Source organism: Melospiza melodia, chromosome 14 (genome assembly GCF_035770615.1).
Source record: "Melospiza melodia melodia isolate bMelMel2 chromosome 14, bMelMel2.pri, whole genome shotgun sequence".
NCBI lineage: Eukaryota > Metazoa > Chordata > Aves > Passeriformes > Passerellidae > Melospiza > Melospiza melodia.
In genome coordinates, this window is record NC_086207.1 from 17,494,669 (window position 1) to 17,601,055 (window position 106,387).

Consider the following 106,387-nt stretch of genomic DNA (forward strand, 5'->3'; position numbering starts at 1 on the left):
TGCCGCCGTTCGCAGGCCCGCGGCCTGCCCGGCGTGGGGGGGAGGCGGGGGGGAGCGGCGGGGGAGACACTGCGGGGCCGCCCCGTCCCGTCCCGGCCGGTGCCCCCTGCCGCTGCCTGCGATGGAGGTGCGGGCGGCGGCCCCGAGGCCGCGGTGCCGGGCGGGGGGATGCGGGGAGCGGGGCAGGCCGGGCCGGGCCGGGGCGCGCCGGGGGGGGGCAGCACTGAGCGCCCCCTCCCCACCTCCCCCTCCCGAGATGGGGGGGGCATCGAGGGGGGGTTGCTCGTGCGGGGGGGGTGGAAGGGGGGGGCAGGCCCGCGCGGGCGCGCGCGCGCTGATTGGCCGCGGCCGCCGAACCCCAAGAGCGGGGGCGCGCGGGGCGGGCGCGCGCCCTCGCGGGATGGCGGCGGCGGCGGCGTCGGGCGCGCGCATGCGGGGGAGGGAGGAGGAGGGAGGCGGCGGAGCGGCGGCGGGGCCTGGCCGGGCCGGGTCGGCGCGTCTCCCCATCCGCCCGCTCCGGGGGCAGGCGCCGAGCCGCCCGCGGCACCCGCAGGTGAGCGGCGGCCCTGCGGCAGCGCTCAGCAGGGCGAGCGACCCCGGCGCCGGCCGTGCCGAGCCGAGCCGGGGTGGCCGGGCCGCGGCCTGGGGCCTGTAATCCGGCAGTGGCGGAGCGGGGCCGGCGGAGCCCAACGCGGCCCCCGGGTGCGGCTGCCATTTTGCGGTGCAGGCTGGGCTGACCCCATTGTGCTGTGCCCGCAGGTGGATGCCCGCCGCCCGGCATGGAGCAGGCCTGCGAAGTGAGCCGCCGCAGCTGCCTCGTCCCCTTCGGCACCTCGCTGTCGGCCGCCGACAAGGGCGGCCCCTTCGGCGAGGCCCGCGGCCCCGAGCCGCCCGCCATGCAGCTGGCGGCCGCCAAGCCCGGCTACGGCCAGGACCCGTCGTCCTGCTACATCCCGCTGCGCCGGCTGCAGGACTTGGCTTCCATGATCAACGCCGAATACCTCGGCGGTGCCGCCGACGGCGCTGAGGCCCTGCCCGACCCTGGCTCGCCGGGGCCCCGCCTGCCCGCGGCGCAGGACCCTGCGGCCGAGGTGCCCCGCGGGGCCCGGGCCTTCCCCCTGCTCCTGCGGGACGGTGCAGAGGAGGCGTTGGAGGAGGAGGAGGAGGGCGCCGAGACTCCGGAGGAGGAGGAGGAGGACGACGACGACTACGACGACGACGACGACGACTACGAGGAAGAGGACGAGGACGACGACGAGGAGGAGGCGGCGACAGAGCCCGGCCCGCGGAGCCGCGGCCGCTCAGCTCCGCAGCGGGGCCCCGACAGCCGCCTGCAGCCGGCCGAGTCCGTGCCGGACGGCGGCCCCGGGGAGCAGCCGGAGTCCTCGGCCGCCCTGCAACTCGTAAGCACTGTCGGGGCGCGGGCGGGGGGGCCGCGGCCGCTGCCATTTTGCGGTGCGGCAGGGCCGGGCCGGGCCGGCCGCGCTGCCTCCCTCGCCCCGGCACCCCGGAGGATGGGAGCCATCTTACCGAGCGAGGGGAGCCCGCCGGGGCCGGCGCGGGCTGTCACCGCGCTCACCGCGCACCTGTGTCCCGGCGCGGCCGCCCGCGCTCCCCCCACCGCTTTTTCTTCCGTCAGGAATAAGAGGCATCATCCTTCTGCCCAGCGACTCGCTGCGGAGTTCGGTGGAGTTTTTTCCCCGTTGGAAGGGGTTTTTTTGAGCGCGGTGCAGATGAGGAGGGCAGGAGGGAGCGTTCCCATCTCCTGCCGCTCCGGCTGAACGCTGTCAGAGGCTCTTTGTCTGGCCAGGCCTGAGGTTCCCGAGCTGTGAGACCTTGGCGGTGGCCGGGGAGAGGCCGTGTCATGGCCTGACAGACCTCACGGGCAGCAGACCTTGCCTCTTATTCAGGCGGACTTTTTTGTTTGTTTCTTTTAATTCCTCTCTACACTCACAAATTCCTTTAATTATAATATAATTAATAAGAAGCAGAACTGATGGAACTGTAGTAGGAGTTCTGAAAGGAGATAGATGCATTTAGTAATTTTTTTGTGTAATTTGCTTTTGAATCCAAGTATAAGAGATGTTTCTCAGTGTAACCTTTCATTTGCAGCCATATATGTATATTTCCTTCAGTTTTCGGTTGTGTGGGGTTTTCCTTGTTTATTTCTTCAATATGTTTTTCAACCTCAAGGTTCCCTGCTGGAGGATACTCTGGACTTAAAGTATTGATGCAGGGTTTGAAGATTAGCTCCTTTGATAGGACTAATACCGAAACCATCTTGCTCTCTTAATTTCAGTAGAGCCGCTGATGCCGGACAGATCGTGCTGTGGGAGGCAGGATTGTGTTCCTTTGGGAACACTCCGTGTTCCTGCTGCCTGCTCTGGGGGGTGGGCAGCCCTTGTCACAGAGTGCCCGTGCAAGGGGCGATTCCAGGAAGATGCTGACAGCAGCAGCTGAATTTGTTTGTGGAACAGTTTTTACTCTTCAGCGTTCCTTGGGAAGAATCCCTCTGTCTCTGGTGGTGAGAGGCTGCTGTGGGTCTGAGGTTTGAGCATCTCTTCGGCTTTGTTTTGCAGAGGAAAGCGGGGAATCTCTCGCAGACATGTGCTCGGTGATGCAGTTGTGGGAGGGTCTCACTTTGTAAACAGAAGCTCGCAGAGGTACTTTCACGACACTTGCCTTTACAACGTGCTCCACAGAACTGCAGCTGGTAGAGTGACAAAACCATCGGAGCCTGTTATTTGAATATGCAACGAGGGTTGACTTTTCAGTGAAACTGCCTTACCTGTGTGCTGTAGTTAGCCTTGCTGAGTTGTTCTGGTGACTTGAGAGCACAGCTGCATTCCTAAAAAAAATGCAAATAAGAAAAGCATTTTTTAGGCAGCCTGGGGTCCTGCTTTTCCTAAGTCTTGCATTCTTTCTTCAGTGAGTAAATGCAGTAGTCCTTCATTTAGTCCCACTGCTTGTGGAATGGGAAAAGACAGGGCCAAGTGCCAAGTTACCTCTGAGGCAATTTAAATCTTTTAATGGTTGAACATGACATAGTAGCTAGAAATATCCAGGTTTGCTCTTCAGGTCATGTATTCATTTAGGTATTCAATGCCAGTCTCATCTGTGTTTGGTAACTGGAATAAATTTTTTTTTTTTGAGAACTTGCTAAAACTTGAAACAAAAACCCACCCCAAAAAAAGCATCACGAATCCCTGGGAGTTCTGCACAGCTGTCTGTCATAGCTGGGCTACTCTTAACAGGTATCAGCTTTATGCTGCTTCTTGATGGGTCTCCACCTTACAGCATGACTGTCTCAGAGCTTTCATTTTTGAAGCTCATGGCTCTGAGTGTGCCACTGCTGCTCAAACTTCCTGTTTTGCCAAGAGGGAAGTGTGTGTGTGTATTTCCCATGTCTGTGTCTGCCCCTTGTAAGAATTGATGCTTGCCTTGAAAAGGCACAAATGTCAAGAGTGCTCGGAGCAGAAGGGCCAGAATTTGGTTTAGTCTTAAGTGAGATGCAAAATCCAGCATTTAAGTAATGCCTCTGGGCAGGAGGGCTGGTGACAGGTATTGTTTTGCACCGGGATTTGTTAATAGCCCTGGCACCTGCTGCTCTCAGACATTTCCCCAAACAGGGGAGGTTGCTCAGGTGCCATTCAGTTGTAAAGAGGGATGTGCATATTCTGAACTAAAACTATTTTAAGTGCCACCTTAATCTTCCCTTAAGGGTGTCTGAACTTTCCAGCCGCTCCTGACGGATTTTGTGTTGTGGAGAAGGAAATTATAGCATCAATTCTTGGGTCATGTTCTCCAGAGGTGGTGAAAGGGTGACTGCTGGCAGCTGCTGGCTTGGTGCCTTGTGCACTTGTTGGGCTATGGCCATTTAAATTTAAATGGGTGGTTGTTCTTGGTATTTCTGTTCTTTACCATCCTGATGTGAGTTTGTCTGTGGTGCTCTCCTGGCATTTCCAAGTTGCAGGGCCCCTGGGCAGCATTATGTACGTGAGTCCAGACTCCAGTGCTGGGGAAGGTGAAAGTCTGAGTGCCATAGGTATTGCTTGAATTTAGATGCTGAGGAATTGGAGCAAGGTGGGCTTGTTTCTTGCAGAACTGTCACGTGAAAATTTTGCTCTTCTAATGTAACTTTTGATGCCTTAATACTTCAGTTTGGCTTGTTGGTTTTTAGTTAGTACACACAAGGTATGTGTGAATAATTCGATTTGCAGAATTGAGCGTTCGAGGAAGCAGAGAGTTCTTGGATTCAGGTACATCTGGGCCACTCCTGCTGTGCATACGTTTTGCATTCTCAAGCTGTTTTCTCCATGAGACCCTGATGGTTTCAGACTTCAGGATGTGCAGAGGCTTGCATGAGGCTCAGTGTTGCTTTCATTATCATTTCCTTGTTGTCCATTCCCACGATGCAGGACTGTGATGTTTGGGTAATGACAGTGAGGAAATGAGGTACAGGGAAATTTAGAGTCAGATGTTTTGTCCCTAAGAATTGCTGCTTCCAGAGGCTGGGTGTGAGGAATGAGTGAGGCATGTTTGTAAGGTTCCAGGAAGGTTTTTGCTTTACCAGAATCACACTGTTTGCACTGTGTTAGAAGTACTGAAGGCCAGCAGAGTCCTCTCTAGAATTAATCCATTATGACCTTGAGTTGTGTTCTAATCTGCAGCTGTGGGAGGGGACTTTTATTATAAAGTGTTGGTGTTGCCTGTGTGAGAGTTACTCTGGTGCTTGGTCTATTAACTGATGTGTCTGGTGCCATTTCTCTCTCTGCTAAAAATAAAATGAAGGAACTAAAGCCACGTGATCCTCCCTACTCCTGTAAACATTTCTGAAAGAATCTCCTACTACAGACTGTTGATCTGAGGTGTAACTAACTACTGATAACATTATATCCCTGAGATACAGCAGATATGGCAGTGGTTTGTTTTAGCAGGGAACATAAATTTCCTTGGTCAATTGACATCTTCCTGGTGAGGAGATGAATTCTGTTTGGCTCTCAGTGATTCCTGCAAGCATCATCTCCTGCTCTGTGCATCTGGAGAGAACGGGGTCTTTGTGTGCTACTGTCCCCATGCCTGTGATCTGGCACACATCCCCCTTTGCCACTAGGATTTACACTGTTTGGAAGATGGTATTATTTCACAGAAAAGAGCTTGTAGCTGGATCTTGCTTTGCTGTGCAGCCTGATGGCACCCACCAGGCCTTGTACTGAGGGGCATTCCTGTTTCAAATAGCTCTAAACTCACCTATAAAGGACTTCAGCCATGGTGAGTGTCCAGAAGAATGGCAATTGCCACCGTGAGGGCCCTGTCCTTGCCTGTGTTATTGCTTGACAATAAATTTTCAGGGTCCTTAATGACTTTATGCTTTCACGGTGTGGTGATGCTGCATTGCCACTTGGTCATGGGGAGGTGTGAGTGAGGGGGTGTCAGGAGCTGTCACAGCAGGACCTGCAGTGTGTGAGAGCAGCTCCTTCTGAGGGTTTTGAACAGTCTGCAGGATCCAGAGCTCTCCTGCACAGCCTGTTGGATCCTGGAAGTTTTATCATAGCGTTTGGCTGAGATTGCCCTTCCTCTCCTCGTTTTATTGTATTTGTTTTCTGATTGCTGATTAGGTGTGAAATATCTGTTTGTGTACATGGTTTTACAGGAAATGACTTGGTTTCTCTAGAAAATACCTGGTGTGCTGTGTGAAATTTGAATGACTGATGCCTTTGCAGTTCATGCTCTAAAGCTGAACCTGTCTGTTTGCAAATAGCAAAACCAGAGGTGTGTTCTGGGACAGTTTTGAAAGTGATGTTTTACTGCATTTAATGACAGAAGCCTCTGTGTAATTTCTGCTTACCAAATTTAAAACTTACTTTTAAAACTTGAGCAGGAGAGAAGCTGTTCAAGCAATGTCCTGGTTAATATACTATTTGCAGTTGTGAGTCTGGCAATAGTAGCAATTAAATTGGCTTTTGCAGGTGTATTTTTGGGCTGGATGCTGCCTCTCAGACCCTGCTAAATGCCTATGTGCTGGGGATTTCTTTTGGAAGAGTATGTCTCCCACAACTTGAACCTTTTCTTCCTAATGAGTCTTAGGTTGTTGAGGGTAGTCATTCAAGTTTTACTGTTACAACTCCTCAAGCCTTGGTAAAATTAAAATCAATGATAGTGGCTCAGTTTGATGCTGTAGCAGTAACCTTTGACTTCAGAGCAGCATATTCTGCATGAAGTCATGGATTTGTTTATTGCCTCTTGCAATGTAGCAGCTTCTTGTTGTACCTTATTACACTCTTGTTCCCAGAAGTGGGGTTAAACTGTGTGATGTACAACAATTATTAAGTGGTTTTTTTTTTTTAAATTTTCCCAAGTTAACTGAACAAATCTGTAGCTCACTCAAGAGGTGAACTCTAAATATGGTCAAGTTACTTTAGCCCTAAGAAAAAAGCAGTGTTCTCTAAGATATAATTGAGATGGTATTAAAAGTATATTTGTAACTCAGAAATTTGTGTTATAGATGATGGTCAATTTTCAGTGCAGTTGCTTGGAATATACTTCTGCTTTTCTTGCCTGCGAGTGCCAGCTTATGTATAGTAATTTTGATTGCTTTTCAATTATTTGCTCTGGCATTTAGAAAGGCAAAGGGAATGGAAGCATCAGAAAGAAGATATCAGGCAGGGAGTTGTCCTAGGAGTTAAAAAACTCAACAGCTTAGGTGAATGCCACTTTTAATACCAAAAAACAATGACCTATGTTTGTTCTGTCTGCACAGAGCCATCTGGTGAAGAATGGTAACACGGGGGAGTTTGTCATGGCTGCAGAGCTGTGGTGCCGTGCTGAGGAAAGCAGAGGTGCAGAGTTTGGAGCCCCAGTGGGTCAGTCCTGGCTAGGAGCTCAGGCATTGCTTTGGCTGGTCTGAGTGGGTGCTCCTGACCCCAGTGCCAAGGACAGGGGAAGATGCTGCCCTGTGCTGGAGCAGGTGCCAGCTGAGGTGCTCAGTTCTTGTTGTATTAGAAATCTGGTTCCAGTGTGGCTGCTCACAGCAGTGATTAAATGTGTGACAGAGATAAAGATGGCCTGGGTGTGCATCCATCTCTTTTGTGTCCAAAAGCATTGATGAAGCCAGAGGAATTTCAGCAGTGTGTCTTGCCTCTACTGAAGGATGGTAAAGCACTTGTTAAAATTGACATGCTGCCTCTTCTTGGTTATCATTAAGATTTATCTCACACAGTTCTTTGGAAAAATGGCAGAGAAGTTGGGAGAAAAGTCACCTTGTGTATCACTTGTTTCCCTCTCAAGGACAGGCTGGTCCTGGCTGGGTGCCTTCACTGCTGTCTCTAGCACAGCCAGAGCAGAAGGGTTGTGCTGAGTTGTCCCAGCTCATTGCCTGCACTGGTTGTAGGCTTGGCAGTGATGGAGCTGCACAATCCACAGGTGGATTCTGTGCTTTTCCAGCAGCATTCCTTGCTGTCTCTGTGGGGCTGAGGTGTTGCTGGGGTTCTGGGTGGAGAGCAAGGCTGCAGTGGAAGGGACACCACACGAGTGCCATCAGGGAGGGGAGAGTTTTGGGAGCTCTGTTGGTGGCTGAATCACAGGGAAAGGGCAGCACATCTCTAGTCCTGGAGGCTTCCCCTGTGTTCTCCCATCCTCCTCCCCATGGAGTACGCCACCGGGGTGGGAAGGGTTGGCAAGAAAAGATTTGAGTGAGTTCTTGGTAGGGAATTTGTTCTGTTGGTCACGTGCAGTAATTGGGACAGCTGTGGATGCTGCTGGAGATAGCTCATCCCACTGCTGGGCTTTTCAGGAAAAACAGCTTTACAGTAAAATAATTACACAATAAAATAGCAGAGTATTTGTTTTAACCTTCAGACACTCATCAGAAATAACGCACTGGGACTCCTTTTATATTTTCAGGCATTGACTTTTGCATATGAGACACCAGAAGTGTTGAGTTGGGTGGAGCAATTCAAGTGTTGCATCCAAGCCAGAGGATGGAATGCCTTTTGGTGAGGTATTCTTTAGGAAAAAGTGAACAGTGAATTTCCTGCACTGTAGTATCTCAGCACACTGGAAACTGCCAGTTTCTTTTTCAGCTCCTGTAGTGCCTGCAGTGTTGAGTGTGCAGGGAGGCTCTCCCCCTCAGCCCTGCTTGAAGCTTCCATGTTCCACTTGTTTTGGAGGAGTGTGTTCATGACTTTCCCCTCCCATTGTTGATGGAAAGATAGAAACCTGCTGTTGCCTCACAAGAAGGGTGAGGAGCAGAGTGGTTATCACCCTTTTAATAGTTCCTCCCCTTGCCCTGATGTTACTCTGTTGTTTGATTTTCCCCAAGCACCTGTTCAGACTTCCTACTGTTCTGGCTAATGTGGTGACTGCCCGCAGATTCCTAAATAACAGCAGTAAAACAAGTCAGGCTCCTCTTGATTGTGGTTGGCAGTCCTCTCACAGTGTTCACCATGTTTAGGAAGCTGGATTCATCACAGAAAGGTTTGGAAGCATAAGTTTGTAGTACCTGGTGCCTGAAGCATGAACCTTCCTCAGGTCAGGCTTTGAGTGTGGATGTAAAGAAATAAATAAGCACCAGATAAATTTATTGCCCTGTTAGTGTTCAAAAATTCTGATTTCGATATTAGTAGGAGTTCAGAAAAAGCAGTCAAAGTTATAAGTGCAGATTCAAACCTAATTTTGTATGAATAGAAATTTTGTTTCTTTTGGAAAAATGGTGGTTTTGGGTAGGGGGACTTACATGCTGAATGCCATCTCATTTTCAGGAGGTTATGGTTTTGTGTAAGAAGCATCTTTTTATTTGGACTAGCAAAGTGGGATTATCCCTTCTTTCCTGTGGGTAAATAAAAACTTCTGCAGAAAATGAGATTTGTAAGCCCCTCCTTAAATGTTTGTTGCTTTTAAAGAATCTCATGGACTTAAACCCAAACAGCATCAACAACCAAACCAAGCAACAAGCCAGTTCATTTTATTTAAATCAGCCCAAACTCACACTTTCTAGCTCTTGAGGTTTTATTACAGTATTCACTCTTTGCACTGTACATGTTGTTCTCTAGTTCTGCTTCATTCTGGTTACAGCTTAAGCTGTAATGAATAGAACATACATATATAAATGAGAATAGCCAAGTTTCATTTTGCACAGTTTGAATCTGTTTTTCATTTCATAGATTTAGAAACTTCGTGTCTGAAAAATGGGTGCTGTGTTTAACCAATGTCTTGCTTGTGAGCAATTTGATAATACATAGAGGAGCACAAAAGTAAGGCTGAAAAGGGGGAAAATCTGATGACCTGGTTTCAGTTTGTGGTTTTTTTGTTTGTTCTCTGACATAAGAAGATATTTGTGGGTAATTGTTCTTTGTGAGAATTTGCAAACTTTTGGTAATGCCAGCAGTTCCTCGCTCACTGAAACAATTAGTGCTGATTAAAAGAGCCAGATTTGAAGAGAATGTGGTTTATCATTTAAAATGTGTGCAGATAAGCAAGTGTGAGAGTCTGTCCTCTGCTTCAGGCTCCTGGAAGTGGTCTGAAGTCTTCTGTGTGTGAGTGGATTTCTCTCCACTGGGATCTGCATGAGTTCACATCCCTTCTCTCCCCCTTCCTCCTCCTGCCTCTCTCAAACCTTGCTGTCAAGTACCTTTCTGGTAGTTGGGGTGCTGAAGTGCCAGAGCTTTCTCTTGCACTGCTCTTCCATCCAATCTGTAAGGAAAACTATTTCCACTGAATGAAACAGGGATGCTGTTACCCAGTTATCTTGGAGACTGAAACTTTGTGTTCTCTCCTCAGTACATTCTTTATTTAATATCTGTACGTGGATAACTCCTGAACTTGATAGGAGTGTTTCAGGCTGTAGGAATTACTCAAAGTAGTCCAATCTGCTCTCTTGATTTTAACCTTTCAGGATGGTTCATAGGTACATATGGACCCCGAAAAACTTCAGTACCCTGGAAGATGGTAGTAAAAACTGGCCAAAGACAGCAAATAACGTGCAAGCATGTTGGTAACAGAAGTTTGGTCTGTATCATCATTTTTGCTGTATTTTTTTGCTAGTGAATATTTGATTAGTGAGATTTAACGCTTCTGGATGATGATGATCCCAGATAAGAGGTGGTGTCATTCTCAGACATGAATGTAGGTCAGACGCCTGTTTGCTTTCTGCTGCAGTGCTGAGGCTGAAGAAGACTGGAGCAGTTGGGATGAAGAGCATGTCCCCAGGTCCCAGCAGCACAGGCTGCCCATGGGCTTCCAGCAGGCTTCTCCAGCTGCTCTGTTTGATTTGAAGCTTGCCATGAAGTGCCAGTGTGATTATTACTCTGGTTTCTTCAGATGTGCCATTGTGTGCTGTGGTTTGGGTGGAGGTTTTGTCCATGTGGGCTCCAGTTGGGCCTGCCCCTTTCCCTGTGCAGGGATCAATTCCTGAAGTTTTGTCACAGGGAGTGCAAGGTCAGCATTGCAGCTCTCTCTGTAAAGGCTTAAAGCTCCTGTGCTTGGTAATGGTACTTGGTATGGAGGAAACTTTAGTGATCTCTGCTTGCTTTGTTTCAAATATCTCTTAAGCTATCAGGCACATACTATTTAATTATCTTTCAATTTTTGGTGGTTTTTTTTTAATCATTTTGGGTTTGATTTCAGAAAATGTTCTTTAAAACATGAATCTTTGCTAATGAGAATTATTATTTCTAGCTTCCATCACAAGCAGTTACTAATTTTGCTTTGTTGTTGTTCTTAGTCTCCTCCTTTTTACCTTTCCATGCAGCATTCCCAAGCAAAGGTTATTTCCCAATTCCTCTCCTTCTCTCTGTGTCTGTTCATTTCTCAGTGCTGGAGTGCTGGGGCTGAATGAAGTAATGAACCATGGATCACTCAGACTTCTTTCCATTCTCCCTTCATTAAGAGCAGTGCAGAGGTGGGAGTTGACCTTTTAACTATCTGTCAGCAGCAGTCACTGCATGGGAGTTGCATCCATTGCTGCTTGGTTTCTACGAGCAGAGTTAAAGGATGTGGATCCCCTGGGACAGGAGCTGTATGGACAGCTCAGTGCTGAGGTTATAACTGCTCTGCTTTGTATTAAACTCTGCTAACTCAGTGAGGATGTGCTGTAGCTGAAGGGAAGTTCCATCTCCTGAAGACTCTTGGGGTTGCGTTAGCAATGCCCTTCCAGGCTTGTTCTGGAATTATTTTAATAGGAAAAACTTGCCCCAGTTGCTGCCTCTCCTTTGTGAGGGCAGAGGGTGAATAACCTGTTCTGCTGAAATGGCAGGAGCTGGGAGTGGCCTGTCCTAGGCACAGGGCACCTGTGACACCACTGTGGGGTTGGTTGTGTCAGTGGGTAACTTCTGTATAGAATCACAGAATGGTTTGGGTTTGAAGGGGCCTTAAAGGCAATGCAGTTCCAATGCCCTGCCATGGGAAAGGACACCTTCTGTTAGATGAGATTGCTCAGAGCTCCATCCAGCCTGGCCTTGAACACTTCCAGGGATCCAGGGGCAGCCGCAGCATCTCTGGCTACCTGTACCAGGGTCTCACTACCTTCACAGGGAAGAATTTCTTCCTCACATTTAATCTAAACCTACTCACAGGTTATGGCCATTCCCCCTTGTCCTGTCACTCTGTGTCATTCTAAGTCCCTCTGCAGCAGACTGTCAGGCCCAGGCTATCCAGGTGCCTTCAAACGTCTTTCCCTCCAGTTCACTTCGGTAGGGTTTGTTTCTGGTAAAAAAGCTGGTGATCTTCAGCCAGTTCAGCCATATCTGGCTCACAGGAATTGGATGGGCTTCTTATCATCTCATCCTGTTAAGAAAAAATAATGATCACCAAACTTCAAGGCATAAGAGGTGGTGGTGGGGGCAGGCTGTGGACTGATCCTCAGCAAGCTTCCAGTTGTAACTAACAAGAAACAGGTATTGGGAACAAATTTGTCCTGGACATAGATGGAATGCAGAGAGAAGCACAAGAGCTGCTGGCCTGGGAATGAGAAGTTTGAAGAGAGCACTGGAAGTTTGTGGGGCAGAGTTGTTGCTGTTTGTTCCCTGGCAGTGATGTTTGGGCCAGCTCATGTGTGGGGTGTGACTTACCTGCAGCTACCAGTGTGGTGAGATCTGCTCAGGAGATATCCCCGTGCCATGCTGCTGCTGCAGGGCCCTGGGCAGGTATCTGCTGTACACTCAGAGGAAAAGGTTATTAGTGTCATTGTTTACACTCTATTGGTTAATTACCCTTTGGATGTGGCCACCTCCTTTTATGTTCATCCTTGGCTTTGGTTCTCTTCAGTTCGTGCCTGAAACAGGCTTGGCAGAATCTTCCTCCATTATTTTTGGGGGATCAGTGGCTTCTTTCTTGCTTTACTTCATCATCCTTACACACAGTGGTTTTTGCTGCCCCAGCCTTTCTGCAAAACATGTTCTGTCCCTGGCTTCATTGAGTAACATTGTTTATAATTAAGTCAGGAATAAACTGTAATAGGGCATTCTTGGCCAAGTATTTCCATGATGGCTTTCCAAAGCAGGTCAGAATTGGGAGTGTGCAGGGCTCCAATGACTGCAGATCACTGCTTTGGGGCTATAATTTTTCTATCATGCTGCAGAGTTTAAAGGAAGCGACTTAACTGTACCTGGGAAGGACAATAATTGCTGCTTTTGCTCCTCTGCTCTTGGCTATTCAGTGTTACACCTTTTGAAAGTCTAGCAGATTTTTTTCTCCTGTAAAGAAAAAAAGTGTTGAGGCATCTCTGGCAGGTTGGTAGGATTTAGGGAGACTAGAGAGGAAAAATATGCAAGACAGTGACCTGCTGCAGTGCATCCTGTCACGAGGCTTCCCTCAGGACATGATGCTTCCTGATCTGCCTCTGTGCCCCACTGGTGGGGACTTTGTGGTGGGTGATGGTGAGTCCAACACCTGACTGCTAATGCTGGGGAAATGAGAGAGGAAACTGGGCAGGAATGAGAATAGCTGCTGACTTCTTAGAAAGAGGTTTAGGCATTGTCTGAATAGTTTCTTGAAAGCCACATTTTCACTCGGCTGGGGTGTTGGAGGTTGACAAAGAGTTGATTTAAATGCAGACTTGCCTAAGGGCAGGGGCTGCGGGTGTCGTTCAGGTGGATCAATGTGAATGGCTCTGGCAAACCTCCAGTGAGGTTTTACTGCTCTGTCCACTGCCTGTGCTCAGGTTACAGTTGTCAGTAGGATGCACATCTATTGTATGTGTATGCACAGCATTGGAGATAATCAGCTGGAATATACCTGTATCCCTCAAAACCCAGGCTGGAAATCTGTAAAAAAAATTTTAGGCCAAAGCGGCATTTACAAGAGCTCAAGCAAGGGGTTTGCATCTGAAAGTGCATCTGCATTTTAAAGGAACAGCTGAGGCAGCACCTCTGGTCCTGTGCTCACAGATCCAGCTGCAGACACAGAGGGTGCAGCAGGGCAGTGGCAGAGAGGGGCTGCAGCCCCTGCCCCGTGCTGTTCACATTCCCTGTTCCTGAACTCCTGCTCAGCAATAAGTTTTTGTGTGGCTTTTGATGAGTGAGTGAGAAGAATTTCAATAATGTAGTGTGTAACATCATTACGTGCCTTTTTTCATGTGACAGGGTTTATTCTTTTGTTTTTTCTTTAACCACATGAAGAAGAGCCATAAAACTCAATGAGAAACGGAATATACCTTTTATTAGAGAGGTCTGTTGTGTTTTAGTTGCTGGGATGTTGAACTGGGTATGGCAAGAGACGTGCCTGGAGCAGGATGGTTAGCAGGATGGAGAAGAGAAGCAGAAAGGTGTGTGTTTGTGCTCTGACAACTTTAATGAGGAGCATTACTGGCAGGAAAAATACCTGGGGTGCTTCTTGGAGCTCTTACAATGCTGAACCCACCTGGGACATGTTGGTGGGTGCTGCTAAAAAGGCAGGATACCCCACAGCTGGGTATAGGGATTCTTGTATCCTGTGAAAACCTATTGTATCTCATCTTGGCTCAGTTATTCACAACACCAAAGCTCCTGGATCCTCTCCTTGGCACAGGTCCTGCACATGCAGCCAGAGAGGCTTCGTGCTTCACAAACAGCTCAGGATCTGCTCTCAGCTCCTGGGCAGTGACACAGAAATGGCATTAAACACTCTAGGGTTTGTGTATTGAAAGGTTTCGGTGTTCTTGTGGCTGCTGCACAGCCCTGAGAAGCTGAGTGGATTTGGGTGACTCTGTGCAGAGTTGATACTTGTGAGCAGCTTTTGGAGACAGGCAAGGTCAGTGTTGTGTGTGTGTTCTGGAGGGGGGTGCCTGCTGCTACACTCCCTTTCTGCTCTGTAGTTATGGAGCAAAGCAGCACCAGATCTGCTCATACAAGCTAAACATCAGAATATACATTTTTTTGTGATTGTGTCTGCCTTTGGTTTCAAATATTTTCTGGTGAAGCTTTTTCCTGAGCACATTTGAGAAGCAGGAAAGTTACTAACTTGTACATACCAACCTTTTTTTTTTTTTTTCCCTAACTGATAAACACTTGCTGTTTTATCACGTTTCAGTCAGGAAAATTTCACTGTCTCTTACTGTTACTTTTTCGGTATGTTGCAACCTTTGAAATTAACAAACTGGTGCTGGTGAAATAATGGGGTCTAGTAGTGACTCCAAATATTTACCTGTTCAAATGTGTGAAGTTTGAGTGCAGTCATTTACCAGAGGTCACGATATTTACTAAAAAAATAACAAAAACCTTCTCAAATCCTCTTATTGTTTTGTTCTTGCAGAAGAATGGGGAGAACCATTGTGTTCTTTGAAGGTGTAGGAGCCACTAAGTAAAATCGGGACTTGCTTTTTAATGTAAATGTCTCTGCTGTCCCGTGTAATCTGCACACAGGGGGGGAGGCAAATCTCTTCAAAAGCATCTGGAGCTTTAGTGATTTCTTGTGTTCTGGTTTTTCCCCAAAGATCCGAGTCAAGAAGAATCCTCCAGTGAAGTATGAAGTTGGGGATCTTGTTTGGGCCAAGTTCAACAGACGCCCATGGTGGCCATGCACAATTTGTCATGACCCAGTGCTGGACTGTCACTCAAAAATGAAAGGTACTGTATCTACTCAGACCACAAAGTGGAGGTGTTGTGTATGGCAGGATGCTGCAGTTTTTAATTAATTTTAAAAGCATTTCTGGCCTTTGAAAGGTGTGAAGAAACAGACTCTGCTGTGGAAAACAAGACCTGGGTCCATAAAGTAGAGCTAAATGAGGGAGGTGGCAGGAAGAAGAAGGGGCTGGGGGTGATGAAGTGGCACAGATGGCTGTGGGACATTTAGGCTGTTCTTCCCAGACTGTAGGAAGGACAGATAGCTGGGCTAAGCTCAGGGCAGTGCAGAAGAAAAAGCAACCTGTCAGAAAAGTTATGCAGAGAAGAAGGAGATGGATCAGAGCAGTGGAACAGGTGAGGAAGCAGAGCTGGGGAGATCGGAGTGTGTGAGGGCACAGAGTTGTTGTTGGAGAATGGGAGGCTGGAGAGGCTGAGGAGTGGACTGTGGGGTAGTGCAGTGTAGCTGCTAAGTGCCTGAGGGTGTGATGGGAACACGTGCATGGAAGTGAAATTTTTGGGTCTTATTTGGCACAAAAAAGTAAGGGGTTGTTGACAGGAAATTCTGGAAAAACCAAGAGATGGAGCCATGTATGTGACTGTTCAGGGTATGGTGTGAGTGAGCTGAGTGTGAGGAGGAGAGATGGGCAAAAATAACAGAGCTGTGTATGCTTGGCCACAGGAGAGAGCCAGGAAGGGAGAAAAAGAGTCTTGAAAGATCAAGGCAGAGATAGGTGAGTGATGGAGAGAACAGAAGGGAAATGAGGAATTGTTTGCTTTTACTATCATACCAGATGCCACGGGGAGACTACCACAAACAGAAAGGCTTATTATTTGTTCCTGGTTTCCCCTTCTGATTCTTTCTGTTCTCTGGGCAACTAGAAACCCCTTGAACAGGTGTCCTCTGCCACTGACAGCTCTAGACTGGTGAGATTGCCACTCTCTATTGGTTTTGTCTCCAGGTTTTGTGGCCCTTGCCAGCCTAAGCACAAGTGCTGTGCATGAGTGGAGTTCTTTTTGAGTGGCCATCGGCTCAGAGCCACGGCTGTTTCTCTAGACATGAAGTAGCTTTTCCTACGTGGTGCTCACATAATCCCCAAGCCTGCTTGCTGAAGTCTTCTTTCTTCACCTCCCCCTTCATCCTTTGGGGAGGCATTTATCCTGATTCTAGAGAATAGTGAATGTGCTATTTTAAATAGTCTGTTTCCAGCTCTCAGAATCCTGTCAGAGATGTGTCCAGAAGATATGCTGATATATATTGTCTCCCAACATCCCTCCTCATGAAGTTTTGGGCAGGATTTAATGTACATAGCTGTCCAGTATTCCCCTCTCAGCCTGTGCATGAGGATTGATAATAAAGGAATTCTGCAGGGAGGAAAAGCTCTGTCAGCAAGTTCCAGGAAGGCCTGATCTCCAGCTACATGAGGGACTCTCCCACCATTGTTTTATCTGTGTTCAAACCAGTGGAGCTCATGGGAAAATTATATTTTCCAACTGTGGCTGTATGTAATCTGCTTGTCCGCCCTTCCCAATGCCAAGGTGGCAAAGCAGATGGATCAGAGCTCGGGCACTTTTGGGCAGGAGGAGCTGGGCTCTGTGTGCACTGCAGGAAGCTCAGTCCTACTGCCTTGGCTCTCCTGTTGCCAAGGGAACAAGCCCTTCAAAACAAGGCAGGTCGCTTCAACCTTGTCTCTTGTGCTGAAAGCTCTTCTCTTGGGATTTCAGGAATGGTGTTTAGTTAAAGGCAGTTTACCTTTTCTCAGCAAGCTCTTGGCTTGGAAGATTTTTGAAGCTGGAAGGTGTAGGCTCAGTGGCTCGAGTCCCAGAACTATGAATGGGGTGGATGCAGCCTGTGATCTTTGCACTTGGTTTGATGTTGTTCTGGTGGTTGTTTGTCATCCTCTCAGTGGTCTTGGTTAGAATCTCAATTTCAACATCACTTAAGGCCAGGCTGCCACACTCTGCTGGCACCCTGGAAGAGGCAGCACAAACCAAATGGGCTGGGAGTGTAATCTGCCTGTTCAGAGGGTGAAGGTGTTTCCAGGAGAAGGTTAATGCATTGCATCAGACTGTAGGGAGAAGTCTGTATCCCATAAGTGTTGTTTGCTCTGTTCCAATGCTTGTGACCTGTCCTTTTAAACCCAGTACTGATTCAGTTCTTATTTGTACCATGTGTGTTCAATTTTCTTGCATAGAAAGTACCTTTAAAGCATCTTTGGATGTGCCCCTATGATTGAATTTCTTCTCTTTCTCTGCACCTCTTGTGCCTGAAGTATGGAGAAACTTATTGCAACTAATGTTGTGTCATATTGCACCTAATATTTTCAGTGTGTGTGCACGTGTTTGCTTAAATCCTGCTGTTCATGTTTTATGTCCCAAATAAGACTTTGTTTGGTATTAAAATATGGAAGAGGATGGGATGTATTCTGATGGGGGAGGCTCAACCTGTGTGAGTAAATCCTATCCAGAAGGATGTCAGTTCTGGGTGTTCCCAGCACTGTTGTGTTTTCCCAACGGTCAAGTGCTCTGGACTGTTTAATCATTAATCAGGGAGTAGCAGAAAAAAATGTTCTGCCTGGTGTGTTGTGTCTCTCAAGGAAAAAAAAAATTAGATATTTTTACCTTCTCTTTTTATGCAAGCAATCTTTGCTGTAGGAAGATGACCAATCATAGGCGTGTTAATCAATTGTTTGTAAAAACCAAAAAAAGCTCAAACAATTTAAAAATAGAATAGTAATGTAGAGTCTAAATATAGACAGTAGCAAACAAAGGGATCTGCCTTAGTTGTGAGTAGAAATCCCCAGAACTGGCATTTATGTGGGAATGTTGTTAAGCAAAATTTAATTGAAAATTACCTCTCCAAAAGTTACTGTTTTCTGTGTCTCTTTTTGTGTCTTTATTCTGTTACATACAAGGGGTAATTCTGTTAAATTTCTTGAAATAGTTTCCGGTGGGAGACCATACCGAGAGTATTATGTGGAAGCCTTAGGAGAACCTTCAGAGAAAACCTGGGTTCCTGGGAAAGCTGTTGTCCTCTTTGAAGGGAGACATCAGTTTGAAGAGCTGCCTGTTCTCCGGAAAAGAGGAAAGCAAAAGGAAAAAGGATACAAACACAAGGTGAAAGAGCTGTTTTGTGTAATATGTTTTTATTTCTTTGAATCTGCACAGTACAAAATATTCCTTTATGCCTGAATTTGTACTTTGACAGCTTCTGTGAGACTGACTGCAGCAAGTCAGCCAGGGAAGGGATTCTTTGTGTCCTTACAGCAGCATAGTTTATAAACTGCCAGGAGTTTCCAGGCTCTCTTCTATGCTGGGGTGTGGCCTGCTGCTTCTATTGCCCTGGACAGCTCTGGAAGGCAGAGGAATCTGGGCTCTGTTGGTGTGGGATCTGTTTAGCAGCACAGCCCTCTCCTGCTGTGGATTGCAGCACTGCTAAAAAACTTCTGTGCTCTTTGGCTGCTCTCAATCAGAGGTGGAGTTGCATGCTTCACTAGATCACTGGCTGAGATAAAGCAGTGGGGTTTTTAGCACTGCTTCAGTAATTCTCTTTATAGAAACCTGTTAGGACTTATAATTTGACTTGGAAAATGCTTTGTCAGTGAGCCTGTGGGAATGAGTTTTGTGGCTCATCGCACCATCTCCGTTTCCAAACATAACAGCCCTGAGCAGTTGTAGCCAGTTAATGTAATGTGACACAGGGGTCTGGTCTATGTCTTTAGGAAGGTGACTGCAGAAATTAACTCGTTGGAATAGCTGAAGTGGAGAACTGCAGAGGCTACTGTGTTGCTGTGAGAGAGCAAATAGTTACACTAGGCAATGGTATCTGGTTTTTCTTTTTTTTTTCCTACTCTAAAGCTTTATAACCTGTGTTAGTGCAGAACCATCAGATTGAATGTGCTCTTGCAGATGTGAGTCCCTGGGGGCAGTGGCCTTATTTGGTTTTTCTTTTCCAAGGGCATGTTCAGTATCTTCTTTAAGGACTTCTCTCCTTGTGCTCTCAACAACTAGTGACATGCTCCCAAGTAACTTCTCTGGTCCTAGAAGTGCTGCGTGGCTGAAATCTCATTCTAAATGTAAATGGAGTGCCAGCATGCCTGCAGTTGAGGGAATCAAACGTTTGTTACTCACATAAATGTCCAGGTTTGCACCCCTGGAAGCCAAAATTGATGCAAAGCTAAGAGTATTTGGCTGGATTGCTATCAGGTTTTCTTGAATCTGCTGAGATGAGACTTTGTTGGTTTGGGTTTTTCTTTAGGAAAAAAGTGTCAGCAATGTGAATTGTTCCTCCTGCCTTGGAATTGGTTTTGATTTTAGGAGCAGTTGTGAAGCTCTTGGTTTGCTGTTGTGCAGCCAAAAACTATACATGCAGATAAGAAACAAGTTTCTTATTGATTTTGAGTGTTAGCAGAGGTTCCTGTTAAGTATGCAGAGAGCTTTCTGGTTTTCCTACAGATACAGAGTTATACTGGGAGAATTCCCAGGAATGAACATTGTGAACTTGATAGAGCACATCTTAGATGTGTGTGGAGCTCATGTTAGTCCCGAGGTGAGTTGATGGAGAGGGCAGATCGTGCTCTGAATTCAGGGGATGCAGGAAGAATCAACAATGAGGACAGCAAGCAGGTCTGCTCAGATATTTTGAGGAAAACAGTGCTGCATTTGCCTTGTGAGGCTTGCTGGCTGTAGCTTTGCATTTCTGTGCCAGGGATCCATACCATATGCATTGCCCTTTACAGGCTGTTGTGTTCAGGGTGTGTTGGCATGCCAAGACATCCGATTCTTCAGAGACCTTTACTTTCCAGGGACCTTTTTACTGTTCTGGGAATGCACAGGGCTCAGCTGGAATGCAGGGTGCTTACCCAGGAGCAGTACTTCCTGTGTCTGCCAGACACAGTCCCAGGGAATTGTCTTAAAGATGCAAAATGCAGGAATGTCTCTGTGTTCCGTGCCTTGTGCTCCTTGCTTTTACCTCTTTAAGTACCTACTTAAATTTTGTCTTCTTTTTGTCTCCAACTTTTAAGGTTCCTCAGAAATTTAGAGCTAAATGGGAAGTCAGTGTTGGACAGGCAGAAGACATTCTTCTTGGGGGTCCAGAGGATCAGAAGTGCAGCCAGAGCTCGAGTGAGCCGGACAGCGAGAAGGACGTGCAGCTGGAATACTACAGCAATGGCCCTGGGGCAGAAAGGGACACGCAACTGAACGGCTGCTTAAAATCCCTGGCTTTTGACTCCAGACACGTGGCCAGTGAAAAAGGAAAATTGCACATCAAGCCACAGGTGAAAACAACCTCTGAAAGCAGAAAAAGGACTAGAGTAAAAAAGAGTGGCGCCAGAGGGGAAACATCGAGGGAAGAAATCAAAGACAAAACACCAGAGAGCGTAGTTAGAAACGTGATTGTTGGGGACCTACCAGAGAAGCACGCGTCTCACGAGCTTCGGCGCATTGCCAACAGCCTGACAGCAGCCAGCAGCACCAGGGAAAACCATTTGCTGTCCTCCTTTGGAGAAAGACGCTTTGAAAAGACACCTCTAAAACCAGACTATGAGAATCGTAAAAGTGACACTCTGAAAAGCACCCTCCAAGGAGATGTGTTTTCCAGCCCATCTTTTGAGAGAGAGAAGAGCTCTCTGGGCATTTTGTGCAGTTCCAAGTTACAAATACACTATTCTGCCTCTGATGGTGGTGTTGAGAAAAAACAAACTGAATCAGATTCATCCTCTTCCCTCTCTGATGGTGGGAACAGCGATGTAGATACCATGGACCAAAGTTCAGAGAGAGCCTCTAGTGCTCTTGAAGTTAGTGATTCTTCAGATAAAGTGGAGAAGGACTTTGCTATGACATCAAGTGGAAACATTAAACTTTCCATGTATCTTTCTCAGAAGAGCAGCAGAAGGGCCAGGAAGAAGTCGCACAGAGATCGCAAAGCTCTGGGAGGTTCGGTAACCAACAGACTTGATGCTGAATTTGTGGATGGGGAGCTTGAAGTAGGTTTGTCTGATGCTGAGATGCCATTGACACCTCTCGAGTGCTCTTCAGATGTGAGAAATTACAATCTTTCCCTAGCAAACAAGCACACTACCCCCCAAAGTGTTTCCAAGGATGGCTCCTGGCCTGCTGTTACAAATCAAGCAGTCTTGAAATCAAAAAGCGTGAAATTACCCGGAAGCAGAAGTATAAAATGTAAACATAAAGAAAAGGTTGCTGGGTTGGAGCCTTCTCTTGCAGAAGAGGAGGGTGGTGTGAATCACTGTTCTTCAGATACCAAAGGTTTCTCTGGCCTTTCAAGAGATTCTCTTCAGAGAAGTGGAAAAGTTGATGGTCAGAAACTGTTAAACAACATGCATGAGAAACCCAGGGATTCTGCTGAAATTGAAACAGCCGTGGTGAAGCACGTTCTGTCAGAGCTGAAGGAACTGTCCTATCGGTCCATGAATGATGATGCCAGTGACTCTGGCACTCCAAAGGCCACAGTACCTTTGCTTTTCTCTTCTGCTTCTGGTCGTTTGCCCATTGAACCAGATTACAAATTCAGCACCTTGTTAATGATGTTGAAGGATATGCATGACAGTAAGACAAAAGAGCAGCAACTGATGACTGGTCAAAATATAGTCCCATTTCGAAATACCAGCACAAGTGATGGTTCTGGAAGCAATTCTGCAAGTGGTCTCAAGTCTTTGTCCATTGTAGGTCCCCCATATAAAATAGAAAAAAATGGAGATTGTGTCCAGGAAACAGTAACTCCAAACTCTGCTCTAAGCAACTCCTCATTTTCACGTGGTCCTCCAACCAAGTTGACAGGGATTGGTACTGGTAAAAGGGAGCCTGCGAGTGCTGCTGTTTCTGGGACAAACGGCACAAATTGCATGTCCAAACGCAACTGTTCAAAATCTAAGCAGTCATCAAAGCTTGGAGATAAAACAGTTTCAAACAGAAAGGACTTAAAACCAGGAGGGCCAAGTAAGTTGCTAAGTCGGTTACCCAGAGATTCAGGAGAACGTTCATTCCGTGGGCACAGTTCGGTTACCAGTCCTCTAGGGAATGAGGCAGAAGATACTGAGAGGAAGGAGTGTATTGATTTAACAGAGCATTCAACTGATGAAGACTCTGCCTGTTTATCTGATGACAATTTAGGTCGTATTGGAAGGAGACCTGAAGCTGGTAGAAAAAAAGAGAGCTGCAATTCTACTGAAAATGGGGAGAGTCCAGACTTGGATTCAGAGGCAAATAGTGAGAGCTCTCTTGGTGATGAGTCTAATGATACCAATCACGTAGCACCCAAAAAGCGATGGCAGCGTTTTAACCAAAGCAGTGCTAGATCTAATAAGCACACCAGTAGATCTAGGGAACAAGGAAACTTGGAGAGTGCCTTTGGCCTGAATTCTCGTGGCTTTTCACTGAAGGGAAATGAGTGCTTGGGACGTAGGCATTCCCCTCATTCAAAGGTGCTTGAGGGAGACTTGGCAGTTCAGGACTTTGAGAATCGTTTAGACTTAGTTGATAAACGTTTGAATGTATGTGGTAAGCCAAACACCAGTGTGATGGACTCAGAAACAGAGCTTGGCAACTTTGCTCCCCAGTCTGAATTCTCTGCACAAGGTAAGGGAGCTGGACTTGCGCCAGAGTATTTGTATACATTTTACACTTTTTCATTTAAAGGATAAGTTACAGAACTTGTGGCTGACAATGTGAAGATATCTACATCTGAGCAGAAGAAAGTGTGGGACCTTGGTTTGAGTTCTGTAAGCATGGAGGACGAAGGAGGCAGAGTCATTATGCGTTTGTACTCAGGTTATTGGTCAGAAAATTTTGCACACATTAAAAATCTTTAGTTCTTCTACAGTGAAAGGTAAAATAAGAATTCTTCTGACCCTGGGATTTTTTTTTAACTTATGCCTTCATAATGTGTTCCTTAGAGCCACAAATTTGATGTTAGTGGGGTAGGTCAATGCTAGAAAGTTCCAGAAAACTGAGCCTCAATGGCTGCTCTGTTTTTTATCTTTCATAGTCCTCTTTGACATAGTTTGTCTTCGGTTGGTTCTGTAGGATTTCCTCAAGACAATGTGTTGGGAGGTTTTTGGTTTTTAGTGTGGAATTTTATTAGCTGCTCATAGTGACTTGTGGAGCCCTACAGATTTCCTAATTTACAGTTCTGGTGTGGCTGCCTGATGGGTGAGAGAGAACAGAAGAGAGGGAGGCTGAGCTGGAGGTGGGTCTGGAATATGGCAGGCAGAAGTAAGGCAGCAGCACTGGAAGGGAAATGATCCAAGCAGGAGGAGGCTTCTGAGGGCCTCTCCCACAGAGGTGGGGACATTTGGTTAAAGCCAATGGAAGAAATAAAAGAGTGTGTGGAAGAATAGGGAGAACAGAACCTTATTCAACATGTACCATCTTCTGGCTTCTGCAGGGAATCTGGGGAAACACACCTTAATAAAACCAATAAAATTAGGTTTTTGCATAGGTTTCACCACACTAATTGCTCTAATCTAACTGTGATATCATAAAATGATACAACTTATCATTATTTTGAGCCTGTGTGCATTCTGTCACTTATGTGTTCTCTCAGTGCAGATTTTGATGTGTGTATTTTGCTTTTTGTCGTTGCTGGAGGCAGCCTGCACTTCTGTTTCAATTGTGGCAAAGGCAGCTCTTGGCTTGGTGGTTGTGGGACCTGCCCAAGGCAAGTTGCAGCAGGCACAGAAAACAAGCCTATAGGGTGTAACACCTGGGGTAAAAGTTCTGGTTTTCAGTCATGACGAGCTTAATCATTCACTGACTCTGGCTGGGTCTGTGTGTTTTTGAGGACTGAGGTCTCTGTAGAGCAGGTGAGAGGATGCACGTTCTGGGGGTTCTTCCTTCACACTGAGATCCTGGCAGGTTCTTAGAGCCTCATGGTGGTTTGGCAGTTGAAGCATTCCTCTGTGATGCTGTGTGAGGTGAAGATGAAGGTGTGCAGAGCGAGCTAGGGAAGAGGAGGTGCTGAGAGGCAGTAAAGTTGGGAGGGCAGTGCCAGAGGAAGGCAGCAGGCTCTGGGCGAGGGGACAGCAGTGTGAGGACTGTACAGGGATGCAGCAGCAGGCAGGGCCTGGGTTTGCTGACAAAAGTGCCAGATCAACAGCTGCAGCATAAACTAATTCCCCTGCCCTACACAGCATGTGAGCTCTGTACCCACCCACCCCCTTTGTACGGATGTGCTGTGGGGAGACACCAGTGCCACTGGCAGGGCTGCTGTGACATCCCCAGTGCAGGTGGGGCTGAGTCAACCTCTAATGCTCTGTTGAGACCATTCCTTTATGGTGGGCAAGGTCTAGAAAGCAGAGAAGCTGATGCTGGAAACTGGACTGACTACAGTGCTTTGAGATGTGAGCAATCCTTGCCCACAGCAGGCAGCTTCAGTGTGAGAGAAAACAGATTGCAGTCACAACTGTGCCATTTCCACTAAGCTCAAACTGCATAAAGTCTTCATCATAGTTAAATGGCAGCATTGGGCATAATTTTGCCACAAACCTTGTACAGTGGTTTAGAGCAAATAAGGCAGACGTGAAGATTGGTGGATTTGGCTGATGTAAGCCAATTTTATAAATAATAGTTTCATCAGGTCTGTGATTTGCCACTGTCAATCTGCATTTGGGATTCTTGTATGGGATTCCTTTTGGGAACAAAAAGCAGTTAAACCAGCCCTTCTGGCACAGTGCTGTGTACTCTGCTGCACAGTTTTGGGGCTCTAAATAGTTGCCTGGTGAGGATATTCATCCCATAACTGCTTATGTGCTGAAATGTGTGTTTCACTCTGACACCTGTGCAGAGTGTTAATAGAGGCTGAAAATAGCTGTGTTTGAGAAAGTTGTTTCTTTCTTCTCTTTTGGCCAAGTTTGAAATTTTCATGCTTGTTTAACCACAAAGCCACAATAAAATGTAGCAATCTTGTCCAACATCCCTGTTCTGAAGCATTGCATTGAAATGCTTTGTTATAAAATGCTTCCGTTTTAAAGAAGAAAAAGCCACCTCCTACAAATGAAATGAAGCAAAGAGAATATTTATTGTTTGTTCCAAAGCTTCCAGGAGATGCAGGTATATTCCTGACTAGGGGAAATCTTTGGGCAGTATTATTTAATGACTTTGAATGGTAAAAAGGAGAAAAGTCAGAGATATTCAGAGGTATTCTGAGAAGTGAGAAAAAGACATAAATGTGTATCACCTTGCTTTTGCAGTTTGCTAAGAAGAGTTGTTCTAGTGTCAGGGATGAGTTTTTTGGAGCTTGCCTTGTGTTGTTGTGTCGAGGTGGTGTGGTTAGGGTTGTGGTGAGGAAACACCTTTTACCTTGCAATGCCACCACACTGTGCAGAGACAAGAAGTGCTGCAGTCACTGGCTCCCTGATCTCACTGTGGAACAAACAAAGCAATAAATGGGCTCACAGCAGCAGATGGGGAATTTGTAGTATATAAAAAAATGCCAGGGAGGAGGAGAAGGGAAGGAATTAAGCTTATGTGTTCCTAGTGAAACTAGTGACTGAACTGTGTTATAGGAAAGCAGTATTTTCCTGTGCCCCTGCACTAAAACCAAAAGAGTTTGAGTAAACAGCAAAAGTGTAACGAGTTGCTAATGACCTTTGGTTCTGGTAGAAGTACTGCAGGCAAGTTAGATGTAGCTTGTAGGGACATGTTGGGTGAAATTTCAGGAGTCTCTCAGTCTGATGTGTTTTGATTTCTTACCTGAACTGCATGAAGTCTTTAAAAATTCCCCCCTGCTAAGTTGGGATTTTAGAAAATAGGAGACTCAAAAATTCTTTGGGCTGTCTCAGAGAGAGAATTATCAGCTCTTCCCACATGGAACCTCTGGAAGAGAAGGCAGGAACAGCTATTATCCACAGATGTCTTGTGATCATCTCAGAAACACAGTCTTGAAGCTGCTTTCCTTTTTCTTAGCACATTCAGAGAGGAAGCGCCTTAGAAAGCCGAGTAAACGGCTTCTGGAATATGCAGAAGAATATGATCACTTGTTTGCACCCAAGAAAAAATCAAAGAAGGGCCAGGAGCAATCACAAAAGGTGGGTGAAGGCCAACGAGCTCTTTGTGGTTATTTCTCCAGGGCTCTGGTCTGTGTGTGTTTATGTTCTTTGTGGTTGAGTGTTCTTGCTGTGTGCAGTGCCATGCAGAGTGAATGTTTTCACCAACATATTTCACCATGGCAGGTGAATTCTGTGGCGAGGTCTGAATGTGAAGGAGGTGCTCCTGCACAATGCAGTCCTGACAGAGAGACCCAGCGGGGGCCAAGTTCTTTGGTTTCAACTCCATCTTCAACCAAAGAGTCCCCTCCTGTCCTTGAAGCAGAGTGTTCCTTCTCAGAACTAGGATCCCACTCCGCTGATACCCCTAGTCAAGCTCAAGGAGGATCTTCAGATTTTCCAGAGGTGGTGGTTCTGTCTTCCTCGGATGTTTCTGAAGTTTCTGCTTCTCCAGATGCAGAAGAGGGATTCCTGAAATCAGGTAAGTGGCAGGTGGTGTGATGCTGCTTTTGTAAGTGAAAGTAACTCAAGTTCCATGAAAAATCATTCTTGGGACAGCATGAAAAGATCAGTGGCTGTTGCCACTGTTTGTTCTTGCCTTCTTCACTCACTGACTGTTACTGTGTTGAGAAGAGAGAGAGGGCAGGTGCAAGGGTGTCCAGTGACCTAGTACTGTTGGCTTCCTGTAGACTGTGGTGGTCCTTCTTAGATCCTTGCACAGAATGCTTCTTTTGTCCATATAAAAGAGGCCACAACTCCTTCTCTGAGTCCTTTCTGTGTGTGCTTCCAAACAGTGACATTCCTTCAGCCTGACAGTTTCTTGTTGCTGTAAACCCCTTTGGATGGACATTGCTGTGCTGAGGGTGATGCACAAAGTCTGAGCTTCATGGAGTGATCTTTGCTGTCCTAGAGAGCTCAGGGAGCTGTAGCACAAAATTCCCTCTGGAAGAACTTCCTACTTAATTGGTTCTAAGCATCTGTAGAAATTTTTGGGGATTTGTGTGAGCAGCAAGCCAGGTTCTTAGTCTTCAGTAAGGCACAGTGCAGAAGGAGTGTGGTCTGAGGGGCCTTTTCCCTTTCCAGCAGTGTCAGTCCCAGAGATTCCTTTCAGTGTGTTTATTCTCTGATAGCATCTAAAGATGTGTCCAGAGTTAAAGCCCTGGTGTTTTGGCTGTGCTGGCTTGGAGGGAACACTGTTCCTAAAGGACTTGCAGTCAAAGAAAATAAACCAAGTCAGCAGATTTTTGGTCAGTGGGAGGTCAGTTAGCCTCTCATGTGTGAGGGAAGAGGAATTGCCTCTGGAGACTTGTGGGCGTCACAAGGAAGGGAAGTTGGAGAGGATTAAAGGAGGAAAACTGAGGACGCAAACCCAAGATTGGAGATGCAGGAGAACACAACAGGCTGCAGCAGTGGGAGCAAACCTCCAGTCTGCAGAGGTTGTGTAGCTCTTTTCAGTCATTTCCCCTCACCTTTTGCTGAAGCACACAGAGTGGGCAGAAGCTTGTCTTGAGGGTTAGGAGTGTGATGGATGAGCTGTGCCTGCAGAGGTGTCAAAGGGCACAGCTGAGACTGTCGAAGGCAGCGGATGAATGGGGTGGGATGGGTAACAGGCTGTGTCTGCAGAGTGTCTGCACTCGGCATCAGCATTTCCTGGTTCTAAGTTTATACTGTTGCCAAAATTAGTGAAGGAACCCAGGTCTAGCAACTTGCTACCTCCTGAGGGCCAGGATAAAGCTTGAGGAGGAAATAGTTTTGTTGGATTATCTTTTCTCAAGTAGTTTTAACCAGGATTGTGATCTTCAGCCTGTTTACTGCAGCAGCATGAACACTGATGTGAGGGGTGTGGGAGTGTAGGCAGGGCTGTGTCAGTGGTAGGACTGGCTTATGCAGATCAAAGTGTTTGGGAAATTATGATGTGAATTGGGCTGCCAGCATGTGTTACCTGCTGGCAGTGAGTTCACAGCCTCTCTTCTGTGGGTGGATTTTTATATTACATATTGAGGTGAGCCTGAAGGTCATGACAGACTGAGGTCTGCTTTTATTGAAGTTGTACAGAAGCAGGTAATTGGCATCTCTGCCCTGGGAGCTTATGATCTCAAAGACAGGGTGAAGCAGATTATTTTGAACTGTTGGCTGATATTTACTTAATGGCCTTAATCTGATGGAAGACAAGAAAACCCCTGTTTATCTGATGTGAAGGGTTTCATTGCAGGAAACTTCGAAAGCAAGCGTCAGAGGAAGCCCACTAAAAAGCTCTTGGAATCCAATGACTTGGACACTGCCTTTATGCCAAAGAAGGAGGAATGGACTCCCCAAAAGAAGGTACTTCCCTTCCAGCTCTTTTGAAAACTAGATAGAAAGCAGGCCCAGACAGCAGATCCTGCTAAACAGGACACAATGCAATGGGATGTGGTTTTTTGTTGGCTGCAGCCCAGGAGCAAAGGTCCACCCTTCCCAAAGGTGCTGGTTGCTGTGTTATGATGAAATAATCCACTGTCCCCCACCCCTCTCCACTTGTAAAGGGGGATTGGGTAGTTTTGGTTTAAAATCTTCTTTTTAAATTTGATTTATATGGAAAAGGAGTCATTTGGATGCTGGCTGGAAAGGTATGAGCAGAAATGTTCTGCACAGTGGCTTTCTGTCACGTTACAACGTAGCTTGAACTTGAACTCAAGGCTTTGTCCTTTTCCATCCGATTTCCTCTGAGCAGTATTTTCTTTGTTACCTTCCCAAGTGAGCTGGTGAATGCATGTAAGTGCAGAGCTTGAAGCAGGATGGAGGCTTGAGGTGAATGATATGTAGGATACCTTGTTTGGTTCAGATTTTTAAAGAAAATTCTGCTCTTCTCCACTGAATACTCAATATTCAATGACATGGTTTGGAAAAATGCAACTTATTTATTTCAGATCATGTGCCTGCACAGAACTTGTTGCCACTGTTCCTAAAGTTGACTAATAACACTTCTGTCCTTTTTCTTTCTCTGTGAGGCACAGTCTTAGTACAGTTATCTCTGTTGCAGTAATGTAGAGGCCAGTGTATCTCAGTCTTAAGGTGTGTAAAAGTGTAAACTCAGAAGAGAATGTCTTCTCCCATCACCTTGCAGAGTATTAACAGCCTTTTTGGGAGAGCATAGGAAGCAGTGAATGGTGCTGATGAGCACAAGACACATCAGATTCCACATTCCTCCCTTCACAGAGACAGACTTTTACATGTGTGATTTATCACACACACAAACCAAATATTTTCTTGTAAAATTTCTGATGAATTCATGATCTGGATGGTAAATTAGGTATTGCAGTCATTCCAAAAGGTTTCACAGCTGAGGAGTGTGTGCCTCTGTTTTCATCTGGTGACTTGACTCTCTCTCCTGTTTGTAGGGTACTGGCCCTTCAGAGAGTGACAGCTCTGAGCTCTACTCACCAGCCCACTTCCAGGACGTGGGAGAAGGTAAGTGAAGGCAGGGATAGCAGGGCAGACTGTTGGGATATTGGGATCAGTGCCTGTGGAACTGTGTGTGTGTCTAAGTGCTTGGTGCTCTGGGTTCAGCAGCCCAGCAAAAGTTGCTTTAACCAATATGAGTTGGTGTTTGTGTGGTGGCTGCAGGGCAGAGGGCTGAGTGCCTGGAGGATGGTATTGCCCCAGCCCTTAGGCCCTCAGAGAATACAGGACCCAGCCTGAAGCTCTCAGGCTGCAGAACTTACTGGTGTCACCTGCAGCAAAAGAATTCTTTCTGCATTTTCCTTGAATGGTTTTTCTGTTGCAGCTTCTGAAAAGCTCTTGGAGAAGCAGCGGAAGCGGAAGAGGCAGCGCCACACCTCTGCTGCAGTCCATTGCAAGAAGGAGAAGAATGAGGAGGGGCTGGGGGAGACCCCACACTCTGAGGTACTGTTGGATCTTCGTGCTCTCATCCCTGTAACCTGTTTGCTGCTTCCCAGGGTACTTGGCAGAGCCTAAGCCAGAGGCATTTTTGGGCCTGTCATTTGAGAATTTGTCCCACTGATGCAGCTGCATGAGCTGGGGTTAGGCTGAAGATACTGCCTTGATCTAGTTGCTATTTTATGATGATGCTTAACTCAGGCTCTGTTTTCAAACTGCTACTCAGCTAATTCTCTGTGAGAGAGGCTGTTCTGAATTCATGGAACCAGGTTTTACCTGGCATCTTGCTTTGCACCTCAGAAAATCAAACTGCTGTAAAAGGTCTTCTCTGGGGGTGGGTCTCCTGTCCTTTTACAAACTAGTTTGAAGCACAGGCACTAGACTGGACTTCAGCCCCTTCTGCTTGCACTTGAACACCAGGATGAGCCAAGAACCCCATTGGAGGGGCTGGGAGGGACTGTGTGACTGCTCACAAGAGCCTCTGGTTGCGTTCTGCCATTCAGCAGAAAGGGATAACTGGGGCAATTCCCTCTGCTTCATATTAGCAGGTCAGTGTACAAATATCTCTGACAAGCACATTTTGCCTTTTAGGAATGAGCCAGTTATCAGCAAGTGTAGGGGAAGCAAGACTTCCTGGGAGAGGCAGGACACCTCTGGGCCTCTCGCCATCGCCTCTCACTTCCAGTGGCCCAGGTTCAGCAGCAGGCAGGATAGTCAGTATGTATTTCAGGAGCCAATTATAGATCAATATTGTTATATTTGTTGTTGTAACCACAGTTTACAGGAGAACACAAACCTCACACCACTTTAAACAGTTCCAGCCATCCTGTTGCATTTTGGAAAGGGCGTTTGTGATAAAGTTGATAAATTGGGGTAATACCCTTGGTACATGTAAGCTTTCCTGTGCTGGTGTTGGTGTTCTTTTTGAAGTGTGCACAGCTGGACTAATGTTTTAAAACAGCCTGTACAAATACCTTTGCCAGTGCTGGGCATGGGCAGTTAACGTTTTCTGCTCTACCCACTAAGAGACAGCAAATTCTCTGTGAAAAGAGAGGCAGCTCAGAGCAGCAAAGTTCTAGGCCATGGCTCTGAATCCTGTACTCACTACTCACTGCACAGGAAACCCAGTCTTAACTGCCTCTAGATATAGACATTTGTATTGAGTATCAGATGGCAGGTATGGTGTAAACTATGCCAAAAAAAAAAGGTCAATGCTTGGCACCTTTGCCAGCCTTCCTTATTATGTAATTGTGTCTCTTCAGCTGCTGTGGTGGGTGTTCATCCCCTGGCTTAGGTGAGTATGGGGATGCTGTGGGGATGCAGTTGTGCTTTCATGTGGAATTCAAACCATGCTGCTCCCTCAGTGGCTGCACACACTGGGCAAGGAACTCCACTTTGCTAGAAAAAATACATGGTTTGATGCTACAGCCCAGTGAAGCCTTCCAAGGGAAAGAGGGCAGAGGAAAGCTTGTCAGCTTGGGCTGAGCTAAGCAGCTTTCTCTGACCTTGCCCGTCTGTGGAGCCAGGAGTGCAAATTTACAACATCAGGGCAGTAGGAGACTGACAGAATGGGATGGAAAATGCTGTTGAAATGCTTGTCAAGGTTGTGAGCCAAGGTCAGGCTGTGCCAAAGAACAGGTCAGGCTTTGGGATTGTGCCAGACACAGCAGCAGGGATGGTTCTGGAAGAAGACCTGGGATGAGCCTTTCTTTCTGCAGGAGGTATGGAGTGTTGCAGTGCTTGTGCTGGGCAGAGGAAGGAGGGGACACAGTGGCAGATCCTTGAGTGGCAATGCCTTTTTCCATGTTTACAAAGGATGGGCCTTGCTCATCCTGTCTAGCTCTGCCATCCCTTCCCTGGGCAGTTCTGGGAGCAGTGTTAGAACAAGGCTGTACTCTGTAAGGTGTGTTGGACTGGCAGTAGCCTGTAGTTGGGACTTTGCTTTTTTTTCTTTCTTTTTTTTTTTTTCTCTCAATAAAGTCAGTTTATACCATTCATCTTTGTAATGTATACTTCAATATACCCTCACTGCATCTGTGCATCATTGCTCCACAGAAGGCACATGGCTTTAAAGTGTCCCCAAATAAACTCATACTGCTCCATTCAGGGAATAGGGGAAAAACCAACAGTTCAGGCAAAGAAAGCATCATTATCTGAGCAGAATACTAGCTCCAGGTTCTTCCAGCTTTAAACTTTAGAAAGTCTTTATGTCCTTTGTCCTTTTTTTGCCCAGATTCAGAATGTGTTCAAAAGGCATTCAATTCAGCTTACAAGCTTTAGTAGCACCACAGCTCAGACTTTCCCATACAGAGTGTGGTGCAAAGCTCCCTCTCGTGATTGTTAGCTGGACAGGCTTGCACCAAACAGGGCTGGGAGTGATGGCTGCTGCTTCTGCCAGCACTTTGAATTCTCACAAGGTCTCTCAGGTGTACTATTTGTGCCTGGGTGTACAGTGGCTACAGCTTGATGACCCAGGGAGGAGCTGGCAGCTGTGCATTGAGATCACTCAGCTACCTGCAGTGAGCTGCCTTATTTAAAAGTGGCAGAGTCCTTAAAATGTTCTGCCTCAAAGCACGGAGCTAAAGGCATCATTTTAGTGCAGAATTAATGTCCTTAAATTGTCCCTGCTCTGGAGTGGCAGCTGGGGCTGCTGAGGCCACTGAAGTGTTCCCTAGACCTCCCAAGTGGGCTGGAAGCTGGCAGGATGGTGTTTTCTAGCCCTCATTTGCCTGCCCTGACAAAATCTGTGGCACTGCTGCAGGGTGTAGCTGCAGGACAGCCGTATTTTGTGCTAGAAACAAATGTCTCTAGGATACCTGCTATTCTTTCCTCCTGACTGCCTGGGCAGGTGCCATGGACACTGGGAAGCTTTGTGGCAGGATCCTTAACTTGGCCTGTGAGTGTGTGGTTGGACCTTTATCATTTGAAACCCATCCTTGCCCCAGGATGGTGTTTACCAGTGGGTGTTATGGGCAGTGCTGTACACTTGTACAGGACAGTGGGAGAGTCAGGATGGGCTGTGAATGCCCTGCTGTGCTCTCCTTTTGGGACTGGCTGATCTCATACTAACACAGGGCTTGTGTACCTTTGAGTCTATTTTACATGGCTTAGAACAAGCTGAGATGAGTGTAGAGGAAAAATGTAGTTCATTAGTGTGTGATAGGTGCTCTGAAGATTGAGGTTTTTCATTTCTGTTTCTAGTGCAAGTAGATACTGGAGTGCTTCTGACTTTTTCTACCTGATTTGCTTCCATTCAGGGCTCACTCCTTGATCAGAGAGGGGTTATGCACAGAAAGATAATTGTGCTGAGTGTGTATTTTTAATCATTTAGTAAACTAAGAGCTCCTTCCTTTCCTGTAAATCTTTTGGAGGAACTGTAAAGGGGGATGTTCTCTCCAGGGTGGGTAACACCTGCCAAACCCATTACGTGCTCAGTGACTGAATTTGTAGTTTCCAAGTCAGAAAGGTGCTACTGACAATCCTAATTCTAGTTTTCTCTTTAAAGGGGGAGACCTCGGTTCATGGGGCTGCAGCAAGCCCCAAGGAGGGTCATGAGGAGGGGTCAGAGAATGACCATGGAGTGCCTTCGTCCAAAAAGATACAGGGGGAGCGTGGAGGAGGAGCAGCTCTCAAGGAGAATGTGTGTCAGGTAACGTTCTTGAAGTAATCTCTTTGAAACTATCCCACTGTAAAGTGTTTTTGTGTGAGTTCTGAGACACCTTGGTGCCCTAGGTAAGCCCAGGTAACCTCCAAGTGCTCCAATTATTGTAGAACTAACCATTTTTTTGTGCTCTGTATCAAGCATTTCTCCTGCAATAACCTTTCTTCCTCTTAAAGTTCCCAGAGGTTAGGGAGAAGTGACCAGTGTAAGCTACATTTTACCAATGTAGGGTATCAGGGAGTTGGATGGTAAATAACAGTGGTTACACACAAACTGCCAGAATTAACAGACACAAGGAAAATGTAGCATTTTTCCCCGGGGGGGGGTCTCTGCTGGCAGTTCTGGCCAGCACGGGGGGTTGCTGCTGTGTGGGATGCTGCTGGGAGGAGAATTGCTCAAGCTGATACTGTGTTTCTCTCCCACAGATCTGTGAGAAGCCGGGGGAGCTGTTGCTGTGTGAGGCGCAGTGCTGTGGTGCTTTCCACCTGCAGTGCCTTGGGCTCTCCGAGATGCCAAAGGGCAAATTCATCTGCAATGAGTGTTCCACAGGTAGGGCAGGACTGTGGGAGTGATGTGCCTGCTCTAGGGCTGCTGAGTAGCTCTCAGTCCTCACATCATTGGTTTGATGTCTGATAACTTTCTGATGACTTTCTAATTAGAATCACAGGGTGATTTGGGTTGGAAGGGACCTTAAAGATCATCAAATTCCACCCCCCTGCCATGGGCAGGAGCACCTTCCACTAGAACAGGGTACTCCAAGCCCTGTCCAACCTAGGCTTGAAGACTTACAGAAAAGAGGCATCCACAGCTTCTTCTGTGCTAGGGCCTCACCACCCTCGTTTTTTCCTAATGTTTAATCTATTCTTTGTTGATTTTAAGCCACTAATAATGACTTCAAATATTTACCAGCCTTACTGTTGATTCAGACTTGGTGTACAAAGTGAATGTCCATGATCTGCTGGGAAAGAGATAAATTGTTACCTGGGACTCTGGAAAGGGGTCTGGTGGGGAGGTGAAGCCTTTTTCAGGCTGGAAAGGAGGAAATCTCAAAGTAGGGTTAGTAATTTTTTTAAAAATTTTCTTTTTTCCCTGGCCTGAAGTCCCAGCTGTAATAATATTTATTTTGATGTGGAGTTCTATTGCAGCTTCAGGCCAAAGCAGCCTGGTGCAGAGAGCTGTGCTCTGGGATGGGTGCAGCAGGCTGGGAAGTTGTGCTGTGCTGTTAGACAGCCCGGTGACAGCATCAGGCCCTCCTTTAGCCCTCCTGTGTGACCAGTGCCTTGCTCTTTCTGCAGGGGTCCACACCTGCTTTGTGTGCAAGAGCTGCGGGGAGGATGTGAAGCGGTGCTTGCTGCCCCTCTGTGGGAAGTATTACCACGAAGCCTGCATCCAGAAATACCCGCCCACAGTCATGCAGAACAAGGGCTTCCGCTGCTCCCTGCACATCTGCATGACCTGCCATGCTGCTAACCCAGCAAACATCTCTGCCTCTAAAGGTACCCAGTCCTCCAGGGTGGTCTGGGGGGTGCAGTCACCTGGTTTTTCTTATTTTCGTGTCCACCTGGTTCTTTGCACTGTTGCCTTTGTGTCCTTGCCACGGGCACTGGCTGTGTTTGCTGAGGAGTAGCTGCTCCCAGGGGAGTGGAAGGGGTGGTGTCAGAGAGTGAGGCTCAGCAGCACTCCCCATGGTCGGCCATGGCAGCTGGAATGTTCTCAGGCTGTCCCCAGGCTGGGATTCCTGCACGCCCAGCCTTGCCTCAGGCCTCAGTGGGTTTCTGAGTAAATCTCTGGAGCTGTACAGACACACTTGTGTTTCTCCCACCTGCTCCTCACTGTGCCAGTGCTGCAGATGGTGCCTTGCTTAGCAGCACGGGCTGTCAACACAGCAGCATCAAGAGCAGCACAGGGCAAACTATGATATTGTTCTACTAATCCATTTTTTTCTATGTAAACTCTCGTCTTGTAGAGGAGACACCCTTGGGCTAAGCTTCCTAAGCAAACATTTGTTTGAGCTGTTTGCAGCAATACCTTGACCTTTATCTCACATGATCAAACTTAAAACTTTTGTGATTGCTGTGTATTTTGCTTCTAAGGCTGCCTTCTTTAATCCTTGGTGTCTTAAGATGGGTGACAATAAGACTAGCTCTATTTTTATCCTCAGAGTCTGTGTCAAAGTTGGCTTTTCTGCCCCCATTTATCAGTATTTGGTGTAGAAAACAACACCAAGGCCAAAACACCACAGCCAGCCACTTCCCCACTGAACATTTGTTGACTGGCTGCTGCTTCTCAATGGTCACATTTACTCCTCATCTCCCACCTCTTCTTCCTGTTTATAGTCTGCTGTGAGGAACTGAAAACTGAGCTCAAAAACCTCACATAAACTAGGCCTGTAGGGAAGTCTGAATTGCCTGGAAGTTCTGGAATTTCAGGGTAAAATCTGATAAACAAGAGGCAAGTGCTTGTGTTTTCAGAAGCTACATGGATTGATTTCATTATGTGCAGCTAAGCACTTGGAACACCCCATCTGTAATTACTGTCGGAGCTGATTTAGTAATTATTTGTATATGATAGGAAGCAGTCCCAGTCTGTGAACTCTTGAACTGTTTCTACACAGCGTGGAGGATATTTTTCACTTCTAAATAATGCAATTTTATCTATGGTATAGGTATTACAGATTTTTTAATTTTATATATATATTTAGTTACATTAAATAACTTAATAGAAATCCAGTGAGTATATCATGGGTGATCTATAAAAATTAAAGATCAGCTTCCTTCTCCAGAGGTCATTTGGAGCTTAGGCATGAGTAGAGTCTAGTTTGAGCAGGAAGGAGGGGTGTTCCTGCAGGGGCTGACCGTGTGGCTGCCGTGCCAGGTCGCCTGATGCGCTGCGTGCGGTGTCCGGTCGCGTATCACTCCAACGACTTCTGCCTGGCCGCCGGCTCCGTGGTCCTGGCCTCCAACAGCATCATCTGCCCCAACCACTTCACTGCCCGCCGGGGCTGCCGCAACCACGAGCACGTCAACGTCAGCTGGTGCTTTGTCTGCTCGGAAGGTGAGCTCGCCTGGCCCCAGGGAATGCCCTGCCCAGAGTTCATTACAAGAGGGAAGAGCTTTTCCCATTCCCAGTGGGAACTGCAGAGAGCAGACTCCCTCCCTAGCTTTCCACATTTAAGTTCAGCTTCAGATTACAAGGTTTTTTTTGGATTTCTGGATTCTTAGAGGGTTCTTTTTTTACCATGAATAAGGCCCAACTTTTGAAAAGAGCTTGCACGAGACCATCATTCCCTTTTTCCATGTCTGTCTGGAAATGGGGAGTGCAGGGCTTCTGCACAGTGACTGATAAGTTTCTCCTCTTTCTCTTTGCAGGGGGCAGCCTTTTATGCTGCGAGTCGTGCCCGGCTGCGTTTCACCGTGAGTGTCTAAACATTGAGATGCCAGAGGGAAGCTGGTATTGTAATGATTGCAAGGCAGGCAAAAAGCCACACTACAAAGAAGTAGTCTGGGTGAAAGTTGGGCGCTACAGGTAGGTGAAGATAGAACAGACTTGTCCCCGTTCCTCCTTCATGCAGTGCTCATGGTGGTGGAGGTGAGGAGCTGCTCCTCTCTGCAGGGTTCATTGCAGCAGACTCTGCATTTTTTTGCATGCACATTGCTCATAAAATGTGAGCTTTTCTCCTCCAGTAGCCTCTTTTCTCCCCACCAGCCTTGCTGGTAAGCCCTCACACACTTTTTCCCATGCCTCCATGCAGTAACATACTTTTGAGGTGTCTGGAAATGGGGAAGCCAGAGGTTTCATCTGCCCTTCCCTGTGTTGCAGGTGGTGGCCAGCTGAGATTTGCCATCCTAGGACAATTCCTGTCAACATCCAGAAAATGAAACATGACATTGGTGAGTTCCCTGTGCTGTTCTTTGGCTCCAAGGACTACCTGTGGACCCACCAGGCTCGTGTGTTCCCTTACATGGAAGGTGATGTCAGCAGCAAAGACAAGATGGGGAAAGGTGTTGATGGCATATACAAAAAAGGTAACTTGCCTTCATCCAGGGAAGTACATGGTCTTACCTTCTTCATTTCTCTTTGGAAAAGTGCCATTCATGCAGCAGTGAAACATGTCTTCTTATAACTGAAGTGAAATTAAATGCGTAGAATAAGCTGCTGCTTATGTAACATCCAGCATGCTCAGAGTGTTTGTTTGACTCCCAGAGAGGGAGAAGGGTGTGCAGATCTCAAATCTTTGTCCAGTTCTGACATAGCATCTCAAAATTCAAGTGAGCTGCTGCTGGGTCAGCTTCCCTCTGTGCAATACAGTCATTATCTTGATATTAACATGCACTTGAGAGTTGTGGATATAGCTGTCTGGCATCTCTGCCCAAGAGGGCAGGCAAAGATAGCCAACAGATGGGATGCTTCATCACCCATGAGCAGGCCCTTGACTGTAATTTCTGCACTTCCCTGCTGCATTGGCCTTTTCTTCACCCTCCTCTGTTGAACCTTGTGAACACTGGGTGGACAGTGGCTGCCCAGCTCTGTGTGAGCAGGGGGAGTTCCTCATAACAGAGCCTGTTCTCTCACTTAGCTCTTCAGGAAGCTGCTGTGAGATTTGAAGAATTGAAAGCACAGAAAGAACTGAGACAACTTCAGGAAGACAAAAAGAATGACAAGAAACCTCCTCCCTACAAACACATCAAGGTGAGGGGAGGTGGTGGGGGGCAGGTGCGGAAGAGAAGCCTTGAGCTCTTGGTGCAGGTGATTTACAGGTATACAGAAACATTTCTGATGTTTGGATGTCTTGCTGTTCTTGAAGGTGCCTTTGATCCTCTTTCTGTCCTCAGCAAGCTGGGCTGCAGTAACAGAGGTGCTCTGGTTTGCTGGAACAGATCTGATCATGTCTGTGCTGTCTGTGTCAGTTGTGTGGTCTGAAGGAAGTGTTTCTGTACCTTGAGAACTCAGGGGAGAGGGCTGGTAATGCTCAGTGTGGTCAAATGCTCCATTCTGCTGGTGGCAAGGTGAACAAACCAGGAGAGGAGGTGGTCATGGTGCAGTGCAGCAAGGCTGTGTGGAGGGTGTGGTAACACACAGTATCTTCTATCATCTGCTATTGTTTTATATCTCTTTCTGTATCAGTTGGTGACTGAACAGAAATACTGAAGCAGGTGTACAGGCTGCAATATCAGCCCTTTTCCTCAGTTTTGGGGATCTATTCACATTAAGGGCTGTTAAATATTATTGTTATTATAGAGTTAGAATTGGAGCAGCACTAGCTACAGGATGGAGGTGACTTGAGAGGAGAGCTGGGACCAAGCATGTGCCTGTGTCTGAGAAGTGGATCCCGACTGACCAGAAACCCATTGACTCAGGGACTGTGTTCTTTTTTTCTGTCTGCTCCTTCCCTTTTTATGTGGCAAAATATGAAAGCTTAACTGATTTCTGGCACTTCTTGTATCTAGCTAGGATTTTTAGGCAGGCAGGTATATCCTGCATGAGTTACTCTGTGTAACTCATGTGTAAAGAGCACAGCTGAATGCTGTGGCAGCAGTATGGACCTGGCAGCTTCAGTGGAGGAAGTAGTTTCTCATTATAGCTATTTTTAGGACTCTCTGGCCACAACATGAAGGAACTTTGGAAGCAGTTTAGAGCCTTTGAAATACCCTTTTATATAAATAATGACGGTTGTGGTCATTAGTCATGGCAGCTCTTCTGAGGTCTGGGTGCAAGCTGTTTGTCTCTGAAAGCAAAGCAGTTTGCAGGAGCAGATGGTGAACTGGAGAGGGCTTCAGGATGGAATGGCTGAAGCTGTTTGTGTCCACTCCTTCTAAGGAGATCTGCATTTCGAGTCCATCCCAAGGAACATCCACATGAGAGGCTGCTGCAAAATGTACTTGGGATCCTTCATCACATCAGGCTTGTGATGAGTCCAAGCATTGCCCTGTTTTGGTTTTTTCCCAGCAGTGTCTCAGAGAATAGGGCAGGTGTGTGCTGGGTATATGTGGTGTGCAGTGGCAATGCTAGAGCTGTACCAGTAGAGGATTGACCAAATCCTGTGAGTCTTGCCACTCTTAATGAGATGGGAAACAGCAGTGGAGAACCTGAGTGACAAGGAAGGCTGGAGGTGGGGCACAGTTCTAGGAGGAAAGTGGGGGAGACTGTGTGGAAGTGATTAATGAAGGGTTTCTGCAGGGTTTGTGTTTAAACAAAGGGGGATCAGGACTGGGCCAGCCTCAAACAGGCTGTTAGTGTGGAACTCTAGGTAACTTATATGCGCGCTGGAATAGTTTTGCTACAATCCCTTCCTTTCACGTTCTGGGAGAGGAAAGTGAGACAATGGTTCACCCAGGGAAAGAGCAACCAGGAGCCTTTCTTCAGTGTCTCTCTCCAAAGTCCTGACTCTCTGTTGCCTGCTTTTCAGCGTTTGCTGCCTTTAACCAAACCCCAAGGACCCAGCTCATGCCACAGACACGCCAGTCGCTTCTCCACCTGGTGCTGCACTCTGCTTATTCCTGGAGCGGTTTTTAGAGAGCTCCTTGCCTTAACTCTGAGCTCCTCTTTGGGCCTTCCAACCCCAGCCTTGTCTGGTTTGGCTTCCATTTACATCTGCAGGACAGTTGGGTAGGGAGGTAACTGCATGGTAGGCCTTCTGTCACAGGTGTGACAGCTGACAGCACAAAGCAGCTTGAAGGTAACATTCAAAAGGCAGGGCAGTAAGGGAAAGCTGAGGAAAAGCACCTGACACTCAGACTGGAAAAGGTGTAGTTTGATGCACAAAGGGAGGGGTTTGGTGCTGATCACAGGGATGCTCTGTGCCCAGCAGGAGCACTGAGCTGAATGTGGGCTCAGTGATGATGGGAGGGGGACACTTGGCAGCCTCTCACCTTTCCAGGGTCACAGAATACACACTGCACACTGCACCAGGTGATGCTAATGGGGAACCTGCATCTTCCTGAGCTCTTTCCTCTAACCTTCTGCCTCTCCAAATGGCATTCCCAGGAGTACAGCTGTGCCTGTACTTGTGTCCTTCTACCCCTCGCTGTCACTATGTCACTGCAGCCCGTAGGCAAGGGTGGAGTACAGAAGTGCCTGTCAGGCTAACCTGTAGCTCCCAAGAGCTCATGTCCCTCGTGTGCATTGAAGGTGAACCGGCCCGTTGGGAAGGTGCAGATCTTCACTGCAGACCTGTCCGAGATCCCGCGCTGCAACTGCAAACCCACGGACGAGAACCCCTGCGGCCTGGACTCGGAGTGCATCAACCGCATGCTGCTCTACGAGTGCCACCCCCTGGTGTGCCCCGCCGGGGAGCGCTGCCAGAACCAGTGCTTCTCCAAGCGCCAGTACCCCGAGGTGCAGATCTTCCGCACGCTGGCACGGGGCTGGGGCCTGCAGGCCAAGACTGACATCAGGAAGGTACCTGCGCTCTTTCTGTGTCGTTTTCTCTTATTGTTTCTCTCTCGATCACTCTGGGTTTGAAAACTGGGTTTCTTGCTGTACAATGCCGTTTAGAAAAAAAATTGAATTTAATCTTTACAGACTTGACAAGAGTGTTTTGGTTCAGCTGACCGGGAAAATTATTTGCATGTCCCACAGGGTAAGAAAGGTGATTGCTTGGTCAGTCTGCTTGTAAGAACAATGGGATGGTGCTCAGGATTTCCAGATGGGGAACAGTGATTATTCCTCCCTCCTATTCTTGACTAACCAGGCTTATCCAGCATGAGAATCTTGTGTTAGAAATAGAAACCAGGGCTTGGATCTTAAAAAAGGGCAGTGTCTTGGACATGGCTGTTTTTGCTGCTGAAACTGGTTATCTCCACCTAAAACACTTGTATCTGTTTTTTAAATGCAAAGAAGAGCAATTCTTTGGACACACATCTGTGCTGAACGAAGAAGGAGGAATGTTAAATCCAAAAGAACCCCAAAGCTAATAAAAGATAAAGTGAAACAGGACTGTTAGCATAGTAAGAGAAGAATGTCTGAAAAGGGAGTAGTGATGACATGATAAGAGGGAGGTCTTGATAGAAGAGGCAAAATGTGAGTCTGTCCTGTTGAAAACTTTGCTGTCTGCTGTGCCCTAAGTTAAAGGATATTTGTGCCATTCCATGTGCTTGTTTCACTTTCAGCAGACAGTCTGGAAACAGAAACAATCAGTTATTTAGTGGGGGAACCAATTAGCCCCACTGGAGCAGAGCTGGGTTCTCCTTAATGACTGGAGTAGTCTCTGCAGTACTTATTGCAAGAGAACTGCACTCACTGCAGGAGCAGGTGCTCCAGGTGCATCCTGCTGCTCCATGTGGTTGGTCCCCAAAGGGATATTGTTTTCAGCTGGAATGCAATTAGGGCAGTGCTTTGAGCTTTGCAGCAAAGTGCTGTTCTTGTGGTTAACTTCTGTGCTCTCTCTGGATGCTAATTCTTTCTTTGGCACAAAGAATAACCTGATGGTCACAGTTCTTTATTTAATTTAATTTGAGTTGTTTGAGCATGTGAAGCAGATGTATGGTTCAGAGCTCTTGGTGAAGGTTATAGGCCAAACTGGCTGCAGAGCACAGGGAGAGATTTTTAGGAAGGAAACAGGAGCTGAGTTCTAGCATAAAGGTGGACGTCCTTCCATCCTGCAGATAATTTGTCTTGTCTTATCAGCTTGTTTTGTGTCTGACAGGGTGAATTTGTTAATGAGTATGTTGGGGAGCTAATTGATGAGGAGGAGTGCCGAGCCCGAATCCGCTACGCTCAGGAGCACGACATTACCAATTTCTACATGTTGACACTGGATAAGGTATGTGCAAGGAATGTCCTGCCAGCATCCTGAACAGAAATAAAAAGATGGGGAGGAAGGCATGATGCTTCATGTAGCAAAAAGGTGCTAAGCATTGCTGATGAGCTGGTCAGCATTTCCTGTGAAATGACAAAATGAATTAATGTGTAATAGAGGAGCTTCAGGCTGGATTTCAGGGTTAGGAGGAAAGTCTGAACAGGCATTGCCTGAGTTTGTTCAGAAGAGGTGAGGACAGCTGTCTGAGGACTGCAGATCCTACTTCAGCATAAGAGGCTGAATTTGGGAACATGGGGATCCTTCCCAGCAGCTGAACTTTGGAGAGCCCAGAACAGGGTTGGTGTGTGCCAGAAGAGGCATAAGTAAGTTATAGGCACAGCAAGACCTTCATCTGAGTCCAGATCTCAGGTCTTGCTGTTCTCAGTAGACTGATGGATTTAGTTACAGCCAGAGGGTCCCCAGTGGGTCCTGCAGGCCAGGTTGGTGCTATGAACTCCTGATTTTTAGAGGTTTAAGTGATTGTGTCAGCTGCTTTCCCCACTTTGTCACTCAGCCATGGAAAGATGAGAAAGAAACCATGAAAACAGACATGGGGAGGAAACTGTAGAGTGGGGGACAGGATAACAGTGACTGCTTTGTCTTTCCCCTCATCCTGCTGCAAGTTCACACTGACCATATCGTGTTCTGCTTGTATGGCTGATGGGGCAGACCCAAATGTTAATATCTCCTCATTGCTACAAAAGCAAATCTCAGTTGCAGCTTTCCTCTCCTCTCCAGCCCCATTGCAAGCTGTGCACCAGTGTAATTCAGCTTGCACACTCTTCCTGTTTTCCTTCTATACACTGACATGTAAGAAATAGGAACTGCTGTTTTGCTTTTAAGCAGAAGTTGGGGCCTGGAACCACAAGCACTGCCTTGGAAGTGTGCTGGTATGGTGTTTATCCAGCACTGATGCCACAGGGAGACTTTATTTCCCAGAAAGCAACAGTGGCACTGTCCTGGCTGTTTGGGAGAGTGTCTTTGTCCCTTGAAAGTCCTGTGTCTTTGAGGGGGAGGATGATGTGCAGGAGGCTGTACTGATGTGATCTGCCAGCACTGGCCAGAGGCATCAGAGCTGGCTGATTGCAGCTGATGACAGATGATTGAAATGTGGTTTTCTGGGGTTTTTTTTTTGCGATTCCAGGATCGAATCATTGATGCTGGGCCAAAGGGTAACTATGCTCGGTTCATGAACCACTGCTGCCAGCCCAACTGTGAGACTCAGAAATGGTGTGTGAATGGTGACACTCGGGTCGGGCTCTTCGCACTTGTAAATATCAAAGCTGGTAAGGAACACACCGTCAATGCCTGCTGTAGCCTCGGGGGTTCTGTAAGGAAAAGGGAGGGTTTGTAGCTCTCTGGAAGGGGATTTAATTTTTATTTTCATTGGGGTATTCATGAGGCTGAACAGCAGCACTAACATAATGAAACACACACATGGTATCAGTGGAGGTTGATACAGGGCCCTGCTACAGGATCAATGCCCTTTTTAGCTGTAGAATGTGGTAGGGGAGAGGGTTTGTACTGAATTCTCAATCTACACAGATCTTTGGGAAGATTGTTTGGTGTCCTTGTGTAGTGGTGGCAGTCATTTGTGACATTGTATTTTAAAAGTGCTTTTATTTTAGCAGTAAAACATTCTACTCTATAATTCATTAACAATTTGCTTGGTTTTGATCTGCTTTTGTGCCAGGGACTGAGCTGACTTTCAACTACAATCTGGAGTGTTTGGGAAATGGAAAGACTGTTTGTAAATGTGGTGCCCCAAACTGCAGTGGCTTCCTTGGAGTAAGGCCGAAGGTATGATGCATCCTTTAAGCTTTTGTTCCTCCAAATTGCCTCTTTGCATAGATGTGTATCAGTCATTGGTTGCAAAGGTTTCTGGTTGAAGAGATCATTTAAGTGTGGCCATGGGAACAGTGCTTGAAATGAGTTAAATATTCGAGTTTTCATTCTGAAAGCAAGTCTTAGTCTTCAGTTATCAGAGTTGCTATAAATAATGACAGGAAGCCTTATTTTACACTGTAAGAATAAAAGAAAGAGGGTGGGGTTTTTTAAATTTTTTTTTTTTAATTCTGCTTCTTATCATGACATTTTCCATAGCACTAGAGGAGCAAAGGACAGGCATGGGAAAGACTTCATTAGATAACCAAGAAAACACAACTCAGCCCGTTTCTCAAAGTAAAGGCTCCCAAAGTAAATTATGAGCATGCATGGAAGGCCAGCAAAGTCGCATTCCTTCACACTGAAGTTGCTTTAGAGCCAGAAGGCTGCTACCTCACCATCTATTCTGCAGTAAAGTTCTTGGTTTTATTCTGGTTTTAATGAAATGACTGATTTTTTCACATGAGGCAGACATGAGAAATCTGCCATATCTGTAGTTGAAAAACCACCAGCTTTTAGAGCTCACTGACTTTTTGAGGGCTTCGATTTGTAACTGTAATGTTGCAGAAACAGGAATTGATTTCAATTACCTCCTTGTGTGAGCTGGTTCTCAGTGGGAAAAGGAAATAACAGGAGCAGTTGGCCGAGTTCCCAGCTGTCACCCGCTAAATCTATGTCTCAGCTGTTGGTTTGTTACAAGTGCTTCACCAAATCAGCCTGTAATCCCTCTGCTCTGGCAGGTGGCTCCTGCCATGCCCACTGTTAAGGGTTAAAAACCTCCAGCAGCAACAGTTGTTGAGCCCCATCAATATATAGAGAAGGTTTTATGAATTCTCCAGTGATTTAGTTCTTCAGAAAAAATTAACTTACAAAAATAAAAAATGGATGTCTTGAGAAGCTGACAGATGGGGGGAGTGGCACATCTGATGTATTTAGCTCGTTTTTGGGTTGCAATTTAAAGTTCAATCGATTTTGTGCTGCCCCTGTGTTATACATGGTTTGACTGTCATTTTTGCCTTGAAATTGCAGGTTGCACGATGGAAATGAGAGAAAGGTGCCCTTTAGTTGGCATTCATGTTCCATTGTGATATCTGAGGCGACTCATTCCATCTTGATGAGATGGGCTAAGAAACAGTACCAAGACAACAATACCTTGGGGTGGTTTTTAAAAAAAATTCTTCTCACAATAGATGTATTTTTAAGCTTGCTGAAGATACAGCAAGACAAAACTGATTATACTCAAGTTCACTCTTAAAAATGCCTTCTAACTGGGAGTGTGGAGGAATGTTTGGGAGTCTATGGTACTGCAGAGAGCAAGTGGGAATCGCTTAGTCCAGCTGTTAGACCTCTCTTAGACATTCAAATTAGCTGTGAAGGGATTTTCTTGTTCTCTTTGTAATTAGATGGTTGAAAATCGGTGGCATAGTTTAGATGGAAGCATTTCAGTGCCTGCATTTTCAGTGATAAGAAAGGCCTGGCTTGTCCTCATTGTCAGGGGGAATGATGGTATGAAAGCAGAAACTTCCACGTGTGAAGGGGAAGGAAACAATCAAGAGATGTAACTCCTTGGTGACAGGAAAGCTGGATAGCCAACTGCAGAGTTCTGAAATTGTAGGTCTGGAGACCAAGGCTTTTAAATGTTTTGGTGATGAAAATATTATGCACAATATTTTGGCAGAATAAAGGCTGTAAAAATTGCTTCACAGGCATTGTCTCAGCACACAGAGATATCCTGCATGGAGAACACAGATTTGAGCACAAAGAGATGTAGAAAATGGCACAGAATTTAGCTCATGTCTCCTTAGATAAACTAAAGTGATGGTGCTTTGATAAGGTCAGGACTGGGTCAAGAAGCATCATCTTTGTGGAGCTGAGTGTTCCACACAATGGGAGGCTCATCCTGGCTGGAGGGGGAGTTGGAAGAGCAGGGTTGGAGGAAGCCTTAGGCCAGAGAAGAGAGCACTTGAACCATTTAGTTGCCTGTCCTGGGTCCAGCTGTAGTTACTTCACTACATGAATAATTTAACTGCACTGATGATGCAGAGTTTGGTTGTCATTGCCATGGGAGAGTGAGAGGATGGGGCAGTTGCAAAGGAATAACTGAGTGTAGGGGGAATGGAGATTGGATATTCCACAGTACACACCTGGAGAGGTTAACAGCAGAACCAAATCCACCATGAGAAGGTCATGGCTGGGCAGTCGTGGTGGAGAAGGAGCCACTGTGCAGCTCAGCTGCCACAGCACTGAGCTGTGGTGTGACACAGCTGTGGAAAAGGCAAATGAGGGCAGTGCTTTGGGGGAATTTCCTGTTCTTTTGGCTAAGTGTTGATGACTTTGTATGAGAGGTGTTATGTGAGGTAGCATGTGTAATTCTGTAACTTTTCTTTGGGATAAATATACTCAATAAGGGCAGAGAAAAGCCACTGGGAAGACTTGAGTGTGCAGACTGGGAAAGTTTCAGTTTGCAAGCAGGAGAGTGTGTCCCAGGGGTTTCTTCAGGGAGATAGAAAAGCTTCAGATGTTGAACTTAATGATCTTGGAGGTCTTTTCCAACTGTAAAAATTCTGTGATTCTGGTGCAGAAGGGCAGCATTGACTCAAGAACAAATAGGTCTAAACTGACGACAGATAAATTCAGACTGAAAACGGAGAGGGAAGTGGTGAATGTGAAAAATGCAGGAAGGCCCTGAATAGACTCCTCATGAGTCATGTGTGCCAGGAGACCTGACTGCTTTGACCTGGAGAGTCTGGGAGAGGTGGCACAAGCTCAGTGACACCAGGCAGCCCCAGCTCCTCATTCTGCTGTTGCTAGTCATATAAATCCCATGTCCAATCAAGCTTTGCTACGTGCCTTCCAGGCTGTTTCAGAATACCTGGGAGCAATTTGCTGTAGTAACTTGGCTCCAGATACCGAGCAGCACTAGAGATGCTGCACAGGTCTCAGTATAGCTGGCAGTGGGATTTGTGTCAGCAGGGTTTGCAGCAGCAAGGGAGCAGGTGGATGAGGCAAAGCCCTGTGTTAATCAACATCTGTTCACCCCCAGAGCCAGCCCAGCCTGAGCGAGGAGAAGTCCAAGAAGCTCAAGAGGCGGCCGCAGATGAAGCGCCGGTCGCAGGCGGAGGTGATGAAGGAGCGGGAGGACGAGTGCTTCAGCTGCGGGGACGGAGGGCAGCTGGTCTCCTGTAAGAAGTCAGGCTGCCCCAAGGTGTACCATGCTGACTGCCTCAACCTGACCAAGAGACCTGCAGGTCAGTGCTCTGCACAGCTGGGCTCTGCTTGGCTCACAGTGTTGGCTCTGGGTGTCCTGGGTGCTGCTCATGACCTTGCACTCTATTCACAGCTTCTTAACATTTAGAGAATTCTTTCTCAATTAATCAGATGTTGTTGCCCAGCCACCCCCAGCCCTGGTTTGTACCCCACTGTGACTGTAAAAAGTTGCTGAAGGGGGAGTTGGTCCTTGCCTAAGAGATGGTGCTTGTGAACTGACCCCATTCTTGGGGCATGGCAGAGCATAATCCCAGCAATAGCTGAGGTATTGGTCATCACACTGGCTGTTTTCCCAAAGTTAAAGACAGTTGTGAGATCACTGGTGAGGAGAAGGAAAAGCAATGCTGGAAAAAAGGAGTTAGAAAAGAATCTCTTAAATGTCTGAACAGCCATTAGTTCACACATAAGAGAACAGTACCAAAGCATATTCTAGTTTGTGGTGAAATGAGGGTAAAAATTTGAAATAAAAAATACTCAAAAAGTACAGTCCAGCCCTCCAGCCTGTTCCCCTTCTTTCCATTTGCAAAGTCTCTCCTAACAGCCGGACTTTAAAACACTAAGGATTGCCAGCTCTCTGATACTAATTTTTTTACATGTGGAAGATTGTTGTCCCAGTCCTTTTCCGGCTTGTACAAACATAGCCTCAAGTTTTTATTCTTGATCTACTCTGGACTGTGTCCCACTTGCCTACGCATTTTTTTAAAACTGGAATCAAGTATTTTAACAGCACTGTAGCCAAGGCCTTGCTTACTCTTGACAGAAGAGAATAATTATATTTTGGTTTTTTTTGCATCAAATTCCTTCAGAAATTATGTTTTACTTGTTTTGCAAAAATAACTTATATTGGTGGAATGTTGATGGTTTGCTTTATCCTTCTTGAGTTTTCATCTTGATCCTTTTCTCATATTTATTTCTTCCTTTTGCAATCCTGTTTTGCACCTGTGTTTATTTAATTACACCTTGTTGGTGCAAGAGCATTTGTCCACTTTAAATTCTGAGCCTGTCCAACTGGATTTTTGCAGTCCCTTACAGGCTCAATGTTATCTACCTGTATGTGTAAGAGTATTTGCTGTTCTGCTTTCAGAAATTTAAATTATTGTACAGATTAAAATACATTCCTGAAGGGTGTAATTTGAAATGCCTTCTCAGTTTGCCACAAGACCATTAATAACTGTTTTTAGAGAATGATTTTCAGTCAGTTGTAGCGATTTTACTCTTTTTACACATAGGCAGTGATTTTCATAGCCTGCTCCTCGGAGTATCATTCAGGACATGAAAGGTTCAGCACTTTCGGCTTCAAATGTTTCCTCTGCCATGGGCATTGCTGTCAAGTAATTGGAATTTCCTGCTTGTTTGCATGTTTGCTAATTGTGTGATCTTACTTCCAAGAGCTCTGGGCTGTCCCTGGAGAGGGTGCTTATTCATTAGACCATTTTATCCTGTCAAAGACCATTAGAGTGGTTTGAAAGGATTTATCCTTTCTGCAACAAAGGAGCAGGTTTTGACTGTTTTTACTTTTCATCTGTACAAATGACCTCTATAAGAACGGTCCCAGGGTCTTTGCAGTGTTGTGGGGCTCTCTGGGATGCTGCTGGTGCAGGGGGAGCAGTGACAGCCTGTGCTGCAGCACCATGAGCCAGGAGCAGGGGAGACCATGGGAAGTGTTAAACATCCCCACTTGGAAAAAAATGCTGAAAAATTGGGAAAGACACATAAGAGCAGTGTGCATATTTGGAGACTGGAACAGAAGCCTTGGACTGGCTTCAAAGGAGGGGAAAAACTTACTACGTGTTGCCTTCAGCCCCAGGGGAGAAGCAGCGTGAGAGAGGGGAGTGGAGAGCTGCTGTTGCACAAGGCCAGGGAGCAAAGCCCGCAGCTGCTCAGTGCTGTGCTGCAGGAGCCAGCCTCCATGAAAAGGAGCTGCTCCCTACAGCCACAGGTCTGTGGGCTTGGTTCAGGCAGGCTGGCAAGTGCTCTGGCCTGGCTGGGGGCTGTGATTGCCCTCTAGCTCAGAGCTCAGTGTCAGGGCTGCTCTGCAAGGAGCTGCTCCCCACAGCAAGGCAGGGAGCAGGAGAGATGGGGAATGTGGGGTGCTGGGAGAGCACAGAGGCAGGAGGGGTATTTGGAAAAACATCTTTGCTCATCCTGTGGTCAGGAGCTCAGCGTGTACCTGGTTGTGTCCATGAACTGTGGAAGCATTTGGTAGAGCCAGACACAGCCTTGGCTGCGGGAGCAGGAGGCTGAGCCAGCGAGGTCATCTGCAAGTGAGAAAAGCAGCAGTCTCTGAAATGTCATGTTGTGTTTTGCCTGCTGGTGGTGTTGGTCCTGATGGTCAGTAGGTTGTGTGAAGATGGAGCTGCTGGGGGAGCAGCTTTGTTTTATCGTGGCCATACATGGCCAGAGGTTAAGGATGTGCCTTTGGGTTCAGAGACAATAGAAACATAGCCCTTGTGATCACTGCTCTCTCACTTCTTCTTTCTGAAAAACAGGAAGGGAGGTTTTTGACCCAGAATTAAAAGATGAATCTGACATGTTAGCTTAAAAAGTCCTTTGGGTGTAGTGCACAGATAGCTGCTGCTGTTTTCTATGGAAGTCAGAGCTACAGAGATCTGCAAACTGAGGATGTCTGCTCCTCTCTAGACACCTCTGTTGGTTAGTGCTGTGCAGGAGCCAGATGGGCTTTTGGTCTGAGCTGATGTGGCTTGTGTTTGTCATGATTATCATTGTCCTTGCTGCTTCTGAGAATGCAGATTTGTGTTAATTGCCTGTTGAGCTAAGGCAGAAACTGAAGAGGACGTGTAGAATTGTATGTGGGTATTACAGGAGTGTTCTCACTTTCCCCTGAACTCCCTTTGCAGCAGCCTTTGTCTCTTGCCCCTGTCCCACTCCTAAGGTGTGTCTTTTCTCCCGTGTCTGTGCTGCAGGAAAGTGGGAGTGCCCGTGGCATCAGTGTGACGTGTGTGGTAAGGAAGCGGCTTCGTTCTGCGAGATGTGCCCCAGGTCCTTCTGCAAGCAGCACCGGGAAGGAATGCTCTTCATCTCCAAGCTGGATGGACGATTATGCTGCACTGAGCATGATCCCTGTGGGCCTCACCCTCTAGAGCCAGGAGAAATTCGTGAGTATGCACCTCCCATAGAAGGCCTGGCTAACGGCGAGGACACCCAGCCGCCAGAGCAGGTGCCTGCAGAAACAGAGGCCGACACAGACCTGAGTGTTCAGCCCCTGGACAGCCTACCTCAGTCTGTGGCCCTCAGACTGCAGTCACCAGAAAAGCCCCCTGCTACCCTAGCACTGAGGCTGCCTTCTTCAGACAAGCCCCCCACCACCCTTGCCCTGAGGTTGCAGCCATCAAACAAACCCCCTACCACTCTGGCCCTCAGGCTACCTTCACCAGACAAACCGCCTGCCACCCTGGCTCTGAGACTGCCGCCGTCAAATAAACCCCCCGCCACCTTGTCACTGAGACTGAAGCCATCCAACAAGCCCTCCACCACCCTCTCACTGCGGCTTCAGCCTTCGGACAAACCTCCCACCACGCTGTCGCTCCGCCTGCAGCCCTCAGACAAGCCGCAGGCCGCCCTGTCCCTGAGGCTGCAGTCAGAGAAGCAGCCCATCATCGTAGCGCTGCGGCCCCAGCAGCCCGACAAACCCGCCAGCAACGCCGTGCTCTGGCCGCTGGACGAGGCCTCCAGCGACGCCTCGCAGCCTCAGCTGCCCAGCAAATCTCCTCCAGGATCACCTCAGTCCCCGCTGGATGAGTCACTTGTCACTGCTGCTGACCTGCAGCTCCAGCTGGCAGATGAGACTCCTGATGCCCCCGAGGTTTTGGAGTTATCGGACGAGTCCCTCATTGACAGCAGGGCGCAGCAGCCCGAGCTGCTGGATGAGTTCCCTGTGAAATGCCTGCCTCCTCCACTGTCTGACAGACTCCTGGCCACCGTGGGGATGCTGCAGTCCCAGGATGAGCCTCCTGAGGCCGATCAGCTCCAGCCCCTGGATGATTCCTCTGCCCAGAGTCCGCAGCCACAGGCTGTACAAGAGGCTTCCAGCTCTGTGGTGCCGCAGGTCCCAGAACTGGAGATGGCTTCCAGTCCTGAGGTGCTGTGGTCTGTTTCCGTTGAAAAAGTCCCAGACTCCCCAGTCTCACGAATCCTGCCCTCAGAGAAGGCTCCTGGATCAGCAGTACCACAATCCCCAACTCTAGAAAAGGCTTCCTTCTCTGGGGCAGTGCGGGTCCCAGACACAGAGAAGTCTCCCAGCTCTGGGTCACCCCGTCCCCTGCCTCCAGAGAAGGCTGCCGATTCGGGTGTGCCTCAGATCCTGCCCACAGAGAAGGCTCCCAGCTCAGGGCTGCCATGGCCCCTGTCTCCAGAGAAGACCCCTGGCTCCCGGTCACCGCACGTCCTGCCCACGGAGAAGGGTCTCAGCTCAGGGGCCCTTCGGCTCCCGCTCACACAGAAGTCTCTGTCCTCTGGGGTGCTGCGACCCCTTCCTGCAGAGAAGGCTGCTGACTCCGGGGCCCTGCGAGTTCTTCCTTTGGAAAAGGCTCTCAGCTCTGGGGTGTCTCGGCCTCAGCTCTTGGAGAGGCCTCTCACTCTTACAGCCCCGTGGCCTCAGGCATCGGATAAGCTGGCTCCTGCTGTGGCTCCTCGGCCTCAGGCCTCGGACAAGCCTCTGGCTGCATCAGCTCCGAGGCTGTTGCTGTCGGAGAAGGCGCTGCGTCCCGTCGACCAGAACACTCAGCTGAAGGAGAGAGGAGCCCCAGCCACGGAGCCGAGTCCCCAGCAGAAAGAGAGGACCATGTTAGCTGGGGAGCAAATCTCTTGGTCTGCTGGGAAGGTGGTGACACAGGTCGGACAAGTACCTTGGCCTACAGAGAAACTACAGACGCACGAGCAAAGCCACTGGTCCACCACGAAAACGCTGACGCCTGCGGAGCAGCCTTCCCGGACAGCAGAGAAACTACCAGAGCCAAGCCTTCAGCCCAGCTGGGAAGTGGCCTCAGCCCCCTCGGAGCAGAGCCCGTGGACATCAGAGAGATTGTGTGCATTCGAGCAGACCCCTCGGCCAGCCAGGGAAGCTCCCCCGGAGCAGATGCAGTGGCTCGTCACGAACGTTCAGGCAATCGATCAGATTGCTTGGCTGAGTGGAAAAGCACAGACTCCTCGGGGGCAGGACCCTTTGCCTGAACAAAACACAGCGCTAGCCCGTAACCAGGATTCTGTCTGTCGTGAGTTGGCTGACTCAGAGCCAAAGTGAGGTTGGTGAATATGGGAGGCAGGTTTCAGTCGTTTAATGTTTAGGGAGGGGGAATCTTTGTTTTGTTTTTTTTATTCACTTCCCTGAGCCCAGCCCCTAACCCATGCACATCCCATCCATATTCTCTTGTGACATGAGCAAGGACATTCTCTTAAATCTGAATCTGGCCCAGTCAAAGGGAGAGAGCATCTGTGACCTTTTCCTCTTCCTTTTACAAATGGTAAAGCTGAAATAAAGAGTCCACTCTGGGTAAAAATCTCCCAGTTCCATTACTGGAAATGGTCACATTACTGATCCAGCGTGTTCAAGCTCCAGGTTTGATTTGTAGGTGGGTTCCTAGGCACAGCCAGGGCCTTGCTCTTGTTACTGCATTTAAAGAAAATGGATCAGTCAGGCTGCCCTGGCACTGGAGATGTTTCAGGGATCATCTGGTGAGCAGTCAGGTGTGTATCCTTGCAGACTCCAGAAGCAGGGAAGGGATTTTATGTCACCTGCCCAGGTCTCTGTCCCTGCAGGGCGTTGCTTTATGAGGTTTGTCCGTGTGTTTACTGGGACATGCTGTGTGTGTGGTTTGCTCAAGGACAGGGATCGTCTCCAGTGAGATGGGACAGGAGCTCCTGCACTCGCTCAGTGCAGTTTTCTCCAGCAATAGGCAGTATCCATTCAGGCTCCTTTTTTACAGAGCTTTTTGTCCAGGCCCAAGAAGTGGGAAATCTGGAGGAAGTCAGGGAAAAGAGATCTTGGAAGAAGTCATCTGGGAGTTTTTTCATTCTTGTGTCTTAATCCTTTAGCACAGGACACGCGGAGTGTTTTCCTGCACTTGACAACGTAGTGACCCATAAAGCAGCAATAGCAGAGCAGAGTGGGTTCCTGGAGGTGCTGAGCACTGCCCTGCCAGGGGCACAGTGCTCCCTTTCCAATTTCCATCCAGTCTCTTCTAGACCTGTGTTGTCAGCGTGAGCCAGCGGACTGAGCAGTCCTTTCTCCCTTTGCCTCAGATGTGTTCAGAACACGTTCCCATCACACCTGGTGTTGCCAGCAGCAAGCCAAGCCTGTCCTGCTCACTGCACAGAGGCAAGGGTGCCCTAGCTGGATCGGGACCCATCTCAACACCTTTCCCTTGTGTAGCTTCTGGCTTAACTCTTCTACAACCAAAGGAGACTTGAATTAACTGGACTGTGTTGGTGTGCATGTGTGTGTGCGCGTGTGCGTCCATCCAACTGAATTGTAGTTCTCACACTGGAACACGGTGGGCTCCAGCAGCTGCCTGGCTTTCTGTTTTTCTCTTCTCCCTTTTACAGTGAAGGCGATGTTTAGTACCTGGTGGTCATCGAGCTGGTGTCCAGACTAGGCCTGCTGAAAGCCGCTCACTCAAGCGTTGAGGCAGAAGTTGGTGTGGCTGTGGTGCTCGTGGGGCAGGCAGTAGAGTCCCAGGGACCTGCAGCATCTCGTGACCACCGGCACCCTCGCAGGCAGGAGGAGGACAGGCCTCCTTTGGTGGCACTGCCTGGCCTCGATAGGGTTGGTGTCCTGCCGAGGAAACGCTGCTGACCAGCTTTTTCCCACTCTCACAACACATTACCTCTGTAATTACCTGAGCTCCACCGATCTGGGGCCGCAGCCTCGGATCTCCGTGCTGCCGCCAGACCCTTGCGCAGCTCCAGTGTGTGTATCCTTCTCCTTCTCCTTCCAGGCAGATCCACAGCCCCTCCCCAGGAAGGGAGAGTTCAGCCCCATGCTGACCTCCTTCCTCCAACATGGGAGCAGGTTCTTGTTCCCACCTGGCTTGCAAGTGCCTGCTGCTCCCAGAGCAGACAGTCATGAGCTTTGCAGTTTTCTATGAAGGGAGGCAGACACCTGTACCAAGACAAATCCTGATCCGTTCTCATTTCCTGATGTGTGCACCCTGAGACAACGTCCTGCTGTAGAGGCCGGGTGTGCTGGGCACAAGGGGACATTACCAGTGCTATCTCTTCTCTAGTCCGAATCATTTCAGATCTTTGTAAAATAGCTCACAACTTGGAAAAGCTTTATGGCTTATGGAAACTTACTTGTTTAATGTTTTTTTTTCCGGGAAGACTGGCAGGTCAGTTCCTGCTTGCTGCTGAAACTAGGGAAATGCAAGCAGCTTGCATTTCTGTGTGGCTCCTCCACAAAGGGAATCAGGACAACTCAGATCCATTGAGAGAGAAGATTACCTTAAGGGCATTCATTAAGGTTTTTAAACAAAAATTAAAAAAAAAAATTATGGCGTTCAGTATATTAAGTATTTATCATGTGTGAGAAGGAAAATAAATCTTGAATTTACATTTATAAACCTTCCCATGAGCTGGACTTAGTCATGTAGATTGTGTAAGTAGGGTTTCCTCAGTGCCAGCGCCCAGCTAGCTCCCACTGTAACCAGAGAGGTGTCTGCACTGCTCTGTCCACCTCCGCTTCGCATTGTCACGTGTTAACTAGTTACTTGTTTCATGAAAAAATAAACTGTGAATATTTTTGGTGCAGGCTTTTTTAAATCTGTAAAATGGAGAAGTTCTCAGTGAATTCTCACAAGAGCAGGTTTGAAAAAAAATCACTTCTATAAATCGCGGGCTCACGTGGCAGGGTGAGGCTTACGGCAGCAGCCACCCTTCATGCCAGCAGGTGCTTTCCCAAAAGCTTGTTTGGAGCAGTGAACGTGGATTAAACCTTTGCATGGCATTTTCCACAGCCTACTTTGTTGCAGCTACTGTACCCTGTCTCTCTTCTTGTCTCCCTTTTCCACAAGGATCCAGGTTTCTGGCTTCTTATCTTGCAGCTGCTGTTGGGAAGTTGAGTTCAGCTTAGCTCAGAGGCTGCTTGGCTAAACTGGTGTTGAGGAACTTGATTGAAGGAGGAAGCCAGGAAGCTGCTCTTCCCTCTTTGCTCTTGCTGGAGCCTTGGGTGATGCTCTGTCAGATCAGGAAGGCTTTTCAGAGGGAGTTGTGGTGCTTTGGGGAGTCTCTGGGCTTTTCTGGATCACGTAGACAAGGCTTGACCAGCTGTAGAGAGAGGTCCCAGCAGCTCTCCCCTTGTCCAGCCTGCCCTCATCAGGGAGCATGAGCTGGGGAACAGCTTCAGGCAGCAAAACCCTTGTGAAGGAAATGTGGGCATCTTCTGTATTCGAGGTTACAGGTGACTCACTGTGGTGGCAGCTGGCAGCACTGCCTTGGAGGAGGAGAGGGACATGTCTGTGTTGACGCAGTTGGGTTTGTTTGCTGCCATTTGTTGCTGCCTTCAGAATTCAGCCAGTTTGAATCACGAGGGATTTTAAAAGTAGAGGGTAGAGGCAAAGTAACCCATTCCCCTGGCAGACTCTGTGGGAGACACTGCTGCAGCCTCGTGCTGGGCTCAGACCTGTGCAACAGCTCCATGCCAAGGCTGTGATGCTCTTGTTGGGTTGGAGGGATCCAATCACCTGGTCACTTAGTCCTGGGTCAGCCCTAATTGCACCCCAGGTGGGTGAGAGGTGACTCCTGTGTTGATTCACTGCTGTGGAGCACTGTAGAGGGAGAATCAAGGGTGTAATTATCTCTGTCCCTTCCCTGGTGTCCCACAATGTCTCACAGGAATTTTCCAGACTCATTCCTGGTAGGAGTAGCTCACTCTTCCCATTTCTGAAGGGGATGCAGGCTCTGCTCCTGTGTGAACACTTTGTTGGTCACCATCCCTGCTGGCCCTGCTCAGAGCAGTGGGCTGGGGTCAGCAGTGGGCTGTGGCCTCCACCCCACTGGAGGACCCACTTTAGTGGGCAGGAGAGTCCCAGGCGTCCTTTGTGACAGAGGAGCCCTGATGAGGGGTAACAGCAAGGTCAAGGCCTTGTGCCCTGTGGGGATGAGGGTTACAGAGGAGGAGCCAGCACAGGGTGTGTGGGATGTGTGGGCAGGATGAGGGGAGCAGGCACAGGCCACTGTTCTGCAGGGCTTGTCCCATCTTCCCCAGTGCCCACAGTCAACCAGGGTTCTGGTGAATCTAGCAGGAGAGTTATCACTGTAAGGAATAATCAACTCACCTACTGCACGTCTCCAGATGCAAATTAGCTCATGGTAGCTTGCTTTATTGCTGTTCTCCAGTTAAACTTTTCCTATTTAACAAAAAAAAGCTCCACAGGAACCAGAGTCACTTCAATACACAAAGCATCTGGGTGGTACTGTGGGAGCACGTGTTAATTCAGGGTTAAACCCCTGCAGGCAGAGGCTCTGAAGGTGTGGCTGGTGTTAAAGTGGTGGAGATAAGAGAGATGATTGAATGTAAAGGACATTAAAGAACTAAGGTGAGACAGTGCATCTGCTGGAAAAGCTTCAGCTTAGTTTCACAGAAAACAAAAATGGATGAGAAAGAAAAAGCAGCCCTAACCTTGATGCTCTTGGCAGTGTGTTCGCCCTGAGCATGCTCTGGGTGTGCCCAGCTCGTATCTGGACACCACAGCCAGTGTTGTGACAGGGCAGGGGGAGTTTGAGAAACTTCAGACCTTCAAGACCTTCTGTTTATTTTTAATTTCAGCCTTAGCTTCTGACTTTGCTTGATGTTTGGAATAACCATAATTGTAACCTGCTTGTAATGTGCTTTGCCCTAAATTACTGATGAGGCTTTTTTGCCTTTGCTAGCCAGTGAGTGTTAAAGCAAGGTGGCAAATCGTGCAGCTACTCAAAGTATGGGGGGGATGCTGTGTTTGATCTCCCAGGCTTTGCCCGTGCTATTACCCACCCTCCTGTGATAGTGATAACGCTGGTGGCAGCATTTGCAGCCAAGGCTGCTCCTCCTGCAGCAGCACAGCTGGGCTGATGGGTGCTTGGGGCTCCCAGGGCCTGGGACACGGGACACTGGAGCTTGGGGACTGCTCTGCCTCACGCCTGCCTTCAGCAGGAGTCTCACCTGTGGGGTGGCAGTGCCCTTGTTTAGCAGGGGTTGGGAGGGTGCAAGATTCCTGCTCTGGGTCCTACAAAAGTGATGTGAGCAAAGTTTGGTGCCAGGGGAACAGGACAGGTTGTGTGAGCTCGGGCTGGAGGAGCAGCAGTGATGGACAGTCCCTACAGCACTGAATCTACCTCCTAGGGAAATCTGAGAAATGGGTGTTGCTATGGCCTATTTCAAGGTAAAGTTTTAATCATGTTTGCCCTTGGCAAAGCCCTTGGGCTATTGTGGTGCTATTGTAAACCGTTGGCAGCTTAGCACAGTAGGGCTGGACTCACGGCTCCTGGCCCACGGGCTGGGGCTTCTTGGCCAGCTGATCCCATCCCCCTGGAGCTGGGGCCGGGCTTCAGCACTCCTTGTGACTGAAACAGGGCAAGGAGTGACTCGGTTCCTTCAGTTTATGGTGGTGTTGAGACTAAACCAGTGTGCCACTGAGCCCCTGGGGAGCCCGTGGAGCCACGTGAAGCAAGCAGGCATCCGCTACTGCATGTTCTTCGTGTCCGTTTGGTACTGAGCTGGTTTCAGTTTTTGTTTCTTTTTCTGATGTTTCCGAGTTGTTGACTTCAAGGAACTGGGTTTTGTGTATTTTTTGTAGACACTGGGAACTTGTTGAAAGGAAAAGCAGCAAGCACCGGGAGGCTCAAGGTGGAGCGTGGCTGGAGCTGAGGGTGGCCCCGGCTGGTGTGGGTGGGAGGCGAGATGTGAGATGTGTTGGCAGCAGGGGGGCAGGCAGGGAGTGGCTCTCCCTGCCAGGGGCCCTGGAAGCCTTTCAGCAGTGGCGCTCCCGGCCTTGCATATCCGTGGTGCTGAGCTCACTGCCCCACCAGCCTGCTCGCCCCCGAGACACTGACCATGCTGGGCACCGTGCCTCGCTGGTAATGTCCCCTGCCACCCTCCAGCACTGTGTGCTCACAGCTGGGGACCTGGCTGCCAGCTGGCCGACGGCCCTGGGGAAGGGGGCTGCCCACTGCCCCTTCCTCACTGCCTGGGGACGTGGCGGGACACTCATGGCAGCAGCGTAATTTGTGCTGGAGCCATGAGAGGTTTGCTTGTGGGAAGAACCTCGGTGTGAGCAGCCCCATGCTGCCTTCCTTCCCCTCTGAGGTCTGCCGCCCACAGGGTGGTGGTGAATGGGGGTCCCCCACAGGGTCCTGTTCTGCAGGCTCAGGCAGAGGGAAACACATCAGGAGTCGAGGACCCCAGCCAAGGCAGAGGCCAGCACCGGAGCACTGCAGGGGGCACAAAGGGGTGCTCAGCCCTGGCCTGGAGTCATCTGTCAGTTGTAAGAAGGAATGCCAGAGCAGGTGAGAGTAAACTACATATTTCCAGCATGTATATTATTTTTAGAAGAGGGAGAGGGGAGAGTCTTGGACCATTGATTACTTTCATTTTGCTCCCCTTAGACTGTTGGCTGTGTATGTGAAACTTATCATGAAAAGAGGGTTGCCCTGCCCAGGTGCTCCCAGAACATGTACTGTAATTCTTTGTATATAGAAGAAAAATTACTGTAAAGTAAAGTTTAACTTTACTCTCGATGTCCTCTTGTGGTTTGTCTTGCTGAGTGGGGGGAGGCAGGGAAAGGAGAGCCCTGAGGGCCTGGCGCGCAGGGGGGTATGGCTCAGACCACAACGCGTTTTATTTACATTGTACACCTCGAGAGAAGACGCTTAAATAAATCTGCAAAGAATCGAGCATCTCTGAGAGAATAAGTTACTGGCCACCGTTGGGCCACCACAGCTCCCACAAACACCACAGGTGGCAGGGAGGGGGTGCCCAGAGTGACAGTCCATGGTTCCTGGCAGGGCACGGCAGCGCTGTGCCGCTCTGTGTGCCAGGAGAGCAGTCCGGAGGCTGGGCTAGAGCCAGGCCCAACAGCTAAAACACAGCAGGTAAAAACCCGGAGCAGTCCGGTGAGCGCCAGCTGCCCGTCTGGCAGCAGCAATTCCCTTTCGGCACGGGGGCTCAGTGGTGGCAGCAGCTGTAGAAGTAGGGACTGTTCCTCTGGCTCAGGTTGACACCCTTGTCCTCTGGAAGAGAGCGTGAGCGGCGGGCTGCTGGCACGTCCACGCCACCAAAGCTGCTGGTCCCAGCTGTGGGCAGGTGCCTTGGGGAGGGTTTCGTGCCCCATAGAGAAGTGCTGAGGTTCAGGGTCATGGCACGGCTCACACAGCACGGCCCAGCCCAGGGCAGGAGGCACAGCCAGGCTGAGCATGCCTGGGCAGGCCTGGTCCTGCAGCCCAGCAAGGCTCCTGGCTCCCAAAGGCCACCATGAGCCAGCTGGGTGGATGTGCTGAGCCTGGCCTGAGCAGGCAGGAGGATGCTATGATAGAACTCAAACTCTGTGAGACAATCCCTGGCATGGAGCCACAGCAGCCCCAAGGGAAGCAGTGCCAGACCCCCAGAGCTCATGCTCTGCACCCAGAGACACAGGGAAGGGTGCCAGGGGGAGGGCCAGGTCCCTCCTACTCACCTGTCATCACCTGAAAGGCGGAGAAGTTGACATAGTCCTCGGCCACCTTTTGGAACAGCTCATCTGGGGGCAGAGGAGGCATGGCACGTGTGGGTGCCCCCCTGGCAGGCAGAGCCCCCAGCCCTGCTCAGCCAGGACACAGCCCCAGCAAAGAGCTACTCACCCACGCTCTGGCCCGTTTTACTGGAGGTCTCAAAGAGGTCTGCTTTGATCTCTGAAATGAGGGCCCAGGTTGGCACTTGCTGCAGGTTCAGCAGATACAGCTCCATGGGCATGTCTGCCCCAGAGTCACCCCTTGGGCACAGCTGCTGACAGCAGGCTGGCAGGGACACAGGGCAGGGCTCCCGGCCCCTTGGCCCAGCTGGCCACGAGCCTGCCCCTGTCAGGACACGCCGTGCCCAGGGAGGTCCCTGGCAGAGCCCGTGCCTCACCATACAGGGAGCCCCGGTGCCATTGGACCTGCTGCGGGCCCACGGCAAGGGCAGAGCTCCTCGTGTGGGAACAGCAGCTCAATCCTCCCTCACTCCCCACCCACTCAAAGCTCCTGGGCCCGGGAAGGGCCAGCACCGCCCGTACCATCAGCGTAGTCCTGCACGTCGTGGAAGTCAACCCCCCTCTTCCTCCTGTCCTCCTCCAGCAGGTCGCTCTTGGTGCCACACAGGTAGATCCGGCAGCCCTGCGGCAGGAACAGGGATGGGAGGGATGGTCCCCAGCACCAGCCCCCCTTGTCCTCACAGCCCCCAGACCCCCGTACCTCCTCACAGTTCTGCAGCTCGTTCACCCAGAACTTGGCTCGCTGGAAACTGCCACTGTCGGTGAGATCTGGGGGGAGCAATCGGGTCTGGTGACACTGCCCCTCAGTGCCCGACCCACCGGTGTCACCACCACCACCCCGGCCCGGGCCCTTTGCCCCCTCCAGCTCCTTCCCCGTCCATTCCCCGTGCCCTTACCGTAGCAGACCACGGCAGCCCGGGCTCCCCGGTAGTAGATGCGGCTCATGGCCTCATAGCGCTCCGAGCCCGCCGTGTCCTGCGGGCGACAGGCAGGTGACAGGGTCGGAGGGTCCCGGGTCCCTCACCAGGGGTGGCAAGGGATGTCAGCGGGGCACTGGCACAGCCCTGCACTTACCCATATGCCCAGGGTCACGGTCTGGTCCCCCACAGTCATCACCTTGGCCACAAAAGCGGCTCCGATCGTCTGCAAGCGAAGCAAGAGGAGCAGTGGGAACCGGCCCGGGCATGCGGGGGCACCTGTCCTGGGAACACAGTGGAAACCGGGGCAGGGACACGGGGGAATTCATCCGAAGCATGCGGAAAGAGGCTGAGACACGCGGGGACCGACCCGCGGGGGCAGGAGGGATGTGGCGGGTCCCAGCCCGGACACGGCGGGGACAACGCGAGGGGACGCCGTCCCACAGACGTGGGTGGCAGCATCCCGGGGACACGGCGCGGAAACGGGGGGACCACGGGCAGGACGCGGGGGTGCCACGCGAGGGGCTCATCCCGGGGAGGCGAGGGAGACGCGGGGGCGCCACGCCGGGGCCGCGCGGTGCCGGGTGTCACTCACGTTCTGGTAGGGCCCGGCGCGGAAGCGGCCGTGGGCGCAGCGCTCCACGAGGCTGCTCTTGCCCACCCCCTCCTGCCCCAGCAGCACCACCTTGGCGTCCACCCGCCTCCCGCTCATCCTCGCGCCGCCGCCGCCGCGGGGCGGGGCCTCACCGGGCGGGGCGGGGCCGGAACCGGGCGGGGCGGGACCGGAACCGGGCGGGGCGTGCCGGAAGTGCGCAGTGCGGGGCGGAAGCGCGCGGCGGGGCGGGGCGGGGCGGGGCGCGCGGGCCGCATGGCGGCCGCCCAGCAGGCGCGGGCCTGAGCGGCGGCCCCGATGGGGAAATACTGCGCCAGCCTGGGCGTCCTCAAGGGGCCCTGGGACCAGGTGTTCGCCGCCTTCTGGCAGCGCTACCCCAACCCCTACAGGTGCGCCGGGGCCCTCCCCGACCCCCGCCTCCTTCCGCCGCTCGGTCCCACCCGGGATCGGTGCCACGCCCGGTCTCCAGCCCAGCCCGTTCCCCGGGGGTCCCGCGGGCTCCGGCCGGCGGGGATGGGTGTCCCGCACCCCCGGTGCCCTCCCTGCATTAATCGTTCCGTTCCTGGCGATTGCCAGCCCCGGGGGGAGCTGGCGAGGAGCAGGGCGTGATGTTTCCTTCCCCATTTTAGCAAACATGTCCTGACCGAAGACATCGTGCACCGGGAGGTGACGCCGGACCACAAGCTGCTCTCTCGGCGGCTCCTGACCAAGACCAACCGGATGCCGCGCTGGGCAGAGCGCTTCTTCCCAGCCAATGTCGCCCACTCCGTCTACATCCTGGAGGACTCTATCGTGGACCCCAAGAACCGAACCATGACCACATTCACCTGGAACATCAACCACGCTCGTCTCATGGTAGGTGCTGGGCTGGGCGGTGTGTGTGGGGTGGAGGGGACCCAGCAGTGCCCATGGCCGGGCTGTGCCTCCCGCAGGTGGTGGAGGAGCGCTGCGAGTACCGGGTGAACCCCGAGAACAGCAACTGGACCGAGGTCAAGCGGGAAGCCTGGGTATCCTCCAGCCTTTTCGGCGTCTCGCGGGCCATCCAGGTGAGCTCAAGCACTGAAGTTGCTGCTTGCCCCTGCTCTACCCTTCCCTTGTGCTGGTTTTACATCCTTTCCCGTTGTTCCCCCCTATCCTCATGAGCTCTTGAGGCACCCAGAACCATCACTATGAAAGTCACTGTGATTTTTCCAAGCTAGGATAAAGCCCCAGGGACTGTGCGTGTGACAGGGCTCACACCTTCACTGACTTTTCTCTTGCAGGAGTTTGGTCTGGCCAGGTTCAAAAGCAACGTGACCAAGAGCACTAAGGGATTTGAATATGTGCTAGCAAAAATGCAAGGTGGGCACCAAGGGCAGGCTGGGGCTGACCGGGATGGGTCTCTTGGAGTTAGAGGTCACACTGGGAACACTCCAGTCCATGGGCAGGTTGCTGCTTGAACTAATCTGACTGTGAAATCCTCACCCCTTGCCTTTGCCCTGTGTCTTGGCACAGCCTGCTCTTCCCTGAGTGGATCAGGCCAGCAGTGATTGAAGGGCCGGGCACGGGTGTTCTGCAGGCAGGAGGGGGTGGAACGTGGTGACAGTCACACCCCTGTGGTTCCCCTTAGGACGTGCCCTGACCCGCTGGGGGCGGGAGCGCCGGGCTCATCTTCCTCCCCGTGTGGGGAAGTGCCGGGGTGGCAGGGCCGGTCTGGCCGGCACTCCTGGGGTGTTAATGGCTTCCATGTTGTAGGAGAAGCTCCATCCAAAACACTGGTGGAGACAGCCAAGGAAGCGACCGAGAAAGCCAAGGAAACAGCTCTGGCTGCTACGGAGAAAGCCAAGGACCTGGCGAGCAAGGCAGCCACCAAGAAGAAGCAGTACGTGTGAGGGGCCAGTCGCACCAGGACAGATAGGAGACTCCTTAGATTTTGTATTTTTAAAGAAACTGTATAAGTCTGACAATCAGCTGCTGCTTGACCCTTTCTGAGATGTAATTATCATTAAAGAATCTCCTCCCACCTCTGATTTGGCTGAGGCTGGCCTGGCTAGAGCAGAGCCCCGGGCTGCTCTGCACTTTGGGGGTGCAGCTCTCTGCAGGGAAGACACAGGCCAGGGTTTTACCAAGTGCCTTTACTATAAAAGTGTCGGGTCTGTACAAGAGAGCGGGGTGGCTGCAGGAGCAGGAAGGGAGGTTCCTTAATGCACTCATTTCCCCCTCCTGGCGCTCCGGGGGCAGGAGAGCTTTTCTGTAGTCATGTCTGCAGTGGGCAGCACTGCCCCATACCCACACCAGGCAGTCCCCAGGCTGCCCGTGGGTGCACAGGGGGAGGCAGGAGAGTGTCCTCAGTGACAGCTGGGCCTTCTTCCAGCACCTCTTCCAGTGCCTTGTGGTGCACAGCAGGTGCCACAGCGCAGTGCCAGCCCCACGCACCCAGTGCCACAGCCAGTGCCACCCAGCCGTGCGGGGGTAGGGCCGGACTCTTGCCCCCATCTGTGGCCCCTTAGCCCGGCAGCTGTGCCGAGGCCGGCCGGGGCCGGGTTTCCAGCAGGAAGGAGGCGGGCAGGCAGCGCAGGGAAGGCAGCGGGCGCCGTCAGGAGGCGGGGCTGTGCGGGCTGGAGTAGCTGTGCTCCCTCCCGGTGCCAAAGCCGGGCAGCAGGTCCCCGCTGAACACCACACCATCCACCTCTACCTCGGCATCCTCTGCGTGGGGAAGGCCGGGTCAGGCCCTTGGCTGCTTTCCCTCCCTGCCCACCCTCGTTCTTTCTCTCCCCTTTCTTTCCTTACCTTCTTCGGAGGGCTCTGAGAGCCGGGAGGAGTCCAGGCTGTCAGCCCGTGCCCGTTCCCCATCAGCGGGCAAGAGCAGTGACTCCAGCCGCCGCTGCAGGCTCTGCTGCCGGTCCCGGAGCCGGTCCTTGGCCCTTCGTGCCCTCAGTTCCTGCTCCTCCAGCCTCTGTGGGGCCCGGTGAGCCGTGAGCGGGGACCGAACTGGGCGGCCCTGTTGCCCCCCAGGACCTCCCGAGCGCTGCCGGTGTCACCACCCCGCTCACCTGGATGTGGAGCCGGGCACGGTGCAGGAGGCTCAGCGTGGTGAAGCGGGCCGGCCCCACGCCCAGCGGCACCTGCTGCTTCAGCCGCTCCAGGCAGCACCGGAGCTGGGCTCTCCTGCCAACGAGCACGGCGGGAACGACTCGGGGGTCAGCCAGGGGAGAGGAACGGGCCCTACCAGCCCCTGCCCCGCCGCTCTCCCCCCACGCCCCCGTACCTGTGCTTCTCCAGCGCGTTGTGCACCGACCTGCGGGAGAGACCCGGCTGATCAGCACCGCCGCCACCGCCCGCTGCCACCCACCCACCTACCCATCCACCGCTCACCTGACGCTGCCCACGGCCCGGCGCGGCGGCGCGGGGCAGAGAGCGGCGTAGCCGTGCTCGGCCCCGGCCAGGCCGAGCGGGTGCCGGTGCTCGCGGTGCTCCAGGAACTCGGCCGCCTGCAGCAGCACCTGGATGCGGCTGCCCGCGGGCTCCATGGCGGGACGCTGGGGGGGCCGCGCGCCGCGCGCTCATTGGCTGCGGGGCGCCCCGCGCCGCTGACGTCACCTCGGCGGGCAAACAAATTCAGGCGGGAAAGCGCGTGCTTCAAATTTGAATCGGCGGGAGGGGAGGGCGCGGGCCACGCCCCCCACGCCTGGGCCACGCCCATGTTGGTGTTTAAGCAATTGTCACCCCTATGGCCACGCCCCCCTAAGGCCACGCCCCGGGAGAGGTGCGCCCGCCCACGTGCGCGCCCGGTGACGCGCGGGGCGCTCCCGCCCGTGTCCGCCCGTGCGGGAGCGCGCCCGCCCCGCCGCCCCCAGCCTCTCGCCCCCCGCCCCACCGAGCCCACGGGTGTCCCCACACCGGCCGCACCCACCAGCGCGCCCGGGATCGCCGCGGCCCAGCGCCACACGGCCCAGACAGACGGGTTTATTATCTCTTTATTAAAATCCATGGGGTGGAGGCGATAGGGAGGGAAGGGGAGCGCCGGGCCCAGCTCCCGGGCACTGCACGGCACGGCACGGGCGGCCCCGGGGCACCCGCTGTCATGTGAGGGCTGTTTGCACCTTCTCAGGCCAGGCCCCGGGGGGAGACTCTGCCCCGGGCCCAACAGCAGCCAAAGTTCACCTGAAAAAAAACCACCAAGAAGCACATTTCCAGCCGGGGGGCAGGTGCACGGCAGCTCACCCAAAGCAGGGCAGGCCGGGTGCTCCAGGAGAGGCGGTCCTGCGCCCACCATCACTCCGCACGGGCTGCTGCCGTGCGTGGGGTCCTGCCCCTGTGCACCGGGGGGAGCCCAACGCCGGGGGGGGGGTCCTGCCGCCATGCCCACCGAGCTCTGAGCAGAGCCACGGGCCGAGGCGCTGCCCGGCAGCCCCGGAGCGGCCCTGGGCACCCAGCTGTGCGGCTCCCGGGGTGCAGATCGGGCACAGGGGCTCTCACTGGCTCCGGGCACAGCGGGACGCGGGCGGGAGGTGCGTGCTGTAGCAGTGGGTGCAGACACGGACGGGTTTGCTCTGGCTGTAGTAGGGCAGCACGGCGGTGTTCGGTGAGCAGCGGGCACAGAAGATCTGCAGAGAGGCCAGAGAGGGGCTGAGCAGAGCTGAGTCCCTCAGGAACCCCAAATGCCCCATCCCAGCCCTGTCCTACCCTCCCACAGCTGCGGCAGTGGTGCCGGCGGCGCAGCAGCGTGAAGGGCGAGCGGCAGGCAGAGCACTGGCTGCATGTGCTGTCCGGCACCCACTCGGGCAGGGGCCGGGCACCTGCTGGGCAAAACACATCCATAAAACCCCCTCAGCCTGGCTCCCCTCACAGCCAGACCCCCTAAGGCAGGATGGGGCAGGATCAGCCCAGCCTCACACCCTGCCCCAGAGGCACAGCACCTGGGCAGCTCCTCACCTGCCCTCCGGAGCCTGGCAGCCTCTGCAGGGCTGGAGCACAGCGGGCAGTCAGCCACACGAGGAGCATCTGTCACACGGGAGTCACCATCTTTCTCCTCTGTGGGGACAAAGGTTGTGGTCCAGCCAAGCAGAAGCCACGTTTTTCCCAAGCCTAGGGCTGTGGCCTTGTCTCACCAGGGATGGGCAATGGGCAGGGCAGAGAAGCAGTGCCACATGTCCCTGGGGATTACTCACTGTTGTAACTCTGCTCCTCTGAGGGCTCCGCCTGCGAGCACACGATCTTGAAGACCGTTTTCAAGATGCTTCGCATGTCACTGGCAAAGTTGGTCTGGAGCTGATCGGCCACCCCTGCACCAGGAGGGTGGGGGGTCAGGGTGCTGGGGGGATCAGGGTGCTGGGGGGATCAGGGTGCTGGGGAGGATCAGGATGCTGAGGGGGGTCAGGGTGTTGGGGGATCAGGGTGCTGGGGGGATCAGGGTGCTGGGGGGATCAGGGCGTTGGGGGATCGGGGTGCTGGAGGGAATCAGGGTGCTCAAGGTATGAGGGTGCTGGGGGTATGAGGTTGCTGGGGGGATCAGGGTGCTGGGGGGGTCAGGGCGTTGGGGGATCTGGGTGCTGGGGGATCGGGGTGCTGGGGGCTGGCTTGGGGGTCACTCACCCGAGATGCAGACGAAGAGGGTGTGCAGCATGTCCTTGGTGCTGCTGTAGCGGGAGCGCAGCTCCGAGCAGCGGGCACCGGGGCTGGCACTGACCCCCACCCCTGGGCTGCTCCCCAGGGGCTGGGGGCTGCGCAGGGGGGAGGTGACCATTACACCAGGGATGGTGTGAGATACCCCTGTCCCAGTGGACAGGGATTTGCCATCTTGGCCCTCTGCACACCCCTGCTGCCAGTCAGTGCCCAGATCATCCACTGCACTGGGGGGTGCCACTTGTGTCGTGCAGGTGGGGAGTGGTTGGGTGGCATTAGGGACCTCCAGAAGACTGAAGGGAGCAGGAGGGTCCACACTGGGCACAGCTGCCCCCCAGGCTGGGGGGGTTTCTGGACTGCAGGGCTCCTCCTGTTCAGCTGTGCACAGGCTCCTCTCCAGCACGCAGAGCTCCTCTGCTGACAGCACCCGCAACAGGTCCCTGCAGCGAGGGGTTGGCATCAGCCCCATGTCAGGCCCCACTGCTGCCCCACAGCCCTGCCCAGTGCCCCCCCATCGCACACCTGATCTTCTTCAGGAGGTTGTAGAAGGGGCTGAAGACCCGGGACATCTCCTCAGGGCTCCGCTCCAGGCTGAGGGGTCCCTCGGGGTAGATGAGGAGACCACTGTGAGGGAACAGAGCCCAGCTCATGTCAGGAGTTGCCTGGGAGCCCAAGTCCCCATGAAGAGAAGGGGCTGGTACAGGGCAGGGAACATACCCCCTTCTCCAGGGGCTGCTGCACCCACCTGATAATGGCCAGGCGAGGGATGGTGAACATCAGCAGTGGCTCATAGCCATCAATCATCTCCTGGGTCAGGTAGCCCAGGTGCAGGGCTCTGGGGACACACAGACACCCTTACAGAGATCTGAGCCTAGGGATGGTGCCCATCCTTGGGGCTGGAGTCCCTGCAGACCCCACACGTAGCAACCCTCACTCACCTCTCCACGGTCTCACAGAAGAGCACAATGATCTCCTGCTGCCTGTAGATCTCATCAGGAGACTTCACTGCCACCAGCGAGGACACGTAGCTGGAGAGATGGGGAGACTGTGAGGCCCCTACAGCCCTGGCACAGCCCACCAGGACCCCAGCAGCCTAACCCTGCCCCTTACCTCAGCTCAAACTCTGCAAAGAGCCGGTCGAATTGGATGAGCACAGCCCGGACAGGCTCTGGGTAGGAGTTGGGCTGGCTCAGGCTCTGCTCCCGCAGCACTGTCCGGACCAGCTCCAGGCTGCAGAGCAGATTCCTGGCCTGGGGCCGCAGCTGGGCCCCGTCTGACTCCTCCATCTCCAGGAAGGTCCCAGCCAGGAGACACTGCCGGGACAGGGACTGTCAATGCCTGACCCCAGGGTCAGCTCCCGGTGGGGTGTCCGTGGCCCCGGGCTCACCTCGGCAGCAAACAGCATGTGGTTCCCCAGGTTGTCCACCAAGAGCTCCTCGGGGAACTTGACCAGGTAGTCCCGGCTGTGGCGCTGCGTGGGGATGCACTCGTCCATGATGCGCTCCAGGACGGCCAGCAGGTGAGCCTGGGGACGGCAGGGGTGTCACCGCGGCCTCGGGGGCACCGAGTGACAGCGGGCTCCGGGCTGGCCCCGTACCTGGCTGAGGTGGAGCTGGTTGAGGAGCACCAGGTACTGCTGCGGGTCCAGCTCGGCGTCCAGCCCGTTGATCTCGGCCACCACCCGTGCCACCCTCTCGTCGGCAAAGAAGAACTGGGAGAGCAGGCGTGGGTCGGAGCGCTGCGGGAAGGGCAGAGCGGTGATTGATGGCGGGGACACCGCACATCTCCATGTGCTGCTCCAGCGGGATCCCACTCCCGTTCCCACACTCGCGGGGGGATCGGACCCCTCGGATCCACAAACACCTCTCGGGGCGGGTACGTGGGACCTCCCACGGCAGCTCTGGCTCCTCCCGGGGAGCGCCGCCCTCCCCACCCACCCGTGCCTCAGTTTCCCCGGGGGCAGAGCAGGATGAACAAGCTCAGCCGCATCCCGGCAGCTTTGGCACCGATCCGTGCGTGCCTGTAAACACCGGGAAAGGCCCCCCGGAGTCCCCCCGCTTCCTCCTCCTCCTCCACCACGAGGGACCCCGGCCGCCCCCGCTGCTCCCGGGATCCCCGCAGCCCCGGGATCGCCCCGACGGGCTCGTTCGGGGGCTCCGCCGGTCCCGGGCGCAGGGAGGGCGGCCCGGTCCGACCCCCCCGGTCTCACCTTGGGTCGGCGGAGCCATCGGCGGAGGGCAGCGGGCAGCATGGCGCGTCCCGCAGCTCTACCGCCGCCCGGCTCCCCGCGCCCGCCGCTCCCGACGGGGCGGGCCGGCACCGGGCACCGCCCGCGGGGCGGATCGGAGCGGGTCCGCCCAGTCCCGGCACCGGGACGACCCGTCCGCTCCTCGACGGACCGGTTCTCCGTGATGGGAAGGGTGAGGGCGCGTCTGCCGTGGGGCGGGATGAGTTTCACCGCCGGCTTTCCTTCCCGGTCTTGGTTCCCGTCTCAAATTCCCGACTGCAGCCCCGGCTATCCTCCCCCGGTTCCTCTCTCCACGCAGCCCATCAATCCGGGGACAGGGACACCCCAGCGCTTCCCACAGCATTCCCGGGGTGATGGGGAACACCGGGAGAAGCACCCGCAGGCACCACGGGGTAATGCAGTGGGAAGGGGGTAAAGTGGCCCCTCGGTGGGACAAAGAGGAACCAAGTGGCCAAGAAGAGGTGCCGGGGGATATTCGGGGTGTTGGCCACAGCCAACCACCCCGGCTGTGCCAAAGGACGTGTTTGCTCCAGACCTGGCACTGCTGACCACAGGATGTGGGTGCCGATAATTCAGGTGGCTGGAAGCCTAATGGGGTGGAATCATGGGTAAAGAATCCGTGGAGGATGGTTGAACAAACACGGCAGTGGCACCTCCTCGGCTTCAGAAAGTCCCTGAGTCATGGCAGAGCCCCGGCTGTGCTGGATGGGTGCAGGTGTGGGACTGGCCCTGCTCTCGGGGCTCCCTGTGTACCCCTCAGACCCCGGCTCTGTTTTCAGCCATGTCCTGGTTCCCCTGGATGGGGATCCCTGAGCACACAGTGAGATTGGAGCCCTGCTTGTCCTACAGGTCCTCACAGATCTGGGAACCACAATAAAAGAAGAATAAAGCTATTAGAGAGTGTCCAAAGGAGGCTGCAAAGAGTCTAGAGGGGAAGTCACATGAAAAGCTGCTGAAGTCCCTTGGTCTGTTCAGTCTGGAGGAGAGGAGACTGAGGAGAGACCTCATTATGGGCTGCAGCTGCCTCAGGAGGGGCAGCCGAGGGCAGCTCCAATCTCTGCTCTCTGTGGTAGTAACAGGACCCAGGGAATGGCTAGAGCTGTGTCAGGGGAAAATTTGGATATTAGGAAAAGGTTCTTTGCCCAGAGGGTGGGCAGGCACTGAACAAGCTCCCCAGGGAAGTGATCATGGCCCCAGGGCTGACAGAGCTCCCGGAGCATTTGGACAATGCTCTCAGGCACAGGGTGAGATTCATGGGTGCTGTGCAGGGCCAGGAATCACAGAATCATAGAGAAGTTTGGAAATTACCTTAAAGATCATCCCACAGCCATGGCAGGGACACCTTTCACTATCCCAGGTCGCTCCAAACCCCGTCCAGCCCGGTCTTGAACACCTCCAGACATGGGGCAGCCACAGCTTCTCTGGGCAGCCTGGGTGCCTCCCCACCCTCGCAGGGAAGAATTTTTTCCTAATATCTAACTGCTCTCTTTCAGTTGGAACCCGAGGATCTGCACTCTGATGATGCAGCTGGGGACTCGATCGCGATGCACCCCCGGTTTCCCTTTATGACCGGCGGGAGCCTCGGGGCGGATTCGAACCCGCGGAGCTGCCGCCGCTCCCCCTGCCCGCCAGGGGGCGCAACGCTGCCCTCACCCAAGATGGCGGCGGCGGCTTCAGGTCCCCGAGCGTTTCCCCCCTCCCTCCCTCCCTCCTTCCCGCGGGCAGGGGCCGGACGGGCCGCGCCGCCATATTGGCTGTTGTCCTGGCTGCGGCGGGCTCGCCATGACTCGCCGGCGGAACAAGGCGGCAACGGCGGCAACGGCGACGGCAGCGGCGGCAGGTGGCTCCGGGCCTCGCCGTGACAGGATGGCGGGTCCCGACGTCGGGCCTCCCCCGCCGCCACCACCACCGGAACCGCCCGCCCCGCCTGAGGTGGCGGCGGCGGCGGGCAGCGGCGGGGAGTCGGGCAGAGGCAGCGCGCAGGTACCGGGGTAGCGCTGCGGCGGGCACGGGGCTGGCTCCGAGGGGGGTTCCGCCTGGGCGGGGACGGGGCCCTGCCCCTCGCACCCCATCCCCCCCGGGCCCTGCCCATCCCCGCCCCGACCCCCGGCTCGGAGCATCCCTGCGGATGGGGCCGGGAGCGCTCCCAGAGCGCCCCGCGGGCGGGCCCAGCCCGGCACGGCCCCGCACGGCCCCGCACGGCCCCGCCGCTGGGCGATGGCAGGTGGCTCCAGCATCCTCATTCAGCGCGCTTCTCCCTGCTGGACACACCTGGCTGCCGCCACCTGCTCCGGGCTGTGGGCAGCGAGGCGGGGCTGGGCGCCGGGTGTGGATGTGCTGGGTGCATTGGGGACAGCCGCGGTGTCACCAGCCGTGGTGTCACCCGCCATGGTGGCGGTGTCAGCTGGGACACGGGGTGGCCCCGTTGCTCCCCCCTCGCCGTGGGTGGGCAGGGGGGCTGTGCCCCCACTCTGCTCTCCTTGGCCTCTGACCTTTGCTTCACCTTGAGCCTGCAGACGCCATCTGTTTGGCAGCAGCAGTTCAATGCACGGCTCATTGTGGCAGGGCCCCGCTGCGCCGGCAGACAATGGGGGCCCCCTCGCCCGCGCCACGCCGGGCTCGTCACGGCTGTCAGGGCTCCGGCGAGCCCGAGGGATGCAGCCCGGCTCCTGCAGGGAAGCCCCAACCTGGCTGTGCCTGTGCAGGGAGAGCGTGAAGAAGCACGGGGGGCTGCGCCCCACCCTGGCGCATCAGCACCGCTGGCTGTGCAGAACAAAGAGGCGGGAGAGAGGGCTTGGGGCTCTTGGGTGACACAGTGGGGGCATCTTTGATGGGCGAGGAGGGAGAGCTGAGGCTGTCAGACCCACCCTTCATATCCCTGTGTGGGATTTCTGTGGGTCTTGCTTTGCCATGCAAGTACCCTCAGTCTCACTGTACCAGAGGTGATGATGGGAGTTGCTGATGGCTTCCCAGCCTCGCTGGTGGCAAGGCTGGCTCTTTGGCAGGCTGTGATCTTCCCAGAAGTCCAAACACTCCCAAGCTGGCACATGGCAGGTTGGCAGCAGCTGGTCAGCCTGAGGCTGCTCTGCTCCACTGGGAGAAGGTGCAATACCACATGTAGCCTGTAAGAATTTCCTTGGTTTGGTGTCAGCGTCCTGAGGCCTCCTTCACTGCCCCACATCTGCGCCAGATCACACCTGGGTGACTCACGGTCTGTGTGTCCTTCCCCAGGTGCTGCCCACCGCCAACCAGTCCGTGCAGACCTGCTGCCTGCTCTGTCACCGGGAGCGCAAGGACTGGGGAGGGCCGTCCCACAATGGGCTGGTTTCCCCGGGCGAGAGGCTGCCACCCGACTTCGTGCCAACGCTCGTGCAGAACCTCCTGGGAGAAATGCCCCTGTGGATCTGCCAGAGCTGCCGCAAGAGTGTGGAGGAGGAAGAGCGGCGGGCGGTGCAGGAGCAGGCCCTGGCGGTACGCGCTCACGGGGCTGGGGTTTGGAAGGCAGGGCTGTGGCTGTAGGGACAGGGCACTGACCACCCTGTGGCACTGACTGCGTGTGTGGGTCCCATCCTCACTCTGAGCCGAGTGTCTCAGACATCCCAGCCTTCGCTTCCCTGCCAGGGCTGCCTCTGGCTCAGCAGGGACAGGCCCTGTTGGGGCAGTGTGTGGTGCTGTGGAGGCTCATCCAGCAGCTTGGAGTGCCAGGCTGGCAAGGCTGGCAGTGCCACTGCTTTCCTCTGCTGCACGTTGTGCCGCGTCCCCCAGCCCCGGGGCTGCTCCCTTCATGACGCAGAGAGAGGCAGTGGCTGCCAGGGCAAGTGCCTGCCTGTGCGTGGGGTTTGGGTAGGGGAGCTGGCTCCTGCCTGGCTTTATTTAACCCTGCCCTGGTGTGAGTGGGACCAGCACAGGGACACAGCACAGGTGTGGGGCCCTTGGCATGGCCCAGCCTCTGTGAGCCAGGCTGTGTTGGTGTTGGATGGAGGGGGTGTTTGTCACTCTCAAGACAGTAATAAAAGTGATTCACGAGCTGAGCCCCTGCTGCAATGGAGAGGGTCAGTGCTGACACCTGGGGGCCAAGGTGTCCCCTCAGCCACTTCATTCTGTGTTTCCTTTGATAGGTCTCCTTATCCCACACATCCTGCAAGTCGCAGTCTTGTGGGGGTGGCTCACACTCCTCTTCCTCCTCCTCCTCGTCTTCTTCCTCCTCGTGCCACGGGAACTCAGGGGACTGGGACCCCAGCTCGTTTTTGTCTGCTCACAAGCTCTCGGGCCTCTGGAACTCGCAGCACACCAACGGGACCGTGCAGGGCAGCCCCCTTGGGACTCCCCCAGCTGCACTAGGTGAGCTGAAGCTGGCTGTGGGGTTGAGCAGAGCTTTCTGCCCCGTTCTTGGCTTAGGTGGTTTCCTTGTGGGCAAGGGTGGGCAGGCTGGGCCTCTGAATCTCAGTACCAGCAGCACATTGGGTGAAAAAGGCAGATGGTGCTGGGATTCAGCCCCAGCTCTGGTCTTCTTCCAGGTGACAAGCACCCCAGCCTTGCTCTGTCTCCGGAGTGCGCCAGCCAGGTGTCGGCCATGGCGCCGGGGCTGAAGGCCTGTCCCTACAGCCACACGGCCTCTGCCACCTCCAGCACCGCCACGCCGGGCTCGCCTCTGCCTACCTCACTCGACTTCTGCAAGACGCTGCCGAAGCAGTTCAAAAGCTTGTGCCGGAGGGCCACCCCGCCAGGTACGTGCCCAGGGACAGCACTGGCCACCCCCTCCCTCCCTGCTGCTCCAGAGCCTTTCCTCTTGCCCTGTTCTCCACGGAGCAGGGCTGCATCCTGTGGGGGGGGCACACTGACCCCAAGGCCCTGTGTGAGCAGAGATGGCTTCTATCCCAAGCTGTGAGGAGAAACAGCTAGTGCAAAGGTGGTGGGTGGCTCTGAGCATGGCCTTGGTCCGTGCAGCACAGCCAGTGTCTGATTGTCTCTCTGCAGGTGAGGCCTTCCACTCCTCAGAGCATCATCAGCACTCCGACCTCACTGCTCCTCCCAACAGTCCCACGGGCCTCCCCTCGCAGCCCCCGGCGCTGATCCCCTCCAAGCAGACGCCTCCCCACGCGGGGCCCTTCAGCTCCGCGCCGCACATCCCGCTGGGCCCCTCGTCGCAGGCCGGGCTCTTCCCCGTGCCCGGCGCGCAGGCGGCCGCCCCCAAGCCGGTGTCCGAGTCCCCTCCGGCCAGCGCGGCCTCCCACAGCCCAGGGCCGTGCAAGAGCCCTCACCTGCCCCCCGCCAACGTGCCCCTGCTGAAGATGCCGCCGCCGCTGTCGGGCTGTGCTCATCCCTGCAACGGGCACTGCAGCACTGCACTCATCCCTCCTCCTGCCTCCCACCAGCTGCCCAGCACGAACAGGTGAGTAGGGGAGCCTTGCCTGCTTCCAGCCTCTCCTTGTGGGGCCACGTGCCTTTTTTCCCATCACTGACCATGGATGCACTTCTCCCTGTGGAGGGACTGACCCCCCTGGCACGGTGGTGCAGGAAGCTGCTGTCTTTGTGGGCCAGTTCCACTGCTGCAGGCCGAAGGCGAAGCTCTTTCCCAGCGTGTGTTCCTCCTGCTGTTGTCCTTTGGTTCTGTGGTGCAGAAGAGGCTGTGCTTCTCCTCAAGCTAAATACCCAAAGGAACACCCTGATCAACCTGCAGTTGGCCAACAGGATCTATGTCAGTGAGGCCTGTCAGGCAGCTGTGGCACTGAGCAAAGGTCCTTGAGAAGATGAAGCCTGTGGACTTGTTCTGCTCACCTGTTCCTCCAGCCCTCTCTGGGCTGCCTGTGCCCTGGAAGAGAGCACATTGCTTTCTCTCTGCTGATTAGCTCTCTCTGTGGAGAGCCACTCGGGTCCTGAGCTGGATCTTGAGGAATGACACTGTGGGCTGTGCCCTGGCCTCCCTGTCTCTGAGCTGGGTACCTGTGCCTTTGTGAGCTGGGCCAGCCTCACATGGAGATGTCTGGCAGCTGCACAGTCCCAGTGTTCCTCACCTGTGCTACCCAATACCCCCAGTGAGTACTGTGCTCTGCTTTGCTCCCAGCCCAGGGCCTGGCTCACTGGGGCTCTGCTGCACCAGCCTCCTGCTGGCCAGAGGCCCTGAGGGCTGGGAGAGACAGATGCTGCTCCTCTGGGCTCCTTGGGCATCTTCTCCAGAAGAGGAGAATGCAGGGGAGGGGCTTTGTCCTGCAAATCCTTCTGCTTGGGCACAAGCTTCCCCAGGAGGGCTGTTCCTTCATGCATAGCATGGGGCAATTTTTGAGATATCCTGGAACCTGCTCACCTCTCACCCTTCTCCCCTTCTCCTCAGGGACCCCTCTTGCAAAGGGCACAAATTCCCAAACGGTACCAGCTGCCACCCGCCACAGCCCTGCGAGGCAGACGAGGGGCTCGGGGAGGATGAGGACAGCAGCTCTGAGCGCAGTTCCTGCACCTCCTCCTCCACCAACCAGAAAGATGGGAAGTTCTGTGACTGCTGCTACTGTGAGTTCTTCGGCCACAACGCGGTGAGTGAGGCGCTGGTCCGAAGCCACTCCTGGTCCTTGCTTTGATGGGGAGACATCACTCGGCCCCTGTGCCCAGAGTGGGCAGGTCTGGCCACAGCTGTTCCCTGCAGGCACGTACATCCCCCACTTCCTTTCCACCCTGCTCATCAGCCTGCTGGTCCCTCGCTCCCGACTCGCAGCCACCTGCCCGGCCCCAGGGCTCGGAGCAGCCGGCCAAGCCCTGTGGCTTCACAGTGGAAGAGCTCAGTAGGGCTGTGCTGACTTGTCTTACTGAGACTGCAGGGAAGGGAGTGGCTGGAAGGTCACAGGGGGCTGTTGGGGGAGCTGGGGCTGCCTGCCCCTCATGTCTGGCTGACAGCATTCCCCTTCCACAGCCCCCGGCCGCTCCCACGAGCCGCAACTACGCTGAGATCCGAGAGAAGTTGCGCTCTCGCCTCACCAAGAGAAAAGAGGAGCTGCCACAGAAACTGGGGCACAACAGCAGCTCAGGGGAGCCCGCTGTGGACCACCGCAATGTGGATGAGCTGCTGGACTACATCAACAGCACAGAGCCCAAGCCCTTGAACAGTGCCAAGGCAGCCAAGCGGGCACGGCACAAGCAGAAGAAGAAGGTGAGGCTGGGCAGGGGCTGGGGCTGCAGGAGGAGGGCTGGGCAGGGCTGTGCTGCTGGCAGGGCTTTTCCTTCTCTCCCTTGCATCCATTTGGGTTCTTGAATTCTGTGTCACTCTCACCCAAGGTGGCAGCAGTCCCTGTCCCTATGTAGGGCTCTTCCTGCCTCTGTTCCTGTAGAAGGTTGCCCAGCCCTCCTGGGTGCTTTGGGCTGCGCTCTCCAGTCTGCCCCGTGCCACATTGTGACACTGTGCATCTCTGGTAGGAAAAGGCAGTGCCATGATGGCTCTTTCTGGTGCCTGGTGCCCAGAGCATAGTCAGGTGTGCAGTGTCCAGCTGTTGCGGTGTCCATGGGGGAAATGTGACAGTTTAGGGACTGTGGAAGATGTGGTGTAGCTGTGCTGAGCACTTGCACTTGAGTTTGCTGTCAGTCAAAGCTGGAGCAAAGCTCTGTGTCCTGCACCCATGGTTCTGTGGCCCAGCCCAAATGATCCTCGTGGCACCTGTGTTGCAGGAGAAGGAGAAAGCCCAGCTGGAGGCAGAGGCCCAGAAGCGGGCAGAGCGTGCCCCTGCAGCCAGCCAGGCCAGGGAGCCGGCCGAGGAGAAGCTGCTGGAGTGGCCGGAGCTGGAGCTGGAGCGGGTGAACAGCTTCCTCAGCAGCCGGCTGCAGGAGATCAAGAACACCATCAAGGACTCCATCCGGGCCAGTTTCAGCGTCTACGACCTCAACCTGGATGTCAACGACTTCCCCAAGAAGGCAGCTGTCCTGGAGCAGAAGAACCTGCTCTCCAACCTCAACGGGTCTTCTGACCTGCAGGACATAGACCTGGCTCTGGCCCCACTCAGCCTGGGCCCTGCCAAGAGCCACACGCTGCTGCGGGGCGAGCCGGGCCCCCGATGGGCCGAGGGGCCCGGGGAGCCCCCGCCAGCCCCGGCGGCCGAGAACGGCGTGGTGAAACGCCTGAGCGCCGTGCCCAGCCTGTCCCGCATGATCTGGGTGCAGTCCAAGGCTGCCGACTCGGCTGTGGAGGGCCCCGGGCCGGGCCTGGAGCCCCAGGAGGGGCCGCAGCCCAAGGGGCCGGAGCCGCCGGAGCCGCCGCCCGCGGGGAGCCGGCAGAGGAAGAACAAGCGGCAGAACGGGCAGGCAAAGAAAGGAGAGGGCAGCACGGCCGTGCCCAGCGGCCAGGCCCGGCTGGAGAGCCCTGCTGGGAAGGGGCAGGTGCTGGGAACCAAGCACCCTTCCAAGGCCAGTGCCCCAGAGCCAGCGCGGGCCAGCGGCTGCGCCGAGCCCGGGGAGAGCGGCAAGGGGCAGCCCTGGGCCTGCGGCAGCGCTGCCAGGGGGGACAAGGAGAGACCCAGCGAGTGGAAAGGCTGGAGGGGAGAGGGCAAAGCGGAGCTGCCGGAGCTGGCCCCGCAGCAGCCGCCTGCCCTGGCCACCCACCTCACCCTGGGGGGCTCCCCCCAGCCCAAGGGCAAGAGCAGGAAGAGCCGAAACAAAGTGGAGAAATCCAATACCTCGATCGGTGAGTGCTGGGAACGCTTCTGTGCGCCACCATTCTCTCTGTGGCCCCTTGCCCAGCTGGCAGCCCCTCCCTGCCCTGCAGTGCTGACCCTCTGCTCTGCTTTCCCAGATGATGTGTTCCTGCCCAAGGACCTGGATGGGGCAGAGATGGACGAGACTGACAGAGAAGTGGAGTATTTCAAAAGGTGAGGGGAGAACTACGTGGGGCTGAGCTCTGCCAGCCGGGCTTTAGGCATGAAGGGGCTGGGAGCTGGCTGGGGCTGGGGTCACAGAGGGGCTGAGGGTCCCGCTGGGCTGGGGGCTGACCAGGGCTGTCCTCTCCCTGCCAGGTTCTGCCTAGACTCGGCCAAGCAGACGCGGCAGAAGGTGGCCGTGAACTGGACCAACTTCACCCTGAAGAAAACCACTTCCAGCGCAGCCCAGTGAGGTGCGGAGGGGCCACCCCCACCCACCCACGGCCGCTCGCCTCTCCTCACTGTGCCCCCCGCCTCACCTTGGTGGGATCCCCTCCTTCGCGGGGGGCCCCGGTGCTCTTCTGCCCCGCGGGGACCCCCGGGGCTCCCTCCATCCTCCTGCCCCTCCCCGCGGGGTGATCCCGGCCGTCCCGTCCCCCTCTCCGCGCGCACGCGGCTCCCTGTGCCGCGGGGAAGGACCGTGCTGGACCCAATAAAGAACTTTTTAATTTTTTATTTTATTTAAACCCCGGTGTCTGCTGCTTTCTGCCGCGCCGGGGAAATCGGGGGGCGGGAAAGAGATGTAAAACGCATTCTGCGCAAGTTTGGCCGCCGCGGGGACCCGTCTCGCCGAGTCGCAGCTCCCGCCCAGTGGCGCCCCCTGCGCGTTGCTAGGCGACGGCGCTGTGCGCGATGACGTCACTTCCTGTATCCCTTCCGGGAAGGAGCCATGGAGGCCGTGGCGGAGCGGAAGGTGGGAGCGGGCCCGGCCCCCGGTACCGCCCGCTCCGCGCTCCCGGTGCCGCCCCGGGCTCCCCTCACCGCCTGTCTCCCCACAGAGGCAGCGCGAGGAGCCGGCGGACACGTCCGACCTGTCCGGAGAGGATGATGAGGACTACGTGCCCTACGTGCCCGTCAAGCAGCGCAAGCAGCAGATGGTAATGGGGTAACGGGGCTGCCCGGGGAGGGCTCCGAGCGGCCCTCCCGCCGCCGGGCTGCTCACTCCGCCTCCGTCCGCGTCCTTCCAGCTGCAGAAGCTGCTGCAGATGCGGCGGAAGGTGGTGTCCGAGGAGGAGCAGCGGGACAGCGGGAGCGAGCAGCGCGGGGACGAGGATGACATCCCGCTGGGACCCCAGTCCAACATCAGCCTGCTGGACCAGCACCAGCACCTCAAGGAGAAGGCGGAAGGTAAGGGAGGGGCTGGTGGCGGCACTGGGTGGCTTTCAGGGGACAGCAAACCCCTCCCTCATTGTTTCTTGTATTTCCCCAGCTCGGAAGGAGTCAGCCAAGGAGAAGCAGCTGAAGGAGGAAGAGAAGATCCTGGAGAGCGTGGCAGAGGGCCGAGGTGAGTGGGAGTTCTGTGTCTCAGATGTGTCCCCAGAGCTCCCAGGGCAGCAAGAGAGCTGTTCCCTGCCCTGGGAGTGCTCCTACTCGGGGGTGGGGCTGGAGGTGACAATGGGTGCCCTCAGCTGGCACTGCCTGGGTTAGCTGAGACACGGCTGTGACAGGGCTCTGGGCATGGCAGCACTGAGTGTTCCTGTGCCAGAGGGGCTGTCTGTGCTGCTGCTCCTCCTCTTCTGTCTCCAGACATGATCTCCCAAGCTGTTTGCCCAGTGAGTCTGATGTGGATGAGGAGAGTTTGCTCTGACTGATGCTCTTTGTTCCTGCAGCTCTGATGTCGGTGAAGGAGATGGCCAAGGGCATCACCTATGATGACCCAATCAAAACCAGGTAAGTTCACAGCACAGCTCAGAAGTTGTCCTTCTGAAAACATCACTTCATGGTGGCTGAAGAGGACTGAAACCCGCAGAGTCTTGCAGGAGCAGTGCAGCTCTGCAGCCTCTTGCCTGAGTGACTGGGTTTGTGTTATTATCTGTAAAATCAAACAGCTTTTGAGTCACATTGGATGTTGTTTTGTATAGAATAAGGTTTGATAAAGGACATTTGTGTTAAACTAGAAGGCCTGATGGTTGGTCTTCAGGTCTGGGAGGTCACCAAGCCAGAGAAAGAGTCTGGAGGAGCCTTTGGAGCCAGTGCTGCTCGAGGCAGCAGTGTCAAGGTCGTGATTGACCAAAGATTGGGCTCATTGATCTCAGAGATCTTTTCCAGCTTCAGTTTGAAGTTTCTGAGGCAGTGTCAGGGAGATGATTGAGGTGTGTCCAGGTGTTTTTGGCATGTTCCATCCACAGGCTGTTCTCAGCTGTTATTCATGGAACTGGCTCAGATCTGCTCCTGTGCTCAGTCCACGGAGCCCCTTGGGGCTGCCCCTTTTATCTGGGAGGATATTGGAGCCCAACAGGGAGTTCCCCTGAACTCCTCCATGGGAGCTGCTGGTCCTGGAGCCCTGGCCTCATGGTGCACCTGTTTGTGTTGCTTCCACAGCTGGAGGGCCCCTAGGTACATCCTGGGCATGTCGGAGGCGCGGCACGAGCGCGTGCGCAAGAAGTACCACATCCTGGTGGAGGGGGAGGGCATCCCACCCCCCATCAAGAGCTTCAAGGAGATGAAGTTCCCAGCAGGTAGGTCAAGAGTGGAGCCTGGAAGGGATCCCACCTTTTTCCTGACTGTTGGCCTGAGGGGTGTTTGGCACTGGTGGAGGAGCTGCTGCTGGGACCTGAGTGGGAAAAGAGAGGAAATGGTTCAGGTCATGAACGTGCCAACCTTGTTCTCTGACAGCTATCCTGAGAGGCTTGAAGAAAAAAGGAATCCAGCAGCCAACACCCATACAGATCCAAGGCATCCCCACAATGTGAGTGCTCTGTCCTCATCCCAGAGTAGTGAGCAGTTGTTCCCACTCAGGGGTGACAGATGCACCCTGTCACCCTGCTCAGCCCTGGAGGTTTGAGCTGTTCCATGGTGTTCCTCCTCTCCATCAGCCCTGTTTCTCTGGCAGACTCTCAGGAAGGGACATGATTGGCATTGCATTCACTGGCTCTGGGAAGACCTTGGTGTTCACCCTCCCTGTGATCATGTTCTGCCTGGAGCAGGAGAAGAGGCTGCCATTCTCTAAGCGAGAAGGACCCTATGGACTCATCATCTGTCCCTCAGTGAGTGCCAGGAGGAGGCTGGGATTGACCTGCAGTGGCAGTTCTGAGTTCTGCCTGCACAGAGGTGTGGGAACAGGCTGGTTTTGTCTCTGCAGCGGGAGCTGGCCCGGCAGACCCACGGCATCCTGGAGTACTACTGCCGCCTGCTGCAGGAGGACGGGCTGCCCCCGCTGCGCTGCGCCCTCTGCATCGGGGGCATGTCTGTCAAGGAGCAGATGGAGACCATCAAACAGTAAGACCTCCTGGGGGAGTCCATGGGGCTGGAGCTGCTCTGTTTTACTGGCAGGGAGTTAAGGAGTGGCATCCCGGCTTGAGGAGAGCATGGGGTGAAAGTTGTGTGCCAGGGAGGTGTCCTGCACGGGGCAGGAATGCCAAGGGCCTGATGCAGCCTCCTCTCACCCCACAGTGGGGTGCACATGATGGTGGCAACCCCCGGGCGCCTGATGGACCTGCTGCAGAAGAAGATGGTGAGCCTGGACATCTGCAGGTACCTGGCCCTGGATGAGGCTGACAGGATGATCGACATGGGCTTTGAGGGGGACATCCGCACCATCTTCTCCTACTTCAAGGTACTGAGCTGCCACAGTAGGAGCACCCTCAAGCTCAGTCCTGCATGTGCCAGGTTGGGTGAGTGCTGAAGGCTTCCTCCCTGTGCAGGGCCAGCGGCAAACCCTCCTCTTCAGTGCCACAATGCCCAAGAAGATCCAGAACTTTGCCAAGAGTGCCCTGGTGAAGCCCATCACAATTAACGTTGGGCGAGCGGGTGCTGCCAGCCTGGATGTTGTGCAGGTGAGGTCTTTGGGTGGTCCCTTGTGCCTGTGTGGGAGGCCAGAAATATTCATGAGGGCACTTAATTCCTTCCTCTGTCAGGGAGCTGGGGTTCATGGCCCTCCTTCCCAGCTGAGGGATAGCAAGCAGTGGCAATTCCTCTGCTGCCTGACCCATGTCTCTGCTTGTTCCTAGGAGGTGGAGTATGTGAAAGAGGAGGCCAAGATGGTGTACCTGCTGGAGTGCCTGCAGAAGACGCCTCCACCTGTGAGTATGCTGGGGACAGTGTGGTCACCCTGGGGCATGGGGGAGTTGGGAGGAGGGACCCCTGTGCAGAATGGACACGTGACTGAGCCATGCTGAGGATCAGCAGTGCAGTGTGCTCTGCTCAGCAAGAGGGAATGGGCTTCCCCAGGGGCTGTGCTAGTGCCAGCAGTGTCATCCTGCAGAAAGGGCTCTGATATGATGCCTGTGCTACCCCAGGTGCTGATCTTCGCAGAGAAGAAGGCAGATGTCGATGCAATCCACGAGTACCTGCTGCTCAAGGGTGTGGAAGCTGTGGCCATCCATGGAGGGAAAGGTCAGTGAGGGTCCCAGAGAGGCCTGGGCTCCTGTGTGACCCCACTCCTGCCAGGAATGTGTGTGGCCATGGGAGGTGCCAGCCTGGAGCAGTTGTTGATGGTGTGAGGAAGGGCTGTGACAGTGTGAGGAGTGAGCTCCATGTTGTACACAGCAGGTCCCTCTGGGATGTAGCTTGCCAACTGATTTCCAGGATCAGAAGGGATGAGACCCTTCTGCTCCCTCATTGGGAGAAAGGCTGCCCAAGGAAGCAATGCTTGACTCTGAGGTCACAGTGTTTGCTGCAGTAGGTGGGGCTGGGAGCTCTGCCCTCACTGATCTTCTCTGCTGGGCCTTTGCAGATCAGGAAGAGCGGACAAAGGCCATTGAGGCCTTCCGGGATGGGAAGAAGGATGTCCTGGTTGCCACTGATGTCGCTTCCAAGGGCCTGGACTTCCCAGCCATCCAGCACGTCATCAACTACGACATGCCAGAGGAGATTGAGAACTATGGTGGGCACTGGGCCTCGTGGGAGGGGTCTGGAGGCCAGCAAGGCTCTGTGCCTGTCCCTGCAGTGTCCTGGGGCAGGGATGGGCTGTCACACTGTGCTCACCTGGGGCTGATCCTGTCCCTGTCTCCACAGTTCACCGTATCGGGCGTACGGGCCGTTCAGGCAACACTGGCATTGCCACCACCTTCATCAACAAGGCCTGTGGTGAGGAACAGCACGGGGCTGGGGGCAGCTGGGCAGTGCCAAGGGGGTGTCCTGAGCAAGCAGGATGGCTTTGCCTGACCTATGTCTCTGTCCCCAGATGAGTCGGTGCTGATGGACCTGAAGGCTCTGCTCCTGGAGGCGAAGCAGAAGGTGCCACCTGTGCTCCAGGTGCTGCACTGTGGGGATGAGACCATGCTGGACATCAATGGTGAGAGACCCCAGGCTCACACAGGGACCCCTGTGGGGCTGCTGCAAAACCTGGGCTCTGGAAGGGACCCTCCAGCTCCCAGTGCCACAACACTGGGGAGACACTGGTGTAGCCCCTTTGCTCTGGGGTGGGAGCTGCTGTCCTGGTGTGGCACTGTACTGTTCTGGCATGTCACTGTGCTGTCCTGGCTTTGACCCCATCCCTCTCATTGCAGGTGAGCGGGGCTGTGCCTTCTGTGGTGGCCTGGGCCATCGCATCACCGACTGCCCCAAGCTGGAGGCCATGCAGACCAAGCAAGTCAGCAACATCGGCCGCAAGGACTACCTGGCCCACAGCTCTATGGACTTCTAGCCTGGACAGTGTGCTGCCCCTGGATGGGCCTGGGTTTCCTGTCAGCCCAGGGGCCTGTCTTGCACTGCTTTGTGTGGGCCCTTTTCCAGAATTTTGGTCACTGGGACTGTTGCCAGCTCAGCCTGACAAAGCTCCTGTCCCGGAAGGAAATGTATGGAGCTGTGCTGCAACAGCCCATTACATCAGGGTGTGTTGGGCAAGCAGGTAGCAGTGCCTCAGGGCAAGAGAAAGCCCCAGGTGGGGCGACTGCTCTGCTGCCTCTGCCAGCCTGGTGCAGTGGTGAGGTCAGGTCTTGTGTTGCTCCTCACAAATCCACCCAGTTTCTCTGGGCCCATCTCCCTCGCCTGGATTTGTGCATTCTCTGGTGGCTGTTCTGTCTCCCCAGCCGTGCTGGGAGGATGCAGGCAGGGTGAGGTGGAGCATGCCACGCTCATGTCAGGCGCTCCCCGAGGTGCTTCCTGTGCTCTGCCCCCGCGTTCTGCCCCACTGCCCTGCTCTGAGGGGGAGGGAGGGCACACGGACACCTCCTGTGGCCCAGCCTCTGCCCCCCATCCCACACCCCAAAAAGGGGAAGTCTCTGTGAGACGGAAGTCTGCCCCATGCCTTTCCTTCGACTGCAGCAGTCACATTTTCTGCGCTGCGGGTAGCCTGAGTCCCTCATCCTTGCGCTGGTTGCCAGGGTGAACTGGGCCTATGGAGAGACCAGTGAAGGATGGGATCCTTTATGTGCAGCACACCAAATTTGGAAAGGTAAAGGGTGGATTTGGGGTTGGTAGAAGGTTTGCCTTGATTTGCCATGAGGCTGGGCCCTCAGCAGCCTGGGAAGGGGTGTCTGGAGCCAGACCCGTTGGAGCTGCCCTTGGGGGAGACTTGGGCTCAGCAGCTCTGTAGGTGGGGCTTTCCCGTGGGGCTGAGGGGACTCTGTGTGGGCACCCACTCTGGATCACCCATGTGTTGGGTTCTTCTTGCTTGGTCACCGTGTGAGTCTCAATGGAAGAATAAACACGCGTTAATATGGCGCAGCTCCAGCGTTGGTGGGTGTGTGTGTGAGTGGGGCCCTGGGCCAGCACGTGGGACGTGTCCTGGTGCCCTCCATCGGCCCGGCCCTGTGGGGCCAGCACCATCCAGTGACACCCTCGTGGCTTGGGCTGCTCCTCCGTGCCCTTGGAGGGGGCACTGAGTGCCACAGCCCTTGGCACAGGGTATGGGTGACACGGTGAGAGTACCTGGGGTCAGGCCAGCTCCAGAGAGCTGTCGGGTGTTGGTGAAGTAGGTCCAGCTGGTCACGCCATGGCAGGGTGGCCATGTCCCGTGGGGGTCTCAGTGGATGTGTGGGGCTGCAATCTCACTCTGACCTCCCTGCTGAACAAGAACCAAGCCCTGGAAGCTCAGCAGGCAATGCTGTGTGTGAGGAGCTGGTGCCCTGCCATGGAGGAGGCAGGTGGGCTGGGGGTGGTGGGTATTTTGGGTGCTTGGCTGCATCTGGTTCCTGCAGGGCGGAGGCTCTGTGCACTTTTGAGGTACATGGTGGCACGCGCCCCCGCTATCCCATGACGGACTGGGAAGGTGCCGGTGCTGCAGAGGCTCCCCTGGGAGGAAGCAGGCTGCTCAGCAGAAGTGAGGCTGCCAGCAGGAGCCTTTGCAGCTCAAAATGGCTTTAATTTGCATCAGGGTCTGTCCTGAGAACAGCTCGAGAGCTCAGCTGCAGGTCGGCAGGCCAGCACTTGCAGCAGGGAACAAAGAGCAGGACCTGGTGCTCAGGGAGCCAGGAGTGAGTGTGACTCACCCCGTGAGCCATGCCAGGCCCGCTCGGGGCAAGGCCCCCTCAGCCCGGCTTCGGGCCTGCCCTGCCCCACAGTTCAGGGGTCTGTGCTGGTCCCTGTTCTCTGTGCCCTCCAACAACACCTGGCAGGTGTGGGCTGGGACTCCCCTGTGCCCCTCATGCCCTGTATGGAGGGCAGTGCTGCCAGATGCAGCAGCCAGCTCTGCTGACCTGTTTTTTCCCTGCCTTTGCCCTTTCCATGCATAGAGGTCCTGGAGGAAGATGCGAGCCCAGCTGTTCGCTGCCAGCCCGTCCGGCGTGGCCCGCATGGAGAAGTTTGACGTGCGGGATGATGGCACAGTCCCAGAGAAGGTGTCCCTGCAGCGCTGTGCCCGCCGCGTGATCCGCCTCTCTGACTGCGTCTCCGTGGGCCCGGCGGGCACCCAGAGCTGCCCCAAAGCCACTGCTGCCTTCTACCTCACCACCACGGAGAAGAGCTATGTGCTGGCAGCCGAACAGCGCGATGAATGGATCACCCAGCTCTGCCAGCTGGCCTTCCAGGTACCAAGGGGTCTGGTAGAGCCAAGAGCCCCACTTGGGTGAGCTGGGAAGCTCCAGGGCAGGCAGGGGATTTGTGCTCCCCCCTGTCTTGTCCCAGGTCATACTCACATCCCTTTGTTTCAGGGTGGAAAAGAGACAATGCCGAGTAGTGCCAGGACCCAGCTCAGCCCCGCTGTCCCCATGGAGGAGAACTCTCTCTACTCGTCCTGGCAGGACCGTACGTGCATGGGTGGTGAAGAGGGCTGGGGTGGGCTGCAGCTCAGTGCTGCAGTGCTGACCCCTGGCTTGTTTGGCTCCCACAGTGACTGAATTCTTGGTGCTGGTGGTTCAGACAGACGCGGCCACCCGCTGTGGGCTGCATGGGCACTACCTGCTTTCAGCCCTTCCCCAGAGCCTGACACTGAAGGACCCCCAATCCCGCCAGCCCCTGCTCACCTGGCCCTACCCCTTCCTTCGCAAGTTTGGCCAGGATCAGGTGAGTCCCCCACTCCCTTTCTGGGGCTGTTGCCTGCCCAGGGTGGGTGGCAGCCCCTCACTCTCCCATCTGACCCTGCAGGCTGTCTTCTCCTTCGAGGCTGGCCGCCGCAGTGACTCCGGCGAGGGCACCTTCACCTTCAGCACCCCACGGGCCCCTGAGCTCTGCCGGGCTGTGGCTGCTGCCATTGCCTGCCAGCAGCAGGGCAAGGACACCCTGGAGCCCAGACTCTTCTGTGTCTCAGAGCCCCAGCTCTTTGCACAGAGCCTTGAGCCCCAGCCCTGGGGGCCTGGGAATGATGAACCCCAGCCCAGCTCAGCGCTGGGGGGTACACAGCCTGCCTCCCACCCCCCTGCAAACCTCCTGTGCTTCACCCCACCTGAGCCAGAGGCCTCATGCCCCATCGTCTATGCCTCCATCGCCCGGGGCCAGCAGCCCCTCTTTGTCTCAGGGCAGCCAGGCTCTGGGGAGCCCTGGGCCGTGGGGAAGCCGCTCCCTGAGCATCTCTACGAGAACATCTTCACTGCAGAACCACGTCCAGCCGGGGCCCAGGAAGAGGAGGAGGAAGGGCAGTGGGAGCTGGGGTGCCGACAGGCCCCCGAGGGCCACAGCAGTGAGGGGGGGCCCATCTATGACAACCGGGCCGCCATGGCACCGACCCCCCGCGCCGCGGGCTGGGGGCGCGGAGGGCAGGAGGCGCTGTCAGGGCGCTCCGGGCACAAGCCGCACAGCACCCTTCGGGCCAAGCTGGTGCGGCTGCTGAGCAGGGAGAGTCCCGGAGCGCGGGACTGGGCTTGATGTGGCCGGTGCCGGTCGGTGCCGTTCGGTCAATAAAGGCCCTTCCCGGACTCGGTTCCGCCGCCGCTGTGAGGAGTGGGGGGGCGGGCGGGGCAGCTCGAGCCTCCCCGCTAGAGGGCGCCGCCGTGCCCGCCCCGGCAGCCAGAGGCGCGCACGGTGATTGGCCGAAACGTCCGCTGGCTCCGCCCCCGCCTGATCCTATATATGGTGGGGCCGTGCCGGGCGGGGGCGGTGCCCGGGTTCGAGTCCCGCGTAGGCTCGCCCCGCTCCGCTCCCGCCCGCTCCGCCGGGCCCCGCTGGCCGCGGGTGAGTCCGGGGAGCCGCGCCGAGGCGGGGGCTCCGTCCTCTGCCGGGGGGCACGGGGGCGTGAGGGGTGGAGGGCTGAGGCCTGGCGTAAGAGGAAGGTGGGTGATCAGGGTCGGGCCCATGCGGGGCAGAGCCGGCGTCTCCGACCCCTGGAGGGGGGCGGCGGTGTGGGATGGGGAGGGGTCCCGTGGCCCCCGCGGGTCAGGCTGGGGCTTCCCAGCAATAAGCAGAGCTGCTGCCCAGCCTGTGCACGCTGGGGACCCCCGGTGCACTCGGGCCCCGTCCCGCCGGGGAGGGGTGGGGGGTATCCGCCCGCTCCGGGCCGCCCCGTCCCGGCGCCTCGCTGGGGCTTGCGCGGCTCCCGGGCGCCGGGAATGCCTGACACGCAGCTCTTCCCCCGGCCCTCCCGAGCTGGGAGCGGGCTGGTGTCGTCTTACACGCCTTATATAGACCGCACCGGCCCGGGGAGAGCGGGGGCACGCTGGCCCCCGGCCCTGCGGCCGGGCCGTGCGAGGCGTGGGGAGCCCCGCAGCCGGCCCTGCCCGCCCTCGGGGGGAAGGTCCCGGGGCCGTTCGCAGGAGTCTGGCGGCTCCTTCCAGGTAAAAGGTGACAGGAGGCTGGCGCTGGCCCGTCTGTCCCGAGCCTTGGCCGGCTGACAGCTGTCAGGCAGGGGAGCGCCGGGATTCCCTCCTGCCCAAGCCCCGGGGATGGGCTCGCTCCCAGGGAGCATCTGCTCGGCCGGCTGCCGGAGCGCCAGCCTGGCTGCTGTGCCAGCGCCTCGGGTGGCATCACGCAGCTCCTGTGCTGCTGCTGCTAATTCATCCGGCAAAAATGCTTCTGGTTCCTATCCTTCTGTACCTGCTGTTGCTTCTCTGTGCTCTGAACAGCCTTGGCTCTCAGCAGCAGAAGTTCCTGGCGTGATGCAAAGAAGAGCACATCCCAGGCTGGGGAAGAGGGCAGAGCCCACAGACACTCCACTGTGGGTGGCAGCAGGGCTGTGCCTGACTCCCTGGCTCTAGTCAGTGTTAGCCTGGGCCCCTCAGCTCTGACGTTGCTGGAGGAGATGCTGATGGATTTGGGGTGCGTCTCTAACCACAGTGTAGGATGGTCAGGGTGGAGTTACAGCTGGAAACGTGACCTGCCTCCTGTCCTACCCTGCCAGGCACTGAGCCCTCTCCTCTCCTGCTCTCCCTGCATTGTTTCCACATTCCCTAACACTGGGATCACACCCTCTTCCCTTGCAGAGATGGGCGACATGGAGTCCTACAAGGTGATGCTGAACGGGCCGGCACCCTGGGGCTTCAGGCTGCAGGGAGGGAAGGATTTCAGCATGCCGCTCTCCATCTCCAGGGTAAGAGAAACCAAGGCTGGTGACACCCATCCTTCCTCCTGCCTCTGTGGGAGGGAGGCCGCAGTGGCTGAGGCAGAGCCGTACGGGGGATGTAGATGAGCTGGGGCCCCGGGAATGCAGCATCCTGCCCTGCCTGGCTCCACGTAGCCTCCTTGGTCCCTTATCAGCTGCAGCCCAGCACGGGGGTGTTCCGGGCAGAGAGCTGCAGGCAGAAACGTGAAATTCTGCACAGCCTCTGCAGAGGGGGGCAGGGGAGGCCCCTTCCGGAGTGTTCCCACCGCAGCAGGAGGGGATCTGCTCTCTGAGATGTGGGACTGGCTTCCTGGTCTGCACCCCAGCACTGGGCTTGGCATCCCGGGACCGAGCCAGTGCCCTTCTGCCCTCCGTTCCACAGCACAGCTCCCAGCTCTGTGCCTGAGGTCACTCCTGAAATGGGCATGGAGAGGAGGAAGCTGCACTGCTGCGTGCACAGGGATGTGACTCCCTCCACCCAACTCTCCCGTTCCTCCAGTGAGAGCTGGTTGTGCCCGTTGGTTTGAGCCTCTCCCGTTGCAGTGTTCCCGGATTTGACCCCGGCTGTGTGCAGGTCCCCATCCCTGGGCGGGTGCTGGCCACAGCTTTGGCCACGCAATTGCCTTATAAGCCTTGGAATGTGCCTGCATCGCCTGCGCCGCTGGCGCTGGGGCAGCTGGCACGCACGCTGCTTCTCAAAGGACAGCTTTGCTTTGTGGCATCGAGTGCTGCGTGGGGACCTGCCCCTGGCACGAGCCGGGCACTGCACACCTGCCCCAGAGGGCACAGATGTGCACAGCATCCCAGCACAGAGCACGGGCCCTGAGGGCACTGAGTGAGGCTGGAGTCGCCTGTGCCGCTGCCCCGGGGCCTGCTGATCTCTGCTGAGCACGCAGAGACAGATTCAGCCAGTTTATTCTCTAAAAAATGTTTCTCTTGGCTGCGAGCCAGTTCTTAACAAAGGGTCTGGTTGGATGGAGGAGCCTCCCAGAGCCTGGGGCAGGGGCCTCGTGAAGCAGTTCTTGGTGAGGCTTGGGCAGTGCTGCAGTCCTGGGCAGGGCAGGAGGAGCAGCAGGGACGTTCCCAGGGGATGCAGCCAGCTTTGGGGGCTCTCTGGTGAGGCTGGGCTGCATGGCCGGGCGGTGTGCTCTGCTGGGAAAGCGTGAGGCTGTGCTGCTCTGCACTCCAGAGGCATCCCCAGACCCAGAACATGCTGCTGTCCTTGCCACTGCTTCCTGTGAGCTGTGCCTGCCACAGCAGCTGGAGGGAAGCATCCTGCCCCAGCTTTGTGGGCTGCAGTGGGGCTCTGCTCTGCAGGTCTGCAGGGGTGGGTAGCACAGGACAACACTGGTGTGTCCATTGGCTTGGCTTTCAGCTGTGTCCATCGCTGTGGCAGTCCTGGGTGAGCAGTGAGGCAGTTTCAGCTCACTGATCACACAGAAGAGGTGCCACCATGGTCCTGTGACATGTACCTCCTGTGGCATGGGGCTCTGCTGGAGCTGGGATAAGGACTGCAGTCTGGATGGCTGGATGCTGTGTGGCACATCCTGGCATCTGCCAGCTGGGAAAGAGGAGAAGACACTTGGGTGTTACTGGCAGGAAAGCACTGAGGGGGGCTCTGTCTGGACAGGGCAGTGGGTGAGCACCTCTGGATGTGGTAATGGAGGTGCAGGGAACAAAAGGCTGGGTGGAGAGGGGAGGAAGGAAGCCCTGGTTAGCGGGTCTGGGTGGGAAGTGGGAGGGCTGGCACTGCCATGGCTCCTGGCTGTGCTGGCACCTGTCACAGGGGTTTCCTGCACGTTGGCATGGAGGGGAACGGGAAGTGCTGACCAGGCTGGGTGAGGCTTTGTGACGCAGCCTGACGTGCTCTCCCCTTCCTGGGCAGTCGTGTGAAAACCTCTCCCAACTCCTGCTCCTGCCTCCAAGCCCACGCAGCTACCCCATGCCTTCCCCAGCCCTCCAGGGCAGCAAGCTGGGGCTTGCAGCAGCGTGGCCAGGAGCTGGGGGCATCACTGCTGTGAGGGCACCGTGCTGTGCCAGGCTGCAGGAACAGGAGGGCAGTGTGGGAGTACCCATGTCCTGCTGGGAATGGCAGTGGGATGCAGGTGGAACTGGGCCACATCCAGTCCATATGTGGTGTTTGGCCTGCATGGAGGGCTGGTGTTGGCCTAGAGGAGGGATGTGTGACTCCAGGGTGAGCCGGGTTCTGTAAGGAGGGGCCAGGACTCTGTGGTAAGGATTTTTCAGCCCTCTGACAGTGCTGGGAATCTGGCTCACTCCTTTTATGTTCATGTCGAACAGGACTTGAGGAAATACTTGGTCTGGGTCCAAGCGCCTCGAGTTCTTCCATGCTGGAGGAGCAGGAATGGCTGCAGCCTGCCCACGTCTGTCTGTCTGTCTGTCAGTGCCTGGGAGCTGTGTGCAGTGCTCTGGGCCCTGCTCTGGCTGTGCATCCCTGGTGGGAGTGCAGGGCAGCCTCCACTTCCCAGCCTGGTGTTGACGTTCAGCCGTGCCACGGAGCCGAGCAGGGCCAAGGCGCATCCCTGGCACCGTGGCCAGGGGAAGGGAAGCTTGTGGCTGTGCTCCCGGCTGTCCCAGCGGGATGACAGGGAGGGGGCGGGTGTCTCCCTGCCCCGGCAGGGCTCCTGCTCCTCTGTGGGAATGAGGTAATGTCTGTGCCTGGTGGGAACGGGCCGGCAGCGCCGGCGGCTGGGGGAGTGCCCCAGGGGTGCCTCCCCTGTCCTTCCCCGCCCCAGCGAAGGGCTGGACGTGCCTGTGGTTTGCAGTGAGATGAGGGCTGCCCGGCAGGCCCTGACTCACTGTGCTCTCTTCCTGCCCTGGGACCACAGGGGTGACTCCAGGGGGTGGCTGGGCTTCGAGGCTGAGGCAGCGCTGCCTCCGTGTTTGGTGTCGTGGAAATGAGGCCCTGGGGTGCTGGCAGGGTCCCCAGGCATGCCACAGGGCAAGGGCTGGGCAGTGCCCTGGAGAAGTGCTTTGCCCTCTGCTGCTGCCAAGGGGAAGAGGCTGCTCTGGGCTCACGCACTGGGAAATGAGGAGTAATCTGGGGGTTGCCACTTTTCCTGTGCTGGGCTGGGGATCCCGGGCCTTGGAAGGCCCCTGCCCTCAGGAGGATGTCCCTCTGCTCCCACGTCACTGCTTGGCTGTTCCAGCTGTCCCAAACTCTGTCTGTCCTGCAGCTGACTCTGGGTGGGAAGGCAGCCCAGGCCGGCGTGGGAGTGGGCGACTGGGTGCTGTACATCGACGGGGAGAGCACCAGTGCCATGACACACATCGAGGCCCAGAACAGGATCCGTGCCTGTGGGGACAGGCTCTGCCTCACCTTGAGCAGGTAGGAATCATGGGTCCCTCAAACATGGGGTTCTGGTATGACTGGAGTGTAATCAGGGCCCTCTGCCCAGTGCCACCTCCTGGTATCTCCATCTCCCAGCATCACTGCTCCTTACTTAGAGCCTGGAAGTCCCTGGCTGTGTCCAAGGGCTCTGCTTGCCTGGATAAGGCTTAACCTGACTGCAAGCCACAGGGCAGTGCCAGCTGGCCATGTTTCCCCTCAGCTGGGTGCTGCATCCCTGGGGTACCAGCATGCTGGTGGTGTCTGGACCAACTCCAGTACCTGCCCATCTGTCTCCTCTCTTGCAGAGCCCAGAACCAGCTGGGGAAGCCGCAGAAGGTATGTGTTGCTCCTGATGCCACAGTGGCAGCTCAGCCTCATCTCAGGGCAAGGGAATCTCAGTGTAGTGAAGCAAATGGACTTTGCTCTTGGGGCTTTTAGGGGGCTGGGGTGTGTTTGAGGGTCTAGAAAGCCCAGCTGGAGGAGCAGCTCTGAGCTCTGGCACCGTGGACAATCAGAGGGAGCGGGATCTGCACAGTAGGTGCCTGGGCCCAGAGTGTCTGTGCCCCTGCTGGTGCTGGGTGTGGGCAGGGATGCAGAGGGGCCAGCGCAGGGGAGGAGGCTGGGCAGGTGCAGCACCATGTTTGCTAGTGCTGGGGAGTGCCCTGGCACAGGGAGGCAGGGCTGGGGCTGGTGACTGGTGGCTTCTGGGCAGAGGCCACCTGCATGTGTTCAGCTTTGTGCCGTGGGACGGTTGCAGTCGGCGTGTGTGCATGCACCGCCCTGCCACGGGCAGCAGCGAGTGTCCGGGGCACCTACTAATCTCCAAATGACCCTCAGGCTGGGTTTGTGACCTGCTGTCGCTGGCCAGGTGCCCGGTGGAGCGAGTGCCAGCCTGGCAGAGCCTGGTCTCCAAGGTGCACGTGCTGTCCGGCTTCCCTCCCTGGCTGCCTGCTGCGCTGCCTGGCCCAGGGCTGCCCCTTGCATGCTGCTTGACGTGTGAGCCCGTGTCTGTGTGTTTTGTCTCGCTCAGGACTCACTCCCCTGCTCTGAACCCCTGAAATATAACTTCGCTCCCAGCACCGCCCTCAACAAAACAGCCCGGCCCTTCGGGGCCAGCTCACCTCCGAACCCGCGGCCCGGGCTGGTGACGAAACCCGTGACGTACGCGCCCCTGGCGCCCGCCTGCACCCCCCAGCACAACGGGTACGTTGCTGTCCCTCCTGCTCCCCGAGCATCGGGGGGAGCCCGCTGCCCCGCCCTGCTGCGCCTTGCATGCCAGGCACCCTGGGTGGGAGCGGGTGGCAGTGCCCGTGCCGAGCGCATGGGGGCTGGCACAACAGAGCTGTCTCACACAGGGACGCGCAGCCACACTGGTACAGCCACACTCGTGCCAGGCCCTTGCTCAGGGATATGTCAGCCTGTGGGGGCTCCTGCCAGGCTTGACACGGTGGCTGTAGCAGGACACTGGCTGGCATCTGCAGTGGCAGGGAAATGGTGGCTGGCTGTGACCACTGGCCGGTCCCCGCCTGGGGAAGTCCTGCTGTTCCCCTGGCTGCTGGAAGGGGCTGGACAGAGTGATGGTCTCCAGCCCTGCCACTCTGTTCCCTGGCTCTGCTGCATGTGTGCAGCAGCTGCTGGTCACTGCTCCTCGGGCCAGAGCTGCTGTAGTGCCCAGGAGCTTGGCAGTGGGGCAGGATGTGGCATTGACTGCTCTGGGCATCCAGGCCTGTTCTGGGGGCTGAGGGAGCACAGTCTGGTGCACTGGCATCTGCCCCTGTGCCCCAGTGTGCTCTCAGCCCTGGGTGAGCTGGGTGTGTGACTCAGGGATAGGGGGCTAATGCAGGCCATAGGTGAGCTCTGGAAACTTCTTGGGTGCTGTGGGTCTAATTTCACCTTCCTTTTTCTTTCTTTCTCTCCTCCCTTTCTCTTTCCCTCTCCCTACAGGTGCTGAGCCTTGACAAGTCAGTAAGCCTTTTACCTGCTCTCTCTATTCTCCCTGCATGCCTCTTCCCTGCCAGTGCCCTGTCCTTCAGGGCAGGGCCAGCCTGGGGATGGGCAGCAGGCACTACTCTGCCCATGTGGGTGGGTCACTGCTGGCACCAAGCTGTCCCCAGTGTAGAGGGGACAGCTGCCTGTCTCTGCCAGCTGCTGGGGCCCTGGAGTGTCCTTGTGTGTGATCCATTCCCTGTTCCCCAAGATGTGGCTGTACTGGGCAAGGGCTGATGGGCTGTGCTGGGCACTGTGCCCATGGCCAGGTGGCACTGCCATAGACGGCTGTGGTGCAGCTTCCCTGATGGTGTTTTTTGACCTTGGCTTATTCTTGCTCTGTCCTTTCTCTTTCTGGCCCTTGGGGCCAGTTTCAAATTGCCAGGAATGGTGGTGGTCATTCCAGAGTCAGTCCTTCACAGGCCCAGCCTTTGTGAGGGAGCAGCTGTGGGGTGGGGAGGAAGACAAAGTGCGACGTCTCTGGTACCGGTGTGCTGTGATTGTGTGCTGGGGAAGGGGTGGGACAGCCCCAGGAGATCTGTCAGATTTGACAGATGGCTCTGTCACTCACAGGCAGCCCCCCCAGCTGCTGGAGCCCCCCAGCACCCCTGTGTGTGACCCTGTGAAGCTGAGGATGTTAGAGGACATTGATGACTCAAAGCCCCCCAGCTGGACCTCCCAGTCCCGCTCCTTCCGCAAACTGTCCCGCCTGGTGGGCGCCGACGCCAGTGAGTTCTGCAGGGCCTGGCACTGCCCAGCTTTGCTGGGGAAACTGGAGCTGGATAAAGGCTCTGGTGCCCCGTGGAGTGTTGGTTTTGGCCCCATTTGGGGCAGTTAGGCCAGGCAGAGCTGCCTCGGGCTGTGTGGGCTCGTGCTGGTGCCGCTGGGCTGGGGCCGTGCTCTGCCCCGTGGCCAGGGCTGTGTGTTGGGACAGGTGGGCAGTGGGAGGAGAGGGCCTTTTCCCTTTCCTGTTCCTTTCCCTTCCTGCTGTCTCTGGGCCTCAGTTGCTGCAGACTGACTCCATCTCCCCCTTTCTCTCCTGCTGTGCTCAGTGGAGGATGGTGAGGACGAGCTAGTTAAAAAGCCCAGGTAAGGGGAGTGTGTGCTCGAGCAGCAGCAGGAGCCACAATGTGCCCACCCCAGGCTCAGCCTACACACCTGGTTGTCTCTTGCTGCTTGCAGTCACTCAGGGGAAGCTCTTTGCTCTGTGGCTGTTTTTTCTCTCTGTCTTCAAGAGTCGAGCTGTTGGTGGAGCTGCAGAGCTCGTTCTGCACTCACCCCACAGTGGGCACTGCCAGAGCTCAGCCACTGCTCTGGCCATCACCTTGGGAGGGTCCTGCCAGGACACACCAGCCAGACAAGGTGTCCTGTGCTGGGTAGGACCTGCTGGGCACTGCTGGCACCAAGCTGGGGAGGCCAAGCTCTGCCATTGATCCTTGAGGAAGAGGGATCTGGAGAAGGCTGGTGCACTGAGAACACCTTGCTTGGGGGTATTGGGAGGTGCTAGGCAGCAGCTGGACAGTGTGCTGTGAGCCTGGCATGGGGCTGCAGGACAGTGTGCTGTGAGCCTGGCATGGGGCTGTGGGGTGGCAGGGCAGGGCTGGCTGAGTGTCTCTGACTTCTCCTGCTGCTGGGGTGCATTTGTGAGGGATGGGCTGTGCCGTGGTCAAATACTGAGTGTTGTGCTACCCTTCTCTTCAATATCACAGAGATGCCCATGGGTCCAGCTGGGGCACAGTGGAGCAGTGGTGAGTGCCAGGGTCTGGTGAGGGCACATTTGGCAGCACTGCCCTGTACTGAAGCAGGGTCTGTGCCTGGTGCTGGCTGAAGTTCCTGCCCTCTTTTGCTCACAGGCAGCCCCCACAGCCTCTGCAGCCCCCCAGCACCCCCGGGTGTGACCCTGGGAAGCTGAGGATGTTGGAGGATGCTGAGGACTGGCAGCCCCGCACCGGCACCTCGCAGTCCCGCTCCTTCCGCAAGCTGGCCCAGCTGACGGGCACAGGTGGCAGTGAGTTCCCACAGGGCCTGGCACTGCCTGGGGATGTGGGGCTGTTTTGGGGTTACCAGATCCTGGGAGGAGCAGTGGGGTGATGTAGCACCCGGGAGTGTTGGTTTTGGCCCCAGTTAACTCCCTGAGGGCAGCTGAGCCAGCGGGAGCTGCCCAGGGCTGTGTGTGGGCTCATGGTGGTGCTGCTGGTCTGGGGCTGTGCTCTGCCCTGTGGCCAGACAGGGCTGTGCAATGGGGCCAGGTGAGTGGAGAGGTTGGTTTTCCTCCTTTCCCTTCCTGCTTTTCCTGGACCTTGGTTGCTGCAGACTGACTCCATCTCCCCCTTTCTCTCCTGCTGCACTCAGTGGAGGATGGTGAGGATGAATTTATTAAAAAACCCAGGTAAGGGGATCGTGTGCCAGGGTAACAGCAGGAGCCACAGGGTGCCCACCCTGGGCTCAGCCCACAAGGCTTGTTCTCTCTCACTGCTTGCAGTCACTCAGGGGAAGCTCTTTGCCTGTTGCTGTTTCTTCTTTCCTCTCCTTATCCTCCACCCTCTGTCCTATCCTTTCCTTCTTCCTAGAGCCAAGCTGTTGGCAGAGCCACAGGCTCACGCCACAACAGGCACTGCCAGTGCTCAGCCACTGCTCTGTCACCTCAGGAGGGTCCTGCCCAGACACCCACCAGCCAGGCAGGCTGTGCCCAGATGAGTGTCCTCATGCTGGGTGTGCAGGCAGGACCTGCTTGGCACTGCTGGCACCAAGCTGGGGAGGCCAAGATGCAGCACAGTGTGCTGGGCACAGTGGGCAGGGGTGGCTGCTGGCACTGACAGCACCTTGCTGGGGGTGTTGGGAGTTGCAGGGTAGGAAATGGGACCAGACTGGGGCACAGTGTCATGTGGGGCCAGGGAATGGCTGCAAGGCTGATCAGGAGTGAACACTGTCAGCATTTCCACGAGGCTCGTGCGTCTCTGGGGCTGTGGATGTGTATGGGGAGGGATGGGCTGGTCAAACACTGACTGCTGTGCCACCATTCTTTCTGATACCACAGGGATGCCCATGGGTCCAACTGGGGCACGGGGCAGCATCGGTGAGTGCCAGGGTCTGGCAGAGGTGTTGGCATGTGCCAGGGCATCTTTGGGGATGCTTCCCTGTTCCACAGCAGGGTCCAGTCCTGGTGCTGAGCTCCTGCCCTCTGTCACTCACAGGCAGCCCCCCCAGCCCCTGGAGCCCCCCAGTGACAGTGTGTGTGACCCTGTGAAGCTGAAGATGTTAGAGGACATTGTGGACACAAAGCCCCACACCTGGACCTCCCAGTCCCGCTCCTTCCGCAAACTGGCCCGGCTGGTGGGAGCCAGCAGCAGTGAGTTCTGCAGGGCCTGGCACTGCCTGGCTGCCCAGCTGTGCCCAGCTGTGCTGGGGCAGCTGCTGAAGGCTGTGGTGTGTTGATACAGCAGGGCATTGGTTTTGGCCCATTTGGGCCCTCTGTGGCAGCTGAACCAGCAGGAGCTGCCCAGGGCTGTGTGGGCTCGTGGTGGTGTCACTGAGCTGGAGCTGTGCTCTGCCCCGTGGCCAGGCAGGGCTGTGTGTTGGGGCAGGGGGGCTGTGGGAGGAGAGGACATTTTTCCTTCCTTTCGCTTCCCCTTCCTTCCTGCTGTCTCTGGGCCTCAGTTGTCACAGACTGACTCCATCTCCCCCTCTCTCTCCTGGTGTCCTCAGTGGATGAAGGTGACGATGAGCCCGTTAAAAAGCCCAGGTAAGGGGCAGCAGCAGGAGCCACAAGGTGCCCATGCCAGGCTCTGTCCCCACAGCCACTTCACCCTTGCTGCTTGCAGTCACTCTGGGGGTGCTCTTTGCACTGCTGGGGGTTCTCCCCTCCCTCTCTGTCCCCTCTCCCAGACTTGAGGTGTTTTCAGAGCTGCACAATGGGCACTGCCAGCACTCAGCCACCGCTCTGACCATCACCTCAGGAGGGTCTGCCCCAAGCACCCACCTGGGTAGGGGTGGCTGGTGGCAATCACAACACCTTGCTGGAGATGTTGGGAGGTGCTGGGCAGCAGCTGGTCTTGGTGCTTTGCATCCTGAGCAGCTGTGGAGCAGCTGCAAGGCTGCTGGTCAGTATTTCCCTGTGGCTCGTGCCTCCACGGGGCTGTGGGTGCATATGGCAGGCATGGTCAAACAGTGACTCTTGTGCTGCTGTTTCTTCCAATGTCACAGGGATTCCCACGGGTCCATCTGGGGCATAGTGGAGCAGCGGTGAGTGCCACGGTCCGGCAGAGGTGTTGCCATGTTCCAGGTCACGTTTTTCAGCACTGCCCTGTGCTGCAGTGTTGGGCAGGGTCTGTGCTCTGTGCTGGCTGAGCTCCTGCCCTCTGTCACTCACAGGGAGCCTCTGGAGCCCCCCAGCACCCCCGGGTGTGACCCTGGGAAGCTGCGGCTGATGGAGGACGCGGAGGGCTGGCAGCCCCGCACCGGCACCTCGCAGTCCCGCTCCTTCCGCAGGCTGGCCCAGCTGACGGGCACAGATGAGAGTGAGTCCCCACAGGGCCTGGCACTGCCTGGGGATGTGGGGCTGTTCTGGCAGTGGGGTGATGTGGCATCAGGAGTTTGATTTTGGCCCTAAGTCACCCCTTGAGGGCAGCTGAGCCAGCAGGAGCTGCCTGGGTGCTCATAGGGCCATGCTGTGCCTCATGGCCAAGCAGGGCTGTGTGATGGGCTGAGGGGATGGTGGGTTTTCCTCCTTTCCTTTCCTGCTTTTCCTGGGCATCAGTCACTGCAGACTGATGCCATCTCCCCCTTTCTCTCCTGCTGCAGTGGAGGATGGTGAGGATGAGATTGTTAAAAAGCCCAGGTAAGGGGAGCATGTGCTGAGGCTGCATGTCCCAGGTGTCTGGCACTGCTGGCTCTGAACTGGAGATGCTGAGCTGCACCTTAGCCTTTTGGGCATACAAGGAGTGGAGGAGGCTGATGGCACTGGAAAAACCTGGCTATGGGATGTTGGGAGGTGCCGGGAGTGCCTGCACCTGGGGCACATTGTCCTGTGAGCCTGGTGTGGCAGAGCTGGGTGAGTGCTGCTGGCTCATTTCCCCTCAGCATCACTACTTCTCATGACTCTGGGCAAACTCTTTGCCCTGTTGTGGATTCTTCTCTCCCTCTTTGTCCTCTGCCAGAGCTGAGGTGGTGGTGGAGCTGCAGAGCCCACCTTGTGCTCAGCCCACACCAGGCACTGCCAGTGCTCAGCCACTGCTTTGACCTTCACCTTGGGAGGTTCCTGCCTGGACACCCCCTGGCCAGACAGTTTGTCCCCAAATGGGTGTGCAGGCAAAGTCACTGGGCACTGCTGGCACCAAGCTGGGGAGGTTTATATGCAGCCGAGTGTGTAGGGATGGCTGGTGGCACAACACTTTGCTGGGCATTTTTGGAGTCACAGGGAGGCACTGTACCTGGGGCACGATATCATGTGGGGTCATGGAATGGCTGCAGGGCTGGCCAGGAGTGAATGCTGTCGGCATTTCCACGAGGTTCTCGTATCTCTGACATTGTGGGTGCATATGGAAAGCATGGGCTGAGCCGTGGATCAGCCACTGACTGCTGTGCCACCGTTTTTTCTGCTGCCACAGGGATGCCCGTGGGTCCAGCTGGGGCACGGTGGAGCAGCGGTGAGTGCCAGGGTGTGGCAGAGATGCTGCCTCGTGCCAGAGCACCTTTTGGAGTGCTTCCCTGTTCCAGAGCAGGGTCTGTGCTTGGTGCTGGCTGAGTTCCTGCCCTCTGTCACTCACAGACAGCCCCCACAGCCTCTGGAGCCCCCCAGCACCCCCGGGTGCAATCCTGGGAAGCTGAGGATGTTGGAGGATGCTGAGGACTGGCAGCCCCGCACCGGCACCTCGCAGTCCCGCTCCTTCCGCAAGCTGGCCCAGCTGACGGGCACAGATGAGAGTGAGTCCCCACAGGGCCTGGCACTGCCCGGGGGTGTGGGACCGTTTTGGCACAGCCAGAAGCTGGGAGAGGCAGTGGGATGATGTGGCATCAGGAGTTTGATTTTGGCCCTAAGTCACCCCTTGGGGGCAGCTGAGCCAGCAGGAGCTGCCCGGGGCTGTGTGTGGGCTCATGGTGGTCCTCATGGGGACATGCTCTGCCCCACGGCCAAGCAGGGCTGAGAAGGGATGGGATGGTGGGTGGGGAGGTTGGTTTTCCTCCTTTCCTTTCCTGCTTTTCCTGGGCATCAGTCACTGCAGACTGATGCCATCTCCCCCTTTCTCTCCTGCTGCAGTGGAGGATGGTGAGGATGAGATTGTTAAAAAGCCCAGGTAAGGGGAGCATGTGCTGAGGCTGCATGTCCCAGGTATCTGGGCACTGCTGGCTCTGAACTGGAGATGCTGAGCTGCACCTTAGCCTTTTGGGCATACAAGGAGTGGAGGAGGCTGATGGCACTGGAAAAACCTGGCTGTGGGATGTTGGGAGGTGCCGGGAGTGCCTGCACCTGGGGCACATTGTCCTGTGAGCCTGGTGTGGCAGAGCTGGGTGAGTGCTGCTGGCTCATTTCCCCTCAGCATCACTACTTCTCATGACTCTGGGCAAACTCTATGCCCTGTTGTGGATTCTTCTCTCCCTCTTTGTCCTCTGCCAGAGCTGAGGTGGTGGTGGAGCTGCAGAGCCCACCTTGTGCTCGGCCCACACCAGGCACTGCCAGTGCTCAGCCACTGCTTTGACCTTCACCTTGGGAGGTTCCTGCCTGGACACCCCCTGGCCAGACAGTTTGTCCCCAAATGGGTGTGCAGGCAAAGTCACTGGGCACTGCTGGCACCAAGCTGGGGAGGTTTATATGCAGCCGAGTGTGTAGGGATGGCTGGTGGCACAACACTTTGCTGGGCATTTTTGGAGTCACAGGGAGGCACTGTACCTGGGGCATGATATCATGTGGGGTCATGGAATGGCTGCAAGGCTGGCCAGGAGTGAATGCTGTCGGCATTTCCACGAGGTTCTCGTATCTCTGACATTGTGGGTGCATATGGAAAGCATGGGCTGAGCCGTGGATCAGCCACTGACTGCTGTGCCACCGTTTTTTCTGCTGCCACAGGGATGCCCGTGGGTCCAGCTGGGGCACGGTGGAGCAGCGGTGAGTGCCAGGGTGTGGCAGAGATGTTGCCATGAGCCAGAGCACCTTTTGGAGTGCTTCCCTGTTCCAGAGCAGGGTCTGTGCTTGGTGCTGGCTGAGTTCCTGCCCTCTGTCACTCACAGACAGCCCCCACAGCCTCTGGAGCCCCCCAGCACCCCCGGGTGCAATCCTGGGAAGCTGAGGATGTTGGAGGATGCTGAGGACTGGCAGCCCCGCACCGGCACCTCGCAGTCCCGCTCCTTCCGCAAGCTGGCCCAGCTGACGGGCACAGATGAGAGTGAGTCCCCACTGGGCCTGGCACTGCCCAGGGCTGCTGGGCTCTCCATGGGCAGAATCTGGAGTGGCACTGGAGTGTTGGTTTTGGCCCTGTGTGGTCCCTGTGGGGTGGCTGAGTCAGGGGAGCTGGTGGGGCTGTGCGCGGTCTCGTGGTGGTGACACAGTTCTGGGGTCTTGGTCTGCCCTGTGGCTGGGCAGGGCTTTGTTTTGGGGCAGAGGCTGGTGGGAGGAGAGATTGGTTTTCCTCTTTTCCCCCTTTCCCCTCTTGTTGTGCCGGGGCCTCTGTCTGTGAGGACTGACTGTTTCCTCCTTTCTCTCCTGCTGCGCTCAGTGGAGGATCATGATGATGTGTTTGTTAGGAAGCCCAGGTAAGGGGAGTGTGTGGCAGCAGGAGCTGGGGGGCTGCACATCCTGGGCAGAACCCCTTGGGCATTGCTGCCCCTCAGCTGGGAGTGCTGAGCTGCGCTGTGGTGCCCCAGAAACGGCGGGTTGGGAGTGGCTGATGGCACTGGCCAATCTCACCGGGTTGTTGTAATGTTTGGGTGGCATCTGGACCTGGGGCACAGTGTCCTGCAAGCCTGGCGTGGGGCTGTGGGACAGCTGAGGTCGTGGATGTCACCAGTTTGTCAGGGTTGTTCTTTGTTCTGTGCAGCCAGGCAGGGGGGTGGACAGCACCCCATTTTTTGCCTTTACCTGTCTGTAAAACCTCCTGCCCTGGTGCCGTGGCCCTTGAGTACCAGCTCTGCCCAGTTTGCTCTGACTCAAAAGTTGGGTTTGTTGCCATCTCCTTTTTGAATTTGTCTTGGAGAAGCACAGAGCCACTGGCTCTCCCTCTTTCCCTGTCCCCCCTCTTTCAATGGGCTGTGCCTCTTTAGCCCTGGCTTGCCCTGCCTGTTCCCAACACTGCTGAGCTGGGCCCTGGGACTCCCTGTGTCAGGCCACGTCCAGGTCCCCCTGCACCCCAATGAGACTGGGGGTGATCATCACATATTAGTAGGCAGCCAAAGTCTGTGTGCTCCCTGGGGTCCCTGGTCAGTGTGGAGAAGCCCAGAACCTTCCCTCCTGCCTCTCCCCAGACCACCACAGTGGGTACCAGAGACCCTGGGAGTGCTGTGTCTTGGCAGGACTGAAGGCCCTTGGCTCAGTGCCTCATCACTAAACCAGTTACTGCTGGCCATGGGGGCTTGGCCAGCTCCCTCCTGCTTGTTGGGGTGGGGAGCCCTGCCTGCACCCCCTGGGCAGTGGGGGCGAGCAGGGCAGGCTGGATTAACTGCTTGTTCTGTAGCCAGGTCTCCGTGCCGGACCCGTCCCCAGGAGCAACGATGAAGACGGAGCCAGGACTGGGTGAGCAAAACATCTCTGGGCGTTTTGGGGAGGGGCCGCCGAGGGATCAGGAGCGCTCTCCTTAAGACTTGTGTGTGTGTGCAGCCCCCAGGACCCCCAGTGCCACCCCCAGCCCCACCAGCCGCCCGCCCTGGGCTGTGGACCCCTCGTTTGCCGAGCGCTACGCCCCGGACAAAACGAGCACGGTGGTGAGCAAGCACAGCCAGCCAGCCACGCCCACCCCCATGCAGAACCGCAGCTCCATCGTGCAGGCAGCCCAGCAGGCCCCCGAGGGGCCCGGCCGCACCCCCCTGTGCTACAAATGCAACAAAGTCATCAGGTGAGCCCCGGCTGGCACCACTGCCACGGCGTGTCCTGAGCCCTGGGCCCTGGACATGGCTGACGTGGCTCTGTCCTGCCGCAGGGGACGGTACCTCGTGGCGCTGGGACATTATTACCACCCCGAGGAGTTCGTCTGCTGCCAGTGCAGGAAGGTGCTGGATGAGGGCGGCTTCTTTGAGGAGAAAGGCTCCATCTTCTGCCCCAAGTGCTACGACACGCGCTACGCGCCCACCTGCGCCAAGTGCAAGAAGAAGATCACTGGGGTGAGTGTCCCTCAGCTGCCCTCCATCTCCTCCTTGCCCTCTGCTGTGGGTGCCTGGCTCTGTCCCTGCCCACCTTGGTCCAGCTCAAGGGATTCCTTGTCCCTTCCTGCCCTTGGTGCTCCTGCCCCTGGCTGACAGTGACTCCCCTCCAGGAGGTGATGCACGCACTGAAGATGACCTGGCACGTGCAGTGCTTCACCTGCAACGCCTGCAAAACTCCCATCCGCAACCGAGCCTTCTACATGGAGGAGGGACAGCCCTACTGCGAGAGAGGTAGGAGCCAGGGGACCCCCTGTGTCATCTCATGTGGCCCTGGGGCACCACTGGGACTCAGCAGCTGCACACAGGGCTGGGGACATGAGCTGCCCTGCTCCTCGGGGCTCCCCCTGGGCTGTGGGGGGCAGAGAGACCCCAGTCCCACAGCCCTGAGTGCTCCATCCTGGTTCTCCCGAGCTGCAGGGTAGTGCCATGCTCCTGTGTTGCCATGGCAATGAGGGAGGATGTACATCAAAGCTACTGCTGCATCCTGGGAGCTGAGGTTCTCCTCCTCCCCCTGGAGCCCTGTGGTGGCCGAACCACCCTGCACCTTTCAGGGTATAATCTTACCTGGATGGGGGCTGGCAGGGCTGTCCCCAGGCTGTGCCTGTGGGATCCTGGCTGAGCTGCAGCCCTGCTCCTCTGGGCTGAGCAGCTGTAGTGCATGGAAGTGCTGACCTGTGCTCTGCCTTTCTCACAGACTATGAGAAGATGTTTGGCACCAAGTGCCGCGGCTGTGACTTCAAGATCGATGCTGGGGACCGGTTCCTGGAGGCGCTGGGCTTCAGCTGGCACGACACTTGCTTTGTCTGTGCGGTGAGCAGTGTGCCTCCCTCCCCGACTGCTGCAGGGCCTGTGCCTCTCCCTGGCAGTCCTGCCCTGGGTGGGGTACACCAGCAGCACTGGGGACCTGCTGCCACAAGATTTTTCCCACTTGCCTCCATTCTGGGAGCTTGGGATTCTGCTCTGAGCCTTCTGGTCCCTGGCAGTGTCCCAGACCCACGTGGAGGTCCCTGTGTGACACCAGTGCTGGGCTGTGGGGGATCCAGAGGCTGACTCGGCCCCTCAGCCTGACCACCTGCACTCTCCTCCCCAGATCTGCCAGACCAACCTGGAAGGGAAGACGTTCTACTCCAAGAAGGACAAGCCTCTGTGCAAGAGCCATGCTTTCTCCCATGTGTGAGGGGTGGAAATCCAGCTGTGCCCACACATGCCCCTGGCCCTGCATGCTCCTCTCCCCCTGCCCTGCTGGCCCTAGGGAGCCAGGCTGGGCCCTTGGCCCTTTCCCTTGCTCCTGCCCCCTTCCTAGCAGCTCCTGGCTCAACTCCAGCCAGAAAGAGTGCTGGGTCCAGCCTTTGACAGCTGGGTGGCTTCTTATATGCTTTTCAGCTGGCCCTAGGAGCCCTGGGAATGGGATGCTGCATGGATCTCCTGCCCCTGAGCCACGCAGCATGGTGGGCACAACCATGCTGAGGCTGGAATTGGAGAGGGTCTGCCACAGCTGGGCTGCTCCCTTGCTGCCTGGCGGCTCATTGCTGGGGCAGGGACACTCCTCCCACATCCCTCCCCGAGTGGGTGAGGACCAGCTCCTGTCTCACTCTCCCCAGCCTTCCCTGCTGTGTGCTTGGGGCTGGAGACCCAGCCCTGCTCCTCTGCTGGGGCCCTGCCCACGCCAACCCACCAGGCACCCCTCACACTGCTGCGGTGGTTTCCTGCCCCAGCTGCATTCCAGGGGTGTCTGTCCCTCATGCCCCCCCACCCTGCTGGCATCCCCTGGGGCTGGCATCACCCCCGGCCATGGGCTGGCAGCGTGTGCTGATGCCAGCCCAGCCAGGCGTCTGCTCCTGCAAGGCTTGGGCACAGCCTCCTACCAAAGAGCTCTCTGCCACTGCCATCCGGGGGCCGCCGATGCCTCCCCCCACACCACACCCTCTGGTCGGGCTGCCCTGATGTAGCCACGGTGCTTTTAGTGCCTTTAATAAACACGTCTGCAAGTGCCGCCTGTCTCCCGGCCGTGGTTCTGCCGAGCGAGGTGCGGCCGGCTGGGAAGGTCATGCTCTGCCCTCATCCCGCTCCCTCTGGGGCCTGACTCAGCTCCCTCCAGCTTTCCAGGGAAACTCTTTGCCTCACATTTCTCCTCCTCTGCCCGCGTCAGCCCAGGCTTGACCCCACGTGTTGGCTGGGTCATCCCTCTTGTCGCAGGCAGGGCCGCTAATGGAGGCAGTAATAAATCTGGGGGTGCAAAACGCAGCAAGGAGAGGTGGGGAAGGGGTCAGACCTTATTGGGGGCCCTTGTGGGGCAGTGTCCTTGTGCCTGAGCGCTGTAGAGGGGTTGAGGAGCCA

General features: G+C 54.7%; 9 protein-coding genes across 16 annotated transcripts; 6 read left to right on the plus strand and 3 right to left on the minus strand.

The window, feature by feature from the left end:
* The first annotated feature begins 764 nt into the window (after positions 1–764).
* On the plus strand, positions 765–59,250 carry NSD1 (nuclear receptor binding SET domain protein 1). 3 transcript variants are annotated; one of them, XM_063168993.1, is made up of 23 exons: positions 765–1,403; positions 14,906–15,038; positions 17,977–18,149; positions 20,057–22,631; positions 25,959–26,080; positions 26,225–26,519; positions 28,251–28,360; positions 29,416–29,485; positions 29,802–29,920; positions 33,420–33,563; positions 34,001–34,124; positions 34,871–35,071; positions 36,450–36,629; positions 36,944–37,100; positions 37,395–37,600; positions 38,152–38,264; positions 40,704–40,973; positions 42,220–42,336; positions 43,517–43,658; positions 44,066–44,172; positions 47,300–47,504; positions 50,448–52,784; positions 54,085–59,250. In XM_063168993.1, the coding sequence occupies exons 1-22, from the start codon at positions 780–782 to the stop codon at positions 52,781–52,783; spliced, it is 8,523 nt and encodes a 2,840-aa protein (XP_063025063.1). In that variant the 5' UTR covers positions 765–779; the 3' UTR covers position 52,784; positions 54,085–59,250. The 3 variants fall into 3 exon arrangements, with proteins under 3 accessions (XP_063025063.1, XP_063025065.1, XP_063025064.1); XM_063168995.1 differs by lacking the exon at positions 54,085–59,250 and having other exon boundaries at positions 50,448–50,639; positions 50,905–51,080; XM_063168994.1 differs by having other exon boundaries at positions 20,057–21,992; positions 50,448–59,250.
* A 77-nt stretch (positions 59,251–59,327) lies between these two features.
* Positions 59,328–61,900, minus strand: RAB24 (RAB24, member RAS oncogene family). The gene is made up of 8 exons (XM_063168996.1): positions 61,752–61,900; positions 61,314–61,382; positions 61,136–61,214; positions 60,940–61,007; positions 60,762–60,861; positions 60,349–60,399; positions 60,186–60,248; positions 59,328–59,742 (listed from the first exon to the last, which is right to left on the minus strand). Exons 1-8 carry the CDS (start codon positions 61,866–61,868, stop codon positions 59,678–59,680), a joined length of 612 nt encoding a protein of 203 aa, XP_063025066.1. The 5' UTR covers positions 61,869–61,900; the 3' UTR covers positions 59,328–59,677.
* Positions 61,901–62,018: 118 nt separating this feature from the next.
* PRELID1 (PRELI domain containing 1) lies at positions 62,019–63,778 on the plus strand. Its single transcript, XM_063168997.1, has 5 exons — positions 62,019–62,158; positions 62,399–62,624; positions 62,702–62,815; positions 63,032–63,110; positions 63,504–63,778. The coding sequence occupies exons 1-5, from the start codon at positions 62,067–62,069 to the stop codon at positions 63,638–63,640; spliced, it is 648 nt and encodes a 215-aa protein (XP_063025067.1). The 5' UTR covers positions 62,019–62,066; the 3' UTR covers positions 63,641–63,778.
* Positions 63,779–63,867: 89 nt separating this feature from the next.
* On the minus strand, positions 63,868–65,278 carry MXD3 (MAX dimerization protein 3). Of its 2 annotated transcripts, none has more exons than XM_063168999.1 (5): positions 65,138–65,278; positions 65,017–65,063; positions 64,802–64,916; positions 64,539–64,704; positions 63,868–64,454 (listed from the first exon to the last, which is right to left on the minus strand). In XM_063168999.1, the coding sequence occupies exons 1-5, from the start codon at positions 65,276–65,278 to the stop codon at positions 64,345–64,347; spliced, it is 579 nt and encodes a 192-aa protein (XP_063025069.1). In that variant the 3' UTR covers positions 63,868–64,344. The 2 variants fall into 2 exon arrangements, with proteins under 2 accessions (XP_063025069.1, XP_063025068.1); XM_063168998.1 differs by having other exon boundaries at positions 65,017–65,046; positions 65,124–65,278.
* A 515-nt stretch (positions 65,279–65,793) lies between these two features.
* LOC134424573 (lateral signaling target protein 2 homolog) lies at positions 65,794–69,641 on the minus strand. Of its 2 annotated transcripts, none has more exons than XM_063168382.1 (12): positions 69,583–69,641; positions 68,971–69,111; positions 68,761–68,898; positions 68,484–68,686; positions 68,312–68,401; positions 68,119–68,208; positions 67,896–67,997; positions 67,344–67,813; positions 66,920–67,033; positions 66,684–66,782; positions 66,435–66,547; positions 65,794–66,355 (listed from the first exon to the last, which is right to left on the minus strand). In XM_063168382.1, exons 1-12 carry the CDS (start codon positions 69,622–69,624, stop codon positions 66,224–66,226), a joined length of 1,734 nt encoding a protein of 577 aa, XP_063024452.1. In that variant the 5' UTR covers positions 69,625–69,641; the 3' UTR covers positions 65,794–66,223. The 2 variants fall into 2 exon arrangements, with proteins under 2 accessions (XP_063024452.1, XP_063024451.1); XM_063168381.1 differs by having other exon boundaries at positions 66,435–66,550.
* Positions 69,642–71,279: 1,638 nt separating this feature from the next.
* FAM193B (family with sequence similarity 193 member B) lies at positions 71,280–78,973 on the plus strand. Its single transcript, XM_063169000.1, is given in 11 exon segments — positions 71,280–71,309; positions 71,311–71,604; positions 72,853–73,092; positions 73,740–73,962; positions 74,139–74,348; positions 74,599–75,013; positions 75,953–76,148; positions 76,523–76,759; positions 77,272–78,280; positions 78,389–78,464; positions 78,609–78,973. Coding segments are annotated over 11 exon segments (3,027 nt in total). The 3' UTR covers positions 78,706–78,973.
* A 198-nt stretch (positions 78,974–79,171) lies between these two features.
* Positions 79,172–85,127, plus strand: DDX41 (DEAD-box helicase 41). The gene is made up of 17 exons (XM_063169002.1): positions 79,172–79,206; positions 79,292–79,390; positions 79,481–79,640; positions 79,723–79,797; positions 80,123–80,183; positions 80,835–80,971; positions 81,129–81,201; positions 81,346–81,499; positions 81,595–81,731; positions 81,906–82,068; positions 82,157–82,288; positions 82,463–82,534; positions 82,751–82,847; positions 83,188–83,337; positions 83,469–83,540; positions 83,638–83,748; positions 83,963–85,127. The coding sequence occupies exons 1-17, from the start codon at positions 79,183–79,185 to the stop codon at positions 84,097–84,099; spliced, it is 1,854 nt and encodes a 617-aa protein (XP_063025072.1). The 5' UTR covers positions 79,172–79,182; the 3' UTR covers positions 84,100–85,127.
* DOK3 (docking protein 3) lies at positions 84,793–87,745 on the plus strand. The gene is made up of 5 exons (XM_063169003.1): positions 84,793–84,849; positions 86,129–86,422; positions 86,546–86,639; positions 86,725–86,897; positions 86,979–87,745. The coding sequence occupies exons 1-5, from the start codon at positions 84,793–84,795 to the stop codon at positions 87,693–87,695; spliced, it is 1,335 nt and encodes a 444-aa protein (XP_063025073.1). The 3' UTR covers positions 87,696–87,745.
* Positions 87,746–87,937: 192 nt separating this feature from the next.
* PDLIM7 (PDZ and LIM domain 7) lies at positions 87,938–106,042 on the plus strand. 4 transcript variants are annotated; one of them, XM_063169004.1, is made up of 28 exons: positions 87,938–88,001; positions 89,246–89,352; positions 92,562–92,713; positions 93,022–93,052; positions 94,661–94,677; positions 95,276–95,430; positions 95,755–95,791; positions 96,412–96,450; positions 96,556–96,710; positions 97,055–97,091; positions 97,740–97,778; positions 97,897–98,051; positions 98,408–98,444; positions 98,906–98,944; positions 99,074–99,219; positions 99,503–99,539; positions 100,309–100,347; positions 100,470–100,624; positions 100,959–100,995; positions 101,766–101,804; positions 101,927–102,081; positions 102,412–102,448; positions 103,366–103,424; positions 103,509–103,743; positions 103,828–104,008; positions 104,161–104,281; positions 104,745–104,860; positions 105,141–106,042. In XM_063169004.1, exons 2-28 carry the CDS (start codon positions 89,248–89,250, stop codon positions 105,225–105,227), a joined length of 2,442 nt encoding a protein of 813 aa, XP_063025074.1. In that variant the 5' UTR covers positions 87,938–88,001; positions 89,246–89,247; the 3' UTR covers positions 105,228–106,042. The 4 variants fall into 4 exon arrangements, with proteins under 4 accessions (XP_063025074.1, XP_063025075.1, XP_063025077.1 ...); XM_063169005.1 differs by having other exon boundaries at positions 96,556–96,704; XM_063169006.1 differs by lacking the exons at positions 87,938–88,001; positions 89,246–89,352; positions 92,562–92,713; positions 93,022–93,052; positions 95,276–95,430.
* Positions 106,043–106,387: the final 345 nt, after the last annotated feature.

Coding starts and splice junctions, on each gene's coding strand:
- NSD1 (XM_063168993.1), top strand. CDS start 780: ATGGAGCAGGCCTGCGAAGTGAGCCGCCGCAGCTGCCTCGTCCCCTTC. Junction 22,632..25,958: donor GTCTGAATTCTCTGCACAAG/GTAAGGGAGCTG, acceptor CCTTTTTCTTAG/CACATTCAGAGAGGAAGCGC. Junction 34,125..34,870: donor CTGCAATGAGTGTTCCACAG/GTAGGGCAGGAC, acceptor CTCTTTCTGCAG/GGGTCCACACCTGCTTTGTG.
- PRELID1 (XM_063168997.1), top strand. CDS start 62,067: ATGGGGAAATACTGCGCCAGCCTGGGCGTCCTCAAGGGGCCCTGGGAC. Junction 62,625..62,701: donor TCAACCACGCTCGTCTCATG/GTAGGTGCTGGG, acceptor TGCCTCCCGCAG/GTGGTGGAGGAGCGCTGCGA. Junction 63,111..63,503: donor TGTGCTAGCAAAAATGCAAG/GTGGGCACCAAG, acceptor TCCATGTTGTAG/GAGAAGCTCCATCCAAAACA.
- DDX41 (XM_063169002.1), top strand. CDS start 79,183: ATGGAGGCCGTGGCGGAGCGGAAG. Junction 79,641..79,722: donor CCTCAAGGAGAAGGCGGAAG/GTAAGGGAGGGG, acceptor GTATTTCCCCAG/CTCGGAAGGAGTCAGCCAAG. Junction 81,732..81,905: donor CAGATGGAGACCATCAAACA/GTAAGACCTCCT, acceptor CTCACCCCACAG/TGGGGTGCACATGATGGTGG.
- MXD3 (XM_063168999.1), bottom strand. CDS start 65,278: ATGGAGCCCGCGGGCAGCCGCATCCAGGTGCTGCTGCAGGCGGCCGAG. Junction 64,917..65,016: donor AACGCGCTGGAGAAGCACAG/GTACGGGGGCGT, acceptor GCTCGTTGGCAG/GAGAGCCCAGCTCCGGTGCT. Junction 64,455..64,538: donor CTCAGAGCCCTCCGAAGAAG/GTAAGGAAAGAA, acceptor TTCCCCACGCAG/AGGATGCCGAGGTAGAGGTG.
- DOK3 (XM_063169003.1), top strand. CDS start 84,793: ATGGAGAGACCAGTGAAGGATGGGATCCTTTATGTGCAGCACACCAAA. Junction 86,640..86,724: donor CTACTCGTCCTGGCAGGACC/GTACGTGCATGG, acceptor TGGCTCCCACAG/TGACTGAATTCTTGGTGCTG. Junction 86,898..86,978: donor GCAAGTTTGGCCAGGATCAG/GTGAGTCCCCCA, acceptor CTGACCCTGCAG/GCTGTCTTCTCCTTCGAGGC.
- RAB24 (XM_063168996.1), bottom strand. CDS start 61,868: ATGAGCGGGAGGCGGGTGGACGCCAAGGTGGTGCTGCTGGGGCAGGAG. Junction 61,008..61,135: donor GGCTGCCGTGGTCTGCTACG/GTAAGGGCACGG, acceptor TGCTCCCCCCAG/ATCTCACCGACAGTGGCAGT. Junction 59,743..60,185: donor CGCCTTTCAGGTGATGACAG/GTGAGTAGGAGG, acceptor GCTCTCTTCCAG/AGGACAAGGGTGTCAACCTG.
- LOC134424573 (XM_063168381.1), bottom strand. CDS start 69,624: ATGCTGCCCGCTGCCCTCCGCCGATGGCTCCGCCGACCCAAG. Junction 68,402..68,483: donor TTTGCAGAGTTTGAGCTGAG/GTAAGGGGCAGG, acceptor CCATCTCTCCAG/CTACGTGTCCTCGCTGGTGG. Junction 68,209..68,311: donor TTCTGTGAGACCGTGGAGAG/GTGAGTGAGGGT, acceptor GTGTGTCCCCAG/AGCCCTGCACCTGGGCTACC.
- PDLIM7 (XM_063169004.1), top strand. CDS start 89,248: ATGGGCGACATGGAGTCCTACAAGGTGATGCTGAACGGGCCGGCACCC. Junction 95,431..95,754: donor CCTGGTGGGCGCCGACGCCA/GTGAGTTCTGCA, acceptor TGCTGTGCTCAG/TGGAGGATGGTGAGGACGAG. Junction 104,861..105,140: donor ACACTTGCTTTGTCTGTGCG/GTGAGCAGTGTG, acceptor TCTCCTCCCCAG/ATCTGCCAGACCAACCTGGA.